This window comes from Pseudorasbora parva, chromosome 2 (assembly GCF_024679245.1).
Source record: "Pseudorasbora parva isolate DD20220531a chromosome 2, ASM2467924v1, whole genome shotgun sequence".
Lineage (NCBI taxonomy): Eukaryota > Metazoa > Chordata > Actinopteri > Cypriniformes > Gobionidae > Pseudorasbora > Pseudorasbora parva.
Genome location: NC_090173.1, coordinates 28,905,400 through 29,020,659, shown reverse-complemented (window position 1 = coordinate 29,020,659; position 115,260 = coordinate 28,905,400). Strand labels below are relative to the sequence as shown.

At 36.9% G+C, this 115,260-nt stretch overlaps 7 protein-coding genes across 14 annotated transcripts in view; 3 read left to right on the top strand and 4 right to left on the bottom strand.

Annotated features, from left to right (window-relative positions):
• Positions 1-3,119, bottom strand: part of arhgdig (Rho GDP dissociation inhibitor (GDI) gamma) — a 36,284-nt gene extending 33,165 nt beyond the window's left edge. Inside the window, exon 1 of the mRNA XM_067414773.1 lies at positions 2,963-3,119. The gene's annotated coding sequence lies outside the window, so the exon portion shown is untranslated. The remainder of the gene's footprint in view (positions 1-2,962) is intronic.
• The window catches only part of LOC137039469 (retinal cone rhodopsin-sensitive cGMP 3',5'-cyclic phosphodiesterase subunit gamma), a 34,064-nt gene extending 27,273 nt beyond the window's left edge, over positions 1-6,791 (top strand). Inside the window, exons 2-4 of the mRNA XM_067414781.1 lie at positions 5,743-5,914; positions 6,131-6,171; positions 6,293-6,791. Coding sequence (XP_067270882.1) covers positions 5,763-5,914; positions 6,131-6,171; positions 6,293-6,369 — 270 coding nt within the window. The 5' untranslated portion in view covers positions 5,743-5,762 and the 3' untranslated portion in view covers positions 6,370-6,791. The remainder of the gene's footprint in view (positions 1-5,742; positions 5,915-6,130; positions 6,172-6,292) is intronic.
• A 2,757-nt stretch (positions 6,792-9,548) lies between these two features.
• Positions 9,549-31,077, bottom strand: clcn7 (chloride channel 7). Of its 2 annotated transcripts, XM_067414750.1 has the most exons (25): positions 30,868-31,077; positions 30,036-30,110; positions 29,595-29,660; positions 29,345-29,410; positions 28,669-28,801; positions 28,098-28,207; positions 27,328-27,408; positions 26,941-27,003; positions 26,775-26,858; positions 26,603-26,696; positions 26,324-26,388; positions 26,097-26,213; positions 25,882-25,936; positions 25,723-25,783; positions 23,889-24,030; positions 23,684-23,777; positions 22,584-22,756; positions 22,385-22,436; positions 22,106-22,233; positions 21,826-21,911; positions 19,919-20,051; positions 19,774-19,833; positions 19,509-19,685; positions 11,523-11,603; positions 9,549-10,954 (listed from the first exon to the last, which is right to left on the bottom strand). In XM_067414750.1, exons 1-25 carry the CDS (start codon positions 30,970-30,972, stop codon positions 10,868-10,870), a joined length of 2,388 nt encoding a protein of 795 aa, XP_067270851.1. In that variant the 5' UTR covers positions 30,973-31,077; the 3' UTR covers positions 9,549-10,867. The 2 variants fall into 2 exon arrangements, with proteins under 2 accessions (XP_067270851.1, XP_067270857.1); XM_067414756.1 differs by lacking the exon at positions 30,036-30,110.
• Positions 31,078-33,697: 2,620 nt separating this feature from the next.
• LOC137052913 (pentraxin-4) lies at positions 33,698-35,764 on the bottom strand. Its single transcript, XM_067428921.1, has 3 exons — positions 35,666-35,764; positions 34,813-35,578; positions 33,698-34,338 (listed from the first exon to the last, which is right to left on the bottom strand). Exons 1-3 carry the CDS (start codon positions 35,747-35,749, stop codon positions 33,698-33,700), a joined length of 1,491 nt encoding a protein of 496 aa, XP_067285022.1. The 5' UTR covers positions 35,750-35,764.
• An 8,526-nt stretch (positions 35,765-44,290) lies between these two features.
• Positions 44,291-49,862, top strand: si:ch211-157c3.4 (Lipopolysaccharide-induced tumor necrosis factor-alpha factor homolog-like). Of its 4 annotated transcripts, none has more exons than XM_067414724.1 (5): positions 44,291-44,394; positions 46,157-46,221; positions 46,377-46,487; positions 48,276-48,450; positions 48,543-49,862. In XM_067414724.1, exons 2-5 carry the CDS (start codon positions 46,176-46,178, stop codon positions 48,655-48,657), a joined length of 447 nt encoding a protein of 148 aa, XP_067270825.1. In that variant the 5' UTR covers positions 44,291-44,394; positions 46,157-46,175; the 3' UTR covers positions 48,658-49,862. The 4 variants fall into 4 exon arrangements, with proteins under 4 accessions (XP_067270825.1, XP_067270835.1, XP_067270830.1 ...); XM_067414734.1 differs by having other exon boundaries at positions 44,371-44,394; positions 46,154-46,221; XM_067414729.1 differs by lacking the exon at positions 44,291-44,394 and adding an exon at positions 44,745-44,891.
• usp7 (ubiquitin specific peptidase 7 (herpes virus-associated)) lies at positions 49,632-84,246 on the bottom strand. 4 transcript variants are annotated; one of them, XM_067414718.1, is made up of 31 exons: positions 83,710-84,246; positions 81,047-81,151; positions 80,719-80,917; positions 80,201-80,339; positions 80,011-80,099; positions 79,826-79,934; positions 75,488-75,618; positions 71,525-71,579; positions 71,329-71,409; positions 71,149-71,239; positions 70,842-70,924; positions 69,272-69,381; positions 68,569-68,746; positions 63,964-64,108; positions 63,634-63,764; positions 63,286-63,420; positions 60,884-60,985; positions 60,059-60,164; positions 59,816-59,908; positions 59,633-59,700; positions 57,011-57,111; positions 56,781-56,934; positions 56,621-56,688; positions 56,426-56,534; positions 56,242-56,319; positions 56,009-56,109; positions 54,427-54,526; positions 54,143-54,262; positions 53,977-54,048; positions 52,004-52,094; positions 49,632-51,072 (listed from the first exon to the last, which is right to left on the bottom strand). In XM_067414718.1, exons 1-31 carry the CDS (start codon positions 83,789-83,791, stop codon positions 50,966-50,968), a joined length of 3,333 nt encoding a protein of 1,110 aa, XP_067270819.1. In that variant the 5' UTR covers positions 83,792-84,246; the 3' UTR covers positions 49,632-50,965. The 4 variants fall into 4 exon arrangements, with proteins under 4 accessions (XP_067270819.1, XP_067270802.1, XP_067270814.1 ...); XM_067414701.1 differs by having other exon boundaries at positions 68,590-68,746; positions 83,710-83,924; XM_067414713.1 differs by lacking the exon at positions 83,710-84,246 and adding an exon at positions 82,752-82,869.
• Positions 84,247-90,090: 5,844 nt separating this feature from the next.
• On the top strand, positions 90,091-95,823 carry hapstr1a (HUWE1 associated protein modifying stress responses a). Its single transcript, XM_067414696.1, has 4 exons — positions 90,091-90,558; positions 91,940-92,020; positions 92,112-92,387; positions 94,098-95,823. The coding sequence occupies exons 1-4, from the start codon at positions 90,363-90,365 to the stop codon at positions 94,340-94,342; spliced, it is 798 nt and encodes a 265-aa protein (XP_067270797.1). The 5' UTR covers positions 90,091-90,362; the 3' UTR covers positions 94,343-95,823.
• The last annotated feature ends 19,437 nt before the right edge of the window (positions 95,824-115,260 follow it).

Here is a 115,260-nt window from a genome sequence, read left to right as displayed (position 1 = left end):
TGAAGAAGAAAAATGAAAAAACTTTTAGATATAAATCTGCATATGCAAGAGAGACATCTGTTATTCTCATCTTTGCTCGCTCCTTTTAGGTTACTTTGAGTAAAACTGCAATTTTTTCATGAAGCACATTCAAAAGACCTAAACTGGAAGTGGTCCAGTCTGATTTATAGAATACGGAAGTTAATTTGCGCATAACTCTTATAGTAAAGTCCACACCACAATAATGATAACAACAAAGAGGATGACACATACATTCAGAATGATTAATTTCCAGCTGATGAATGATAAAAACACAGCATATCAAAATCCATCCTGCACTAAAGAGCTTGTTTTTAAAATGGCAGACGACAAAACTGCAGCACGCACTTATAATTTTTTTGTGGTGGTATGTTTTTTTTGTGTGTGTGTGTGTTTTTTGTTTAGTTTTTTGTGCTATGCTAATATAGGCGTTCAACCGCACACCGATTATATCCCTTGCCTACCACGGCACTGCCCCCTACCGATTGTTTTTATAGAAATAAAAATAATTTAGTTCAGTAAGAGAACATACAATTAATAATTAAATATGTCTGCTCAATTCAGCGTGAGGCGAACGAGAGTCACAGCACAGATCAGCAGCAGGAGATTTAATTTATCATGTGTCAAGAATGAGGTAAGCTGGCTGAAAGATGATGGCGGAAGATTTGGTTTCAAAGCGAATTGTAAAAGTGTCTATTTTGTATATTTATATTGTAATATTTTGTACAATGTGCATTTTTCACTGAGAATATTAATAAATTCCTTCCAAAATGTCCTCATACCTACCTTCCAATTCCACATGGACAAAATCAACCCCTGCCTAATTTTTTTTCTCGTACATTTACATATAGGTCTCAAAAAGGGAAGAAAAAACGATCACAACTTTTTTTTCATGCCAACTTTTAGAGATCTTACTTGTGGTTATTCTATCCGATAGACTTCACATTGTGGTCAGCTAGGGCAATCTGGGATTGGAGTTCAGACTGACTGACAGTTGTTTAAATCAAGCAGTTCTGAAAATGGATTTGATAGATTACATAATAGATCTATCAAACTACACTAAACTGAGAGCACAAGACTGCTGGAATCTAGTTGCCTGTGATTTCCAATGACCACCCTAGTCAAGACATAAAAAAATGAGGCTGCTTGAACTTACAAAAAGAAAACAAACTAACCATGAAGTCATGCATGCAAACTTTTATACAAAAAAATATATCTTCACTTATGACCTATATGACTGGAAATGGTTGCACAAACAGGAAGTAACAAGAGCAGGCTTATAATTTCAACCACAGTTGGTCTAGATCAGTTCTTTTAACAGTATAGTGTTTGCCATTTATTGTCTGAATGTGCTCACAAATTTGGTCTCATCAAAGTAAAATATTTTAACTGTTCTGAATGGTTCCTCTTGAGACCTGCTCTGAATTGCAATTCACTTGCGATTCAGCTCTGTTCCACTACCTCAGGAAGTTCTGCGCAAGCCTAGGCCTGAACAACAAACACCTCAAGAAGGAAGTGAAAGGGCCGTCTTGATCAATAGACAGAGATCTTGTTTATCGAAGTCTGCCAGTTAATATACACAGCTTCCTCTTTACGGATCTGTCAGGCATTGTGATATTATATTAGCCCAAACCTACAGTGGCTGCACTTGTTTATCTGTGTGGGGAAAAACTGAATGATCTGTTCAGACAGAATGAAAAAGAACTAAAAAACAATTACCAACAGTTTTCTTCTCTTCGAAAATCATTCCCACGCTAGCTTTTATAGGCTATTTATCAGCTCGGTGATGCACCTTGACGTATGTCATCTACTGCACTCATCAATATGAGGCTAAAAGGCATTGCAAGAATTTTCCAATCATTTTACAGCCCCTTAAACCATGTCAATGTAAAATGAGCTTTCAGGGGGAAAAAAGCAAATCATATCTGAATTCTCCAGAGACTGCAATAAAATAATAGACCTTGTGCTGATAAAAGCATACTAGTTCGGCTATAAAGACGCAACAACACCATCATATATTGCACTTGCTATGCAAGTTTTTTTTAGAACAAGAGAATAACAGTGATTCACTAGGACTTCACATAAACTTTCTCATTCATGCACAAGTAAAATTACCCACGGTCTAATTCTTTATGGCAACAAGAGGTAATATATGGACATTTGTATTAAATAAAATAGGTGAAATATTGACATGTCTTGGTGATGTGGTAAAATAAAACACAGCTTTCTGAAATTTTATAGTATTGTACAGTCACTAGTTATAATTCCAAAATAAACCACTTTAGGGTGATACATCTGAACATTTTTTGTGATAATGTCAGACTGTCTATATATTATCGCTGGCATAACATATGGAAAAGTCTGTTGACTTGCTCATTCTGCACATTCTTAATATTCATACTTATAAATTGATAAAGAATTGCAGTAAGATGTCTGTGCATGGTGTCTAGAGGACACAGAAGCCAGTCAGAACAGGATCTCAGTTTAGTCTTACGTTAAGGAGGATGTGGTTTCGTACGACTTCACCAAAAAAGTACATCAAAAGTTGGAGGATGGGGCTAACTCTGTCTTTGTGGCACAAGCGCGATTATAAATGAATATAATTATCATCAAAGCACCCAGTAGCACATATTCCTGTCAAATGAAGTAAAATAAAAATAAAAACTGTGTGAATTGAAATCTTGAGAATAGCTAAATCAGATCAGTTTTTATTCTGAAAGTTACTCCAAACTTCCTACAGTTCAAGACAGTGTTCACATTTCAGAATTTCGCTTAATATTATCCTTACCTCCCCCAAAAAACAACATTTTTGGAAAATAAAATAATATCTTTTTTTTTTGCATCGTAGCCTATACATCTTTGCATCACTTATATCGCGAAACAAATCGTTTCTACCGTTGAAAACAATATTAAATATTAAAGTAATAAAGTAAAAGTGTCTTACCGCCTTGTCTCGTCTTGCAGGACTGTAGATGCGGATGTTCAAAAATGTTCAGATCATGTGTGTTCCAGGAAATAGAGTTTACCAATCACAACTCAACGCCTCACACTAACACACAGCTGAGAAACCAGCCCAGTGTAGCCTACATAAAATAGTTTGAAGCAGTTTTGTAAATATCGCTGTTTATGTTTGTAGCTACTTGCAGAAGAATATCACATTGGTAAAAATAGCAAAATTATCTAAAATGTCGAAATAGTAGGCTATCATATGCATGAGTGAGCATGTTAGTATATCACTGTTGTTGCACGTGTTGCAAAAGCAAACAACTGCAACGTTAGCATAGTTAATCTGATACTGTGTATTCAAACAGATTAGTTAAACTTTTCTTTTAAATTCCGATGTAAAACTATGTGGCGTATCAAGAAAGACGTAGCAGAATCTCCACATCCCAGTAGGCTATGCAGGATATGCACCACAATTTGTGCTCCAAAAATGCCTCGTAGCCTACTCAAACTCATCTGCTAAAATAGGCTATTGACATCTTTGTCTCAACATGTCTGTAAATTCCTCGACAGGATTTTCGACGTTTTTGTAAAAAAAATGCCTGCTGCAAACAGCTGCACTATTTCTCCTGCAGTGAATTTAATTTAATACAAAATGAATGCATATCTTAATATATTCCTAATATCTAAAAAAGCTGAATGTAAAGTTACGAGTTTTATTATAAATTTTGATAAAAGTAATGCACCCTGGCTTTAATGTGTTAGATGTGTAGCATCTAGCCTAATAGCCTACAATAAATCTGGACAAAATGCTCAGTTATTTGTTCTTCACAATTTGCACAATTGTAACAGTTATTTTTAGTCACAATTTGGTACTTCTTAATAACATTCAACTTTTTTTTTTAATGATTTTTATGTGTGTAAGTTGTAGTATATGCCTAATAGATAGATCCTGGTATTGCTGGAGTTGCATTACAGTAGAGGAGGGATTTTGTGATTTCTGTGTGGAAAAGGAATGCTGAAGTAGTTGCCTCAGGCCACGGCTTTTATCACTCACTCAGTCATACCTGTTTTTGTCCTCTAGAAAGGAGTGTGCCATACCAGTGGTTCTCAGTCTTTTGGATACTAAGGTCCCTTGCTGACCGATTTCAAAGCTTTTCTGCACAAACCAGCTGTGTCGCAGTGGTCAGAATTGTCTGAGAGAGATCTCAGTTGTGTATATGATGTCAGTTTACATGTTATAGATCTTGATCATGTAAAACATTTTTAAAAAATGTAATTAAGTTTGATTTGATATATAAATAAACTTTGGGCCCCTTGTGAGATGGCTGAGGCTCCTGCTAAACCACTGTGCTTTTATTAGACAATTTAATTGCATCAGCTTTTAGTAAGATATTTACCACCCCCTTCTGTTTAAAAGTTGAATTACATTTTAATACTGTATATATATATATATATATATATATATATATATATATATATATATATATATATATATATATATATATATATATATATTTTTTTTTTTTTTTTTTTTTTTTTTTACATCGATTGTGTGCTTATAAAAGTGTAAGTAAGACTACTGACTGCTGCTACTAAAAATCCTTAATCATATTTCTCTTAATTATATTTCATATTTCTCAATCTCATTCATATTTCATATTTAACAGTAAAATAACAAATACAATCAGGTACTGATTTGAGACTATAATGGCAGTTTGCCGTCTCAGTTTTATGCCATTGCCACAGAAGGCTCTCTACAGATCTCCAAACTACACTTTAGCAGCTCCGCGATATTACAGTTTATCCACGCCTGCAGGCAATGGTGGGCAATTCAGAGTGAAGTTAACTTTCAAAGAGACCCAGATCACTCTGAACTGGAAATCAAGGACTTTGAGGTCTCATTTTCTTTAAACTGTCTTTAAAGTCTGCCTTTTTTTATTGATGTCTCAGTTTATATGTAATCCGAAAATGCTGCAAGAGATTATATTTTACCTGTTAGCCTGAAGTCCTCTTGGACATAGATAGATAGATAGATAGATAGATAGATAGATAGATAGATAGATAGATAGATAGATAGATAGATAGATAGATAGATAGATAGATAGATAGATAGATAGATGGATGGATGGATGGATGGATGGATGGATGGATGGATGGATGGATGGATGGATGGATGGATGGATGGATGGATGGATGGATGGATGGATGGATGGATGGATGGCAGGCAGGCAGGCAGGCAGACAGACAGACAGACAGACAGACAGACAGACAGACAGACAGACAGACAGACAGACAGACAGACAGACAGACAGACAGACAGACAGACAGATAGATAGATAGATAGATAGATAGATAGATAGATAGTCATTTAATGTTATATCAGTTTCAAAGTTGTTGACCGCTTTAATGCTTGCGAGTACACACACCTTAAGTATGCATAAGATTTAGTTTTCATTCATTTCCTCTGCATATCCCATGAACGGAACATATGTTCTACCTATGTGAGCAGGCCATTCAGAAAGATTTCTCAATGAAGGCCAGATTGTGTTTTCAGAATCCAAAGAGTGATCCTGGCCCTTTGCCCGAGTTAACCTGAACAGATTGCTGCTGTGTCACTGCGCCAATCTGTCAGGCTTTGCTGTTGTCCCATTTTACGCAACCACAAACCAGTCTGGATGTATTTAAGCCGACTTTCCTTGAGCATAAGGAGAGAGAATGGCATTGAATGAGAAATCATCTACAAACACCAGAGCCCACGTAAGAGTCCGATTTTTTTAGAAACATAGACGGTGTACGAGATGAGCTCAGGAAATAGCTGCAGCAGTCTCAGTGACTTGCCCATTACTCCAACAAGAGTGGGACCAACAACACCCAGAAGAGGACCCCCTAAATTCAAACAGAGAATGATGAGACAATTCAAAAGCAAACCTCCCAAAAAGGGAATCAAAGGGTGAGTAGGCAACAAAAACTTCTTTAGTGGAAAATGGATCTTTGTGTTTTTAAATTGTTCTTTACACTATAAGAGAAATAAATAGTTCTTTTAAAACCATGACTGAAAGATTCTTTAGGGAACTGCAAAACTCTCTTTTGGACTCTTTGTTATAAACAGTGGCTATAAAGAAAATAAACTTCATTTTGGGATCAATTTCTTCCCCCCTTTCATTAGATTTGGAGATGAGATCCCTGGAATGGAGGGTCTTGGCACCGGTGAGTACAGCCCTTTGTTCAAATTACTGTTGCGTTCTGCTGAACCCATTACTCTTCCAATGATTTTGCTCATTGTCTGGCTCATCGCCGTGCTTCATATGCCAATTTCTTTCATGCACAGACATCACTGTGGTGTGTCCATGGGAAGCATTTAGCCATCTGGAGTTGCACGAGCTCGTCCAGTATGGTATTATTTGAGACGGACTACAGGAAGATGTGTCACCTGGACTTGTGTAGTGTAGTGGACTAGACTGGCTCCACCTCTGGATCCTAAATGAGGGATGCTGCAGATGGACACTTGCACCATTGCCTTTACTCTGTTGCAAACAGCTAAGTTGTATAGACGCCAACCTACCAGTCTATGAATGCATAATATAGTGGCTATTCAGATGAAGTAGAGGAATTAGGTTTATGATGTTTTATATGATGATAAAGAAACAATGTGGAATTTGATTCCGCAATGTGTTGATTGTCTACAGCACATAACCAAAATACCATACAGTGGTACACTCTGTGGAACCACCTGCTAAGTTATTTTGTCATTGTTTTCAGTGTTCTTTCTGAGAGGAGAGGCCTTTTACATGTTCACTTCAATTTTTGTGTTGTATTGATGTTTTAGACTTCTTTTAACTAACTTAATTTTCATGTTTGGCTTAATAAAAAAACAACAACAAAAAACATTGTTCTGTGTTTTTAAATGTGTTCATATAAAGATTCGGTGTAGAGATGGTAACATTTTCCACAAGTATTTGAAACATTCACCATGGAAATTCATTGGTGCAAAAATCGGATGATTCTCATTGACCTTGTTAATGATTAGCAGTTCACAATAAATCCTCTGCCTTCTCTTTTCTCATTTTTCTAAATGACTTCTTCAAAAGGATTAACAGGGTAAAACATAATCAGTAAGCCTATTCAATTACATTTGACTGGCTTTACAACTCAAAGACTGACTGTCGTTAGCCATCTTCACAAAAGGAAGTCAAAACAAAATGTCAGAATCATAAAAAAAATACTTTTTGTTTTGTTTTGTTTTTTTATAGGCTACATATAAACATATGTTTATGTTTGCATCCCGTAACCAAAGCAACACAGCCGCTGGATGGCCATTTTTTGGCCTATATTGAAAGGTAGCTTCTAGCTATAGTTAGTGTTGGGTTAGTTAGGCTACTCTAAAAAGTTGGTTATTAGCTAATTAGATCTTCAACAGCGTAATTAGATTACTGTAGTAATTACTCCATCTAAAAGGTATTGGATAACTTAATACTTTCAAAATCCCATATCAACCTCGGCCAGTTGAGCAATAGGCTACACGAACAGACACGAAACTGCAGTTTTGATTCTTTTAAATAAACAATATAATTACATTGGGAATATAATTACAATATAATATTATATATATATATATATATATATATATATATATATATATATATATATATATATATATATATATATATATATATATATATATATATATATATATATATATTAATTATTCTTGAATTGACCAAAGTGTGAATGGAGAGGTTACTTTAAAAACATACATTTTATTGTAAATATAGTGTTAAATCCACTATTGTTCTATAAAGTCTATTTAATGCAATTACTTCAGAAGTAGCTCATTTAATAACAGAAAAATTAAGAATAATCCCTTATACTTTTCAAGGGAAAAGTAATTAAATTACAGTAATTAGATTACTTGATTAGGCCTACACCAAACACGTTCTTGTAGATTTATACCACAGAACTATCATACAAATGATCAGTGTGTTGTTTCAAAAAATATTTAGGATAGATGGTCAACTGAACTAACCTAGGTTCTTTCATAGTTAAAAAATCTTCCAGTAACATTAATAGAATGTTTATTAAATGTTACCAGGGGCCAGTTGCATAAACCATAGTGTCTTAAGATCTAGTATATGACCCGCTAGTTTGTTAAGAGGCATTCAGTCACTTCAGAATTTTCAATCAAATCTTTTACCTAACTGATTTTTAAAAAGTATATATTTGATATATATAGTATATATTTGTCTTGTAGCTTGTGTCTTAGCGGTTTATGTTTATGTCTAACATTTTTAAATACTGTTGGTTTCAGAATGTTCAGAGAACACTAATAAAGGTCCAAGAATGTTTGTAAAATGAAGCCGTATTTACATTAGACGCTGAGCCTGACAATATCAGACCAGGCTGCATTTCTCAAAAGCACTGCCTTAAATGCAGAACGGCTGCTAAAAAGGAACGTTTTTATTTCTTAATAAGCAATACGTTCTTAGAAAATGTTTTTGTTGCCTGGGTTGGGTTGAAGACGAGCATCATAGTGCACAATAAATTATATATATATATATATATATATATATATATATATATATATATATATATATATATATATATCACAAACCAACTGAAAATCAATGAATATAATAAGTTAATAAATGTTATACTAATTTAAGATAGGCCTACAAGTGAGGGAGTAAAAAATGTAAATGGACACAGCTACTGAATGCTCTAGCTGTTGATGCCCGAGAGATGTATTCTGGCACCTATTGATTTGAGAGGATTAAGAAAAGGAGATTTAGATGTTCTCTAAATGGATTAGAGCACACTGATCTTAACCCTCAGGCATCTGTCCTGCAGATGGACACTTTTTAAGCTCTATGCGGAAATATTTATATTGTTTTTAACGGAGCATGATTCAATTAAAGTAAATATCTGTGAATGGTTACAATTTATTGCTGTTAAACACGTTACCCAGACTCATGATTCAGCCAAAGTCAGATATATGTACATAATTATAAAGTATGTAAATATAATTTTTTAAAATTATCATCCAGATATTATGTAATTACATTAGCCTATAATTCCATCTCATGAGAAACATTGTAGAGACCCAGAGAGATCACTGTAGATAAGACATTTTTAGCCACACATGACAGCAATTATTATAATGAACAGGGTGAATCAACACGGGATTCGTACAAGATAACTTAAATGACATCCTGGCAGCATTACTCATAGAATTCCATTTTGCGTGTTCACAACTTACACCTTTTTTCAGATACCTCATAAGAATGTGTCAGTGTAGTATCTGGGATGATTATGCCAAGATAAATCTGAAACATAACATTCTGCTTTGTCATGTAGTGTTGCGTTAACAAATTTAAACATGGGCGGAGTTTCATGAAATATGTTTGCTTTTATTAATCCATGATATTCGTTTTGAAGCCATATATATGCTAGTGTATTAATTAAGGCTGACAAAATTAACAGATACACATTTAAAAGAATACAGTCTTGGGCCAGTCCTATTCTATTTTTTTTTTAAAATCCAAATCAGCCATGATTATCTGTGAGAATTACTGAAGAGGCACAAGGAGTTCATATGTTGAATAATAGCTTTATTAGTTCAAACGGTTATAAAACTCAACTTTTTTTTCCTTCAAATCAACAAACATATAAAAGTAGAGATCAGCAGAGCAAAAGATCATTAATCAATAAAAACAAAAAAATGTTGGATTGAAACATCGAAGAGTACAACCTTCGCACGCAAGTTTTTTAGCACATAGAAAATAGATGTCATGTTTATACGCTTCATCTGATGTTCAGTTAAAGACCGTTTCTTGCAATCAGTGCTTGGCAATTATTTTAGCATAATCTTCCACTGCTCAATACTGTGATTTATATGTTCATTTCAAAGTATAGATTTTCACAGAAAACAAATGCAGCTCAAGACAGAAAAATTCACATTCAGGCAAACTGCTCATAGGAAATGTACTTCATAAAACCACTATCTAGTTTTAAACTCGTACCAAATCTTGCCACGTGAAAAATAGGATTTATGCATTTAATTTTAGGGCCTGATCTACCCTAAAATATTTGATACTATTAAAATTGGTAAATCAAGACAGAAACATTTTAAAATCCTAAATAAGAGGTAAACAAAAAAGTAATGAACCATATTAACTGTAACAATATATGTAGTAGTCTGTATTAAGTGCACATAAAGGTATCGCCAATTATGTCTCTTAATGCTACAAATGGGGATAAGGGGAATCTAAAAATCAGGAAACTTGCTTGAATTGTCCAACACATTCATAATGAATACCTTACTTTGAGCTAACAACATTTTACTAGAATTGTTATGCATTAGCAAGTAAGTATTCATAATTAATATTATGCAGGAATTGTTGTCACTGCAAAAATGAAACCTTGTTGAAAAAGAGAAAATGCATACTGACACAGTCATGTCGATATACATTATCCATGGCATGACAATACACGTTGATGTACATATCTCAAATGGTAACTAGCCACGATAAACTTGTACGGTGACACAAAATGATGCTTTTGGAGAGGCACGATTAGTTAGGGCTCCTGAAAAGCTCATCTTCTCTAAAATAGTATAAATGTAATAAATAGTAACATAGTGCAAAACTAACATTATGAACTAACATAATGTGCTCATTCGCTGTATTTCCACAGGCAAAAATCAATGCATGACTGACTTTGTGATAAAGGAGCAAAAATTAATTGTTTTTTTAAATAATCGAGCCCTTAAAATGAATGTCTGAATTATGCATGTAGTAGGTTTGAGTTTGGCATCTTTGACATGAGAGAAACTCTGACCAGCCCCTGAGTTATTACGGTCCAAAGCTGGTGCTCTGAAGGCAGGCTCAAGGATGAACTTGACGGCCAATCACGTCTGAGCCAGGTGAAGCTCCTCCAGGCCATCTTTACCGATGTGGTAGCGTGCAAGATCCTTCCTGGTTACCAGCCCCACAACCTTCACATCCAAAACAAAAGGAATTAGTAAGTAATTTAAGTTATTAAAGATAACAGATGAATGGCCGATATTTAAATTATATACTAATTATGTAATATATTATACATAATAGTATAGAATATAACATAGTTGATTACGATCTCTATAATAAATTTAAATAAATTAAAGCTACACTATGTAACTTTTGATGATGTATGTACCTCATGAGTATGTCTGTTTATCGTATTAGATACATTAAGTGTGTTTAAAATGATGTTATGAAGTTACTCTGTGTGTTGCACACTGCTAGAATTAAAGTGCTTCTGCAAAATAAAACTGGAAACCGAGGATAACGCAGATATGACGTTTGTTTCTTCTAGTCTATGAAAACTAGAAGAAACGAACATGCTAAATTAAATATTTAATACCAAACGATACTGACAAATAAAATAATAAAATACTAATATCATCTAATAACTGATTAATAATTCTAATATAGTACCAACATATTGTTCATTCCTTAACATAGCTGTGAGTTAAAGGTAGTAACTGAAGCAGAATAAAACAGGTGCAATATTAATACACTTACCCTGTTCTCATTATCAACAACCACTAGATGTCTCAGTCCTAGCGCCCGAAATAATTTAAACACACGAGGGAGTGAAGTCTCCTAAAATCAAATATGAAAAACAACAGTTAATACCGCACATGATTAAACCACATACTCACGACCACTAAAATACACTGTGGCAGTGGCATTCTGGTTAAAGGGATAGTTCTCCCAAAAATTAAAATGTGATGTTTATCTGCTTATCCCCAGGGAATCCAACATCTAGGTGTGTTTGTTTCTTCAGTAGAACACAAATTAAAATGTTTAACTCCAACCGTGGCAGCCTGCCAGTCATAATAGTCCAGGCAAAATAGTGTTTTATGACAGACTAATTGTAAAATAATTTTTTCAGCTTAGATAATTTATATGAGGTGCCCAGAACAACATACTAAAAGTCCTAAGAAATCCTAGTTGAGGAAATATGTTAAATTCTCATCAATCCGAGATGTATGCCAGTAAGGCCAAACAAACAATAGACTCCAATGGGGCTATTTTTTTCCTTTACTCCTATCTAAATGAAACTTTACACAATGAAAGTACACATGAAAATAAATTTTATTTGTTTTACAAGTTTCTTTGAAAATGAATTTTACTATGCAAATGAGCTATACACTAATTGAATTTGCCCAAAATACACCCAAATGGGCTTATTTTTTCCTTTACTCCTACCACAATAAAACTTTACACAATGAAAGTCGACATGAAAAGTAAAACATTTTGTATTAGAAGTTTCTTTGAAAATGAACAATATACTAATCGAATATGCCCAAAATACTCCCTAGAGCTTACTTTTTCTATTACTGCTATCACAATCAAACCTCACACAGTGAAAGGATACATGCATGAAAGTAACATTTTTGTTTTCCAAGTTTCTTGGGAAAATCTATTTTAAATATGCAAATGAGCTCAACACTATGCCTAATTGACTTAGGCATTGTGTCTCGCAAAGTAACCACACATTGATTTTCCAGGCCGGTCATTATTACACTATCTCCAAAGTGTTCCTTTATTTTAATTTTCATCCACTTTTTGAATATCAAAAAGTCATATTTTTTTTCATCCACTTTGCAGAATATGGTAGCCTAGAAATGTAGACGCGCCCTAGTGGCAGTAAATTTAATCTGCCCGCAAGTGTCGTCTAGGAACTCTCAATACCCTTCTGAGCTGTATTCCTCTCAATCTGGACGGGCCAATCACATCGTGTATAGAGTCGGTAGGCGGGGCCATAATGACGACGGCCGAGTTGCGTTTGCGTGCTTCTAGTAAACACAGAAACTGGCGAACGGTGGTGGTCTTTCGAATCAACTTTGACCGTGACTCTGGAAGACTTGGAGTTAAGCTTTCCTCTGAGAAAAGAACAAAGAACGGCACTGAAGTCATTCTTAAAAAGGGAAGATGTGTTCAGAGTTTAGCCGACCGGATACAGTGAATGTTTAATCTATCAACAAGCTCGGTTTCACCTTCGTTGCTCTGGTTGGTGTAGCGCTATCCTATCGCGTGCAGAGGGAGTTTGAAAGACAACCATTTATCCCGCCCCTCGGATTGAGCCCTGTCTATGGTGAGTTTCCAGACCAAAACATCTTGATGTGGGTCTGGCTTGTCAGACTAAGAATATGGTTCACAACCTGTGTTTTACAAGTTCTCTGTCATCTTTACCATAAGGTCTTAAATAGTAATTTGTTCATCATTGTATTCTTCTAAAAAGTTTGCCACTTTTAGGAATGCTGTTGTTCTCTCATAATCTTCAGGTCTTCCGACTTTGAATCTTTTGGGTTTGTTGCCAGGGTTCACAGAAAACTGACTCGGAATATTCTTCATATTTCGAAAATTAGTGTTGCATATGTTGTGGTACATTGCATCGGCTGCATGAGGGTCATGGACAGATGATATTCTCCCAAAAACTGTATCAGACCATTCATCCTTCCTTAAGTGGCAAACCTGTACAACCATTGCTGTAAGTCTCCTGTTCTTACTGGGTAGATATCAATTTCCTCTCTCTTTTTCTTTTTCTTATCTATTTCAGTTGGTTGTCCACAGAACAAGCAATGCTCTTGAAAATTAAAATTGAGTTGTGGTTGTTGCAAAGATTGTATTACATTATCACGTACAGTATTTTCTGCTTTACAATAGCTGCGGCGGCATTCAATGTGTACTCGGTCTCCAGGAATTGTCACTAAGCTACTTCCACGTTGAGCACTGGTACGGTTCACACATTTGCGGCCTTTTGCTCGTAGAACAACTGATGTGTTTTCATCACTGAATGACTCATTACATATTTTACACTTCTCCATTTCTCCCTAAAAAAGGTATCAAAGTGTTGTCTAGCAATGAAATTAGGTCCAATAGAATTTGAAGTCTGATGTGTGGCCTGCCTGGTCTGAAATTATTGCTAACTACAAAAAGAGAAGCAGTTTTGGTGTCTGGAAAAATTATTTTAAAGAGCTGGAATGTCTGGAAACTGTGTCTATCTGGTTTTTCATCTCTTCTGTGTGAGAGTGAATAATTTAGTTGGTAAGAATGACTTCTGCCTGTAATCTCATAATTTTACCAACAATCCCAATCTTTTGTAAATCTACCAGCCCAAAATGTTATCTCACCACATTACTAATGACTAAGATGGCTATTCTGACTTCTTCTGATGTTATCTGTGGGGGACTGTCATTAGGTAAGGCTTGTTTGCAAATAAAAAAAATAATTTAGAAAGATGGAGGCAAGATTGGGCAATCAATTCCTAAGGTCAATTTATGTCTATTGTGGCAAGTGACTTCAAATGTATCGTGTTTATGCATAGGTTAACTTACTAAATGGACATGAATGTGTTAGATATTTGGCCCCTGTTTTTTCTACTTGTACCTTTAGGGCTTCTTGGCCATAAGTCAATTAGGCATAGTGTTGAGCTCATTTGCATATTTAAAATAGATTTTCCCAAGAAACTTGGAAAACAAAAATGTTACTTTTCATGCATGTATCCTTTCACTGTGTGAGGTTTGATTGTGATAGGAGTAAAGGAAAAAATAAGCCCTTTAGGGAGTATTTTGGGCATATATTATTTTATTTATTTAATCAAGTAACATTTAATATCTCTAGCATGATGGAAAATAGTAACTTTAGGGTTCACACAGAGGTGTCGGAACCATTGTGTGTGTGTGGAAAAACAAGACCCACCCACTTTTTAAGACCAATGATATTGGACCCACTCACTTTTATCGTCTCTAATTCAGCACGTCTGTTTAGAAACACTTATTATTAAACACATGTTAAACGCTTTATTTCCCCTTTTTTAATAATTTTCTCAATTTTTATTGAAAATAAATGCCTTTCCGATCTGATATGTGATGGGAAAAGGTAGGCTAGTAGAGCCAGTGTGGCAAAAGACGGATTCGAACCTCTGATCAATTTGCGTCAACTTGAAGCCATGCATCTTACCCTACACTATAGCCATGATAAATAGCTCAGTGATTTCTGTAATTTTGTCTGGCCCAATCAATCGTTTAGTAAACGGCACTATTTCTATTTGGACACGGAGCATAATAAACATGCAATTGTTCATTTTCATTAGGCTACCTGTGAAACTGTTGATTTCTATGGCAGAGGTCTTTTATCATATAGGCAAGAGATATGGCCTCAAACGCACCATAATGCAGGATATCACATCTACGAAATAATACATTTTCTGGGGGTGAACCCCCAGAACCCCCCACAAAAAAAATGCCCCACCTTTAACATTTTTTCACCAGCTGCTATTGGGACCCACCAACTTTTTAATTAGCCTCCGACGCTCATGGGTTCACATGACAATGATGTGCTAAAAACTGAAAAGATTTTGAGATGACAACATTGTCAAAACGATCCCTGTTCACAAATCCATCACTTAACCTGAGGACAACTTAATTAGAAGGTATCTTAAACTGTGCAAAAAATAAATAAAAATAATTCCAAACTACAGTCCGCCCAGTGAAATTCGGCCGTTTCCACCACTGTATATATATATATATATATATATATATATATATATATATATTATATATTAGGGGTGTAACGGTTCACAAAATTCACGGTTCGGTTCGATACGATACACTGGTGTCACGGTTCGGTTCGGTACGGTTCGGTATGTTTTAGATGCGTAACGCCCGTTTCACACATACTCCGTCTGCAGTGCGTGTGCGGTGCGTGTTGTGTTGCGTGTGCGTTGCAGGATCCGTAAGCCCTGTAGTGCTTTCACATATGCTGCGTTTGCAGTCCGCAACTGATCCACTGTTGCATACCACACAGCATTTATTCATTATTTTTTTAAATCCAAAAGTTTTTACTGAACATGGCTCGTCAGAATTCAAATTCTCTTTGTTTACTCTTTAATAGAAGTCAGGTTACGTAGCCTACTACATTTAAACAACATTTTATTAAATTCATTTATTCATATTTATATACTTTAGATTTAGCTCACACAAGTGGCAAAACATTTAAACATAGTTTATAGCCTTAAATCACAAACATTTTAAATTAGAAACTTACAATAGTCTATTCAAAAACAGCCGACTCTCGTCTTTTCTTTCGTTTTTAACCCCTTTTAAAAGAAATCCTGCAGGTCAAAAAGAACTTTGCTTTTCACCTCCAAGAAAGTACGAGTGCTCTCCATTATGGCACATTTTTTTACCTAAATGCCAGGTAAGGTGTCGTTTTGTTGCTTTACTTGAGAAAAAAAGCCATGTGTTGACTTTGAAACAAGAGTATATTTTAAATGATATGCATCTGTGGTGAAATTACTAGATTTTCGCGTCAGTACATGTTTATTTTAATGCGAACGATCTTCTGTCGCTTTAATGCAGAAACGCAGCGCAGCAAAAAATAGACTCGGTACGAAAACGATCCGTGCACTGCTGCAGACGCAACGCTCCTGGAACGGACTGACGGACAGCATCCGCGTGCAGTGTGAAAGGAAAGCTGTCATCCGTTAACATGGGTACTGAAAAAAATACGCACCGCACAGGCACTGCAGACGGAGTATGTGTGAAACGGGCGTAAGGTCTCATATCCGCGGCTATAAATGGACCACTCGCCACGGTGATGTCTTTTGCCATTTGAATAAGTTGGAAATGTCTGTCTAAATGCTGCGGGGATAGTTTGTGGGATAGTTTGTGGCGGTTTCTCCTTTTAATCGTTTTGTTGTCGGCGTAAATGAGTTGATTGACATGACATGAATTATTCCCGCTGCGGTACCATCAGCAAATGCGACAGAGCGTTGTTTTTTAATCCATCACTCTTGCCAACACCATCATAGCTTACAAAGAATCCAAAGTTCACCCAAACACCAGACCTGTTGGTTATTGGAGGATCTTCTATTTCTGGTTTGTTAAATGCAATAGCCATTTTGCCACGAGCATTCAGCGCGTAGCCTACTATAAGCGAGGACCTGACTGAGCAGCCTAAAACATATTTGTTTTTTGTTTTTTTCTTTCACTTCGGCGGTGTCAGGGGCATTGCCTGTTATATCGTTTTGGTTATTGGGCTACCTTGTTGAACGCATATTATTATATTTCACACACTTTTTTATTTTCCAAATCTAATTAATTCGTCCAAGAACCGTTCTGTACATAATGCGTACCGCGTACCGAACCGAAAGCCTCGTACCGAACGGTTCAATACGAATACGCGTATCGTTACACCCCTAATATATATATATATATATATATAAATATGATCATGCCATTTGACCGGAAGTAATGATGGATGGGAATACTAGATGAGATTAGTTTTGGATATGAGGTAAAAACATAACACAAATAATGTTGGGTTTCTCACAGAAACCAATCGGTTAATGTCTTAAGACATCAATATGTCGTCATGAGCAGCAGGGTTTTTGTGCATGTTGTCTAAGCATGTTTTTTGTTTTACTCTCAGAGTTGTTACCCATTCAAATGCATTATGACTGGCAGGCTGCAACGGTTAAAGTTAAAAATCTTTCAAAAATCTTTTGTGTTCTACTGAAGAAACAAACACACCTACATCTTGGGTGCACTGGGGGTAAGCAGATAAACATCACATTTTAATTTTTGGGAGAACTATCCTTTTAAAGCTTGGACACGGCATAATTCCATGTTTCCAATAAGCCTTAAACTGCCGAGGTTCCAGTCTCAACCTCAATTTGTTATTTAGTTTTTTTTTTTTCAATTTCAGATAAATTTGCCCCTAAATGGCATGCAAAAAAACAAAAACTATAATTGGCTGCTTTACATTGAAGTCAGGTTTCAGGCTGTGTTCACACTTAACATCTTTTTTTGACAAGAGCACTGTTTTAGTGTTTTTTGTTTTTTAATTTAAAAATAAATAACAAAATCCACGTTTGGTTCCAAATAGCAGCCGAGGGCATCTTTTGTTTCTATAACAACAGCCGCAAAGAGTACTGTGTGATACAGATACAAAATGTCAAGAAAGAGAAAGTTGGCTCTTGCGTTGGCTTTTGAAATTAACAGGGAGGAGAATGTGGATTCACAATAGGGCTGTGCGATAGTGAAGAAAAATGCGATATCTTGATAAATAAAGCGATATTCGACATGCGATCAATATTGCAATTAGTGTGTACGATCCATTTAAATTATATATTTTTCAAAGTATTTAAAAAATGAGAATAATATTATTTGTGTTTCACATTCTTTCTGGAAAAAGAAAGCATCGCTGCAACTTCTTAAAGTGACCAGCAGTGTTTTAGCAAAAAAAAAAAAATCATAAATCTGACAAGATAATTTTAACAATGTAAACAAACAAAAAATGAAATGCAAATATTTAAATACCAAAAACTCTTTGCTTGACCTGGTAATATATCGTTATGTCAACCTAAAACTTACCATCAAGAACATCCAGGTTAACAAAGACTCCTGAACCAGGGGTGGACGATTATTTTTGTTATTTTCATTTATCTTTGTTATTAAAAATAAAAACAGTAGTCATATGAATATATATAGGTTATTCAGCCTAGATGACTGAGTGATTTACTCTTGTTCTCTTGTTGTTTGACAGACAGAGGCAGGTTTACTGTTTTAGCAAACTGTCACTTTAAGAGCTAATGCACGCATTCGGTTTCTTTCCCCGACTGATATTGTTCACTTAAAGCATAACCGACTCAGTTTACATGAATACTCATCAAGACAGCCATTTTGACATAACTGTGGGTGTTGACAGTTTTGAGTGTGTAACAAGACACGAAATAGAACTGAAATTGATCACACGCTTTCAGAGAGGTGGTGTGTCCGTGTGTGTGTGACTGCAAGGGGTTGCTTTTCGCAAGTTATTGCCTTTAATAACTCTTTTTAACATCAAGCAAGCCACATAAGTAAGTCGTGTGCCTAGTCGATTCTCTGCTATACGTGTCAACCTAAAACACACTTTTCACAACGTTGAAGTAACCTATTAAAATCATTCAGATATTGCATGCCATTGCGATATGCATATTGCGCTATATACATTTGCGATATTTCAATATATTGCACAGCCCTAGTTCACAACATTTGTGAATGCACAACATTATAAAAGGAAAAGAAAACAGTATGGAGCCTAATTTAGTCCATGAGCTCAGATTTGACGATGAGTGGTTTGCGCCGACACTAGAATAATTAGGCGATCTACCAGCACCTTCTCCATTTTGCTTGTTGTTATGAAACTAAGTCAGGTCTTGTTGCTCGCTTGTCATTGCTCAGCTGTCAAAAAGGAGCTTGACGTAAGGCATTTTTATCAGAGAAGTTGAACTTTTTTCTCTTTTTAACTCTGAGCTGCAGAACAGACACGCTAAGTTGCAGCAAAAGACGTCGGCGTTGGCACTCAACTTTTTTGAAAACAGTTTACTCCATAGGATTATAATGTAAAACAGATGCTGGCAGCTTCAAAAAAGACGTCAAGTGTGGACACGCCGTTAGTCTGTGGGCGGTTCTTGGCCAGAATATGCTACAATGCAAGTTACTTAAGTTAACTGACCTGAGGCACAGTATATGGGGTTGGGTTCATGAACTCAGTGAGGTCCATCATGCACTCTCTCTCGTCCTGAGAGACGTGGATGGACTGAATAGGGGGGAAACGCGGATATGCATCTCTGAAGTCCTTCAGCTGTAGCTTCCTTTGGATGAGACGTGAAGACGCCCTCTCCACAAATACCTGAGACACAGACAGAATTTGCCATAGTAACAGTAGTGCCTATAGAATAATGTCATAATAAAGCCATTATAATACAATTTTTACACACCTTATGTTTGAGAAGAACAATAAGCTGAGAGCGGAGAATAAGCCCACAGATTTTGCCCGGCTGTGGGAAGAAGACAGGTCTTTATTGAATCTGGAGAATACAAGGAGTAACGGGATCTGATGTCATATGTTCATGGATATGTCACCTCATCATGCCCAGTAGTATGGGTGACCACTGGGAAGCCGTTGTGATTGGTGGATGTGTTGCTAAGAACGTCCACAATTGTTCCGACCTTCTCCACTCTGTTAAAGCAGGTGACTGGAGAGCTCATGACCTCCCTGTGGTGAACACATTCACTATATGTTATTTGAGCATTAATTATATAATATTGTAGTATGTATTAATATTTTGATATTATAGCTTTTACTTTTACATTAAGTTATAGTCAATTTGTTATGTCCATTATTGTTATTCAGCTTTATTTATACATTTATTACAGTTTTACTTTTAGTATTTTCATTTCAGTTAGTTGCCAAAGCATTGTTTTTATTTAATATTACGTTTCATTTTATTTTAGCTTAAATTCAATTAATGAAAACATTTTGAATAGTTTTAGTTGATTACAACAATACTGCACTAGATTAGTAGCTGTATATGTTGTATATAATATATATTGCCAAGGACAGTAGATATTTGACATGTTTTGTTATCTCATCAGCTGATACGTTTTTCTGTTTGGGCCAATGCTCTGTCTAAATGTGTTTAATAAGACGCTTTATATATCCGATCACATATGCGCACTTCAATAAGCCCAAATAATGCAGGTTAATGTGTTTACATGCCAGGGAAAAATCAGGGTAAGGAGCAAAAATCTAGCCAAGATGATCGGTTTATGCTTAAGATCATGAATGTAAACTTCACTTATTCCCTTAAGGTGAAACAAAACTGTCTGAACACATTTTTGCATTTTGCACATTTTGAAGCTGCTTTTGATTTTCACAGATGACTGGCTTGTGCTGTGTTCCGACCTAAGCAGTTATTAGGACGATATAATTTTAGTGATATTATTATAATAATTATGGTTAATTTGCAATTGCATTGTTATTTGTGTCATGAAATGTTTTGGTATTGTGTTATGGAAACAATAATATCTATATATAATATCTATGCTGTTTTCATCTTGGTTTAAACGACTTTATAAGAAACGTGCATCTCTTTTATAACAAGAGCTTGAAAATGTGTGAATAGATTACCTTGCAATTCAATTTTAATGTGATATAGTTTTGTAGTTTTTTTTTTTTTTAATTGTGAGTCGGTGATGTCGCACATGTGGTAATGTGGTGATTTCGTAATGAAATTAGGAAAGGAAAATTAATTGTAGGTCCTAGAATTAATTTAATAATAATAATAATAGCCTTAAAATAATAATAATAATTATTATTATTATTATTTAAAGCTACACTATGCAACTTTTCCATCCGCTACAGATTGCCTATTCAAAACGTTAAAGTTTAGGCGCAGAATCTTGGGACGTGGTTTTCACCTCACAGCCAGTGGAAAAGAATCAGGATAGGACTTGGGTAGAAATCAAGTTCATGGATGCGGTTAAAAACGTTACTGTAGTATGAAGAGCAGTACCGAGTGTTGTGGAGCTGAGCAAGGCCGCTGGAGTGATTGTTGCGCAAACACACGCCTCGCGAGTATTGGGACTTTTATTATGATGGGACACAGTCGCAGGCGGCATTTCTGCTTTTCCGGTCGTGATTATAAGGTAATGCAGCTCTGTTTATCATATTAGATACATTTAAGTGAGACATTTTAATTGGTTCCTTGATTAAAATAGCAATTTCTCACAAATTACAAATAGTTGGAAACATTTGGGATAACACTGGTCTAGTGGTTTTTGGATATTTTACTGCAAAAATCCTACACAGTGAACCATAATTTAATCAATTTATGGCAAAACAAGCCAATTATTGTCTTGGCAATATTTGTAATCATTGATACCTAAGGCTATCATTGATACACAATACTATTGTCTATCAGCAAAACCCTAGTGTATCAAAAAGATAAAAGCATCATTCGGTATGTAAGACTGAAAGATGTGGTTACCTAGCTGTCAGCCAATGAGAAGTAGCAGGAGCCTCCCAGTGGAGGAAAGGAACACTCTGCAGCTTAATATGGATGTCATACAGGCCCTATAAACAACAAAAACCAGTCAGACAAACTGACACACGCTTCATGCTCTAACAGCACAAAACATAAATGACATGCATAACTGACTAATGCTCTATGTATGACACCCTTTACAAAAAGACCAAAAACTACTGGAAAGACAAATCACCACTTCACAAGAGACAAAAACAACCATGCTAGATATTTAGCTTTTCACCTCTACAAAGTAATCCCCCACAATTTTGGCAGTCATCAGCACAAGCATGATGGGAAAGCCATAGGTCACGTTCCCGGTGGCTTCTATCAGGATTACCGTGAGACTGAGAGTCATTCTGACAATGCCACCTGTCAGATTAACACAAAAAACAGACACGTACTTCTTTCACAAAAGTGCAGGGAGCACTATTATAAACCACCACAAGACTGCATTCCGGCTGCATTTCCTTAAAGAATGTCTAGTTGAAATGCACATGATGCTAAAACATCAATAACTCACCAAGCTGAGCCGCAGCACCTATCAGAGCATATTTTCCAGGATCCGCCCAAATCTATCAGATTAGAAAATGTCAACAACACAGAGCCAAAATATGAAGAAAGATTAGCTGTGCTATTTTTCTCATATGTGCGGTTTAAGATTAATTGCAAATGTAGCTATAATTTAAAAAAGGTGCCGAGATGGGTAAAGTTGTACTTACTGGTTGGCTAGAAGTGATGACAGACAAAAGAATCCCAAAGAGTCGCCCCCAGGCTGCTCCAATGAGCAGAGAGGGGATGAACACTCCAGCTGACACGGTCAAACCATACGTCCAGACAGCCAGGAGGAAATAGGTCAAAGTGAAGAGCCCCAAAGTCACAGGGTTGTATGTTCCTGAGAGTAAATTCATTACATTTTACCAATTAAACACCAGATTCCCTGTTTCGCCTATATTCACCAATGCCCCTCCAAAACCCCATCTCCATTCAAAATAAAGCACATTTTTAATTCAATGACCACTCTTGACTTCACTAAAACTTAAATAGGGTACCCATATTTACATTTACATTACATACATACCAGCATTTTTAGACTGAGAGAGAGAGCGAGAGAGCGAGAGAGCGAGAGAGAGCGAGAGAGCGAGAGAGCGAGAGAGCGAGAGAGCGAGAGCGAGAGCGAGAGCGAGAGCGAGAGCGAGAGCGAGAGAGAGAGAGAGAGAGAGAGAGAGAGAGAGAGAGAGCGAGAGAGAGAGAGAGAGAGAGAGAGAGAGAGAGAGAGAGAGAGAGAGAGAGAGAGAGAGAGAGAGATGAGATATAATAGGGTCTCTTATGCATACTATCGGGACTCCGGCTCTAGGGGGCACCATAAGGCCACAAGCCATAAAGTAATATTAAAAAAACCATATGAAGTAATAGTGATAAAATAATCAAATTACATTCTGAAGCATTGCCAACTTGCTCATTATAAACCTAGCCATTTTGTATGTTGTGATTCTTTTTGTTTAGTCCAATGACTGCATACTGACTATTGTGCACTTGAAGCACTCTGTGAAAGTAATCAAAGATGGCTTCTCTCGTGAGCGTAGGAAGATTTTAGCTGCCTGTGAGCTGGCCTGCTTCCAGCTTGTAACTCTAAATCTGCTTAAAATCTTGGCAGATACATGCAAACACACACATACACAAAAAACATGCAGAGACACCACATAATTCAAGAAGTGTTGCAACAACAATCAGGCTTGATGTTTTAAATAATAGCCTGATAAGATGTTCACACACATTCTCAAGGCTGTCCACACCCAACCACACCTGCACAGAGACACACCTGGAGGGTTGTGGAAGAGACTCCTCACACTCCGCTCAGGTGTGTTGAAGAAGGCTTTGGCCATGGAATTATATTCACCATCAGCACAGAAGAGCTGTAAATGAACAGTATAACAAATCATGGTTCTTTTGTCATTTCAGACTATATTCTGGTCTAAGATCAGTTCAACTAAGTATTTTTGAAAGCTCAGTAAGTACATAAACACCTGCAGAGGATATTCCTCAGTGTGGTCTGGTCCCAATGGCTGGCAGTCATTGGAGAAATAGATCATAGCAAAGGAAACTGTGGCGGTCACCGCTGCAACCAGCATAGCCTCCATTACCTGCAGGCAGGGCCGGTGAATGTACCTGAGACATAACACAACCTGTTCAAATCTCACAGGCCGATGGATGGATGGATGGATGGATGGATGGATGGATGGATGGATGGATGGATGGATGGATGGATGGATGGATGGATGGATGGATGGATGGATGGATGGATGGATGGATGGATGGATGGATGGATGGATGGATGGATGGATGGATGGAATTGCATTTATATAAAAAAATAAGAAACTTTTTTAACTTTTGTAAATTCACTAGCAGAGTTTTCATTCAAACGTAAAGCGAATATTTTCAAATTTCACCAAAAATACAACAACAACAAAGCAAACAAATGCCAATTGTGTAAATATACAGGGCAATGGAAACAGATACTTTCACTTCTGAACAATTTTATGCATCCTGCAGAATAAAAGTATTAAATTCTTTAAAAAAACTAAACAACTGACTGCTCTTACTGACCCCAAGCTTTTGAATGGCAGTGTAAAAAATAAAGCTGACATATTTCAAAATAAAAGGTTTGTTAAATGTAATATTCTCAAATATTATATTTACTTAAGGGATAGTTCACCCAAAAAGGAAAGTTTTATGTTGATCTGTATTACCCCCAGGGCATCCAAGATGTAGGTGTGTTTGTTTCTTCAGTAGAACACAAATGAAGATTTTTGCCGTATAATGCATGTCATTGGGGTGTTTTTCTATAAGAGCCACTTTGAGAGTAAAAAACACATACATGACATACAAATCCACATTAAACCCGACACATTGATGTCTTAAAACACGAAACGATCAGTTTCTGCGAAAAACCCAACAGAATTTATGGTATTTTTTTAACCTCGTATCAGACGAATCTCATCCAGTATTCCCAATGTTCCAATGCAGGAGAAGGTCAAAACAATGGTGCACTCATAGATATGTGTGCATAGATGCCTCATTCAACCAATCCGTGAAGGCACTAATGAGGTTTCTATAAATATATATTTATGATCGCTCCAGATTTTGACCTTCTCCGGCGGAAGCACTGTGAATACTGGATGAGATTTGTCTGCTATAAGGTAAAAAAATAGCTTAAATACTGTTGGGTTTCTTGCAGAAAACGATCGTTTTGTCTTAAGACATCAATTTATCATCACAAGCCGCAGAGTTTAATATGGATACGTATGTCTATGTGTTTTTACTCTCATAGTGGCTCACATAGAAAAACACCCCATTGACAGCAAGTTGGAGTTAAAAATCTTTGTGTTCTACTGAAGAAACAAACACACCCACATCTTGGATGCCCTGGGGGTAAGCAGATAAACATCACATTTTCATTTTTGGGTGAAGTATCGCTTTAACATTTTGTGTTTTCAGGATCAGTCCTTCTCAGACTCTATTAAACTCTGAACAAGTTTAGAAATTCTCTTCCTTTACTTTTTGGCCTAAATTTGACATGAGGGCATAACCTGGAAAATTGTTGGGCACACGACATACATAGCCAAACTGCTTCTTCTAAATTATACACAATTACTTACATTCAATGATTACACCTACTCTAACCTATTGTCAAGTTACTGCAAAAGTGACTTTTGTGGCATATATAAAGGAACTAGATACTTTGTGGCACCAATAACATTTTTCCATTATACAAGTTCTTGATTTTCAAATATGTTTCCCCCGAATGAATGCAAGACATATTACCCATGATCTTTTATATTCAATAGCTTACGATCCTACCTTATTCTGAAAATTGTTAGCCAATTATTGAGTAAATTGAACAATGCCCCAAGCAGCCCTCCTGGAAAATGAAAGAAAACCAGAAAAATTACTACTAATTTTAATTTGGTAAACAAAATTATTAAGATGTTTTATGCACAGACAAAGTGTTCCCCTTACCTAAAGCTCCCATGATAATGAAGAGAGGAATTTCATATAAATTATATTGTACAGTCTAAAAAAAAAAAAACACACACACACACACATTAAATTTAATATAGCTATACCAAAAAATGCTGATGTTTTTTTTCCTGTGATATTTTTGAAAGCTTTAAGAGTCAATTCCACTTAAACAGATTTTCAGAGTAACTTAGGGAGAAAGATACAGGACTTACATCACCGTCAAATCGTCCAAAGTTAATGAGACCGGGGCTGGAGAGTTGTCCAGGCTTCCCATGGTTAATACTCTGGAAAAAGTTCAGTGTGAAGGAGGAGACCATCGAAGCAAAGAACTAGATCAAAAACAAAGGAGGATGAGAGGTTCAAGCAGTTAATCTTCAACCTGAGTGAGTGAAATAGTGCTCTTAAATGAGGAGCCAAACTATTATTTACAATCACTCACAATTCTCCAAGTCAACATCTGGTTCCAAAAAGACGCGCCTTCCTCTAAACTGAACAGAACCCCACCTGTGCCAAAAACACAATAAATCAAAGATGATCCTAACAATCAATCAGAACCAAAATCATTCCAGGGCAGTTTTAGCTTTTATTCAGATGATCACATTGTGTATTTTCACTTTAACAATTCTGTGTATATAAGGTTTTTTAATATGCTTGAACGATAATGTGTTATTGACTTGCTTCTATCTGAAAAAAAAAAAAAGATTTCTACGAGTCTCACCAACAGGGGCTCCAAAGGCAGCGGAGACTCCAGCAGCTGCTCCTGCCGAGACAAAATCTCTCTTTTCTGTGTCCCTGCGGAAATACTCGAACATCTACAGGAACAGAAACTCGCAGTCAGGCTCCATGATCACTGTAAGGTTGAAGCAGACTCAATAGTACAGAAAACTGACCTTAAAATCTTTTTTTAGTGACGTGCTTCTGCCTTGAGAAACTCCTGCAGCCACCACTGCTCCTGAGTGAATCATGGGCCCTTCCTGTGAGAGAACAGCAGATGTTGAGTCCGTTAAGCCTGAATTTAAGTCCCATTAACCCCAATTGACTGATTTTCTATTGTACCTTTCCAACAGCAAGACCTCCAGCTACTGAGCAGATCACACCAAAGACCTTTACCACCAGAGTCTGTGGACATGGAAGGAGAAAAGTGTCAGATATTGCTTTAAAAAAAAGAGAGAGAGTGAAAGTGATGTGAAGGCTAAGTATGGTAACCCATACTCAGAATTTGTCCTCTGCATTTAACCCAAGTTAGTTAGTGAACACACACGGCAAATTGTGGACACACACAGAGCAGTGGGCAGCCATTTGGTGCGGTGCCTGGGGAGTGATTGGGGTCAGGTGCCTTGCTCAAAAGTTATTGAGGGTGGAAGAGTTCACTCAACTCCCCGAGAATCGAACCTGCAACCTTTGGTTTTTAAGCTTTTAAGCTTAAGCTATTAGAAACATCACCTTTAGTCGAACAACACGAGGGATCTTCACTCCATTCAGGTAGCATTTTATCTGAGGGATTCCACTTCCTGCAGCAATGGGCTGAGGGAAAATGAGAAGACTGAATTTTAAACAATAATCGAAGTTAAATAATATTTTACTAGCAAATCTACATAGTATACAAATGTATGCCATCATTCAAACGTTTGGTGTCAGTACATATTTTTTTAAAGTAGTCTCTTATAATCACCAAGGCAGCATTCATCTGATATCCAGTATAACAATTCTGATAAATCAGCAATATTGTGAAATTTTGACAATTTAAACTAACTTGTTTCTAACGTAATATATTTTAAAATGCTACTTATTCCTGTGATTGGCAAAGGTGAATTTTCAACTTCATTACTCCCGTCTCCTGTGTCACATTATTGTTAAAGAATCTGTCTAATATACTGATAATAAACATTACTTATTATTATCAATACATTTCTGGGAACCATAATTCAATATTAAAACAGCATTTAATTGGTAAAATCTTTTGTTAGTCACTTTTGAGCCATTTAATGCATCCTTGCTGCATAAAAGTATTTCTTTTAAGAAAAAAGTTACACTTCTCAAAAATAAAATAAAAACTATTTTGGTTAAAAAAATAAATAAATCTGATTCAATAAGTGAATTAGTGTTCTAGTATGCAATTGCAAACACAGCCAAGTTCTGTTCTCTGCTTGAAAGCATTGTAGAGAAGAGAGGCATACTGCAAGTCAGACAAATATCTGATAAAACACACTCACCTCAATAAAAGCAACAGCAATAGCACCAACCATCACGAAAGCAGAGTTCAGCACTGCCCACAGTATAAGAGAGATGGACAGGCCTCCGAGCTCTGTGAATTTCTCAATGTCTGAACATCTGGTTAACGAAACTCTGAAGCCAATAAGAAATACATGATGCACAATGACACTTAATTAAACTGAGGAAAATAAATTAAGCCATGCAATTAAATTAAGCCTTTTCATAAAAAAGCTTTTTTTTGTTTTAATTGATTGCTTCAAAAACATAAATTTAGCAATTGTAGTCATTTCTGCAAAGAAAGGGAAAATGATTTAATCTTGTATACATGGATGGACCACCACATCACATATCAGACTGTATTGTAACATTGTATTAAAAATATTACTTACTGAGCTAAATTACTGCATAATACCATTATGGCCAAATTATTCATGTAGTCCCAAAGGAAATGGATTACACAAACATCTATATTACACATGTAAATGATTGCATGAGCTCATTTCGATGGCATTACGAGAGAAACAGATCATATAAGAATATTGTAAAACACAACAGACAGAAAAAGGATACTCTGTTTGACTACAGAGTACTTGAGGTCAGCAAGATTCTCAACTGCAATATCTATAATGCATGCAATGAGACCAGTGAAGAACCCAATAAGACCACAGATCACCCATCGCCTGATCTCCAGACATCTGAAACCCTATGGTTCAGAGAAAAAAACAATCCATGTTAATATGCAATGGCTAGAAAAATTTCCTGTTGCACAGCAAAGTCTGTTCTGTCAGTACAATGAACATTATCTTATATTATCATTAAATTATCAGTAAGTGTCGTTCTGCAAATCTTAAAAATGATTGCATGGCATATTCATCATGGATCAAGCGGTACTTGGAGATTACCATGACATTTTTTTATATGTTGTGCTGTGAGTTTCATGCATTAATTTAGTAATATATTAATTATTAAAAAATAATTATGTGACTGAATAAAATTTAGTGTTCAGGGGTCGAGTTGATACAGCATGTGTACGTAGACCTACATTTTTTTTTTTAAGTGTGTGAAACACTCATAAGACTCAATTTTGGGACAGTCTGTAAACTAAACATTCATTTCAGTCTCAATCGAACATTAAGATTTTAACAGCATATGACTCAAGTTAACCGCTAAGATTTTTCCAAAGACACAGACCCAGAGTTTGCCATCTCCACCTCTATAAAAGAAAATCTCTAGTGGCTCTACTGACCATGTGACTCATCCGTCTCTCTTCCTCCAGGAACAACTGATTCTCACTGTTATCATAATCAAGACTCTAAAATACAAAAAGCATATGTGTGACATTTTATATCATAGTTCTTCAAAGACAGAACTATTTATTCATTTTAATGCATTTTAAGCTCATTTACAGAAAAACTACAGATTCTTCAGAGAATTCCTAACAGACACTCAATTGAAAGAGAAGAGGGCAGTTGAAGGTCAGATCTAGATTCAATTACCTCAAATTTGAGGGACAGCAGCTTTTCGTTGTGAGGGATTTCCTTCGGTCGACTTCTCACAAAGTCCTGTGTGATTTGGGTAAAAAAAAGCAGATTTAGAGTTGCACGCCTGAAATTCATCAAGCCCATATACAGTCATTCTATGCTCATGCAATCAGAATAGCACATTACTTTATTTAGCTACATCAACTCTTTGCAGCCATGAGCAAACTCGACCTCATGCCAGCACATCGGAAACATGTCATCAAACAATTCAAATTAAATCAAGCTTTTTCCTGAGTCTCCAGCCAACAAAGGCTTATTTTAGAAGCGATTTAGACCAAACTCATGTGGATGAAAAAGAAAAAAAAACCTTGATTTTTTTTAAGTGACCTTTGAGTTGAACTGTTTTTTTTTTTTTTTAATTAATAAAAAGTTAACTGATGTAAAAACTGATTTTACCTCTTCGGGTGAGATTTCCTCCTCAAGGTCCACAGTGCTCAGCCTGCCTATGTGAAATATACCTCCCCCAGATAACTATGAACCAAACACATTACACTTATGAAGAGTCTCCATTAATCTACATTAACTATATATATATATATATATATATATATATATATATATATATATATATATATATATATATATATATATATATATATATATATAGTTAATTTGTATTATATAAAAAATTTTTTTTAGTTTTTCTAAGGGCCCACATGACAAGATCAATGTATGAAGCCCACTGCATAAGACAGTGAGGGAAGCCATCATTTCTAGTTGTGGCCCAGACAAAAATCTATCTTGGTAGATGATTACAGCTCAGGAAAACAAGGTCACAAACAGGACTGAACCAAACACACAATGCAGGTCAATGGATCACAGGTGTTTACAGTTTCTCAGCAGAAAAAGAGAGTTTAAAAGAAATGGGAAGTTAAAAATCCACATATCCAGAGTTGCAAAACACCATAAAACATGTCATTAGGCAGAAATAAAAGGACTTTACACGGATTTACAAGTAACACAACAAAGTAACACAACAAGGATTTACCCTGTAATAACAGGTTCAAAAATAGCTAACGTTATTTTGTTTTCGTTTCAACACTGTGGAATGACATGAAGTTGCGAAGTGTACTAATAATATCATGCTGTCTGCGTCTGCATGCTTAAAGCATGCGGTGTTTAATCAGCAGAGCAACCAATTCATATAAGCAGAAGCCAAACCATATTTTAGATTGAATGTGAGTTCAATATATGTCTTTTTTTGCAGTCTGCATGGCCTGTCTGCTACCTGTCTGTTGTATTTCCCATCCTCGGCTCCGTTCAGCAGTGGTGTTCTCTCTCCGCGATCATCGCCTCGGCCAGACCATGACACTTTCTTCGTGATGTTGGCCATGTCAACTTTGACAGTTATACATACATTAAACCTGTTAACTGGAAATCTACTGCGAACACTGCTTCCCCATGACTAACAATCATAAGCAACCCCGTGACGAGTGTACGGAAAGCATAACGGTCCAATAAAGGAACCGTTTTTAAAGGAAGTCTGGGAAATGTAGTTCCCGATTATTCTGGGTTACGTCAAATGACGGGAATGTTTTGAAAGGATTGGAACATGCTCATAACTGTCTTTCCTATTTGATATTTTTGACGATATTAATAATATTAAAAGTATATTATTTCCACATAAATGGATGGGACGAAATAAAAACAACCTTATTTTAAAAATAGAATTATGATATTTAACACTATTCCAAGGCATGTGCAATATTGTAGCTAAGACAATTTTATGACCTTTCTATGAAAACTAGCTAAAGCTTACGCCATATGTATATATATATTATATATATATATTGTAAAAGATTATTTAGAAAAAAAGTTACCTGGTTGCCTTAAAATTTTGAGTTCATTGAAATTAAAATTTTGAGTTAATACAATGAAAAGTTTTTGAGATTCGACAACCTTTATTAAAATATTATTAAAAGATTTTGTACGCATATTGGGTAATTGTGTGTGTTTTATTTCTGATGACACAGTGAAACATGCCAAATAGTGCTATTTTCATGATTTACCTAATTTTTTATGTGGTTCAGATACAATAATATTTTGAGTTTCTATTTATTAAAGGTCCTGTTCTTCGCGATTCCATCCTTCAAACTTTAGTTAGTGTGTAATGTTGCTGTTAGAGCATAAATAATACCTGTAAAATTAAAAAGCTCAAAGTTCAATGCCAAACGAAATATTTTATTTAACAGAAGTTCCCTTCAAAGCCTAAAGCGAACGGCCGGTTTGGACTACAGCAGCAAGTGCAGGGATGTAATGACGTTACTAGAACCGTCTGTTGACTAACCCTCCGCCCACAAGAACACGCAAAAAAGGGGGTGTGGTCTTGTTGGTCTCCCACGTGGAGAAGAGCGTGCATTCAGCGCTTGCATCTCCCCGTCATGGTAAGAGGCGGGACCTTTCCGGGCAAAGTGCACTAAGCTGCTGTCCAATCACAACACGGGAAGCGCTGGCCCAATCAGAACTCGTTACGTATTTCTGAAGGAGGGACTTCAAAGAACAAGGAAATCATCAGGCCGTTTTTAGGACAGAGGAAACAGCGCTGTACAGATAAGTAAATTGTGTGAAAAATACGGTGTTTTTTTACACACGAAACATGAACTCATGTTATAATGCACACTGTAAACATAATCAAAGCTTCGAAAACACGTGGAGAATGGGACCTTTAAACAAATTTCCTCCATTGTATCAACTCAAATTTTTTATTTCAATAAACTCAAAATTTTAAGGCAACCCGGTTACTTACTTTTTTAAGTTAAACCAACAAAAACCAACAATTCTTTTTACAGTGAGTATATATATATATATATATATATATATATATATATACAGCATTATTTGACAGCATTATAATTGATATATATATATATAAGTCTGCAAACGTCGGGGGACTGAGGGATAAGTTGCTCAAGATTCAGAATAGGAATGTTGTCCCATTCTTGTCTAATTCTTTGTCGCATCTTCCTCTTTATTATGTGTCAAATGTTTTCTATGGGTGAAATATCTGGACAGCAGACTGTCCATTTCAGTACCCAGATCCTCCTTCTACACAGCTATGATGTTATAACTTATGCAGCATGTGGACTGGCATTGTCATGTTGGAAAAGACAAGGTCTTCCCTGAAAGAGACAACGTCTGGATGGGAGCGTATGTTGTTCTTGAACTTGGGTGCCTTTCCAGATGTGTAAGCTCTCTGTGCCACACGCACTCATGCAACTACAACTCACAGTTTGAAACGCCTCAGAGAAAACGCCTGTTTCTCAGAGAAAAATTGCAAAGAGTTTAAAGTTAGCATCATCTACAGTGCATAATATCATCAAAAGATTCAGAGAATCTTGAACAATCTTTGTGCATAAGGGTCGAGGCCGGAATACCATACTGGATGCCTGTGATCTTCGGGCCCTTAGAAGACACTGCATAACATACAGGAATGCTACTGCAATGGAAAACACAGCATGGGCTCAGGAATACTTTCAGAAAACATTGTAGGTGAACACAATCCATGCAGGTTCAGAAGCCTGCATCTCTGATGGTATGGGGTTGCATGAGTGTGTGTGGCATGGGCAGCTTACACATCTGGAAAGGCATAAATGCTGAAAGGTATATCCAAGTTCTAGAACAACATATGCTCCCATCCAGATGTTGTCTCTTCCAGGGAAGACCTTGCATTTTCCAACATGACAATGCCAGACCACATACTGCATCAATTACAACATCATGGCTATATATATATTATGCTCAGCACAGTATGAATACATGTTGTGGTTCATTAACTGTTAAATTTACAGATTTTTTAAAAATATTTTATATATTGGAGTCTGAAAAAAAATGACAAATTGAAGTTCCTTGATTCATTAATTTATATTTTTGCTGATCAAGAAATCGTGTTGGCTTGACACTGTGTTGACAATGATAAGCTTAGTTGAAATACAAAGTCTAAAAATAGTAAGACCAAATGTGTAAAATATGATTAATGAAAATAAAATAAAAATACAAAATAAACACAAATTCAAAAACAATGCGTATACAGAGGTCTTCTGGCTGATTCTGTCATTCTTTTACATGCAGTGTTCCAGACACTCACAGGTAATATGCTCAACAGAGCCAAATATCTGGTCTACATCATCCATGGTGAGCACTGCTCCTCGTGGCACCCCTTTACCAGCGGCCAGCCCAGACACTTCCCCAGGGCTCAGGGTCCTAGCCCACAACACAAAGCCAGCCAGTCTGCCCACAAATGCTTCAGCTTCATCAAAGTCCCCTCCAACCGAATCCTGTTCCTGCCCCAAGATCAGAGAGCCCACAGGAGGGATCTCATAGCCCTTCTGGAACTTGGATCCAGTAGATACAAGATGACTGTCTAAATAATACCAAAACCTGCCTTCAATGGAAGACCAGATGAGGCATAAATGGTGCCAGTGTCCTTCAAGTATATTTTGTAAAGATAATTGACGATATGCTGGATCCCCAATCACAAAATCCATGAAGCCTAGAAGGTCAGAATTTCTGCCATAGAGAACAAGCATATTGTCATTGTTCTCCGTGGCATAAGAAAGAACTGTTCCAAAATACTTGGCATCTACTTTCAGCCAAGTGCAGAGAGAGAGTTCATGTATTCCTGTTTGGAAACTACTCTGGAAGGTGACATAATTTTCGGTAGAAGCAGACGGGAACAGAAGCATCGAACCCACGTTGCAAACTTTTAGAATGAGATACAAAATCATTATTAGACATTTCACATTTTGGCATAAATAAATAAAAATTATGCAATCTGACCTGTGTCTTGGTACTTGTTCTGACAGTAACAATGGAAAAATTGGTCCAATAAAAACTTGTTACATGCAGTCCTATTTATTTTTAATATTTTATTCTATATCCTGTTTGTATATATTATACATGTATATAGATGGCAGTGCTCAGTGGAAGCAGACATAAGTGACATAACTTTCAGTTTAGCAGATAGAAACTGAAACATTTAACCATTGCAAACTTTCAGAAGGGCATACCAAATTATTAGATTATTTTCTAAATAGTACATCGTTTTTGAATAATGGAAAATTTAAATTGTTAAACAGTGAGGTAAAAAGTGTATGTGTCTAAACTGTGAATAAGTGTATACAAATGCATTTCAATTTCAATTTTAGAAACAAAACCACAAGAATTTTCGAAATACCTCTGGCTTCTTCCTTTGGTGCGTGCATATGTGGAATTTTTTGTCGAAGTGGAAATTGAAAAAGTTCCTCTTCAGCCTGAACTATTGGTTGTGCAGTGCTCTGCCACGGTTGCCATTGTTTGTCTCTTATTTTGTGTGTCTGTGGTTGTTCGGTTGTTGTTTTGGGCCCAGAAGTTGGCAATCTATCTCTCATTCTGTGTTCTTTGGACTTTGGTTTAGGCTGGACATGCCTCAGAACCACACCTTGTTGCTTCCGGATCGAATTGAGGGGATCTAAAACTCCTGCCTTGGATGCTGAAAGGATCTTAAACAACCCTTGCACCTGACTCTCCAACTTCATTATCTGTGTCTGATGTCTTTTAAGAGAAGTTTGAAGATCCTGCATCCCATGTTGAACCTGATTACGCAAGGACTCCAAAGAGCTGACGTGCATTTGCTGGTCTTGGATCCTGTGGGACAGGTCAGACAGCACTGTTCTCTGCTTTTGTATTTGTCTGAGGTTGAGATGGTTGTTCTCCCTTAAAGCTCTTGTCATGTCGGCCAGACTCAAGTCCAGCCTCTTAGTCTTTTTCTGTAGACCCTTAGTCGAGGATTTGAGGGAATTCAGACTGCGCTCTGTTGTTTCTTTAAATGCACGGAGCTCTCTGGAGATGCTCTCAAACTGCAGACTTAAAGCTTGAAATCGAGAGTCTATGCTGTTTGAAATGTTGCAGTTTTCAGCAATGCTCTGAAGATGGGTGAAGGTCATCCGTTGAAATCTCTTGAACTATAAGATTGGAGGAACACAGATATAGTTACATGATGTAACATGATATTTGAAGACAGTATATGTTAAATGCTAAACATAACGCACCTGGTGATTCAGCCTTCTCAGTCCTTGGTGTAAGAGTTTACATGTCTCCGCTGGTGCTCTTCTCTGTGTCCAGGTCAGAGGCATCAGCAGGAAAATGATGATCAGGAACAAAACACTTGTGCTGGACCATCTCATGGTCGCTTTACCTCCTTTACAGCCGTTTGAATAACTGAATCTAACACAGTTTGTGTAGTTATACGTCCTCCTATCTCTGGATGTTCTGGAAAAAAATTCCCTTTCCTTTGGTGCAGTGGACAACAGGGACACTAAAACACGACTAAATGGATTTCACAGACCCCAAACAGAAATCTCCAAGCAAAAACACATTATGTGAAAACACCAGTGAACAGCCTATCATAAATATTTGCAAGACAGATTCTAGGAATATGATTTGGAATTTCAGTTTGCATATCTTAATTTTCATTTGTTATTTTTTTCTTTCCCTGTGCAAGGTCTGTATTTGTCTGTATAAAGTAAAACAAAGTGTTCAAAGCATTGGGATAAAAACAGGTTACAGTTTATTTTACGGTGAATGTTTATATTTTACTCAACAAAAATAATTTTAGCTTATATGAGATTCAACTAGATTTTTTTAAGTCTGTTTAATATGATTTTAGTTTAAATGTACAACCAAGTTAATTGTACTTAATTTACACAGCAACTGAAACAGTTGAAACAGGTGAACATTTTTTGTGTATGCAGTTAATTAATATTCAGAACTTATTTGAGTAGGCCTAAGTACAATATAACAGTATCTTAAAATAAAGTGTAACCAGAAAACAACACAAACATGATTTTTTAGAACAATAACACATATAACATACATATGTCTGAGGTAATATTTACAACATTTGAACTTTTAAAAGGCTGACAATGTAAAGCACACTGAAACATGAAGTCTGAGCCAGTAGGTTCAGCTCCCCCTACAGTTAAGAGGTGGTACAGTTGCCTTGCAATTAACAAATTAAACATGTATATAGATGACAGTGTTCAGAGGAAGGAGACATAGGTGACACAACTTTCAGTTCAGCAGATAGGAACTGAAACATTTAACCATTGCAAACTTTCAGGATGCCATAAAAAAATATTCGATTCCAGCATTCATCTCATGGATATTTCAAATTCTGATGATGCATTCTTTGTGCAACCAACACTCAACACAGCTATGGAGATTGCCTATCAAAGCTGGATCTGGATCTGTGATTGCTTTGGCACTACATTTGGAGTTCAGAACCAGAATCTGGGTCATATCACGTTTGCATTCAATTCACAATTGAAGTTCACAACAGGTTGAAATATTTCAGAGCACATTAATTTAATAAATAAATTAACAAATACATTGAATAATGACTAAAGAGGAACATAATACTATGTGGAAAACCTGCAAATCATGTAAGAGGGCAATCCAAAATATCTTACTTTGAAGCAAATGTAAAGCTTCCTGTCTGCATAGAATACATAGGTAAGAATTGTCTATTTAAAGCGTGGTTTAAAGATGTCCTCCCTTTGCTGATGGTATTTGCAAGTGGTTGTATTGTTGCTGAATGTTTTTGTTGTTGTTGTTGTTGTTGTTGTTGTTGTTGTTGAAGACAAACAAACTAGAACTGTGTCACTGTTGATCTGTATCTCAGAGTGTGCCATAAGTTGATATGATCAAGCTTCTGTGGTTTTGTTTACAACCAGTTTTGGTGTACACTGTAAAATATCGTCGGTCAGGGTCTTAGAGCCTGAGCTATACTGACAAGCCAGACCCACATCAAGATGTTTGGTCTGAAAACTCACTAATGACAGGACCATAGAGGTGCAGGATAAATGGCTGTCTTTCAAACTCCCTCTGCACACGATAGGATAGCGCTACAACCAACCAGAGCATCAAAGGTGAAGCGGAGCTGATCGGCGTATCTGGTCGGCAAATCTCCAAACACATCTTCCCTTTTAATAATGACTTCAGTGCCGTTCTTAAAGTTCTTTAAGTGCCGTTTTCTTTTCTCAGAGAAAAGCTCAACTCCAAGTTTTCCAGAGTCACGGCTGATTCGAAAGACCACCGTTCGCCAGCTTCTGTGTTTACTAGAAGCACTCTGCCGTCATTATCTTAAGCCCCTATCTATCTATCTATCCAAGTTGGGTTGAAAATGGACAAACCCAGGCTAGGTTTGTTTTAAACCAGCAGTTTTATTGAACCCAACTATTGTTTAAAAATGACTGTATTGCTGCTTATGCTTATTTTTCTCAGTTGCTTTGGTACATTTATCACATCACTATTTACATTTGCAGAACAGTTAATGCAGTTCTCAAAACAATTAGTACAAACTGCAAAACCTAGGTGATGACTTGCAAAAGTGCATCACTTGCTTAAAATGGATAGCTCATTCAACAAAAGCAACTATTCATGTCAATGAAAGTCAGTGTCATCAAGATGAACTCCAGACTAACTCCAGTGTCATCAAGAAGAAGTCCTGACACCAATGTTTATGAAAAAGATCAAGGTCAAATGGCTTTGTCATGTTTTTATTATTTTACAGTTTACTCTGTTATGTTTTCCAATGCAAAATCTTGGTGACTAACTGAAAATGCTCAAGACAGCACTATATACTATTTGCACAGTGATTTGAAAAATACAGTAAAGTTACACATTACTGTATTTAGTGATGTAACTAAGTACTAAGACACTGGATATGTATGTTTCATATTTTACTGCATATGCTCTTTGCAATTCTAATTTGTTCACAGCATTGTGCACAAGAAAAAGGGGAGGACATTAAAAAAGGAAAGTGTAGAATTTGCTTGACAGATTTTGACAACTAGTTCAATATTTGTGTATGTAATGACTCAAACAATGAAATTAGGACTATTAGTTTTTAAATGGAATGACTATTCAGCATTCACAAGTAGTTAATTCTGACTGACTTAAGCCAATTATAATGTTAAAAAGCAGTAGAGATTTGTATGACAACAATTGATGCATGTCCAAAATCATTTGCAATTTGGAAGGAATGAGTGACTGCTATGATGTGCACAAATAACTAAATGTTTGTACTAACTGTTGTGCAAGTGTAAATAGTGATGTGAGAAATGCACCAAAGCGACTGAGTAATATGTTCAATAAATTAACATTATTAATAACGTTATAATAATTAAACAATAAACATTCATTAAATTGCTTATTAATAAATGTTCACCTTTTGATTATTATGGTTGCCTCTGGTAATTAGGTAGCCTGGATGCCAGCCGACACTTAGCCTCGCCCACAACATTTTTAGGTTTGGAGGTTCGGTCTGGCCTCGATCCATAGAGGAGTAATTATCCCCGAACAGAAACTGTTCGGACCAATGAAATCATCAGGGCGGGCTTTAGACGATGACGGACAGATGATAAACAGTAATGTAACCATGCACGTCATCAAAGGGGCTTGGATTATATTTGTTCGGATCCTAAATGGAGAGCTTGTTTGTATTATGCATTCACCTTCACAATTTAGAAACGATGATCATGTTGGGTAAGTACTCTGTGTATCATTAAATTATTTTATTTTATTACAACACCGGCAAAGATTGTTTATTCCAGCGTGCATGCAGACAGGGTTGCCAAGTTGGGGGGGTTAAATGTGTGTTATTTTGGCATGGTTGCCTGCTAAAATTCGCATTCATGGGTCTATATATCACATAATAGTCGCTTCAACAAGTGGACATTGAAAAAAAACATAGAAAAAAAATGCGGACATGGCAACACCATGGGCAACACAGTGCATCATATGCAGTTTTATGCAGTTGAGCTCTGTTGACATTTGACAATGCGTCGCTTCGTTGCTCTGATTGGTTGTAGGTCTATCCAATTGAGGTCTTTCCTGGTTTGGTTGAAACACGCCCCATAATCACAGCCCAATGGAGCTAATACTCCTAATACTCCTATCAACTCTTTATTATTCATCTTTGAAATAAAAACGGATTTTCCAGTCTCCACAAAATCTGTTAGATTTAAATAATAATAATAATAATAAAACATACCATTAATTATCTGACAGGACATTATCTATTCAGTTTACATTTCCTTTTACACTAAAACATAGCAAAATTCAATGCAAAATTCAAAAGAAGGGGATCTCAGTTCAAAAAAAATATATATCAATAAGGAAAATTACAAAATTACAATGGTAGATTGGATCCTATTTTTCCTGGCTTTTCTTGGAGTGCAGATCTTCCTGGTGGACATTTCTTGCTAGAATGTGATTTATAAAAAGAATTGCCCTGATTGTCATTCCAGGCTTTATGGGAACTGCACACACTAATCTCCTTTTCTTGTTTATGTTATACTAGAATTGTTTCTTAGTTGCAACCACACCCTATACAGGACTACATCTTTATGTCTGATCAATCTCCCAAAAGTTACAGTACAAGCTCTACCAATGATCTCCTGTGCGTCTGTTCCGTAAGGAAGGGACCTTTAAAAGACAAGACGACCCCTTAGATGACAACTATAGTCGATTTACTCAGTTATTCAGTGCAGTTTCTTAAAATTTCTTTTTGAAGCTTTAAACATCTTGAAAATCCAGTTTGGTGGGATATTGCAGGTGAACTTATCTTATTACTGCAAAATAAAAAAAATAAGCCATAGGAGGCTTATACTTTCTCAAGGGGCTTATTGTTTTAATAAACCTGCAGCAACACAGACAGATAAGTTATTAATAATAACCAAAATAGTGACACATTTATCATTATAATTGGAGGCTAGGGTTAGGATTAGTATTTATAGAATGCATGTTCACAGTTGTGTTTTTATACTGTCCAGTCAGGATTTAGAGTCTCAAAAATGCACCTTTTTAAACTGAACAAAGTACATTCTAGTTTTAAAAAATGATATGCAATAGGCTAATGGCTTTAAGTAAAGGTTTTGGAATGTTCAAAACATTTCACGTAATATTAATAACTTCCTCCATGCATCTTGTGATTACACCTTTTTTTTCTCCATTATGTATGAAATTATAGCCATATTATCCATACAAATGGCTTTAAACAAAATGTTCTAGGTGAGTTAAGGCATTTACAGTAAAACAGTAATAATGTTACATATTATTTCTATTTAAAATAATACTTTTTTATTTTAATATATTTTAACATGTAATTAATTCCTGTAGTCAAAGCTGTATTTTTAGCATCATTCATTAGCTATATCATTCTTCTTCTTCTTCTTCTTCTTCTTCTTCTTCTTCTTCTTCTTCTTCTTCTTCTTCTTCTTCTTCTTCTTCTTCTTCTTCTTCTTCTTCTTCTTCTTATTATTATTATTATTATTATTATTATCATTATTAATGTTTTCATTATTAATGTTATCATTATTAAGTTGCATTATTTTTGTTGCAACATGTACAAATAACCAGAAATCATACACCCTTAAAAATAAAGGTGCCACTAAGAACCAAAAATGTATTTTCACAGTGATGCCATAAAAGAACCATTTTTTAGCTCCCCAAAGAACCATTGTGTGAAAGGTTCTTTAAAGAACATTTTTTCTAACAATTTAATAGTATAAAGAATGTTTTTTGCACTACAAAGAATGTTTTGCGCAATGGAAAGTTTCTTTGGAACAGTAAAGGTTCTTCATAGAACCATACACCCTGCCAAAGAACCATATAAACACCTTTATTTTTAAGAGTGTACTCTTCCAGTGCACATCCAGAGGAAACTGGCAGACCATATAGATGAAAATATTACATCCCAGACAAACTCAACATCTCACTAGAATAACTTTACAGTAACCATCGGCAGAAAGTTTGTAACCTTTTCATGGAATGTGGAAGAGATAATGTTTGGTGACGGCAGGAGGAATGCTGCCGGACAAGCTAAACCACAGTGAAAGGAGTGTCACACAAAAAGACGCAAGTGAGAAGCCTAACCCACTCTCATGAAATCAGCAACACAGACTCTTCCACTCCTTGCCACACCTGGAGATCTCATGAATTCAAGCCCTCCCCGGCAGCTCACGTACCCTCACTCATCCATCTTATCTGGTTCTTTGCCCTTAGCCATTAGAGACGTTTATCACTCACAAAATCTGTTTGTAAGTAAGTTTTATTGCTGATGTGATGATAGAGTGAAATAACCCCAGATTAGATTGAAAGCTTACACAAACAGAAAGAGCTTGAAAAATGTTAAATATCTTTGCTGGAAACGTTTTAAATTTTTCAGCCCACTGTTACATGTTTAACATCTCCTCATTGCGACCTGAGAGAACCCAAGGCCTTTTTTTTACACATTGTTAAGTATAAGGTTGACATTGATATGTTGATGACTTTCTTTACATTTACAACCGCTCATTTTAAGCTATAAAATATTTACCCCTGATGACATTGATCACAATATTAAAAATATGAAAAAACGTATTGCAACACTTTGCAATAAGTTTCATATTGTTAACAGTAGTTAATGCAATAGTTATCTTGAACTGACAACAACAAACTAGCATTTATGGAAGCATACTGGTGTTCATTATTCTTTTGTGTTTGTTCATAATACAACTCATGTTCAAATGCATGCGGAAATAAACAAATGCTGTAAAAACCTTCTTGTGAATTTTACAATTTCAATTCTGATAAATGTCCATTTTAATTTACTGGGGTCACATCAACATTTCTCAAACCTTCTTAAAAGATTCAAACACACCGTTCAAATGTTGTTGTTTTTTGTGACAATTTGATAAGAAAATCCTTGAACCCCCTCCATGAACTGTCACCTTATTGTGGTGGAGGGGTTTGAGTACCTGAATGATCCTAGGAGCTATGTTGTCCGGGGCTATTTGCCCCTGGTAGGGCCTCCCAAGGCAAACAGGTCCTTGATGGCGGGTCAGACTAAGAGCAGTTCACAAGCCCACTATGATTAATACAAAATCAAGGACCGAGACGTCGCCCGGCATGGCGCAGCCGGGGTTGGGGCTCGTATGCGAGCGCTTAGTGGCCGGGCCTTCCCCCATGGGGCCCGGCTGGGCTCAGCCCGAAAGAGCGACGTGGGGCCGCCCTCCCGTGGGCTCACCACCTGTAGGAGGGATCATAAGAGGCCAACCAGGACACCCTAGGCAGAAGGTCGATGATCGACTTTGTGGTCGTCTTATCTGACCTCCAGCCGTATGTCTTGGACACTAGGGTGAAGAGAGGGGCGGAGCTGTCAACCGATCACTACCTGGTGGTGAGTTGGATCCGATGGCAGGGGAGGAAGCTGGACAGACTCGGCAGACCCAAACGTACTGTGAGGGTCTGTTGGGAACGTTTGGCTGATATCAATCAGTCACTAAATAGATATCAATTTATTTTTGGTTAACATAATGTGACCTAACGTCCTGTTTTCAAGTCCTCCTGGCCCTAATATAACAATTTTATTTCCATACAGAGGGGCATACTTGAAATGTATTGGAATTAATATGGAATCTTTGAGTAAACTTTGAGTATCATTTGAGTAGGGGAGAGTGGGGTAATGTGAGATGTAATGCAATGTATCTGGTCAACAGAACATTTGTGGTCATATGGCCATTATGTTTTCAAGCCCCTCTAATTTTTCCCTTGCCCGAAGGAGAGGACCTCACGGTGTTGTGGTCAGTAAGCACATTTTCTTGCTGTCAACATAATCAGCTGTTATGCCAAATAAAATAGATTCAGGTAGAAGAACTTATATCACATGTTGATGAACTAACAACATATAAAACCATGGGATGATGCTAGCTGAAGATTAGCCTGAATTGCTAAGAGAGATCGTTTTTTCTAAAAATGTCTTTTTAGGAAATGGAATGTAGAGTATGCCTAGTTGTAGAGTATGACAGTAGGCTGATGTTCTAATCCAGGTGGGTCTAGTCCTGTCTCCTGTGTTCTGAGTCAGAGGCTGACTCAAATTTTTTCAATTTTTTTTTTGCTGACTTAACTGTTAATAGTCCAAAATTAGTTCTGGTATGTGTGGTTGTCAAGCTAGCTGTCAGGATTCAAACTGTTACAACATGTGTTTTTATAGTTTCAGAGTAGAAAAAGCAAGTGGGTCACTTTATCTCCTTGTTTTCTTTGCTCTGTCTCAGTTTACCCCTAAGCTGGTGTAAAGTGAGACACAAGACCACTTTAAAAAAAACAAAAAAAAACAATCATATTTTCACTGACCTTCATCCTGAATACATTCTGATCATTTCATTTGCTAGGAAACATCCTGAATTAGGCTAATGGGAAATGTGTCAATTTTACTGATATATCATTTTAGCTCGCTTGGAGGGGAGCAAATGTAAAAACTGTCTCACTTTACCCCCCCTCTCCCCCCATCTCATTGCCGGGCCGAGTGTCCCGATTTTCGGTAATCAGTAGGCTATGGTCACCCTATAGGTTACCATAGCTAACTGGCCAACTTCATATTTCGATTTTCATTTGTTTGAATTGCCAGGCGTGAAAACCAAATACCCACAAACAAACAAAACACACATTGCTGATTTTTCAGTCATTTTCTGTCTACAAGTAGGCTATTAGGTTTACATTCACCCGTCATTGACTGCATTCGCAAAACTGGTTGTTCACATTTGTTTCTAATAATGGATGTCACAAAAAGAAATCCAACCTTCTTCCTGTTTCTGTCATCAGAACATTTATAAAAGATGACAGAATATGTTAATGTATTCTAAGGCAGGGGTGGAGCAGGTGAGGGATTATGAAAAGCTTGTAAACGCCATTGAAACTGGTTTCAGTCCAACCATCAGCAACAGCCTCGACAGGACAGGTAAGAGAGCTCTCTGAACATTTTTCCAGCGCCTCTGGATTTAGGTGGGGCATTTATGATGATCTAAAAGAAGGAAAAAGATTTTATCTTGACTTGTTAGTTCAATTGAATTAGAACTGACGGAAAATTTCCACGGCTGTTGACCTAAATGATTTATTATGATTTTAAAGGTGATTTGCTTCAAATTAGAAGAAAATAATATGTGAAATGATATGTGTCCTGTGCAATTGTGCAGTTGCTATCCCTGTTCACAAACACATTGTGGTGTTATTGTAATACTGTACTCTTTTTATTTTCTAGAGCAATTTGTCTAAAGGCAAATTAAATATAATTTACTTCTATTAATTTAGCAGACGCTGTTATCCCAAGCAACTTATAAACGAGGAATAAAACAAGTCTTAAGGAGGCAATAACACGAGAAGTGCTAACAATACCAGTTTTAAACAGTGGAGAACAGTACAAGACACAACTGGGATAAAATAGTTGAAGAATAGAAGGTTTTTCTTTTCTTTTTCTCATTTAATTTAATTTGCCATTGTATAGCCTTATTTTTGTTTTAAATGTTGAGCTGTGTAATGTCTGAATGGACAGCCTAAAAAAAGATCAAAGCTGACCTGAACAATGTATGATGCTTTTTTTGACTGCGCACACTGTGTGCTTCAGCTGTAAAATAACTGATGCATTTAGACAGTTTGACGGTTCCAGGTCACCTCCTACTGAAACACACCTAAAACAAGCTACAATTAACTTTAGCATCCATAAATATACACTCTCAGAAAAAAAGGTACAGTGCTGTCACTGGGGCGGTACCCTGAGATACAAAAGTGAAAAGGTACATCTTTGTACCTCACTCACCCCCAAATGGTACATAATTAGTACCTTAAAAGGTACATATCAGTACTTTAAGAGTGCAAATTAGTACCTTAAAGGTACATAGTAGAACCTTTTCGGTTTTGTACCTTAGGGTACCACCCCAGTGACAGAAATGTACCTTTTTTTTCTGACAGTGTACTTTGAAATGGGTCTTTTACATACACATTGATGATCTAGTATATTTGGTTTGAGAAGTTCAGGTAAATTAGTAAAACACACACACACAGAGAGAGAGAGAGACGCTGAAGACTAGAGCTTGTATGTTTCTTGGTTGACAGATGTTGTCAAAATTGTCTAAGGGAACTGGCTTTTGCATTCCATGAGAAGCATCAGGGTTGGATTATTTGAGTATTAGTACCACAGTCAGACATGTGGTAGAGCAACATTCCTCTTCTGTCTTTGGGTGGGCATCTGTATCAGTCAGTTTCTGGACTTGTAGAACAGCTGTCTTTGTGTTATCTAATTGATTTCCGCACCGCAGCATCATGGAAATAAATGCCATATGACTTGTATTATGTTTGCATTTTAAACACTTTGCCGAAACAAATCTGGCTAACAGAAAGTTGACAGGCATCTACACAAAGATTAATGATAATTGAGCAGGAAGAAGAGAACCTGAGTGTTCAAACTATTTCGTTGAGAAAGTCAGGAAAGATATGACAGACACCCCCACCCCACCCTACCTCACCTCACCCCAAACTCATATTCTTTCTTAAAGTACAGTTTTCAAGTGCCTTGCTCACAATGTGACTTTTTGAACATGTAACCTTTTATTTGCCAAAACAGATTAAGTTATTGTATCACACTTAAGCATATATGTAAAATGTCCAATTTAACAGCCCTAATAGCAAACATCACATCTTTTAACTTTTTAATTTTGTCCCAGCAGTTTAAACTCTAAAGACAGAATGAGTGCTGACGGAACTGGGGATCCGCCTCCATATGTCATACCAAGTAAGTTTGTCATTGATCATTTTGAATGACTCATTATAATAACCATAATAATGAAAGCAATCCAACCAGTGTGTGACGCAAATGTGACAACCTGAAATAGATATGAAGGGAAAATATTAATGTTCTGCCTGTATCTTTCCTCTTGACATCAACAGTAGAGGGTGCCAAGGGCTCCAATGTCAAGGTCTACCATGTGCACACTCCGTTCACCCCACAGAGCTCCACCATTGGAGATTCTAGAATCCAAACGAAATCATCCACACCTGGTGAGTCTGTTACCTTTGTTAAAAGAATAAAATTATTAGTTGTAAAGGGTACACAGAAAGTACGGCTCATGTTTGGATCATGTCAGGAATTTGCTGTTTTGGACCATTATAATGTCCTTATATTGTGTGTATACAACATTTAAATGAATAAGTACAGAGTGCATGGTTTATAGAATACTGCTTCCACCATAGGGAAAAAATAAATAAAAATAAAATAAAAAATAAATAAAATTATATATATATATAAGTTTTTAACCACGGTTTTTCGGTTCAGTTCGGTTTTGCTATTCTATTCTTAGGCGACAGGAACAGAAAATGGTTAAGGAGAAAATGCAGTACTCTTACTTTATTTTACTTGAAAGACTTGAAAACCCTTAAACTTAACACTTTACCTAAAAAAAACCCTTGTACACATTCCCAGTGTATTGCATAATATAAAATAAATATATATAAAGATTTACAGTGGCAGCTCAGAGATGTACAGTAGCATAGTATGAAATTGAATGAATAAATGTAGGCTTAAATTAAAACTATATAGTCTTCAATATACAACATTTATTAAAGGTCTTTTTTTTAAATTAACCTCATTTTAGAGGTGAACTGTCCCTTTAAGGACAGCGTGTTCACTAGGCTGCTGCTGTAAATTGAAGACCTGCTCAGATCTCATATATTTTACTTTCACTTTAGATAACCGACTGTGTTTATATGTGAACCTTGTGTGTATTTGACAGTATTAGTTAGTCCAGTAATCACGTGTGTTTGACAGACGTTTACTGCGCGCGCTCATTGAGTGCATAAGCACGCGAATTAAATGTTTAACCGGCAAGGCTTTAAGTGTAAACACCCTTTAACTTTAGTCCATATGATTGGATATTTGCTCAAATCAGCGCGTAGACTCATAGACACACTCAAAAAGAGTCAAAATTAACAGAGGAATATTTCAAACGGAGGGAAATGGAAATAATTAATTAAATGCAAAACCGAAAAAACCGCAATTCAGCGCTTGTTGAACCGCGAAGGCCTTACCGAATGGTTCAATATTATATTGAGTATTGTGACATCTCTAATATATATATATATATATATATATATATATATATATATATATATATATATATATATATATATATATATATATATATATATATATATATATACATTTAATCTGGAGGAAAGAGAAAAAAATACCTTACTTGTGAATATTGGTAATTATACAACAGTTAGTTCCAGTTTTATCCACGAAAACACACACAGGCTACAGCAACTAGCCATTTCTGTGCAACACTAATGTTACACAACACCCATAGCAACCACTCTTAGCAACATAAACATTGTTTGATCTCACCGATATTGTAAATTGAAACTTATTATGTAAATAGAAATAGAGTATTGTAGTGTGTGTGTGTGTGAGAGAGAGAGAGAGAGAGAGAGAGAGAGAGAGAGAGAGACTTGACTTTTGACTGGGTAAGCAAATGCATTAGGCATAGCATTTTCTATGCGCCATCTTTTCAGTTGCGTCTTGTTCCGTATTCACAACAGGTTTCAGTCCTTTCAATATAAACGTTTTCACTACTGACTGACTCAATCATTAAGACAGTCATTGCTGCCATCTAATGGCAAAATAATGTAAATTCTGTTGCTGTTCATGGTCAGGGATTATTTGTTTTCCAAAGGAAGGCTTTTGTTGATTTCACTTCATGATAGTTGCATTGATACATTTTTTTGGCTTTAATATTTGTACAGCCTGTATAATAAATGATATACACTAAACACATGCTTCTCCTGTAGTTCAGTCCCAGTCAGCTGAAGCCAAAAACAAATACATCAGCTATGATTCATATGAGCTGGGTCGCAATCCAGGAACGACCACCTGCACGCACTGCCAACAGCAAGTCTTAACCAACGTCACCTACAAAGTGGGAACCTACGCCTGGCTGATGTGCTTACTCATCATCCTGTGCGGGTAAGAGTCCATTTGAATTAGCAGATGAAAACGCCAAATCTTGTTTGCGCCAACAAACCGTGACTTTCAATGTCTCCCTCCCTCTTTTCCAGGTTTGTTTTATGCTGCTGTCTGATTCCATTCTTCGTCAAGTTTTTCAAAGATGTCTATCACACATGCCCGAAATGCAATAAGATCCTGCATATTGAAAAGAAACGATGCTGCTAACCCCATCCCATCCTTTCCCACTGCTCATGGATTTTTGTTGCACCTTACACTAAATGAAGGACACTTTCAGACCAACACAGATGTCATCTTATGACAGACTTGTTTGTATGAACTAATGCGTTGCAATGTTTGTAACCAAGAACCTTTTGGTGTTCATCTGGTTTAGTCTTTATTACTACATTCACAAATGAATATGAATACTCATGGGTTTGATTGTATATCTATAAAGGACTCCGGGTTAAGGGTTAAGAAGCTTCAGGTGTTCAAGGAACCAAAAAATTGATTTGCGTAAGTACATTACAGCATCACGTAATGTAAACATCTGTAATTTTGCCATCAACTGCACCAATTAGAATAGTGGTTCTCTGCCAAGGCCCTCAGCAAAATTCAAAGGATCCTCAGGATGACTTAAAACAATACACATTAATAAGTTATATATAAGGATATTTTAACATACCTCAGCATTTATTTCTTTGAGTTGAATAAAATATAGATACAAGATAGGCTCATTTTAAAATTGATTTCTAGAGCTGGAAAATTTGTGTAAATTTATGTCAAGCTCTAAAATATTTTATCAGGTACATTGTGAAAACCAATTATTAAAAAAAAGCTCTTGAAAAAATTGTCCAGTATATCACGGATGACTAGAGAAGTCATGGGGCCCTTTGGATATTATTGACAACTTTTTCAGAAACCGTTAATTATAGAAATTATACTTTCAAAATTCTCTTTTTGCTTCTGGGTTATAGTCTAGTATTTTCCCCCCACTTCTGGAAAAAGCCTCTGGATTTTTACAATGTTAAACGTGTCATGTACATCTAAATGAAACGAACAAAATAAAACAATTGTGCAATACCTTAATGACAACCTGTAATGTGTTTATACACACTGCAATCTTCATATTACACGACACCAGCACAGCATCACAGTCCAAACTCCAGCTTCAAGTCACAATTCTCCACGAACCATGGCTGTAGCTTTTATAGAAAATTTTATTCAACATACATTTTCCAGCAAAAAGGCAATATACAGGAAGAGTTGTCGTACACTGCTGCTACACGGAGGAATTAGACTGGAGAGAAAAAAAATGATCAAAAAAGAAAGACGTGATCTGCAGGTCATCTTTGTACTGCACTTAAACGAGACAAACTGTTGCGATTAGTCAAGGAAAAAAAAACCCCAAATGAAACGGTCAGGATTGAAAATAACTACACACAATGAATATGAACATCTGAGTTGATCTGTACCCAACAAATCGGTGTTTTTAATTTTACATGTTCATTCTTTAAATATACAATTTTAATTGTTTTTACAAAGCCAACTATGCACTAGGGAGCATTCCTTCTGTGCTTAAAGAAAAAAGAAGAAGTTTGTATTGGTTCATTAATGCTGGTTTCTCTATGTCCCAAAACCAGTCTACTATACGTCTGCAGCCTCGTGCCAACAAACAGTACAACGAATCTGGAGCCGCCGGCAAGCGACCCCTCCCTCCCCATCACAATAATCCCACAGCCAGTGACAGAGGAGCTAAAGAAAAAAAAACCTTTATGGGGAGAGGAAAAAAGACCAAAGGGATATGCAAATCAAACTCCAACCAAAGATTACATTTACCAGTGCTGAGAAATGTAAAACCTTGGATATTAAGTGCCAACGTGCAAGATGAAGTACAGACAATTTATTTTTATTTCTTTTAAAACGGATGCTGTGGCTCTTTACTTTACTTTATTATACAGGATTTCCAAAGACGACAAACTGAATTTCTCCAACCAAACTAAGTGAGAAAGAAGAATCGTGTAAACGTGAAAATTGACTAGTTGCACTAAGGAACCAGAAAATGAGACAACCATGTCAGGGCAACTAGCAAAAGCATCAGCCATTTGCGGTGATTTTTTTTTGTTTTTTTGTTGAAGGATGGAGGCATCCTTTTCATCTTCTGCAAATGACAACTCCTCTTTCCATCACCTCCACCTCACAATGCAGCAGCTTTCTTGCCGTAACAATTCTTTTAAAAACGAACTTAAAAAAAAAAAAAAAACAACAAACAAAAAAAAAAAACCAAAACAAAAAGTCTAGGACATACTGTTCCCCCTTGTTAAAATCCAATTCATTCTTCCAGACAAATAGGCAGTCAATAGTTAGAGAAGCCAAATCGAACAGCCTCAAAAGAAAAACAGGAGCATCAGCAGTCACTCCATTCGCTGAAGACTTCATACATGGTGCCTGTGTACCCAGACAGCAGGTGTTAAAAGTGGTGCACACAAGAGGTTTGGTTAAAGTCTTTAGTATCATCGGTTAGAGTGGGGGCTTGTCAGTTGTGGATCTTGATCGCTTTTTCCAGGTACGTGTAGCGACCTCTCTTTGGAGCTTTGTTGAAGTGGTCAAGCCCTAACCAAGGCCTCGGGTGCGACATGTTCCCTGATGAAGTACAGAATACGATAAGGTTCAGGGAAGCATGATATATCAGCATTTTTAATGTCATCATTATTGGCCAGATAAGAAAATTTGACCGCTATATTAAAGCCGATAAATGACTGATTATTTACTTCAGCAGAGACACTTCAGATGTGCACATGTGACCGATTTGAATTGCCTGAAATGTGATTGCTGTATTTTCCTTTTCAAAAGGGTTCCACAAAATTATAATCAGAACAGTACTGTAAATGAACGTCGCTTTCGCGTATTCACAACAGTTACAAGTTCAGGACTGTCAGTCAAGTTTGCTTGTGCATTTGCAGCCTTTTGTTCTGTGAAACTGTAATTTGTGATGTCGGATTTCTCTCATATAGGATGCGTTTTAAGTTAATGCAGTAGTAAAACGCTTCAGTTTTCCAGTGATCATCTTTAGCTTTAGCGCACACAGCAGTGCTGTTATTTCAAAAAGTAATATTAATTTAAGAATACACTTTAATAATTTATTAATAACTTGCACTTTAAATTTTCCACTTTCTTTTCAACAACTAAATGGTTTAATTAAAATTAACTATTGTCAGAGGATTGTCATTTCGATTTTTTAAATGTTGTCCAATGACCTTAGGCACTTTTTTTTTAATAAGGCAATGGATTTTTCTCTTTGATAAAGAATAAGTTTAAACTTATACTTGTTCAAACTAGGATACTGTACACTTGATTTATGCTGAAGTGCTTGGGACATGGTTTTTAGTGTGGAGACATTTACTCACAAAAAAAATATATAACAATTTGGATCTATATTTATCGGCTTTCATATATAAAGAATTTTCGTACCAGCCAAAATGCTCATAACGGTGCATCCCTAGAAAGGTTAGCACAAACATAAATGCCTTGGTCTATTGATAGATATGTCAGAGGAAAAAGGAGCATGACATACCTGGCTGTGGCTCAAAGTCTTTCAGATTCACCTCGTAGTCTTCTTCGTTGATGTACTGATGCCGGCCCATCATGACTATTGCAAACTTGAACTAAAAGAAAATAAAACCCCAAATTAATTTATTTTATAATGACTGGTGGTGTGGGTGAACCCTAACTTGGTTCGGAATCAGCTCTTAATTAGTAATCATTGCAAGTTATTTCTTAAGGGAATCAGATACTCAGGGTCAACATCAGATTTGTTGAAACAGAACTAATTGGACACATTTGCATTAATATATGGCTCTATGATGGCATCAGTAATAATACAACAGCAGCCAAGTCACTGGAAAACATTCAGATACTTCAATCATTCTTTGGTTACTGCTGATAGTATGCTTCTCTTTATTATTTACTCTTTGCTTCCATATTCTGTTAGCTAAGAGCTTTGTCAAAGCAATGGTCCACCATTAAATGACGCTAATACGATTGTGCACATGCTTTGCAGTAAATCTTTAAACCATGTCATATCCCAGGTAGTATTATGATTGACAGTCTCATCGATTACATTTAGTGATTAAATATGGTGAGCAAAAAAAATCTACTTTCACTATTATATACCTAGAGACCAGAAGTATGCATTTAATGTGCAAAACATTTCCAGGTTTGACAATTCACTGATACACATTGGCCCTCATTTATCAATCTTGCGTAGAAACTGGTGTATATGTTGGCGTAAGATTATGCTTACACCCCTCTCACCGCCTGATTTATGAAGCAGTGCGTACCTCTGCAATCCAGGTGTACGCAATACTTGCCCTTAATAAATGTGGCGGCTGAAAACGATCGTCATTAGAATAACACGCCCCTATATATTCAAGTCTCCGCCTCTCCCACGCCCTCATTTTACGCCATGGACAAACAGAAGACGGCAAAGAAGCGAAACTTCTTCGACGTGGAGATCGGGCGCGCTCAATCATCTCACTAGTCCACTAGTCAGGGCACTGACTAGGACATAAGTCAATGGGCTGACTCCCTGATCAGTGCCCTGACTACTGAACTAGTGAGATGATTGAGACGCGCCCATCGAGGCCATCACCAGGGAAGTGAAAAAAAAAAACCGAAATGGTTTTATTTGGGAGTTTAAAGAGTGGGATTAAAGGCACCTACAAAAACAAAATATGGACCCAAATTACGAGTATCTTAATAGTGTGGAGGTTGATAAGTGCACTCCAGCAGTTTAAAGCTGTTTGGATGATAAATTACCATCACAATGCATTATTTTACAGCACGTTTTGAAACAATTAGCATTTAATTTAGTATCACGGCACATGTATTGGGGTGTACAATAGTGATGATGATGTGATGTGGAGTACTACCATTCATTCACATTAATAATTACATGACAATTTGTAAGATTCTTATTATTATTATGATTATTATTCTTAATGACGCTTGTTATTCAGAAGAAGAATGTCGTTTTTATTGATTTTATTATTATTTAAAAGAAGAAGGTCATTTTTTTATTTTGTCAGTCTGAATTATTTTAGTCCCAGTCCGTGCGCAGCTGCCGGGCCAGGCGCGCCGGTAAAGCGCACAGGCTCGCGACTGGAGGAATACATATGCCTACAAATCAAACGCTTTGGTAAAGTCACACAAATTAAACATTGACGTTCATGTTGCACAAAATAAACACTGAATGTTGTCGTTGTGGTTTTTAACAGTGGGTCATAATATAGCATATCTTTGTCAGTGCGTTTTGTGGTGTTAGGAATTGTTTTTCTGCGCATTTTCCCACTAACTCAAACGTGCGTACACCACCTCCTGAGCTGGCGTAGGATTTGAGCGTGCCGTACGCCAACGTCCATATTGATAAATCTCAAAGTCACCGTGGGTTTGGGTGTACGCAAGGTGTACGCTGGAAATTTGGTGTACGCACTTTTGATAAATGAGGGCCATTGTGATTACTTGTGACATTTATAGAGCTGCTCTTACCTTTTCAAACTCCTTCTCCTGAATGTCAAGCATGCTCTGAATTCTCTTCATTACTTCTCTGAAGGGTTCCCCCTGCCACAATAAATGCACACATTAAAAGGGCATGACATAACAGATGACAGCCGTCCACCTAAACACGCACTCAGCTAACACTCTGCTTACACACCTGACGGATCTTGAGCAAAAACGGAATTCCGAATGTCCCGAAAACTTCCTTGTGGAAATGTGCAACTGGAATCAGCATTTCATTCTCCTTGTCCAGATCAACCTGGTCGAGAGGGATTTCCTGCCACAAAAGACATTACCCTTATTTTCAAGGAACAGCATCCACAAAGAAGTGGCATCTCTCAGATTCCAAATCATTTACAGACTTCACTAGGGAATAGATCTTGTGTTGTGCACATCAGTGAATGATATGATTTGAGGACTTGTGCATCAGCTCATCCTTACCTCTATTCTGAATGTTCGACTGGCTGCTGGAGATAAACATTCTAGCAATTCATCTTCCTGGTGAACCCCAATAATTTTGTAGCTGACAATCTCTAAGAGCCTATATAAGCAAAAGAGAGAATGATATCAGCAGTGGCAAGTGAAAGGAGTCAGAATTATATCAGAGTGACTCATAGCAGCTTCAGTGAGGGATTAAAGCTCATATATCGGTGATTTTCCTCAGGATCATCAAGTTTGTAATCCATTCTCATCCAACAGATCTATACGGCTAATTACAATCAAAACAAGCATTAGGTGGCACAAACCCACCTAATGATTATGACAACTATTAGAGGTGTCAAATAGACATTGCATGAAACACATCAAATGCAGTGAAGCATCAAATGTCTATCTATAGGCGGGGCTGGGCGATATGGCCAAAAAATCATATATCTGCATTTTTTGGTTGAATGGTAATATGCGGAATACATCCCGGTATTCTCTAATAAAAGTTATAGATGAATCGGGATTTGTACACAGATTTCACGAAATTTGTGCGCATGCATGCTTAATTAATAAGACCCATTGCACTTTCCATTAGGGCTGGGTAAAAATAATAAAATAAGATTTCTATATTTTTATTGATTAATGACAATTAACAAAGATAAATTAATGTTTTATGCCTTCATTTGATTACCAGAAAATACAGAACAGATTCTGTGGGAAATATTTTCATTTGAATTAGAAAGAAAAAAATAATAAAATAGCTACTAAATTAATTTAATTCATAAAAAACAACTATGGCCTACTATGTGCTGCTAAATATTACAGTGAACAAACATCACAGACAACGGCAGACAGTGACAGCTCTGGCATAAAGTCAATAGCACTTCTATAAATGCTAACAGATACATCCCTTAAATAGAGAACAAAGGTACCGTTGGGTACCGCTACTGACTAAAATAGTACACAACCCAAGTTAAAAAAGTTTAATCTTTATCACATGTAATCGCTCAGTGTTTCAACTGCAGAAAGACATCAATAAAACAACTTGTGACCAATGTCACTTACCTCAGAAAAAACATTCAGTTTTCATAAACTTTAAAAAACTCTAGAGATGAACATTTTGATAAATATATGCACCACATTACATATGCTATATATATCATTTTATATGAATGTACGTTTGAATAATGTAATGTATGTTTAATGCATGTTTGAAAAAATGTTTGAATAAAAATAAAACTAATTGGAGTAGAAATATGATTATGTAATTGAAAAGTTAGTATTATAATTTTATTATAAAAAAAACAACTGAGGGTAGTTTATGTTTGCATTTAAATCAGTTAGTGTTAACCTTCAAAATTAGTAATGTACCACTACCAACTGACTAGCATTTATAGTTCATGCATGTTAAGAAGTTTTTTAAGAAGAAAATGTGCCATGATTTGATTTATTATTTGAAATATATCCCTGATAATCGATATTGAATTGAAATCGCGATCGAAAGCTTGTGAATGGAAAATCCAATGGTGAAATTTACTCAGCCCTACTTCACATTATTCAGGGCTTTCTATATTTAGTGAATTGAGAATATACAGACCTCAGCTTCTCTGAGCCTTTGTCTGAGAGCTCCACTGCCTTTTTACATTCCTCCAGAAGGTCCCGAACACAGCCATGCTTGTCAGGGTACAGTGTGATCTCCTAATGCAAAGGGAGACAAAATATTCACACTGATAAGTGTGCAGAACATGGTGGAAATGTCCATTATGAAAATAAGTAGGGCTGGCTGGCATTATGGTATATTCAATGTAAAATTATTGCACATGTTCTTACCTCCTCTCGAAACATACTGTTGAGCCATATCGCTTTGAAACTCCTCCTGTTCTCAAAGTCTGTGATCTTCATCTTGAGCTGTGGGAGGCAAAACCATGAATAAATCAGATGCCCCGAAAGTAACGGCTTAGATCTCATATTCCCTTAGAGGAGAGCAAAGTGGAAGATAAGACCTCTCTCTCACCTGCTGATAATATAGCTTCTTAGGCTGCCGGGGCTTGAAGAACTGCAGCAGGTCTCTGAGAGTGCCTTCATAGTTGTGCCTGAGTGGGTTGCCTGGTCCATCTCTGTATCTGAGAAGGAGGAGAATAAAAATGCAGGTTCATGGATGCAAACGGGGGGCGGGAGGTCACGTTAAACTGAAAATTAGCAGACGTACCCCTGTGACTTGAAGAACTGTAGGAGCATGGGGTCAGTATTTAACCTCTGCGCAACAGTCTTTGCCACCTGAAAACAAATCATGATGAGATTTTTCAGAGGTTGCTAGCATTACTATCATTGCTGGCACTTTCTGAGCTATTAAAAAACAAAACAACAACCTGGAAGTAGTTCATTCGGTTTGACAGTGTCACAACAAAGCCTGGGTCATTGTGAATGGTCTTGTCACAGAAGATGACATCCACACGGTGGTACAGGTCTCTGAAGTAGTCTTTTGCAGTAGGCAGCTCACTGGTTTCATTTTCTGGATCGTCTCTGATGGTGAAACAACAAAAGAACAGTCAAGGCCCTGTAAACCTGTGCAAAATGATTTAAGAAGACTAATACCTACTTTTGGAACACAATTATGTCTCCATCCATAAGCTCATCCAGAGCCTTGTCCAGGGAGACATCATAGTCTTGTATTCGCTCTGTTAAATTCGGTTTAACTTCCTGTAACAGAACGCATCATGTTTTAACTATATGTCCCCAATTTGAAGGCAAAACCTGTTATATAGAATATATATTTGTGGCTGAGTCTGGACAACACAACCCATCATAAGTCACACGGGTATAGTTGTGGCAATAGCCAACAATACATTGTTATGGTCAAAAATATTGAGTTTTATTTTTAATTATTGATTAAAGTAAAGACCATGGTCCAAAATATTTAGTACATTTCCTACTGTAAATCTATCAAAAATTGCCCTGCTAATGACTTCATTTGGACAACTTTAAAAGTGATTTTTTTCAATATTTCAATTTTTTGCACCCATAAGATTCCAAATTTTCAAATAGCCGCAACTCGGCCAAATACTGTCCTATCCTAACGAACCATACATAAATGGGATCAGCTGCCATACGATGTCTAAATCGAAATAATAATAAATTAAAAAAACTACAACAAAATGTACCCGTATGACTGGTTTTGTGGTCCAGGGTCACATTTATATTAACCATTAAAATGCATGAAACACCGCACAGCTCATAAGTTTAGGGCCTTGTACCTTCTCCAAGGCTGCATTTATTTGTAAAAGCAGTAATATTCTAAAATATTAATTTAAAATCTAATATTTTTATACATTTTAAAAAGAAATGTATTCCCATTACGGCACAACTGAACTTTCAGCAGCCATTCAGTCTGCAGCACCACATGATCCTTCAGAAATTATTCCAATATGCAAATTAGGGGATCAGAAAATATTGAATATTATCAGTGTTGTTGCAGTTGTGCTGCTTAACATTTTAGTGGAAACAGGGATGCATTTTTTCAGACTTCTTTGAATAGAAAGTTCTTCAACACTTATTTAAAATCGAAATTAGGGCTGGGCGATATGGCCCCATAAAAAAAATCCCAGATTTTTTGACAAAAAATTCGATTTACGATTTTAATCGATTTTTCCCCCCAACTCCTATTTAAAATCAATCTCCATGACCAAGAAATTGTTCAAAACAAGTTTTAACTTTTTGTTTAGGTAAAATATTTGCAGCTTGGTAGAGTGCCTACCTGGGGTGCCAAACTTTCAGCATGTAAATAACCCAGACCATTCCACAGTATAAATGGGCACCATATCTTTTGCAATATACAGTATACATATCAAAGGTTTATTAATTGATATGCAGATCAAATTAACTTTTATTAAAAACAGTAATGTGCAAAAAAGTATAGGGAAAATTGAAATGTTATGCTATTTAATAATATGCTAATGATATTATTAAATATAGATTACCATTGTTCTTCAATAATCTCACACTGAACTGACCGATAGCTTCAGTTATTATAAAATTAGCTCTTTACTTGCTTTCTGTGTAATTTAGTTTTTCATGAGACTTGGTGACTTCGTACTTTTCTCCATATATTAAGGAGTGTAAATGGCTAATAAATCAATACGTGCTCTTCTGCTGGTTATAGTGGTGGGCACTGCATATCTTTTTTTAATAAAAATTATTGTTTGCCACAAAATGGATTAACATTAAAAAAAAAAACCTAAAATACGATTTCTTTCACAAGACCCCTTTACACTTTTAGTTTTACAAACCATCACATTAAAAATAGCATATTTTGGATATTTAGAGCTTTGAAGTGCTGGAAATAAGTGCAGTAAGTGTACAAATAAGTGTATGAAACCATTGGAAAGTGCTTGAATTTCAAACTCAAAAGGTTGTACGAATCCTGAGATAAATAATGACAACAACATTAAATCCATGTGCTTTTACTACAGTAAATCATGGTGAATGTTGGTGATTTGTGACTGAAACCCCTGACCTTCGCTCATGTTGTCTCCATGTCAGCTGTTTGATCTGATATCTGTGGTTCATAAGAATTCTGCGCCGAACGAGATCGGCCCGTGTATGAGCTCGCGCTGCGTTCGTTGTCCGCGCAGCTCAAATGAGCGCAGTTCCGTTCAGACTTTAAACACACTTTGCAGCGGGGTAATAGTTCTGTGAAATACTGAACCAATGACACTATGTTGTTAGACGCTATCCTTGTTGTATCTCTGTGGCAAACGCGCGGGGGAGGGCTGAGCCATTACGGGAGCCCAGAGGGAGCGTCGGCGGATTTTAAAGAAAAAAAAAACGATTTTCATTCACAAAAATCGACATGAAACTACAAACTCGAATTAATCGATAAAATCGATTTATCGCCCAGCCCCAATCGAAATCTATATTAGAACATTATAAAATGTCTGACACTTGATTAATACATCCTTATTTATTATCATCAATAATATGTATACACATGAATCCTCTTGTTCTCATAAAAAGAAAATCTTACTGACCCCAAACTTTTGAACAGCAAATCCAAACCATACATTTTCATGCTGTTCTATTATAATGTTTTGATGCCTAAATTCAATTGGAGTAAACGTACACTGTTTTTAAATAGCAGTTAATCAGTCATGTGTCAGTGAACCAAACATACAATAAATATTTTCTATAATAAAATAAAAACAATTCAAACCAACAGTCTTACCTCATAGAGGATAAGGCTAATTCCCTGCTGGAACCCTGCTCTTTCACACATAACGGGCAGCAAGTCTCCTGTTTGGGTGAGGGTTAGAATGGATTAAACATAATAAAGGATTGACTTTAGTTTAATTAAATCTTTACTACAAAAACATGAGAACAACCCTTTTATATGTAACTGATTACTCACGTATTTTACAGGATATAGGTGTGTAGATATGTCCACAATAATTTAAGCTTCTGGTTTTTGGATCATACATCTTCAAGAACAACATAACATCATCTGAAAAACCAAAGCAACAAGGTTAAAAGGTTGACCTAAAAACGTTTTGTAGGCTCTCTTTTTCTAGACTTTTAAAAAAATGTCAAGCATCTACAGTTTGAAACTGTTCAAGAGTATATTCATAATATAAATGTACACATTCAAACTCACGGTCTTTGTCGAACTTGGGTAACGTTGCACCACTGGCGGCCATTTCTGGATCTACAGTTTCTAGAAATATTGTCCATGGGTTCTCGTTATCGCTCAAGTCGATCATCTGTTTGTGATATTGAAATGAACCGATTTAACTTGCATATGGAGCAAAATATGAAACAAGAGATGCCTTAATATTAGGGCTGTAACGATATGCGATATGAAATCGAAATACGCAGGTCCACGAACCTGTATCGCGATGTGAGAAGGCAGAATCGCGACACACCCCTTCCAACTCCCAGAATTATCCTTCCTGTCCAGGTCCAACTTTTAAGTCAGCATTATGGCAACATTTCAGCTACCCGGTGGAGAACAAGGATGGCAATCGTGTAGTTGACAAGACCCACACAATTTGCCGTAAGTGTTTCAAGAAGCTTCCCCAACCGGCTGGCAACGTGGTGTGAGCGTGGCGTTTCTGTTGCGTCATCCGCGGGGCAGCTGCATGGTGTTTTCTCTTTCTTTGCACACCAGAAGCGTGTCTGACGCGGCGCTTCTGTTGGTATTGATGTACAGGAGGCCCTATACTTCATGTTAAATATATATTGCCTATTGGTACCGCAAAGAAAACGTCGGCAGTAGCCTATTGACCATACAGATATATGGTATTGACGGCAAAATAGGCTACAGAATACTGTACAGAATAAAACTGTTTTGTCCCCCCCATATCGAGGTTTGTATCGTACCGTGGGTCAAAAATCGTGATACGAACCGAATCGTGGGTTTGGTGTATCGTTACAGCCCTACTTAATATGGATGTTTAAAAATATAAGGGAAGAGACTTACAGACTTGTTGCAATCGGCTTCATAATCCAACATGGCCGGCCGTTTAGTGCCGTTGCTTCTGGCCTGCATTGGCCACAGTCTCATCTGGTCCTGTGGGAAACCCTGGAGGAAATGTAATTAATTGAGACCTCCTTCATGGACAAACCAGAAAAGAAACCCAAATAACCTTAGACTTTAAGCAGACATGAATGCCAACAAAATGAGAAGTTGAATCAACATAACACAAGGTAGAACATGTTGGCTTAACTAGCCTAAAGCAGTTTCATTTCAAAAAAACATTGCTGATTTTTTGGCTTGCAGATTTGCAAGCTCCCCGAAAACACTGCAGCATTAATAAATGATGTGGTTACTGTAGCAGGATTCTCTTTTTGTTGTTTGCTGACTGCAATCAGTTATTTGCTGTGTGGTTATGTTAAGAGATCCTTTTTACACTCTGTTGATTGTCACCACGAATCAGGTTTCAGCATTCAGGGTCGAGGTCTATGTATGAATGTCCCTTTCACACATACAGTCTTTACTGGCAAGCTACCATTAAGAGAACATATGTGAGCAGGACCTTTTCAAAAATACCGGTAAATCAATTCTTCCAATTTACCAGCATAGAGAAATTGTGACATTACCAGTAGGGCTGGGACAACGCGTCGACGTCATTAATGACATTGACGCAAAATATGTGCGTCGATTCGTCAGACCCAAAACAAAGATGGTGGCGGCGGAGAGTAGTAGCAACCATAGATATACATAAACTTTATAATGTAATTAATATAAGTATATTATTTATTATGTATATCTATGGTAGCAACACGAGTGGCTTCTCAGACTTTCAGAAGTGCAAGGCTTGTGGGATTGCGCGCAGCGTGCACAGAGCAAGCGCTCTTAACACATGCGCGCGTTGTGTTGTCACGGCTAAAAATAAATAGCCTACTGATACAGCAAAGACAACATCGGCAGTAGCCTATTGACCACATATAGATATGGTATTGATGGCAAAATAGGCTACAGAATATTTTGTTCTGTATTGACATTGCAATATTTCAAAATCGATAATTGTCTTTTTTTATTATTACAATTAGGCCTACATCTGCATTTATGTTAACCTAGAGACTTTCAAACATGAAAATGTCATTTATTAATATGTATTCGTGTCAAAATGATATATAAACATCTTTTCCTATTTTATTTTGCCTGGAGACGCTTCCAAAACACGCTCGCGTGACTATTTCTCTTCTATTTCTACCATGCACGTGTTTCCCGCGCGTCACGCAGACAGTGTGCAAACTCCAACCTGTTAACATTGGAGCCAAAACAAAAACGGACACGTCATGCAGCAGAGACGCTCACGGCACACATGCAGTGTGTCCCTGGATTTGATTAGCCAACTTGTTGATATTTAATCGATGGGCATAACCTGTAGGCTGAGTTGCATACATATAAAAATCGTATATTGTGTTTCTTTGTTGTTGGTTTATACTTATTTGTTTGTGTGTGTACTTTATGTTTTCAAGGTTTTATTGAATGCATTGCTCTTGTGTAGTCTTTTACTTTTGAATTTTAAGAGCAATAAATATATTGCAATGTTAAGGAATTTGTTTTTTTCATTCAGATAATTAAATCAACATGTATAAATTGCTATTAGGCAATTAATGGGGAGATAATTGATAATCGAAATCGAACAGGAAAAATTAATAGTTAGATTAATCGATGCATGGAAAAAGTAATCGCTAGATTAATCGTTAAAAAAAAAAAAATAATCGTTTATCCCAGCCCTAATTACCAGTATGATGCTGTGTGTGAACAAAGAATGAAGATTATAAAACTTTCATAAGATGACATGATTACTAAAGCTGATTTACTCATGTGGCCTGATAAAGACAACGGCACAGAGTTTAAAGATCATTTTCAATGAATGACGCAGAATTTACAGAAATTTAGGTAGTGGTATGAATGGTCTCTTAATGGTAAAAGCCAGAATGCTGTTGCTTGAGTGAACAACATTTGTGTAAACTCATTCTGGTAATATTACAGTAATTTACTGGGATTACTGTGTGAAATGGGCAACAGTTGATCATTTACCTTTGAAGCAGTGTTAAAATGAAAACGAAAATAAGTGATCTAAAATAATAATACTAAAATAAGACTGCTTTGAAGGGAAGAATGCAGAGTTCACTTCATTATAAGTACAAACCACAAATATGGGAAAAATGGAAAAAAAAAAAAAATTGTTAAAACATGTAGGATAATAAAAAATGTTGCTTGAGCAAACTCAATTCAAATGAATGTTGACTTTTTTTCAGTACAAAATTCCTTTTGTACATTGTAGAGATCCCACAAAAAAAAAAAAATAATAATAATAAAAAATAGACAGATTTTAGGCAAGGAACTTGTGTCAAGTGAAGTCTCACCATGGTCTGTGAAAGGTTCTGGACAAACTCAGCCAGAGTGGAGCTTTTGAGAACCTTAAACACTGTGTATTTTACTTTCTCCTCATCATACATGTCATTGCCCTGATGTCCACAGAACTGGTCTTCTGTCACCATCTACAGGAACACAGAGTGATGACAGGATGTTTTATACAGAAACACAAATAATTATTTTACAAATCCAACGCTAAAGGCCTAAAACTTCCAACATGACCTGAAGTGACCTATTTTATCTGGTACACCAAGTGGGCCAATACACGTTCCATTTAGAAGGGACATTTGCATTTCCATGAATAATTAGTTTTGGTTGGACATAATGCGGCTCCATACCTGTACTTGCATGTAAAGGTGAGCCTCCTGCCTCTCTTTTCTCTTCTGAGCTTCCACCCTTTTCTCCTCCTGCAGCCTCTCCACTAGCTGCTGGGGGATATCCATGTCTGTGACCGGCTGCAGGACCTCACCTGGGCATGATAACAGCACTTATGAGCACAGATGGATACATGAATTGCATGTCCTGAGATCCACAACCAAAGGTTTTCATGAGGGCTGGTCTACAGATGCCAGCCACAAAGTCACAGGAAGAGTGAAATGACCTCATGTTAAAATGTTAAAATCATAAATAAACCTCAAAGCAGGGGAAATTATGTTCATGCCACTCACTGAGCTTGGACTCTCTGATGTACACCAACATGTAAGCATTAGTGCAGTGACGCACTGACAAGTCATCATCGTGACCCCCGTAGTTGTGTTCGATGGCCTCTTCTTTAGTGCACCGCGAAACAACATCATCGTCAAATTTACACCACTGCAAGAAACAAACAAACATTACATCTGGAGAAAAAAATAATAATGCATGTGGGAGTGAATTTAATAAACCACTCCAGAGATCAAACAAAATCCCAGACTAAACAGTTCAGATAATAAAAAACAACAACAAATACAATGCAGGGCTCCAGACTATAAAACCGATGGCACTGCTGCCTCAAAGTTTTGGTTGGGCCAGCGACTGATTCCGATTCTACGCAATGATTCCTATTTTTAATTTCAATAAGGTGTTATGTTTTGTTTGCCTATGGTTTAAAAATACCATAGCAAGAAAAAATAGCTTAAATAAAAATTTCAAGCATTTAAGGACAAGTAGACACTCTGGACTCACACTTAAGGACAAGAGAACAAAAAAACACTGCTGCATTAATATTAATATCATCAATGATTTTGAAAAAGAAATAAAAAGAATATGACCGTCACCATATCCCAGAGTCAATAATGTCAGGGTGTTCGCATTTGAGCTGAAGAGAATGAAGACCAGCCGATATAACGGCAGCGCGCTGCTAGCTGGTTATTAAACATAACCAAACGCCGTCCTATATGAGATTAATCAGATAGATATATACAACATATCAAGTATTAAACAAGTAATCTTACAGCATCTGTGGAAAATGTGTGATGCGCACATGAACTTGACCGTGCTCTGATGTAACTTGTTGTGGATTTCCTTTAAAATCTATGGTGATAATCTATGGCGATAATCTATGGTGTCATCGCTGTCGTAGTCAGACATAGCATATGGCATATGCATGTCCTTTACATTTAAGTTGAAGACGACATGATTAAATATGTCCCCATACATGCTGTTAGTTCATGTTTAAAGCAAAAGAGCACTAGAGTATATATATATATATATATATATATATATATATATATATATATATATATATACACTCTAGTGCTCTTTTGCTTTAAACATGAACTAACATAACTATATATATATATATATAACTTAAATGCACTTGCTCCACTCTGAATCTAAACCATATGGTGAGTTGTTAAATTTCATTGCGGCTCTCCGCATAGAAACCACTCATGTGTGCGCCGTGTGAAGTTTGAATCCTCCGTTGTAATCAAGGGCTGAAGCTGAGATCCCCCTCTATAAACAGTATTTGAGGGGAAAGCCATAGCAGTGTCCGCAATCTCACATTGCACCGCAATAACGAGTTTCCAGCTGATGTACACACAATGGTAGAGGTGTAATGGATTTGTTCCTTTAAACTCGATGCTGAATTTTAATGAAACTACACACAGCAGTCATTCACGTGAACAAGGCATAAATCAGTCAACAATGGCTAGCGGAGGAGCAAAAGAACTTGAAAAGCCTCCCGCATCATTCAAGTCGCATGTAGGCTATGAGAGCATTTTGGCTTCCCCATAAAATATAATGACGACAGAATAAGGGTGGTGTGGATAAAACTGTAACAGTATGTAGTAGGGTTGGACAATAATTCAATATCAATATATATCGCGATATAATTTTTTTCAATAACAGTGATATGATTTTTAAACACATTTCCGATATTTCGATATATACATTACAGCATTCCTCACGGACTGACGTTCAGGGCGCAGCCGTCAGAAAGAGCAGAACACGATTGGCTTCTTGCGCACCACGGACACGCAGCCAGTGCTCAGCAGCAGCAGTAGTAGGCTGATAGATCCAACGCGGCAAGTTTTAGCTACAAAAAGAGTTTCCCTGACCGCAACACAATTGTGACTGAACGAGCTTCCACAAGTAAGGAGAAAGAAATAGTTGATAAGAGAAGAAAGATCTTTCTTTAGTGGCGTGGAAGTGGTTCGGCTATCTAAAGCACTATTCGCACGGGATTAGTATTATCTAGGGACCTCTGTGATTTAGAAATGACTCTCCCACATCGGAGTTTTGCGTGGCGCATTCGCATGGGATAAGCAAAGCCTTTGATTTTACTCGAATTTACTGACTTCTCCTGGATATGATGTCAAGACTTCGTTATAGATAGCTATATGAAATCATAAACAGGCATCGATATCGTTTTGATTATTTTACAGTAGCCTAATAAATAAATATAATTTCGTTCAGTTAGTGAACAAACACCATGAACTGAGCTCAGACCTGCGCAGGAATCAGATTTCATTTATCACGAGTGAGAAGCTGACAATATAGGCTACGGCGGAAGATTCAGTTTCAAAACTAAATGTAAAAGCGCCTATTTAAACAAGCTTGTCATTGTACTGTACTGCTACTGTTCTGTTCTTCATTAAGAACAGTAGGCTATTGATGTTAATATTAAACACAACATTCAATGAGATTACTCCCAAATTGATACTCATTTTAAAGTGAAAGTATAATCCGTGCGGGTGCACGGGAATTCATAACGGTGCGCATTATGAATGCAGACTTTATTCTTCGCAAAAGATAAAGATAGAAATGCGCACAGGAAGAAAAAAAGCTTGCAAAAATTATATACAATCCGCCTAATCCTGGCCAAATCACAGAGATGTCGATTCGCACGGGACTACTATTATCAAAGGACCTCGGTAATTTGCGGGGGAATTTTTACTTTACAAATTACAGACATGGCCGATTCGCACGGGATTAAGATCACAGACATTCTCTGCAGTTATTACAAATCACCAGCGGTCCCCAGATAATACTAATCACGTGCGAATGGGGCTTAAGATCTGATATTAAACTTCAGGTTTCAGTGTGCTGCAAAATGTGCCGGAGAGGTGCCGACTAGGGGTGTAACAATACGTCGACATAGATGCATTAATCTAATGTCTAACAATACGATACCAAGCGTTAAAAATAATCCATGTAGACTATTTATATAAGAGGCAAGTGGCACATTTGTTTTAATACTTTCCACATTTGCACACAATGTCATGTATTAACACCAATGCGTTCATTCTCGTTTAAATTAGGCTACCTTTCAAAGCTTGTGAAAGACGGTCAGACATGGCTTCACGAAAATGTATATTTTGCTCGTGTTTAAAGCCTTGGAAAAAGTAGCGTGCACTCAATTCAGTGGCCTATTTGTGCTCTGTTTGAGATGAGTTCTTTTATTTATTTTTTGTGCATCAGTAGATACAGGTCTATAGTTTTGCTTAAAAGGAGAATATAGCCCTTTGAATCGTTCTTCACTGAAATTTAAAACTTAAAAGAAAATGCTCAATAAACTGTGTTGGCGAAGTGAGAGTCTTATGTTTATTTGACGGTGATTTCACATTTCTTGTTAAGGCTAAATACAAATAAAAGGTGAACATTATTATTATTTTTATTTCTAAAATATTATATAGTTTTATAGGAGGAGGTTTCATAGACTTGGCAAATTAATTTTTCAGAAGTTTAGGTACAGACATCCTTTGTGGCAGTTCTTGGTAGTTTTTCTAAAGCTTTTATATAGTTCATATCGATATCGAAATTATATCTTATCGACCAAAATTAAGAAATATATTGTGATATAAATTTTGGCCATATCGTCCAGCCCCAGTATGTAGGTAACGTTACTGTGGTATGAGAAAGCATCAAGCATGGCTATCTGAAGCGACACTTGCCCGTGTCACACACTGTTTGCGGTGCATGTTTTTTCCACCTACCCATTTTATGTTAACAGATTAAAGTTTTCAAACCGCACACAGGTTTAATCCATCAGTGCGAAGTGCAGCGATCGCTTCCATGGCGAGTCTTTTTTTGCTGTGCTGGGCCGCAAATAAATACCGGTATTCAGTATAAACCGGTATACTGCCCACTACTACTGTCTGTTACAATCAAAAAGAGATGAGCCAATAACATGAAAGCTGATCATCAATAGGTGGCAAAATAGTGAAACATGGACTTTTTCTAACCCTTTCCTTTTTCAAATTTAGACCATTTGATCTATCAACTTTTGATATACAAGCAAACACTTATTTTGTAATTTTATTTCAATTTCAGAATTATTAGGTGTGCACAAGTCCCAGTGGGAAGGGAAAATGGGTGCGATTGTAGGAACGAGACCAATTTGAGAAATCTAACTAATAGAGGTTTTGTATATAAAATCTTTCTGTATAAAAGTCATGTCTAAAGCCAGTTGACTACCAGGTTAAAATGGACAAAATGTGTAGCAATTAAAAATTACAAAGTACCTCTTTAGTTACTGATCCAACAAATTGAGTAACGATATACAAGTGCTTAATATCACTTTTGATAAATGCACATAAAACGTAATGCTTTCCTGCTAAATATCTAGCCTCCTTCCCCCACTACACTTTTAAACAGTAGTTTATCTACAAGCAACAGCAGTGTGAAAACTAATTGAAGTCTATTTGGAACAATATTCAGTCTCAGTCTGGAGTCCTCCAAAGCTTTCAAGTTTTACTTTACTAAAATTAACAAAACATTTCATGCAACCCACAAACCACCCCATTAACCGCCAACAGAAAAGATAGACCCCTGAAATAAAAGGTTCTCACTATTGGTGCGGTGACACTCACTTTGCCGTCTCCTTTAGGATTAAGGTAGACGACGTAGTGGCCCCCGTGGTTGTCTCCGCTGTGCACCAACACGGCGTGGAGAATGTAGTTGGCTGGGTCTTTCACGTCTGGCTTCTGCAGAAACTCATCCAGAGGTAACTGCTCTGGGAATTCAAACCTGCAGGGCAAAACATCAAGTTCAACATCTAAATTTCCCTAGCATCATCTCAAGAGAGTGAACAAGAGCTTATGCCAGAGAGATTATTGAAGAGCATCTTAAAGTGCACCCTCCAGTCCATATCCAAGTTAGTGCTCAGTCGACAAGCACAACATTTAGATGAGTCACTCTAACAAAGATGTTTTAAGAGTGTAATCTCCCTCTCCGCAGGACAAGCATTTATTCTATCCTGATGCTAAAATCATGATTACATCACAGAAAGCACTTCAAAAGTGTAAGGAGTATAAGGCGGCTTTCACACTGGATGCCGGGTTCCGTACACCGGTGAGCTCCTGGGTCCGCATGACAGCTTTCATATTAGCAAATTTTCATACGAACCGTTTCAAATTAAACTGCCAGTGTAAAAGCACCTTCAGTGTCATTTGTTCTATCAAAAACTCTTCATTCATACTGACATGTTTAATGTCAAAACAGTAGGATCTAAAGCAGAGAACATTACTACATCAACACACAAAAAGTGGTTACCTGTCGTTTATCTTAATATTTTGGTCAGTCTGAGGGTCGTACATGAACCTCATGAGCTGTAGGTGCAGGATAGGAGGAAAGGTCAGGAACTTTACACCCTTCTCTGCCTCCTAGAAGACAAATGACCCACACAGTTGAAATCCCGTTGAATAGGTGCAAAATTAAAACCATTATTATCCACAACAAGCTGTGTATTATTGGAGCGAGCAAAAGCACAGACACATTACCAAAACTTTGACTAAACTGTACAGCAAAATTGGGAGTGTTGTCCATTGTAAATAGGGATGAGTACCGAAAGCCAGTATTAAATTAGCTAAATTTTGAAAGACAGCAGGATCAATAACCTCCGCTGCTATCGGTTCTGCTGTCGGCACTAGAGAAATTAAGAAAACACACACTATTTATTATTGATACATAGACATTGACTTGCAAATTCAATATTTGCCAGCTTTTTCTACATAATATTAAACCATTTGTCTATGATGCAGTTGTGCTATTCGCAATCCAGAAGAGATCTTGCATGCAGCTACAGTGCCACACGACAGTTCCTATTTAATGAGTGACGATGGCCATTCCGATTTCAATTCAAGGAGTAAAAAAAGATATGATAAACTAACCGTGTTATGTCGAGCGCAACTTCCTTCCCTTCACAGTTGTGCGCCGTCACTTCTCCCTAAACTTAACGTCAGAATCAGTGATTGCTGAAAAATGCAGTCTCTGTATATTGGTTTTCTTGACGTGTTTGATAATAAAAGAGATATTAAAAGCACAATCCATGCAAGAGACGCCATTTCCATTTATTTTGTAGGCCATATAATGTAATGTTAGTAGATCTTCCTGAAATTAAAGCACTGTTTTGTCTTTGTTTTGTGTATTTGAGCATTTGTTTTTGTTGTATCTTATAAATATAAAATCTCCAAAAAATGCCTGCACACTGGTCCATTTACAAATACATAACGAAAAGAACCGATAAAAGTACCTGATCGATAAGCAGTATCGTTAAAAGTAGTAATAGCGTTAACAAAGTTTCGAACAGTTATGAATCAGCATATTGATTCATGATTCGGATCAAGTGTCAAACTGCTAAAAATCACTGACATTGGCGAATCATGAATCGATACACTGATTCATAACGTTCAAAACTTTGTTTTGAAATCGGTCCATCACTATAGAAGTCATTATTTACATTTTTTTTTGTTTTTTGCACAGAAAATCCATTCTCGTCGCTTCATAAAAGTAGTGAGATGGGCTTTGTAACGACGTCTTTAGTGCCTTATATGGGTCTTGAGAAAGAAAATGACATTGTGTCAATGGAGGCCTTTCTGAGCCATCGGATTTCAACAAAATATTAATTTGTGTTCCGAAGATGAACTTACAGGTGTCGAGCGAGATTTGGGTAAGCAATTAATGAGAGAATTTAAATTTTTGGGTGAACTAACCCTTTAAATGATACCCATCCCTAATTCCAAATGTGTGAAACACTTTAAAACCAAGCAAATTTATATTGGTAAACACCACAGAACATTTAGGGTTGGTTAGTGTGGATGGGTGAAGTATGCAAACCCCTCACCTGTAGACCATGCTCCCCCGCATCATATTTGTTATCCCCATCCAGCTGTTCCACAGCCACATAATCCTTGAATGATTCAAAGACTGCAGGGCAGAGAAGATACATTAGTATAACCTCTACACATGTAATTATGTGCAGTCCTACAACACAATTTTTCTTAAAACGGCTAAGCTGAATCAAATATACATTATTGAACTCAGTGGCAAGCTGTTAGCAAATTCATGCATTTACAGCCCACATTACAAGAATGGCCTTCCTGGAACAGAAGGCATGACAACAAGACAGAATATCAGAAAGCCACACTTACTGTTTTTCTTTCCTTTAATGCTGAGCTGGATGTCATAGTAATCCTCTATTCTTTCAGAGCGATAGTCCACATGCTTACATTGGATGTAGGACTGAAATGGAGAAAACACGCAAATGTGGTGAGGTTGAATCAATGAATCAGATGTAGAGCAAAGCCACAGAGACCGACCGGGTGACTTACCACCATCTTCCCTCGGAAGAGCTTTGGGATTGTACCCTCCACACATGTTCCTTTCATCTTGTTCTCTACATTGTCCAATAACTAAAATTGGCAAAAGTACAAAATGGTTAGACTCAAACCATGACTAATCCTTTACTTGATACAACAATTTAAAAGAGAATGATCCAAAAGGATCCATGGAGACAGGGCTACTCACCACTCTGCACAGTTCCTGTACATCATGCTGCATGAAACTGTCTAGAGTCTCCCATCTGATGAAACAGACCATTTTTAAATGTAAACGTGTGGGGAATAAATAGGATTCAAATAACACTATGTCCTAAGAAAACGCGACAACACTTTTACAAATGTTTACCATTTTTTTTTGCAACATTGCGACTGAAACAGCAAAGAGTATGGCAATGATAACCTCAGGTACTGTTTATGTGCTTTATTTAATGACTTTAAATGTCATTGAGTTCTCCAGCTTTGTAGACATAAAAGCAACAATGGATAATTCACCTCAGATCTTGAAATTAAATTAATGTAAAGTAAGAACATTAAAACTGTGAACAAACAAACAAAACTTTCCCTTGTGTAGCTTTTTTGCATTTTGTTCGGTTTCTGCCAGCTCAATAAAGGTCATTCTGTGACCTGTTTAAATTAGTTTTCCTGGTTTTGACGCAACTAGCTAGTTACTTGAATGAGACCGCCCCAGAGCAACATATGAAGCCAGCCCCCTTCCCAGCCCGTTTTGTACACAGTTGGCGTAGCGGCTAAGAATGGTGCCTTTCGGTTTACAATGAAGCTATCCTGGCATGCAACCTGCTCTGTGTTAGGATGTACAGGATCACAGGTTTACTTGCACACTTCCAGCTCCAGAAGAAACCAAAGCAAAATGGCTTGATGTTTTTTTTTTTTTTTTTTTTAAAGGTAATGTCCAAGATAGAGTGGGCAAGAACTTCCTCATGTCTGCCAAACATTTTTCGCCTGACTGTTTTTCAAACTTTGGTCAATACGAAGCTGGACTTGCATCATAGTTACATTTTGAATGATTTTGTCAAATAACATCTGGAGTGGACAGACAAACAGCCTGAAGCTGGAAACTTATTGCATCGCGTCTGGTTAGGACATGGTGCAAATGTACACCTGATAATGAATAGAGCTTTTCTACTTCTACAATGGCATTGCTAACCTAAAAAACATTAGTCTCACATGTGGGGGGTTGCACTAAAAAGGGTTGGATCTTAAACCTAAATTAAATATTTATCCAATAATTCTGTTCTACCAAACTTTAAACCTTGTTTAAAAATAAGTAGGCTTACATTTAAACCATTTTGATCTTGGATTTAATTTATATTTAAGATATTAACTTTAATCCTTCATAATTTTAAATTCAGATTTAAATCTCAATTAGAGATTAACTTTAAACAGGGTATATACAGCAATCCTTAAGTTAAATTTACTACTTTTTAATACCTTTTTTACTACCTTCAGAATATTTTTTAAAACCATCACGACACTGAATTGCAAGTGTTAATCAGCGGCCTTTCTATTATTTACACAGATTTTGACATATATAACATACAAAAAAAGAATAGATTTAGAATCGACACCAGGAGGAAATCTGTTAAAAGTTATCATTCAGACAGTAAAATAGATTTCAACATTCACAAAGGTTGGTTAAGGAGAAGCATTACTGCATACACATTTGATTTCAATTAATAATTGGTAATTCAGCAATTAAATTTAGTGGGTTTTTTTCCCAACAACAAAACCTGAGCCAAATATTACATTTCTTTAACGGTGATAAGTTGTTGAATTTAACAAAATACTAAAAACTAGTGCTGTCAATTGATTACAACTTTAACTAGATTAATCACAATTTTTTTCTGTGATTAATCGCAATAAAAAAAAGAAATGTTTTTGTAAGTTTTTAATATGTTTTTTAATATAATAATTTCACAGTTAATCAAATTAATGTAGAAACAACATAAAGACAGTATATTTTAAATACTTGTTTAAATGGCATCTTTTATGAATGAAGGTCAGTATTACTGATATTAATACAGCTACTGATTTTTTTTTTTTTTTACATTAATTACATTTTTTTAACAGTTTTTAATTTAAGTAAACTTAAAACAATGCTAACATAAACCCATAATAAATTTCATGTTTACTGCTGCCCTTCCTGTCTTAACAGTTAGAAAATATACAGAAATTTAATAAAGTTATCAAAGTTATATGCAGTCTGCACTGCATAAACTATAAATTAAATAGTTAATCCTTATTAAAGCTACAAAAGTTATTTAGTCAAGAGCAGCGAGTCATTTTCTCTGTTCCCTTTGGTCTTTAACTTTACTGACAGGAAGCTTTATTGGCTGCTGTCCCTTTAAGAGCAGACAGACACGCAGATCTCACTGGTTATATACTGTCTATGGATCACGCCTCATTCTCTCACAACTCTTTTTGTTCATTTTAGACTTTATATAAATCATTTAAGATTGCTCTTATGAGGATAGTCGTTGAAGATATGCCTTGAAGCAAGTCTAAAATAAAACGTAAGCCAGCCACTTCTGTTGAGCGCACAGTGTTCTGAGATGATGCTGAACGACCACTGAATATGACGTCAGCATCAAACATACGTTGAGACCATAGATTGTAAAAAATAGGTTGAGACGGAGACGAAAGATCTTTGATTATGTGCCCAGATATGCTAAAGCCCATATTTAAACAAACTAACGCAAACGCAGATAGAATTTCAATCAGAATAGGACACCTGATAGTCTGAAAAAATAATACCTAATTTGAAAAAAATAATACCTCTGAGACCACATTTAACAGCCTTAAATTTGACAATTTTGATTTATCACTTTTTAAAACCCCGTAGACACCCTGTTAAATTTACAAGTAAGGAGGTCTAAATAATATAAAAGGTTCACCTACAATTAAAATATGTGGCTGATTGAACAAATATAGAAACAGTGTATGCCAATTCTGAGATGGGGGTTTATTACAAATAAAATAGATTCAAGTGCTTTAAAGCAGGCAGAGTGTGAGGGTGGTGCAGGCTGATAAGCTTGCACCTGCTATCATTTCTGGGATGAGGATTTCTCACTCATCACGGTGCACCTTGGTGTTTGACAAAGGAACAGAGAGAGTAATATATTTAGCATTTAATGGCAGCGGTGATGAGGTGTGTACCAGCAATAGCTGGCGCTCCTCTCATTTCTTATGACCACTCCACGAGAGGTTGCTGAGCAGCGCTAAAAAGGACAGGGCGGCACTGTTAAAAACGGAGATGTGCACTCTGACAATAATTCCAGTTGTTTTTTCTTATCTTGGTTGTTTTGTCATACATTAGTGCGCTCATGTAACTCCATTAATTGAAGCTATAAATGTATTTCCATGCTTTAGAAATCTGCACACTGTGTTTTCATTGCCTGCTTGATCAGTAACTGCCTCTCTAAGTAGCAGTGTATAAAGACAGCTAGCATTTTACAAGTTTATTATTTTATCTGCAAGAGTTACTATCATAGAGTGTTTTTCTGGTGGTCAAAGAAGGAAGCAGAACATTTACATTGCTGCTGTTTAATTACAAGGGCGAATCACAGCGGAGAAGATTAATCAAATGTAGGTTATCACTAGTTGGAATTCTAATCCCTGATTTTTTGTACTGACTTTAAAGTTAAGCAGTGCAACAACTCGATTTAAAGTAAAACCCAGATCAACAAATTTTTGATTAGCTCTAATCTTTGATTCATTTAATTCTTATTGGTGCAACCCACCCTTTAAGTCTAAGATCTGCCAGCACAGATGCATCAGTAAACATTTCTTACAACATTTTAGAGGGTCTTTTTAAACATCTGTCCACTTTTTGAGTCCAAAGTTCTCCAGCAGTGAGAACTGTAAGCATGGATTTTCACGATAAGTCATGCAGTTTGTTGAATTTTACAGGAAATTAAAATATGCTCCCATAACTGAAAAAAGAATCTGCCATTAAACAGAATTATAATTTAAGAAAAAAGGATTAAGAATACCAACCACAGCGTATAAAGCATATTCAAGGAGAATGATAATGAACAACATGAAACTCACTTCACATCTTGCTCAAGAATGTCAGCAGGCAGACGTGTCATATGTCGGTGTCTGATTCACAGTGCTAGTAAACAAAACTTACCCAAAAGACTTAGTCAGCTTCTTTGTCCCAACAGGCTTATCGCTGTGCTGGAGCTCATAGAAAACCCTCTGCAGGGCGAGGGGAACGCTTTTAGAGGAATCATCTCCCTCAGTGGGCATCATATAAACCGCCTAGAAAGCAAAAACAAAGCAGGTTCTCTGACATATGCATAGCATCAACCGTTGTCTTTATTTTGAGGAAAAAAAATGACATTAAAGGTGCAGTGTGAGATTATTTAGCAGCATCTAGCAGTGAGGTTGTGAATTGCACCCCCAATGCTCACCCCTCCCTTTCAGAGCACATGAAGCTACACGGGCCGACACAGGACACAAATGTTGTTGGAGAGAGCAGAGTGACTAGCGCTTTGTAGAGAAGTTTTTCCGTTTAGGGCTACCGTAGAAACATAACGCCACAAAATGGCGCTTTCAAAGCAGGGGGACCCGCGGTGTATGTAGACAGAAATAGCTCATTAAGGTGATAAAAACATAACGGTACATTAAGTTATTTATGTTCTACTGAAAACAGTTATATAACAGTGTTATATTGCATTTCTGTCAATAGATCCTCAAATACTACACACTAGGACTGAAACGATTCAAGTAACTTGAGTAGCTCAAATACAACAAAAAATCTGAAGCAAATGACTTGCCTTGAAGCTTCATTTAGTCCATTTAACTACACATGGTAATGTGGCAGAAAAATGGGCTATCCGCAGACGCTGCGGATAACTTGCGGGTCGGGTGGAAAAATATAATTTAACATTCCAAAAATTGCGGGTGTAGGAGAGAAATCATTAATGTGTTGATTTTAATAAAGACAACTCATTTCAAGGTTTTAATTTCGTTTTAAGCTAATAAAATATCAGTGCGAGAAAGTGGCATCAGCACTGGTAATACAATTTAGTCTCTCTATTTTTAAATGAAGACAACTGTGTTTCAGGATGCAATGCTGCACATTTAAGCTTCATTTGCAGCCATTGGCACAGCAGCTGAACAGATTCAAAACATGAAGCGACCAGCAGGAACGGAGTTTGCATATGCATCACCGCCATTGTGATGTGAAATATTTGATGGAACTTTATATACTAAATATTTTAGAAAAGTACACCATTAAAATTCTCAAAGTCAAGCGCAACAAATAGCAGAACAAGCTTTAGTGTGATGCAGATCGCTTCTGCTTTCAGAGCTGCGTGCTTTCATTGATTTGCGTAATTTCAATTTCACACTTTAAATATTTTTTATGACTCCTGAAGTAATAAAACAAGCTGTTACCATGATGAACGATTACCTCAAAATGTAGATCTATAAGTCCGATGTACTTAACCTGAATTAAAGGGGGGGTGAAATGCTGTTTCATGCATACTGAGCTTTTTACACTGTTAAAGACTTGGATTCCCATCCTAAACATAGACAAAGTTTCAAAAACTAATGTTGGACGTTTGATGGAGTATTTCTTTGTCAAAAATACTCCTTCCGGTTTCTCAAGTTTCAGAGTTTTTTTTGAGTATGGGTCGGCTTGACGTTAATAGAGCGGAATGTCCTTGTATGGGCTGTACGGGCTCTTCTCCCGGTAGATTGCGGCGAGAGAGGAAATGCACGCCCATAAACACTCTCAAGCTGCAGATCCAGTCGTCCGTGACATAACACTTATGACGCGCCGCGCTCCACTTTATTCCTATGGATGACATCAAGCGACTGCAACGCTTCAGCACAGCATTCTGGGAAGGCAGCGCTGCATTTGAACCGATTTGAACGCAGAAATGACGGGAAGCTTCACAACATTGCTTCAGTCGCGTCGCAAAGTGGATTTCCACGGTCACTGCTGTCAGGACTTTACCAAATCATACCAAAGAAGTGTGTTTTTGACGGAGCAGTCCCAGCGATAAAGGTTCGGTCCTGCTTTGGAAGCAGCCAGTGAGTAAAACTGCTTCAAATGTCTATGCTGTTGGCTATCGTCACGTGAGTAAACATCAGTAAACGACACGATCGCGTCCTTCGTCATTCAAATGTGCTAACGGACTCCATTGTTGTTCTATGTATAACGTTACACTAGTCTGATGTGCAAAACCGTTTCGCATGCTACTGCTAAGGTTTAGTCGCATACAATAGTCCATAAACTGAATCATGTCCTCATAAAGTGCGAGTAAAGACACACAAATGTTGACAGGCCACTAAATACAGTACATACCACAGAGCCGGACATCCTGTTCAATTTATTCCAACCTCCGAATTTGATTCTGGATCATATATCTATTAGCTGAGATCGATAGCCATGGGTTTGTCCACGCTTGAGGACGTCACCACTTTGTGCGTATTAGTCATTCTTCAGCTCCGCCCACAAGATACGCCTCCAGGCGCTTGTTTTTTTCCGGAAAGACTCGGTACAGCCTATATGTCTTTTATAAATATAATAAAACTAAAGACTTTTCGGAGATATGAAGGATGCAATACTACTCTATAGGTACTCAAGATTGACATGAGATTGACTGAAACTGAGTTTCACCCCTGCTTTAAATACAAACACACATCTCTCTCTCTTGCTTTTGCTCACGTACCAGCAATTACTACTCTGTGTGCTATATAGGTTATAGACCCGTTTAGGTTATTTAAGAAATGTAATTTCACCAAATAAGATTTTTTTAAACCAACCTGCTTTAAGGTAATGTGTTATGATAGGATTGCGCGTAACACTGAGAATATGAATTGTAATGTGACGATCAGGTGCTGATATCTAAATCAGAGAGAAAAATAAATAAATAAATAAATAAAAAAAATCAGTTGGACACTCTAGTATGGACACCTGCTCTTGTTCCAAGTTACCTTTCAGTCAAATATTTTTTGTCGATTACACATGCCACTAAGCCTTACAAGACGACAGTAAAGGCTCATGTCATGCCTGAGCTGCAGTTAGCATAAATTCAATGTTTAGGCATTATTATTATTTTGATTTAGAGGTTGTAGGTTTAGTTTAAGGTTGTTTTGTGTTTACCTTTTGCAAAGTAATTTAAAATTTTTGCTGATTTTTTTTATTTATATATTTATATTTTGAATGTAATATGGCAATTTAATGCACTAAATGGGTTTAGTTTGCAAATATATTAATGAATGCAATAATGTACATTTTTTTTGAAAGGAAACAAATTAGTTCTTCATTTTAAAGTCCTCATGAAACCAAAATTGACCCTTTTTACTTTTAACCAAGTTATTCAAGTTATCAAAAATAAAATAGTTTCCCACTGTAATCTTTAATCAAAATGTAAAAAATAACGTCCGGCCTGGAAACGGCGTTCCTTCTCAGATGACGGCAGTTTGACGGTTAAGGTTTTAAAATGCTTAACCACTCCCCTCCAACTGTTAGTCTGCTAAGAGCGCGAGATGGAGAGGAGGAACGCTGATAGAAAAACCCTGCCCTCTATTCAATATTCCATTTCACTTGGAAATACGTCACAGCACTGAAGAAAACTTGCTTGCTTCTTCCAGTTCACTGGGACTTTAAGAGACCAGTCTTATTTTCTCTTGTATATTTAGCATTGCTCTTTAATAAAAAACACACACTTTCAATCGATGAAAATGAGATGAAATAATGGGTAGAATACTCAATAAATAAAATAATCGATAGCTGCAGTCCTACTACACAGTGCACCTTTAAAAACATCAATGTAAAAGAATTAAGTAAAATAAGCACACAACACGTCCACTGAACCCAGAGCTTGCATAATTTGACAAGCAGAACACCGCTATATAAATGTGTTAGTATATACTTTTAACGAAAAAAAATCCCATCATCCACACATACTTCAAAAAGGTAGTGCGTAAAAGCTCCCATGCTTTTATCATTTAACATGTTCTTATTCAGAACATGAGTAAATTTTGCCTGTTCATAACAGGGCTTGCTGTAGAAAATGTGCTCTGCCAGCACAGGGACACACTGATACAAGCTCTGATAAGAAAGATTCTCTCTTATCGCTACACATTTTCTTTGCACTATAAAATGAATCCCCATCCGGTGAAATGTATTTCCCTAATAAGAACCAAACATGACCAATAAGATTCAAAATATTGCCACACTTGGCTGCGCCTGAAAGCACACGGCATCATCTCTTATCAACACAACATAATGTATCTACTTCTGTTAGGTGAGGGATGCAGTAGGAAAGTAGGCTGTATTCGACTGGAGCTTACAGTAGGCAGTGGACAATTAATTTGCAAAGTAGGACTAGTGTTTTTAATAGTCATTTAACTCACACATCACAAGCAAATATCATATAATTATATTCTGTAAGACTAGTTCAGATAAACAAAACCTTCTGATTGTGATAACGAAAGGCAGAAGTCTCACCCGCCGAAGCTGGTTAGTGAAAAAGAGAGTCTGTAGTAAGCTGTTCATATAACATGTGGCTCCTTGATTCTTCAATCCCACGTAACCAGTGTGTTTCTTTGAATCCCAGCTGCAAGTAAAACAGTGACATCAGATAGTGTCGAAAAAGCTAGTCAACATTGAAAACATCATGAAAAATGACTTACGCCACACCATGAGGTGCATCGGCTTGAACGTAGACCTCAAAAGTGACCTTATCATCCTCCACAAAGCCCCGCTCTGGATCAGTCACATCCTGAAACCAAAGACATCACTTTAACATCAGCTAATTAGCTCTTCTTTCCTTCTGACCACTCCAGCTCAGCAGACACGTTCACACAAAACGTGTTAACTTACACTCCATGACATGAAGTTGGAAAAGCCCCAGTCATTTTCCTTGTGGAAGAACAGGTGACTAATGCGGCGGCTGAAGGATTTCTCATCATCTTTGTAGTTGATTATTTTGAGCATGGCTTGAGCATGGCATGACCAGGAGCTACATAAGAGGAGGAAATATTTAGTAAAATTAGGCTTGCTTAAACAAATAGCTGCTTCAAGTAAGAGAGAACTTCCCAAATAAATAAATAAAACGTTATATAGAGATGCACCAGTGTATCAGCCAATTGTTTAAAAACGGCCAATGATCAGGGTCGATAGTAATGTCAATCAAAAGTGTATCTGCCAATATCATTCTGAATAATAGGCTATATCAATATCAGTGCATCTCTAATTAAATATTTGAAAAAAGGGCAACATATATTAACTCTAATATATATAAAACTTTACAGACAGAAATGGAGAATGAATAAGTCCATTAATAAAAGATCATCAGTGACATCTCTATACTAGAAAATGTAATGACAGTGATTGCTTACGTAGAGTCTGACTCAGCATTGCACTGAAGGAAGAATCCAACGCTCTTCTGGTGAGGTCTGTCTGGGTAAAACCGGGGCATCACCATGATCTTCCAGGGCAGATTTCTCACGAAGCAGGGTGGGCTGAGCACAGACTCAGTCAGCCTGCTAAAGCGCTCCACCACAAAGCGGAAAGTTGCTTCAGAGCGCCAGCTTGTGTCTATCATGACATGTTGTAATAAATAGTTAAGAGATGAAGATGCACTTCCATTCATAACTTCAGACATATACACATGCATATATATAAAGTGTTAACATGCTTTGTGCTGAGCTTCATTATGCTTCTTACCATCCTCCATGTCCTCTTCTGTGTTGTTGTGTCCGTCAGCCATAGCCACATTCCCATTGATGACTGGATTTTGGGGAATTCTTGGAGGATCATCTGGGTCCCCAGCTGAAAGAAGACAAAATGGAAATTCTTGTCACCCGTAACGCTAACATAAAAAGCACCAGGCCAGATTTCACCAGATTTCTTGCAAGCTTAGCTCACTCTGATTATGGTGCTACACAGATCCACATGCCATCATAATTTTCATAAATACATTTCTTGTTTCCTAATCAGAAATTAGCTAAGAAATGGTCTCACAAGCAATTTATGTCTAAGAACTCAGAAATTGGACAGAAACTGTAAAAATGGCAGAGCAGAGAACTATCACTGTAGTGGCAGTTGTTTTCCCCAGAACACCTGCATATCTAAATAACCATTAGATGCATATTATATGTATTTGAGTCAGTTTGCTGACGATTATATCGACAATATGTTGAATGTATACAACAATGTTTACGGTTATCCATGTATGAAGTCCATTGGACATTGACAAAATACACAGCCAATACATTTGGCGTCCCCCACGGTTCCTATTCTTTCTGACAACTTGAACGCAACAACGATTTCAAAGAGGGAAGTAAAAAAAAAATCTGATAACGCATGAAAGCAGCATATAATAAACCAAGAGTATGCAAGACAAAACAAACAGGTTCTCTTCCTGTCTATTAGTGGGCTGTTTTTGGCTAGAAAAATATGCAACATGAGACAGACGATTTGCGTTTTAATGAGGCCTGGACGAGTGAGACTAAAAACAGGCCAACCTGCATACTTTATAGTTGTGATTTGCGCATTCTTAGGTCTTCGTGTGGCGCGATATGTTCATAGGTCTCGGTGCGGGTCTCTGGACAGCAGCATCAGAAACGCCCCCACACGTGCACTGCAGAACTTGAAACGCAGCGCAAATTTAAGCGTCCGAAATAAAATGAGTAAGAAAAACACATTAATGTTCTAGATCCCTTTAAGTATTATAACCGTGATCGCTCGTGGGCATGAGTCAAAAACGGACATGCAAGCCGTAATCATTAAAAATGGCGAGCGGTACCACAGCATGATTCGTTGTACAATGAAGAAGCATAAAATCCCCGCGCGCTGTTAGTGGATCCCCACGCGCTGGCCTTGACGCACAGTCGTTACGATGTCAAACACATCACGTCTAAATTTAATGCTTACTGCATAAGTGCCCCCTCATATTATTAAAAAAATAAGGGTGTCGTTGCGAAATAGACGCTACATTAATGATCCCATTAATGTGTCGATTCTCTCTTTTACCCCCTCCCCCATACACATTTAGCCGAGCTGCTAACGTTTCTGTTCGCAAACCAAGCTCTTTTTCCGGGTAAACAGTGTCATCCGACACCATCTAAAGAGCAAATCAATTACTTGGATCGCGGATCCGTTGGTGAGCCATCATGTGCCGCGGGCCGCGCAGTCACCCAGATATAAACAAACATACGCAAACAGGCCTCTCACGAGTCTGATCTGTGCAAAAATACAGTCCACCATCTTGGAATAAAACTGCCATCCACTCCCCCTAATCGAGCAGCACAACTTCATTTGCGAATAACATCCAAAGCCAATAATAACAACAACAGTAACATTAATAAGACACTGTAACAGCCGAATGTAACAGCCGATTAGACATTGCACCGAAAGCTCGTCACCTTACATGTAAGTTAGTTCAGGAGAGAATTATAGTTCAAAATGGTGCTGTCGTCCAGCAATCATCCGGTGATGCTGTTTATTTGACTCCACTAACGTTAGCACTGAGCAGTCGAAAACACGGTGGCGGGACACGAGGATTTGCTGACTACGGATGAAAGGCATTCAATGAAGCAGCAACTTGTTTCAGAAATGTCTAAACAAGCAAATGTTCCGAAAGGTCACTAAACTGACCGTTTAAACTAGTAAGTTAAACTGGCGAATGCCCTGTTTAACGCGCTTGTCAGGTCACATCAACAGCAAACCCTTATATGTGCTTTAAATCACAACTCATACCGCAAAAAAACAACAACAATATATTATTGACTTACGTTACGTTTATGTGTCTGCATGCGAATAAGGTTTCGTCCATCTAAATATCTAGCTTATCTGTGAGCATTTACCCCATGGTGCTTTTCAAAAGTTCCCCACAGGATATACAGGTGTAGGCAAGGGGCTCCTTACATAATCTGATGAAAATCTGACACAGTTTGGTAGATAGAAACATGGATAGAAAGGCTTAAAGATGGACTGCGCCACGTTAATGCAGGCTGCATATAACGTAGCCAAACGTTAATAGAACAAATCCACCTCGCGTAACGGTCACAAACAGTATTATTTAAAAACCAACCGTTATTGGGTTTCTAATAACAACACAGCAATGCAATATAACTTAGATGATGAGGTAAATAAAAAAATATGGACTTTTTGCTGACTGGCTAAACTCATCATGCAGCGAGGTAACTTAACGTTAACGGTTAACGTTAGCTGCTGGCTAACAAGCTATTGGGGTCAAAACATGCGACAGAGTGGTTTGCTAATAAACAGTTACGTTATCTAGTTAAATATTGGGTTTAATGTGATAATGTTGGCTGTGATCATTAAAGGCTGTGAGCTTTTTATTTTTGCTCAAGGCCTTGACGTACCCTCCATCTCCATGTCCTCGGGCTCGCTGAGCTGCTGCTCGCCGGCTTTCTGCTGCTGCTGCTGCGTGTGATGGTGGTTCATGTTGGCGGCTGCTAGGATGGGAAGATGCCTGAGCTCTTTGTCTCCCTCGGACCGGTCTGATGGCGGTTCCGCGGGCAGAGGCTTGTGGGGAGTCTGAGGACGCGGAGGTGGGGTAAACAGGTCGAGCCTTTGCGGCTGGGCCTGCACTAAGACAACCTCGGCCTTGTCTGCTGTCAGCGCCGGGGATGGAGGAAGGGAGGCCGGTGGGGGAGCAGGCAGAGAAACGCGGACGTATTTGCTCGCTATTCGCCCAATCTCGGCGCCTGTGTGAAGGGATGCTAACGTTAAGGATAGTCGGTGGCCTCGGACTTCTGCTTCACGAAGGCCCGATAAATAAAACCCCGGCTTTCCCCCGTAGAAGTGCGGGGCGAATTTCAACTCACAACAACCTGCAGCCGGGGAAAACACAGATAGCCCAGCTGAATCTAGCAAAAGTGATAAAACAAGAAACAGCGCAACTCATGCGCCTCCGAGAGATTATTTTAAATACAACTTTCCCTGCAATATTTCCAGTCCGTGTGCTCCTCCGATTGTCCCTCTTTTAGGGGGGAGCGAAGAAAAAACCTATCCATTCAAACCAGACTCTAATGTGAAATCGCACTAATTTAGAAGTTTAAACTCACAAAGATGTCCGCGTTTCGCCTCGCCGTTATTAGTGAAACTAATCTGAACACCTAACGCCCAATTGCACACTGAAGCTGCATCCCACACGGCTATTCAAAAGAGAAAAGATAATTTTGCCCGGTCACGGCCAGAGCCTCTCTCACCCGCTCCCGTGGTTTATGGTGTTCAGTTTGAGGTAAAACTCAAAATGGCGGTCGCGCTCCTCTCTGAAATGTCACATCCGCATGGAGATCCAAACAGTGGCGCACACCGTGAGCGCCATAAACACAAATGCTACCTCATACTAGTTTATTAAAACTTTTCTCTTTTCTATATTTTTTATTATTATTTTTTATTTATTTTAATTTACTGACAGCAGCATCCATGTTATGTAATTTTGGGTTTTGTAAAATTACGGAATTGTGTAGTTGCATTTTTAATCGTATTATATATATATATATATATATATATATATATATATATATATATATATATATATATATATATATATATATATAATACGATTATATATATCGTTCGTTGATTCTTCTTGAGACATGGGACTTAGCTAACTGTCCTTATAACATTACATACTTTACAGCCTGCAGATTCAAAATAGGTCTGTATAAACTATTTTTTAAATTAATTTAAAGTAATTGTAAATAATTAGTTTGAGATAGTTTCCCCAATTTTAGGTATTGTATAAACTAGTTTGTTTTAATTTAAAGTAATTGTAAATAAATCGTTTGAGATAGTTTCCCTAATTTTAGCTACAGGGCTTAATGCATTTAAAACATCTGTATTATGAAAAATACACAAGATTGTATTATAACATTTATTAGATATCTCTTAAAATTGTTTGGAAACCACATCAATTCATTCAATGATTATCTAAAAAAAGATTTGACATTATTATTATGGTGTCTGAAAGAGTTGACAATATAGAATGATCTAGCTCATTTCTCTGGCATGACCATGCTGATATGTTCAGTCCATTTCCTATAAGGTCCATATTAGAGGTGTTTATGAATGGGGTTTGGGAGGTGGACTTAATTGCGCAAATATATTGGCAAGGTGGTCAAGCAGCTGCATGGGTCCTGCTGCATAGTCATTCCTGTTTTGAAAATGTCACAGAATTAAACGCTTCTCTCTAACTAATCTGAAATTAAAAATAAATAAATAAATAAATAATGCTCTGCATTCTGTAATATCTGTGTCTTATGGTCAATAAATTAACATGAACAAGGTGTTGTGCTCTGTTTCGAATCAGCCAAATAAATTTAGACAACACCAATTCAAGTGTGCAGTCTTATCAGTCCTTCTTCGATTAACTTTTGGTAAGTGAAGCTCTTTTTGGTTTTTAAAGAGGAAATAATTAATTGATTTAACAATAAAATCTCCTTAGAGGTGATTGATAATAATATGTCGCCCTTCAGTGCCCTTGCATTAATTTCATATATTTTCTATATAAGTGCAATTTGATTACAAAATTGACAGATGTTGAATACCTGTGTAGCACATTCATTACTGTGGTCAATTATTTATTTTTTATGAAATATATGTGAACTATTCAGCTCAGCATAGATGCAAACAAAAGATGTGGATATGAAATTGACAGCTGCTTCCACATTGTATGGCTACATTTTATTTTAAAACATTTGTACACTGTGAGTCAGAATGCTGAACTATGTTTTTACAAGACTTTGTACAATCCAATAAAGTTTATATAGCCTACTAAATATTGGATTTCCTTTAATAGTTAGTTAATAATCTAAAATTGTATTTCAACTTTCATCATGTTCAATGCTGCAACATAACAGCCATCAAAAAATGTACATGCAAGAGAACTGTACACTAAAAAAAAAAAAAAAAAAAAATATATATATATATATATATATATATATATATATATATATATATATATATATATATATATATATATATATATATATATATATATATATATTTAGTGTACAGTTCTCTTGCATGTACATTTTTTTGATGGCTGTTATGTATATATATATATATATATATATATATATATATATATATATATATATATATATATATATATATATATATATATATATATAAAAACAATAAAGTTAGTAACTGATCACATCTAAAATTTTCAATTGGCCGAATTGAAATTCTGTGAATTGATGCAATTTAATTCACTAAAATTCAATTTGGCCAACTGAAAAATTTAGATCTGATCAGTCAATAGAAAATGTTCTATTGGAGACCTGAATTTTTTTCTTACGGTGTAGGCTAATGAACTCTTTTAATTGACATTTATGCATTTGGCATCCAAAGCAACTTTGCATTCAAGGTGTACATTTTATAATTTTATATGTTTCGTTGGAATGACCTCAGTGTTGCTAATGGCAGGAAAGCTATAAAGTAGCCTATATTTTGAAAAGATTTTCAATGGCATTTACTACAATTGCTTTTAACATTTTACACTAAGAGCTTTCATTTTCAAACTTACTGCCTACAGGTCTGAAGTGTTTTAGCCTTCTCTCAATAACACCCACTTGCTCAGAAATGTAATCAAAGCATTAGCCTATTTATAAAATCCTGGTTTGGGCCAAATTCATGCTCTACAAGCATATCTGAACAGATTTTGAGTTTACAGCTAAACTTGCATTGTTAAATTTACCTAAGAAGTCATATGTGGGTCAAATTATTTATTTGACATTAATCAAATTAATTAAAGGCTACTTTACTTGAATGGTTTTTGGATAATATAAAAGTAGGCCTATAATAAAAGTATATAACTACACGTGTTTTGAGTTTTTAAGATAATGTTAGCATGAAGCATAAAAGAAAGGGTTTATATTAGGCTACCTATTCAGTTTGGTTCCGTCAAAGATGGTTGGTTCTTGGTTTCTTTTAATGTCTATGGTTGGTTCAGTGTTATACTTTTTCAGTTGGTGCTCGCTGCAGACAAATACTCCTCGCTGCAGACTGTAGCGCGGTGACGTCACGAATATTGCGTCACGTAGTTGTTAGCGCGCATGCGCAATGTGACGTTTCGTCGGTATTTAATACGCATGCGCGCCGATGATGTCACTTTGTGTATTCGCGCATGCGCGTATATTCATTTTCAACTTCAATCACCTGAGGATGATGTTAGCGTTGGCTCGAAAGGTATGGATTCCATGGCAGTAAGTCAATAAGCAGTGTATTTATGTTGTTTTTAACAATTGTGTTTGTGTTAACAGCTTTTAATTGTTAGGGATGCCATATAGAGCGTCATAAATGTTTAATTTATTAATGTTTAACATGTGTGCCTCTAAACAAATTAATGCTTTGAAGATGTCTTAAAATAGAGCAGAAAGACTTAAATTAATGAAGTCATGTCATTGATTATTGCATACATTGCAAAAAAATAAATAAAAAATCCTAATTTTTGTCTTGTTTTTCCAAATAGATATTTAAACATCTTTAAACAGAGATGCATTTACATGGAATGCAAATGTAAATTGGAGTCTCAAAAGAATGAATAAAATTATGGGAATTTATGTTGAAAACAAATCAAATATCTGTCAATGAGTAATAAAACCTTTCCTTTGAAATAGGTTGGTTTTCTCAGCTTTGATAGATTATATTTGTTATTATTTTAATTATAAACTCACTTTATATTATCAATTTCAAGAATTCGTATTCATATGTCATTTCGTAACTTCAGTAAATGGATCTTGGTTAAAAAAAACTTTAGACACTTGTGAAAACTACTGAGGAACAACACTTTTTTTGCAGCATGATCAGATCGTACTGTAAAATTTATGTTCCTGTATGTACTGTAGGTTATGTTACTATTTTTTTTTTTTTTTTTTTGGTAAAATAAATTGTGTGTGTGTATATATATATATCTGGCATGCCAGTCTGTAATATCTGTCTGTAATGTGTCTGTCTGTAATGGCTGTCTGCCTGCATGTCATGCCAATCTGTAATGTGTCTGTCTGCATGTCATGCCAGATTGTAATGTGTCTGTCTGTGTCTATCTATTTATCATGTTTTTGTTTCTGATAGAATGTAAACTTTCAGTTTGAAAACTACTTTGAACTAATGAATCTTCAAACTTCATAGCTTTTGAAAATATTTTTAAAAACTTTCAGGCTAGGCTTTCTCAATCTAAAGTTTGCCAATAACACCAATAACACTCAAGCATATCTTTGTCTAACTTCTTCCAATAATGCATTTTAAAATATTGTCCTGGTATGACCCTGTACCATGTTAATGCCTTTCTTCAAAATTATTCAACATTGTTTGTGCTATATTTTATCTAAATTAGGTGTCTAGAACTGGTGTGCATTTTCCACAGAACACAAACAAGAGTTTGGGGTGCCCTGCTCATTGACACTGTGCTTACACTGCACTCTTCAAGGACTGCCCACCCGGGTATGCTCCTGATGGCGGATGGGGAGTCCTGAGGTGATTTCATCCAGATAAGGAGGATGAGGGCTATTGCTCGGGTTGAATGTTTTTTTAATGATGGAGGGAAATTTCAGGCTGAGTAGATTTGAATGGATTGTTTTGTGTTTATGCGATATAAAAAATTATAATGTTTGTATTTGTGTGTGTGATAATCTGTATGTGTACATAATTCTTTAATTATAATGATAAAAGAGAGGTCTGCTTTGTTTTGAAATAAAAGAAAGTTGTCACTCTTATGAGTTTGAAATTTTTAAAAAAGTTGGTATGTATAATATGGGATATAGACACTGAAAATGTACTGTATAGTCAGTTTAACATCAAACTACTTTAATGGCATAAATGTTTTACATCTCGTATTGTCAATGCAACAGAAACTGTCCAAAAAATATAATACACAAAAATAAAGAAGAACAATGTAGGCTACAACATAATGTGAAAATAACACATTTATACCATCTGCCATTATTTTATACAATTAACAATCTATGTACATTATGTTACTAAGGGTGGTTATTTATTTATTTAGTGATATTACTTATTTATGGTCTTAGCGTAATTAGTTTATACGTTTGTAATGCATGGGGCATGTAATTCTTTCAAGTTTCTTAGTGTGTTTGCTGTATTGAATTGGGAATTCAAATTAATAATTTTTGTGAGGCTGAAGATGAATTTCCACCTGCGTGGACAATAAAGAGTTGTAATCTAAACTACACTTAGTTTAAATAAAATACACAGCCATTACAAAGTATACTCTGTAATTCCTTATAATTATTATTGTTTTACCTAGCGTTTTTAACATTTTATCAACCTATTATGTCAAGTTTTCTCATGCATTTTAAAGACGTGGGACGTCAAACAAGACATCAAAACACGTGACATCACCGCATAACGCAAATAGTTCACGCATGCGCAGTCACCACGTTATGGCGCATGCGTTTTAAAGATATGCGATACGTAATATACGTGACGTATATTCGTGACGTCAGCGCGCTACAGTCTGCAGCGAGGGGTATCTCGCTGCAGATCCAATTGATGAACAGTCCCCCCGGTCTGAACCTAATGGGCGGGAGCTCATCCTAATTAGATTATAGGGTAAGGTTAAGGTTAGGGTGTGGCTGGACCTTCAAACTCCACCCATTATATTCAGAGGGGGAGCTGGACGTTAGGCTCCACCCATTAGCTCAACGGTGGGTGATACGGGCATGCGCAAAAAAGAGTTGGGCGTGTTTTAAATCCGATCCGCCCACATCAAAGAATGCGCAGGGCAAACGCAATCCTCTAACCGGGTCCGGGGTAGGCAACAGTCCTGGGTAATTACATCGGCGTCACAAAAACAAAACATTTCGTTTTAATTCAGACATGTAAATCTAGAAATAAGGAAATTAACCGACACTGATCAGGTGTTGTGTGATTTCAAAAACGCGAATTAACCTACAAGAGCAAGAATCCCCCCCCCCCCCCCCCCCCCCCAAAAAAAAAAAAAAAAAACCGAGCAGAAGTTCACCGAAGTTTCTCAGTATTCATCATGGAGGAGAAGAAGGAGGAGAGCGAAGCGGAGATCCACGAACACGGACCCGAACACTGGTTCTCCAAATGGGAGCGCCAATGCCTGGCAGAGGCCGAAAGGGAAGAACCGAACGAGGAGGCGGTGGACCAGAACCAAGAGAAACTGTGGCATCTTTTCCAGAATTCCGCTACGGCGGTAGCGCAACTTTATAAAGGTCTGTCGGCAGAGAAAGATACCCCGTAAGCGGCCCACAGACTTCCAGCAGCTCGGCTAAAAATACCTTTCGCTTCTAGAAAAATATCTCGTAAACTTGCCGTTTTTCGACCGTACCACACCTTTCGAACAAAGAACACGTAACGGTATAATTGAACCACTAAAGTCATTAAAAACAGCATTTTATGCTTGTTTTGACGGTGCGAATGGTAATTAGCTTTAGCCGCGCCGGTCTGGCTGTGTTTGACAGTTTGTTCGTTGTTATTATATTGGCCTTGCTATGGCTAACCGGCTAGCCTGAAAGCTTCGCCCTTTAATACGATATTTTTGTACCTCTCGGATAAACTATCTGTATAGGAGTAACTGTTTTTAAGTGTAACACACTTACATTTTATAGTCTTATAAAAACACACATTTTTTTAAAAAACCTTGTCGGTTAGTGAGCTAGCTTGTGTCCTATTGTGGCTATATGTGTTTCAAAACCTGCACTCAACTGTCGACCTTTGTGCAACACAGGCACGTTAGAAGACACTTATGTTGCCATTATATGCTGTCCATGTTGGTGCTCATTAGGGTTTGACACACAGCCATTGTTTAAATTACACGAATATCTGAACTCGTTCTTAATGGGATAGTTATTTCACACTAAAATGGAAACTGACATTATTTACGGGCTCTTATGTTGTTCCAACCCTCTATGAAATCCTTGCTTTATGTGAAACACAAAAGAAATGTTAGGTAGCGACAGGCACGGTCACCATTTGTTTTTTGTTGTTCTTTCGTAATCTGTTGAAGTGATAAGTGCATCTTTTTCTTAAATTGGTTGTTATTAAAATGTATTGAAAAAAGTACAACAGTTAGATTTTTTTTTGCTGTTTAACGATTTTTTTTCTTTGTTCCTTTCCTTTTTTCCTTTCCCTTTTTTTTTTTTAAAACTAACTCACGTTTTTCAATACCTTGCATGGATTTCATTTGAACACACAAGATGTTTTGACTTGACAGAATGTTAGGTACCTCAGTCACCCTTCACTTTCATTGCATCCTTTGCATACTGAAATGAATGGTGACCCAGACTGTCAATCACTAATACTCTTTTATTGAGCATCTTATAAATGTAACAATAAATTAGCAATTTTAATGGGTAGACACTTAATGTCTCTTTAAAAGTAGTGCGTTTGTGGTTTAATCCATTGCAAAACCAGCTAAATTTGACATGTATTGTCTACATGGTTAGAAAACATTTTATATTGTAAATATTAAATAAATTTGTCTTGTAGTGTAAAGGTATATGTCTGAATACATTTCAGGACCTAATTTATTTTAATAATCTCTGTTGTCTTTAAGGTCACATAAATGCCCCTGATTTTATTCCTGTCTTGCAGATCGAGTCTGTCACCAGCAAGGACCGTCACTGTGGTCTCCATTTCAGAACGCTGCAACAGCTGTGACTAATCTTTATAAAGGTATACAAGATTTGGGTTTGTACATATCTTTGTGGCCCACACTGATGTTTGTTGCATTAATAATTGCATTTGAATGTGTTTTGTTCAACAGAGAGTGTTGATGCTCATAAGAGAAGCTTTGATTTAGGAATCCAGATTGGTCATCAGCGACGTAATAAAGATGTGTTGGCCTGGGTCAAAAAGCGAAGGAGAACTATACGAAGGGAAGATTTGATAAGTTTCCTATGTGGTAAAGCGCCACCACCAAGGACTTCTAGAGCTGCCCCAAAACTGACTGTCATGTCTCCTAACCGACCGCCTTCATCGGACTCAGTATCATCTGTAGAGACTGATTTACAGCCCTTCTGTGAGGCCATAGCACTACATGGTAAATATCACTGCCCAATCATAGTTAAGATACAGAGCTGACTGAACATTATTATCAAATGACATTGCACATTTGTGTCTCAACATTTAGTGACTGCACTGTGTAGTCTAGAAATAGTGGTTATTGTTTAAAATGCAATAGCATTAGCTCAATATAAAATGTGTATTTTTTTCCCCTCCCAAATACCGAAAAGTTTAGAAACCAAAAGTTTAGAAACATTACTATTTTTAATGGTTTTGAAATAATGTTTTTTTTAAATGTTTTTTTTTTTGATGAAAAATACAGAAAAAGTTATATTGTGAAATATTACAATTTAAAATAATGGTTTTCTATTTTAATATACTTTAAAATATAATTTATTTCTGTGATGCAAAGCTGAATTTTCATCAGCATTATTACTCCAGTCTTCAGTGTCTCATGATCCTTCAGAAATCATTCTAATATGATGATTTGATACTGTTGTTATTATCAGTGTGGGAAACAGTTGCTGCTTTTTTTTAGGATTCATTGATGAATAATAATAAAAAAAAGCAATTTTTTTAACAAAACAAATCTTTGCTGTCACCTTCAATTTGACACATCCTTGCTGAATTAAAGAATTAATTTCTTTCAGAAAGAAAAAAAACATTACTGACCCCAAATTTGTGAATGGTTGTGTATATTGTCATAAAATATTTCTATTTTAAATAAGTGCTGTTCTTATTTAACTTTATTCATCAAATAATCCTGAAAGAAGTATCATGGGTTATTAAAAAAAAACATTTTAATAAGCAGCACAACTGTTTCCGACATGAATAGTAAATCGGCATATTAGAATGATTTCTGATCTGATCATGTGACACTGAAGACTGGCATAATGGCTGTAAGTAAAATGTTAGAAAGATTAATGCCAGCATGTAAATTAGTATTTTATACATATTTATATATATAAATTCACAGTTGAGAAGTTGTCAAGTTGAGAAATCTGTGCATGCTGTCAGACATTTTAAAAGATTCATTTTCTCAATTGACCCTCACATGGTTCAAGTACAAGGATTGCATGACTGTACCTTCCATAGTATTTTTAGAGTAAGATACTTGGTTGAAAGGTTAATTTTTTTTAAGCACAGTGTGTCCAACCCCTACAAACATTGCAGCACTTTAATACATTAGAAACATAAAGTTGCATTCACATTACCTACAGTTCTTACCTTCTGTTAGGCCGGCGACACTTCAAGCTTGGCGTTTCTGTTGCGTGTCGGCTATGTGGCATTTTCTGTCTTTGCACACCACAAACGTGTCTGACGTGGGACTGCTGCTGCTAGCTGACAAACAGGGAAGGCCTAATCTTCATGATAATCAGAAAAATATAGCCTACTGATACAGCAATGACAACATTGGCAGTATTGACCATGCATATCTATAGCATTGATGGCAAAATAGGCTACAGGCTTTCGTTCTGTATTGACAGGTGGAATATTTCAAAATCGATAATTCTTTTAAAAATTACAATCAGGCCTATATCTGCATTTGATAACCTGTTAACGTGGGAGTCAAAATAAAAACACACGCCAAGCAGCCGAGACGCTCACGCCACACTTGCAGTGTATCGCCGGCCTTATAGAGTATTTGCAAAATCACAGCCAGCCAAGCCACAAACATAGTTTAAAATGTATCATTATTCATGGTTAGCACATGTGGCATTGACACTTTAAATCTCATCTTTTCCAGGTCTAAGTGGAGCAATGGCCGGCATCAGCGTCCGCTCAAGCACTCCCGGCTCTCCGACTCACGTCAGCGGCAGCTCAAATGCAGGACGCAGACGGAATGGACTGCATGATGTGGACTTGAACACTTTCATATCAGAGGAGATGGCCCTCCACCTTGGCAGCACGGGCACCAGGAAGCGGACCTCGGTCCAGTGCGCCGACGTCATCACAGACTCCCCAACCCATAAACGCAACAGAATGCTCTGAGCTCAGTTGTTGTTCTGTATGCTTTGTGCTGCTTGAAATAAAAGCCACTTAATCCTCAACAATTGCGTTCCCCTCAAAAGAAAAGGAGCGCAAATACACTTGCATTTTGAGTACAGTATGGTATACGGTGGAGGCTAGTCCATAACGCTCCATGCATGTTGACTTGTTTCTTTTTGCGCTTGCCACAAAATGAATCTCATCAGTCCAGTGACCATATAATTTCAGTTGTATGATGCTGTCAGTATCCAGTTTATTGGAAACATATTAACTACAACATCTAAATAGGCTATTTTTAGTTAGTTGCGCTTCCTAGCATTGCCAAGTTAATAACTCAATGTTCGTTTTCAGATAATGTCAGCATCAGCATATTTTCAGTTTTTCTTAGCTCTCAATGAATGGAAGTTCTGTTGTGATAATTTTAGAAATGTGCAACGTTATTGGTCGTAATTGAAACTGCTGCTGATCTAAACGTTTGTGTGAACTTGAGATGGTTGCAATAATGATTTTGCACTAATGCGTTTTGCCAGACCTGTTTGTTTTTTTGTTTTTGTTTTTAGGAACCATAGTCATTGATAGAAATGCAATGGAACGAGGCTTATGATAAAACGGTGCAATTGTTGACATTTTACATTTCAAGGCTGTTGTGATTTAGTGTAGTGGTTAGGGGAGTCTTTGTGCTATAAGAATGGCTTTCTCTCAGGAGAGGTATTCTGAAGTAGAGGGAAAAACTGTGTCGTCTTGAAATTAAAGTGTCCTTTAAGTGCTTTTCAAATCCAGGCCAGAGGATTTGGAGAGCTGCACATGTACGGCCTTGCTTTGTACTGATATATAGAAGTCAAGCTGGATTCTGACCCCTCAGAAGTAGAAATATGTCAATTTGAGTCCCTGGGTGATCAGAGTTGATGCTCTCATATCACTCTTCATCTAACGTTATGAACTTTCTTTTTGCCCTTGTCTTCATTTTGTGATATAAGATGCTTTATGTAGAATGAACAATTAGATGATATGATCCTCATGTTGACACTTCTAGATTAATGAGTGTTGGCATTTCAGAAAATGCTGGTGGTGGGGAATCATGATGTGGAGTGTATGTTCTGTCAAACCCCAATCAAACTGCTTTATTTTGCAGACATATTTAGTTACAAATGTTACAGAGAGTTTGCTTTTTGTTTCTGTAATATGAACATTGGCTATCTGGTTATTGATTTTATGATTAATTTGACAGACATTTGTTTTCCATATAAATGAACATGTAATATTGATTGATAAAAAAAAAAAAATGTTTATCATTGATTCAATTGACATCAAAGACGTTTGATTCATTTAAAGGTCAGGACGTAAAGCTAACATTTTGTAAAAGTCAAGTTGGAAAGTAAAATAGTCTAGATTATCCAGAACATCATAATAAAACCACAGTTGCCATTTTTGGAAAACTTGCAAAAGTTATAGGCTAAGTTATTAAAGTTACATTTGTATATTCACATCAGGTGTGTATGTTTTGTTTACAGTATTTTAATGAAAACAAAATTTGTCACTTAAATGGGTCTTAAAACATCTTGTGTCATAGCACTAGAATTTGCACATAACTGCTCATGTATGTAATGCATAGTTGTGAGTTTTGCTATACTGTTTATGTGAAAGCCAGAGGCACAAGTGATTGCAAAACATTCCTGACAATCTAAACCTTTACTTGACTGTAAACCTTTCACAGATGGAAAATATTTCAATTCACTGTGATTCTTGTGAGTTTTTGTAATTGGCATGGGGCCATGGGTTGTTTGTTGTGAAGTGCTTCAGTAACTGATGCTCAACTGCCCTCTTGTGGTTATTAATATACTAACAGAAAATATGTCAACATACAGTAGTTCAGGGTCTGTCAGTTTGAAACAAATTTTTGTGAACAAAATGAAAATATGCAATAAAACAAAAATACATTATTAAACAAACTTCAGCAAAAGCTAAAGTTCAGCTAAATGTTTATATTACTATTTTAAATGAAATTATTTTAATTATAATATATATGCCTGATTTCTGTTTATTTTAAAAAGTTAACTAACCCCTTAACATAAAAAATTTGAATAAAAGCTTAAACATTTGTATTTGTAAACTTCATAAACTGCATTTGCACAAAATCCAAATCTTCAGAAATAAACAGAAAACAACATCAGCATTTTCATTGTTCATTTGTTGGAGAAAAAAAAGATGTATTTATACATCTGAAAGTATCATCTATTTCTTCATCCCATGGTGTAACTTATAGAAGTTTAACAGTAAAACTGTTAAATTAGAGTAAATAAGACTAAAATTATGAAATACAGAAAAAAACACACATACAAATTCAAAATACACATTCATAAATGGGGATTCTATATTGCAGATCCATTTTGATGTCCAAAATATTTTTCTAAATGGTTATATTTTTAATTATAGTAAAAATGTGTTGTCATAGGATTGTCATAGGTCACAAGATGTTACAGGCCATTAAAATATTATATTTTCTGTAAAAAGTGTCTATTATATAGCTGAAAATCATGTTTTAGTTAGTGTAATTTCCCCATGATGTATAACTGTGTAATCAAAATATTTTATTTAACTTTTCTTTTGGTAATATTTCATTTATTTTAAAAGCTCAAGTCATTTTCCTAATTCTACATCCTTAAATTGTTTAAAAATCTTATAAAAAACTGATAAAAATGTTCATAAATCTTGTGTTAATTCTGTTACTGTACCATACTTTGCCTTTAAATTGGTGGAATTATCTCCCACAACTATATAAGATTCAGGAAATGATGTCCCTTTGCCTCTTCATTAAGTCAGTGTCTGCATGGAATGCATGAAACTGGAAAGTGTGACAAATATGGTCTAGCAGAATATGCATATGAAAGAGAAAGATTTTATTTAACTCAAGCTAGGGAATAAACTATTTGTTTCTTCAGATTCTGTTAAGAAATGGTCCAATTCAATCAAGAATATTTAATGAATTATTTATTTTCTTAAAAGAAACAATATATATATTTTAATCTTCCCATTAAGAAGATAATCTGCTGTGTCTGGGTGTGGAAGAACACAGACTCTGCATAAGCTTCCTTCAGATTCTAATATTGGAAATGAGTGGTTGAACTTTATTTCTTAATGAAGTTCCAGCTCACATGGGGAAGACATTGTATTTGTATTTGCTTCATTTCACTGCGGAATCGTTTGTAAACAAGACACAGGTCGAGACTGGATTTGCAGACATATTGAGATTAAAAGGGTGACCAGATGAGATTGTCTGGGGTGAAGGGATGGGGGCCTTCTATATTAGACTGAGTAGCCTATAATAAAAGTTAATAATGAATTTCAAACCTGAACCAAACATATTTCTATTCTAAGATCAACAGACTGTCATTAGTCTAGTCTGTCAAAACAAACAAACAAACAAAAAAATAACATAAAAATAAACTCAAATGTCATTGTGAAAAGGATAAAAACACAATGACTGTATATCATATAAGTATATCAGTGCGTAAATCAGACCTTTCTGTATAGCCTAACGCTAATACGCTTAAACGAAAATAAAGAAATAATTCTGTAGTGAAGTATTTGTTTGTACACAGTGCCGCGAACAATCACTCCTTCATGCCTCACTGTCCTCCTTGCGGCTAACTTGCATCAAGGGTAAAAATAAAAAGGAGGCAAAAAGGTTGTATTGTCTTTGTGCATATAGATTAATTAGATAAATTAATAGAAACAATAAAACTTTAAATTCACACAGCTATACCTAGGTTGTGGAGGCCCGACGTCAGCATATACCGCCTAGTATGATGCTGCAGCCAATGAGCAGCCGGCCGCGGCTGGTTAGGCTAGCTACAGGACGACTCAACCTCCGCAGACAGTTTTTAATGTTCATCAGACAATAACTACTTACTCAAGATTTTGCTTTAGTATAATTGTCGGGACAATTAGGGCCAGATTTGGGATTTGTTTAGATTCCGGGACTGTCCCGAATTTTTCAGGACATCTGGTCACCATAATTAAAACATGCTGTTTCTTTTATATTGGAGCTGACAGAAATGGTACAACACACTTATGTGAGTAAAACGTGTTTTTTAATATGTTGTAGCCTATCTTTCCAGGCGGCAATGCGGCATACCAAAACTCAAGCCTGTCGGCAGGCCGGTGAATCTTAAATAGTAAAATAACATTCCTTTCTTCAACTGCATTGTTCTCTTGACTTGATATTTGAAGGGCACGTGCGTGATGTGTGTGCAGTTTGCGCTTATATCCACCGAGTAGCCTAATAAAAAAAAATATATTCCAATCAATCGCGGGGGGATGAGATATAAATCATTGTGTTTGTTTCATAAAGACGTTTTGTGAGCGAATCATTCCATTTGCCACTGAAGCTCATTAAATATGCAAATATTATCCAATCCAGTCTCCAGTGCGGCACACCCATCAAAACCCAGCGTTCAGGAAAGAGCCTCAAAACCAGTGTATAAATTAGCCTATTACTTTTTCATTATGATGTTTTTGAATGTAAAAAACACACAAACGTCATAAGTTGACATCAGACAAAACAAACAAACAAACAAACAAACAAAAAAGGCAATTTTTGACACTTTTGAAATAGTCAAACAGTTACCACACATTGCCTAGTTTGTCTGTAACAGAGTTGACAAAAATACTATAAAGATATGACCCTTTTCTGTTTAAAAGGAAGTAACTTTTGTTTGGCAAGCACTGATTTATTCAAATTAAATCTATTTACAATAAAATAATGGAAAATATTTCTGTTAGAGAACATTTTTTCCCCTTAACTTTTTTCCCTGAAATGGAAAATGTAGCCTATCTCCAATTATAGAATCACACAAATGCTTAAATATTAGTGTCATTTGACTTCTGTCTCAAAGTTAACAGCTCAATAAGCCTTAATAATTTACATGAACGGAAGAGGATAATTATTTCAAGAATGTAATCAAATGATAAAATTGTTCAGCCGTTTGAATGACACTGCACTGCAGGACATTTTTTTCATTAGATTTCCGAGCGACCTGATGAAACATGAATTGGTGTCAGGTTGTATGGGTGAAGGGAAGGTCACAATATCAACCAATTTTAGCTGTGTGTGTCCCTTCTGTATGTCAGCTTTACATTTTGTGTTTGAGAGACGCTGTATATGACGTCATGTCTTTGCACAGTGGAGTTTCAGGCCGATGACTGCAGAAAACACAACACTGGATGGCGCTGTTAGCACAGCCATGTGACCAACGGCAGAGATTGGAAAAGGGTAAAATACCAATCAAGCATATAGGTTATATTCAGCAGGCTCTAACTGGCAGGGAGATGAATGTAGTTATTTTATGACAGGGGTTTTCAAACTTTATGATGTCAAGGACCCCCAAATATAATAGCCTAACCCTTATGAGGTACGGGACCCCTTTCCTAAAAACTGACATTATAAATGCAACATATTGTTACCAAACTTAAATTGGCTATATAAACCTGATATATTGTATAAGCAACTTGTACAATGTAAGTTTGTAAGCAGCTTAAGTACTGTGTTACCACCTATACCACTATAATACTGGATGATACAATGCAAATTTTTTCAGTATGTAGCCTATGTATACAGCAAGAAAGGAGAGAAGCAGTTAGAATGTTCGGTAGACTATCCTTTTTGCTTAGTCTTTTTTTTTTCTCTAAAAAAATTTCTGGGGACCCCTTAGAACCTTATAGTTCCCAGACCACAGTTTGAATAGGTTCAGACCTATTCTTTGACACAACGTGTGTTCATTAAAATGGTTATTAAGGGGAAATAATAGCAAATAGCAGCAACATCAATAGCCTTTTAGGCTACATAGTAAGAATTAATGATCTGAAAGTGCTACTGGGACATGAAATGGAAAATGTGTCCTTGTGGGAAGCAAGGCATAAAAGATGGTGTGCTGGTGATTTATTTTCACCAATCAAAACACATTTAAGCATATATGACAAATAAAACTGATAGTTTGGCTATAGCCACCAACAATTACACCAATGTTATTACTATAGCAGCTGACTAGTTCTTTAGCAACACTATGACTGTCTACCTAACAGTTGATCTGATTCAAGGCCAAGGGTAATCAGAAGCTTTGTGGGCAAATGGCAGATGTTATCAGGTTAATGATCATTTAGCAGATGCTTTTTATCCATTAATTGTGGTTACAGCTTACCCCCTTGGAGCAACCTGGGAATAAATGCATTAAGACATGGGAACAATGGTGATTTTTATCACAGTAGCCTATTTCTCCACTTCCTGGGACACCCTACGCCTAGGGAATCAACAAGCTCTTTTGAAGGGATATGCATGATTTGACTCTGAGCCCCGGTCTTTTTTCAGCCCCTGGTATTTTATGCAATTGGTCATTGGATCATATCATCTTGTATATATGTTTTGCATAGTCCATTTTCACACTCCTGGTCACCCCAATAAGTTAAAGTTTACATACAGTAGATGTATAGATATGATATAGGTTCATCTTTTGTACCTCAAGGTGGTACTATTACCTGGTTGCCTTTTGAACTTTATTCTTTTGAATTTTTTTCTAATGCTTTGCCAAACACACACTCTTGAATTGTGGTCTAATCTCCATCTAAGTGGGTGTAAATTAAATATAACATTCTGTAGTGAATTACACTATTATCTCTTGTTCTATAGCAGTGATGTAGGAGTGAATTCAGTGTGTATCAGGCACTGACCATGAACAATTTATGAAACCCATAAACTGAGCCTGACAAGAAAGTAATACCGGGCAACAAACCACATTTAACTTACTCATTTCACAGCTCATAGATCCAGATTCTGACAATGACCTGTGGCCATGTAATGATGTCAGATATATCAAGCACTGTGCACATGACTTTTATGAGATGTTCATGATACTCTATTTTGGCCATGTTATGCGTGTGAATGAACAAGTGGTTGCTCATATGATCATGATCCCTATCTTGAGGTATGCAAGTACATTCAAAATCAATAACTGCATCTGCACATTGATATCAGCTCATTTTTACTTTTCCTAATGTATCCAGTTTAAGATGTTGTGAAAATGTCGCTACAGATGCAAATAATCTCCAATCCACATTGTCAGAAGCAGATTACTTTTTATTTAAAATGTGCACATCAATTTTGATATTATTATTAGTATTATCTGCACGCAAAATGTGGTGACTTTTCAGCATAAAGGGACAGAGTTATATGTAGCTGTTTAATAAAGAAGAATAAAAAAGAGAAAAGAAACAGAACCTCCCACCAAAAGCAAAAGAGCTCCAGCAGCTTTATTGCTCGGACCGAAAAATAAAGGCATATGAAAACAAAACCAGTAGGCGAATAAAGAAATTAATAATATGCTGCTGCTAGTCAATGTAACAAATACCTCCTAAAATCAGAAACAAACACAATCTGACTCAAAGCTGGCATTAGGCAAGGCTTGATATATTCCTAATTCCATCTGAATCATTCATTATGTGCACTGCTCAACAAAGGAGGGTACAGTCACAGAAGCAGAGGAGCCCTAAAGGTATAGAGCACTGGGGAGCATAGCACATGCTTTTCTGCATTAATCCCCATTTCCAGACATCAGGCTTTGACAAGTCTTCTATTTTCTTTCACTGTCTCTCTGATTTAATAAAAAATGCAACATCACTTTCCCATCCTGAACTTCCGTGGCTGCAGACCTTAAATTATGGATGCTGCCCTCAGAGCTGATCTATGAGCATAACGTAATGCACAAGACATGAAACATTGGAGAACTTTTTATTATTATTTTATTTGTGGGTCTGTGCAGTAGTTCCTATCACATTGTTTGCCTCTTTTGAGATGTTACGTGAAAGTCCCTGTATACATCAGACTAATGGAACGTTCCAGATGAGTTATGTTACATGACAGCTTGTTCGGTGACCGAATACAATCAGGCAACAGACTGATTGTACAGAGAATTCATAGTGTAAATGCACTTATTCCCATATGTGCTTATGTGTGTTAATATGGTGTCACAATCATTCCATTTTGATGCCCCAGTATTATTTGAGGATTAGGTTTGAAAGACATCAGCTTGATGATATAATATTAAACACATATAAACACAAAATAAACACATTCTCTAACTCTCTAAATTGGGTTGCATATAAAATAAAATATATACAACTGAATTACTGAAACATTAAAGTACAAAATTAGATTGTAGTTGTATGCTGACCCAATTGGCACTTAGCCCTTTTAAAATGCAAGTGTCCACTATATCTTCTATAGAGTGCATTCCCTCTCTAATGGAAAACTTTGTTAAGGCTTGTCTTTGCCAATGAGAGTGAATGCTTGCCATACGAAATGTCTAAATTATTGATTCATTGGTTTGCAGCTCAGCTCATCCAATTGTTTTAAAAAATGCATTACTTCCCATGTTGGGAATTTAGATGAAATCGAAAGTATATTATTAAGAAGCTTTTATTGAAGAGAAATTGTGGGCTTATAAGTTGCTTTTGGTGTTTTGAGGGCATTTTGAATTTGCTGTAGCTGAGAGCACAATATACACTAAATGTAAATTATTTATAGAATAGCAATATTTGTCATCTGGAGAATGTGTGTGTGTGACTGTTCAATATATCATAATCAGTGAATCAGTTTATAGGTTTACAAAAGCTTTTTTAATTATTCATTCATTTATCACACATTTATTTATTATTAACAAACATTTTATTAACATGTTTGGGCATAACATACAATCAGCACACACACGCACGCACGCACGCACGCACGCACGCACGCACGCACGCACGCACGCACGCACGCACACACACACACACACACACACACACACACACATATATATATATAGCTTCCTCTTGTGCTGATTGGATGTTATGCCCAAACATGTTACTCACCTAAATGATTATCAGGAACACCTGTTCAATTTCTCATTAATGCAATTATCTAATCAACCAATCACATGGCAGTTGCTTCAATGCATTTAGGGGTGTGGTCCTTGTCAAGACAATCTCCTGAACTCCAAACTGAATGTCAGAATGGGAAGTCCTGTGGGTGAAAATGCCTTGTTGATACAAGAGGTCAGAGGAGAATGGGCCAACTGATTCAAGATGATAGAGGAGCAACTTTGACTGAAATAACCACTCGTTACAACCGAGGTATGCAGCAAAGCATTTGTGAAGCCACAACACGCACAACCTTGAGGTGGATGGGCTACAACAGCAGAAGACCCCACCAGGTACCACTCATCTCCACAAAGAGGCTACAATTTGCACAAGCTCACCAAAATTGGACAGTTGAAGACTGGAAAAATGTTGCCTGGTCTGATGAGTCTCGATTTCTGTTTAGACATTCAGATGGTAGAGTCAGAATTTGGCATTTAAACAGAACGAGATCATGCCTTGTTACTTTCACAGGCCGGTGGGGGGCTGCATGCTGGCGCCAAGCCCGACCACCAACACCCCCGAAGTACCAGACCACCCTGAGGAGCTACCTCACAAAACAGAAGAGGCTGGATATCAGGAGATACAATTGAAACTTTTATTGGTAAAAGCAGTCTAAATCAAGCAGTCTCTTCCTGTGTCCCTCCAACACGCATTAGCTCTGTCTTTCCTATCCACAGGACTGGATTACAGGAGAAGATTCCAGTAGGAGATGAACTCAATTCAGCAACTCTGATGTGAGGACTGGATGACAGCAGAAGATGGGCTCAATTTAGCAGCTCTGAGGTGTTTCAACACAGACGGGAGACAAATGAGGACGTCAACATTGATTCTGTATTTTGTACTCACAGAGCTGGAGGACAACAGAAGATGGACTCCATTCAGCAGCTCTGATTTACTTCAGAACAGACGGAGGGCAGACGAGGATGTCATCATTAGCTCTGTACTTCATACTCACAGGAAGGGCGGGATGTCAACAGGAGATGGGCTCAATTCAGCAGTTCTAATGTGCTTCAACACAGGCAGGGAACAGATGAGGATGCCAAAATTAACTCTGTATTTTGTACTTACAAGTCTGGACTTCATGAGTAGATAAACTCAATTCAACAGCTCTGATGTGCTTCAACACAGGCAGAGAACAGATGAGGACGTCAACATTAACTCTGTATTTTGTACTTACAAGACTGGATTTCATAAAACAGCGCAGTTACAACAAAGCGGTTTACTCACTCTGTCGCCCGAATGCTCTGCGGAGGTCCCACACTCGTGTATACACAGCAAAACACTCACTCCGCACGTGAAAATATCAACCCAGCACTGCAAATCATTCCAAACTTCATACCAATATAAGGCACTATTCGGGCTCAGATGGATACCTTGTTAAATGGAATCTTTGTGCGCCGGCATAAAACAGAGATCTATTATACCCTCATCTCTACGTCACTTATCTGAAAGAATCCCGCCTCTTCAGTCCTCAATCCTCAATCTTTCCCTCGTGTCTTCCACAATTCCTCCGCGTTTCTCCCCCGTCTCGTGCCGCCTGTGCTTTTCTCTCCTCTTTAACCTCTCCGTCGTTTCTTTCTCCTTCTCTCCTTTTTATACTTCTCGCGCACTAATCCCCATCATGGGATAATTTTGCTCAATCAGATTTCGCTGCACTTCCGCCCTGTTCGTGAGCCCGGAACCGACCCGGCGTTACACCGGAAGTGTTCCTCCATAACAACAACGCCCAAAAAAGTTCCGGCCCCGGCCACCCCTTGACATTAACACTGTGCAGGCTGGTGGTGGTGGTGTAATGGTGTGGGGGATGAACACTTTAGGCCCCTTGGTGCCAATTGGACATTGTTTCAATGCCATGGCCCACCTGAGCATTGTTTCTGACCATGTCCATCTCTTTATGACCACCATGTACCCATCCTCTAATGGCTACTTCCAGCAGGATAATGCACAATGTCACAACGCTTGAATCATTTTAAAATTGGTTTCTTGAACATGTTTCTTCAACAGTTACTTCCATGATTTAAAGACAGGGAAATTTCAATCAGCAGAAAGAACCTCATCACAACAGGCTAAATTATAACAAACTGGGGTTTTTTTTCAGTTCATTTCGGAAATCATGAATTGGTTTCCTATATTTGATATAGGAGAGGAGTCAAAGCAGGCTTTGGATCAGAGGAATTACTCAAGCTTAACATTGGCATATTACAAGCATATTCATGGCATAGAAAAAGCATCAGGGTGAAATATTATTAATATAATTTTTTTATTATCACCACGCCTATAAATATTTATTGTGTAACCTACAAGTGGACAATGACACCATAAATTGTGCCGGAACAAGACCCCATCCATTGGATAGCCAAACAATGTAGCCATAATATTCAGAGCGTATGACCTGCAGACTTGTCTTCGGGCTTGTGAAATGTAGCATAACCTTATGGCCTACATGTCCTTCACTGGTACATCTCATGCACTTCACTTAGTCAAGACTTTCAAAAAACATTTTCAAGATGACATTGCCTGTTGTGCCTTCACAGTGTTGTGATATTACTGAAAATGTAAAGATTTTGCAGCGGTGCTGAAAATCCAGCAGCAACAGCTAAAAGTATTCCTCGTGTTGGACTTTTAGCCTAATTTTATCTGCTGAAACAAGCCTTCACACCCTGCACCCAAAACTGTGATGTGATTGCTCAAGTTTTTTAGGAGGATGATCGCTGTGCTTCTCGGGTGTCTCGCTTAAGTTTTCATGTCATTATGGTGTCGGACAGCTTAATCCCGTAGGGTGGCTTAAACATAATAACACTTTTTCTTAATTGGACAAAGTTGCTTTCATTTAAAATGAATTATATCTAAAGTGAGTCCACTGCCAGGGCCAATCGCACGGCATTGGATCGGTCAGCTGAGTGAATTGCTAATAATGTATGTATCCATTAGTCAGCAGAAATTACCCAAGCGAGACAACATTTTTGCATGCCAGCAAGAGTGTTAGAAACACCAATTATTTGTGGAGGTAATTAATGGACTAGGGCCATCACTCGCAGGAAGGCCAGCAGAGCTTGAAGGCTCAAAAGAGTGCTCTGATAACTACACAGTGAGAGAGACATTGCCATGCTGAGTGATTTTCATATTCACAACTGAATTTTTGGTTGGATAACAAGGTCCCAGAATTAAAGTGGGAGGTTATTAAGATGCAGGAATCGTGTCTTGAGTGCACTTTTTGAGAGAGGCAATGTTTTCCCTTGGTGATTCCAGTACTAATGAAATGTATTTTAAACAAAAGCAAAGTGGGTCAAAGAACTCTCAGTTCTTTTTGAGCAAGACTTTGATGCAAAATATAAAAAAATAAAGTTTTGACCTTGAGTTTATATTAAATTGATGCACCTCTGAGGTAAAAAACAAAATCACCAAGGACAACACAAACAAAGTGCATCTTAAATCCACCTAAATGATTATTAGGAACACCATACTAATACTGCGTTTGACCCCCTTCCGCCTTCAGAACTGCCTTAATTCTATGTGGCATTGATTCAACAAGGTTCTGAAAGCATTCTTTAGAAATGTTGGCCCATATTGATAGGATAGCATCTTGCAGTTGATGGAGATTTGTTGGATGCACATCCAGGGCACGAAGCTCCCGTTCCACCACATCCCAAAGATGCTCTATTGGGTTGAGATCTGGTGACTGTGGGGGTCATTTTAGTACAGTGAACTCATTGTCATGTTCAAGAAACCAAGTTGAAATGATAAGAGCTTTGTGACATTGTACATTATCCTGCTGGAAGTAGCCATCAGAGGATGGGTACATGGTGGTCATAAAGGGATGGACATGGTCAGAAACAATGCTCAGGGAGGCCGTGGATTTAAACGATGCCCAATTGGCACTAAGGGGTCTAAAGTGTGCCAAAAAAACATCCCCTACACCATTACACCACCACCACCAGCCTGCACAGTGGTAACAAGGCATGATTGATTCATGTTCTCATTCTGTTTACGCCAAATTGTGACTCTACCATCTGAATGTCTCAATGGAAATCGAGACCAGGCAGCATTTTTCTTCAACTGTCCAATTTTGGTGAGCTTGTGCAAATTGTAGCCTATTTTTCCTATTTGTAGTGGAGATGAGTGGTATCCGGTGAGTCCGGTGGGCATTTTTGCCCACAGGACTGCCGCATACTGGATGTTTTTCCTTTTTCACACCATTCTTTGTAAACCCTAGAAATGGTTGTGCGTGAAAATCCCAGTAACTGAGCAGATTGTGAAATACTCAGACCGGTCCGTCTGCACCAACAACCATGCCACGCAAAATTGCTTAAATCACCTTTCTTTCCCATTCTGACATTCAGTTTGGAGTTCAGGAGATTGTCTTGACCAGGACCACACCCCTAAATGCATTGAAGCAACTGCCATGTGATTGGTTGATTAGATAATTGCATTAATGAGAAATTGAACAGGTGTTCCTATAATCCTTTAGGATTTAATATATATAATATATATATATATATATATATATATATATATATATATATATATATATATATATATATATATTAGTGCTGTAGATCTATTTAAAAAATAACTAATTAATCACACATTTGTCTATAATTAATCACAATTTAATAATGTCTGCATTTTTAATATTACAAAACAAAAGTACATTTAATCTAGAAGTTCCCATCACCAAACACACTAACTATGACTCAGTAGGCGAAATTCATTTAAATTTTACAATGACCTTATTACAATTATATTAAACAAAAATCAATAAAAAGCATTAGAACTATATAAACATTAATAAAAGCAGAGTGCAACTTTACCTTGGCACGTACAACTGAGCTCTCACAGTTTACAGGTAGGTTTTGTAAGTCTTGCACCCAGCCGCAGCAGAATTGTTCATAAGCTTCCAATGACTTGAACTTCTGAACTCTTTTGTGTAGGCACTGACTTTTTCATCCATTCTATGGTTGCAGGTTGTACGGGTCGATGTTGTTGATGTCGTTGATGTCAAGCAGTTTCTCTAAATACCATAATTCCTCAAATAAAGCCTGTTGTCAATTAAACTCCGGTTCTCTGATAGTGGCCAGTGCATTCAAGTTCATCGTAATGGCATCACGCAACCATCCTGATGCCACGCGCCCCGTTCTTGCGAGTGCGACACACACTAATCCTATAGTAGTCTCTTCTATAGTTAACCTAAAAACTTTGCAGGGATTGCTCTGTAAATTAAATTGAGAATATAACTGATGCATTTATGCCATTTTAAATAGGCTACTATAGTCTATGAGAGATGCGACGTCTGTGAAAATACAATGTCTCATCTTTTTTAGAAAACAGAATAGGCTCTAAAATAAACTATGTGGTTGAAATATTGTAAAGTGGTCATATGAACTAGGCTATACCAAAGACCATTTAAAAAACATGCAAAATCAAAATATCTCAGAGAACCTATTGGAAGCACAGATGAGTAATTAGTTGGGTCAGAAAAATATCTAAATTAATATTTATGTAAAGAAATATATTAAATTAAAAAGGGCTTAAAAGTACACAACTCTTCTTAATGGAAGGAAGCTTTTTCCCTCACGTGCAACCTATTTAGAGAGCACTGAGTGATTAGCTGGGTTAGTAAAATAATGCATCTATAGTTTAAAATATAAAAATATTTTTGTAAAGAGAAAAAAAAATAAAAAAAAATAAAAAGTGTTTAAAAGTACACAACTCTTCATAAGTGGAAATTTGCTTTTTTCCTCATGCGCAATAGCCTATAGAAAGTGCAGATGCATCATTAGTTGGGTTAGAAAATAACGAAATCATAGTTTTTTAAAGTAGAAACTATATTTATGTAAAGATATATTAAAATAAAAAGTACTTAAAAGTAGGCTACACAATTCTTAAGTGGAAGAGCACTTTTTTCTCTCAGGTGGAACCAATATAGAACGCGTTGAGTCGGGTTAGTAGGCTAAAAACTACAGTAGGCTCAGGCTCCGGCTCTGTATCAGTGGTGGGCTCAAGCTTTTCATCCATGCAGGGTGTGGGAGGTGGCTAGCTGGGCTCTAGGACTGGAGTGGGGCAGGTGATGTACTTCTCAGCGGAGCAGATAGTTAACTGTGACTTGCACTGCACCAGCACCCCCTCCGTGTACTCTGCAAAACTCCCTCAAAGACCTTCCATGGGCAGGTATACCTTGCACCGCTCGTTATGGCTGGCAAGATAGAAAATGCAAAGTGAGCGGTCTGGAATGTGGGTCAGGCAAAATCGGGAAAATCTCTTGTGTGTTCCTCGATGTAATAATAGTCCTGCTCCAGGCATATCAACTGGATGGCAAGTAAGTCCATATTTTAAATCCTTTCTAGGGTTCAGTCTCAGCAACGTAATGGTTCAGTAACATTATGTGGCTGTAGTGATCGCATGGCACAGGAAGTTTAATAACAAAGTTTTTAGTTGGGAAGATGGAGAGTTCAGGAATCAAACTCAGAACACTACCACACAAATATAAACAAGACTAAACAATGGACAGAGGAAACCAAGGGTTTAAATACACACAGACACACAGATTGAATTAACAGAACTAAGAACAGGTTAGTAAAGTAATCCATGCACAAGGAAAACTGACTAGCAAACAGAACCCAGGCAAACCGGAAAATGGCACAGAATAAAAACAAAAACAAAACACAAATAGAACATAACAACTGGTAAAATTAGATTATTGATTAACCTGTGTTGACTTTTGACAAGCATTTGTTTGTTTAGCTTGGACAGTTGTCAGTCTGCTTTTTTACACATTGATAAATCAAACATTTCATTACCACGAGTGATTCATTATGAGAACATTGCAACAGATAAGACACCACAATAAAACACACTGTACATGTTTATGAGAGAAGGTTTAGCACTTTATAAGGATTAAGACTTTATTAGCAGCATGCATCCATCCCACATCAGACATTATAGGATTCATTAAAGCCCTCTTATTTCCCTTGAGAGGAGAAAGCATAAATATATTTGTTCTCATAGGGTGTTAAGAGAAGGGGGGATCTTCTCAAAGCAATTTTCAAACACTGTACTTCTTCTGTCTCAGCGTTTCTTGTATCATTATGTATGATTACAATACTAGAGGGTCTGTCAGTGTAAAATGAAAACACAGAAATTCTCCCCTAAGATTTTGATTATCATTAACATGGACCCAAAGAGAGATGCTACTGTCAAAGAGGAGGCGTTTTGTGAGGTCAAACAAATACCAATTGCTTGCTTGTAATTTGTTGCACAAATGTTAGTAAGAAGAAGCGCACAGGAAGCTGCATGGCTTGGATTTCTGATGGATTCCCCAGTTGATATTTTGATTCACAAATTCACATTGTCCACATAGATCATCTGCACATTTTCTGGTTTATTGGTAGCATTGCTTTCTGTTTCTTTTTTTGAATAGTAGTCCTGGCTCACTCCAGTTCAAAGATAAAATGTTATAATAATGATAGTAGTAATAATACAGATTTAAATATGCAGAAACAACTCTTTTTTTTTTTTTTGCATATATATTGCAGCATGCAATTCAGTATTTTCAGACTTCCACATTTTCCCCTTCTGCGCCAAAAAACAAAAACATTCCCACACGAGAGAGGTTATGGAAGGGGTGAACTCTCTGGTGCACTGCACAATTTTGTTTCTGCAGGAGGTAATGCAGCAAGCTTAGCACACAGAGGAAAACATTTGTATCTCATGAAAATGTAATGGTTATTTTGGGTGCTGGTGTTGTTGTGGCTCTTTGCCAACTACCTGAGATGTTTGCAAGGAATCTGATTGCATGCATGTGAAAGAGATGTGTATGGATGGGATGAGACATGACATGACATCACATGCATGTGATGTAGTCACTCGGCTCTGCTCTGTTTATCACGTGTGAATGGGTGGGCATTCTGCAGCTGTCTCCTTTTTTTAATAATTAGATATGATGCAATGATAGTATCATAGGACTGTATACATAAGGAATCCATGTATGAATAAACTGGTCACTATTCCGTTGTCTTAATGTCTACTGACATATCAGGGCCATTTTATGATTAATTGAAATGCATTTGTTCCATTAAGTTCAGAAGTTTTTTTGGTTGGTTTATTAAAATAAAATATTTATTTTAAGTTAGAATTGCTAAACAGTACCAGAACAACATTCTACACTCAATAAATACATTATACAGGGATTAAAAGAGTTTTTATTCTGGTCTAAGAATCTATCCCTAACCCTTTTCTAGCCTAGGGGAAGAAATGAGCCAGGACTGCAACCGGTCCCACTTCAAAACTGAGGTGCCGGATGCCCCTAGGCTTTAGCTATTCATCTATAGCAATAAATCCACGTTACTAATACACACTGATTGCATTATATTGATCTGTGTTGGCATAAAATATTAGAAGCTCAAGAGGAAGAGTGGGGCAAACTATTAGATGAAGAGGGACATAATGTAAGTTAAATAGCAAGTGAAGTGTTGGCTTCAACAATGGGCTAACAAGCAGCTAAAGTTTACTCTGAGGTACACTATACTCTGAGTCATGAAAAAAGGTAACTGGAAGGTAGATCTCATTGGAGCAGCAGCCTTGCTGCTTTAATAGTATTCATATTATTTAAATGTCCTGAAGTTCTATGTAGGATAACAGTAGTACTAACACAGTGATGGGCTTTATTTTTTTAGTTTTACTTGAATTGATGGAGCTAACAGTGAGGATGAACCAGGTAACTGGCATTCAAAATACAGTCCTTTAATCACATTCTACGTGCTTCATAAAGTGATTCTCCAGCACAATGTCGCACATCATCTTGAAATCAATGCAGTCTTGCTTTAGCTTATGTGCCTCTAATTATGGTGTGAAGTGAACTCTTTATCACTGCTGTCATAGTCCATCTAGAGCAGGTAATGAGACGGATCGTTCCCACTCGCTCGTTCGTTCTCGCAACGCTGAAAAATACCTTGTGAACCTCCCTCTTTTAATTAATATTTTATTAGAAAGATTTAACAGGCATGACATAATACCCTCGTTTGAGCCTCCCAGACCACTGAAATGGCCCATCGGCTTTCAGCATCTCAATCAATAAAGCAAACCACTGAGAAAGTTTTTCCGCCCTCCATCTTTATCTTTTTGAAGAAATCAGCAAAAGTATAATTATGGGGGAACTGAACTGGGGCTTATCTTCCTCTCATGGGTGAAAATAAGGCTTTAATAAGGCCCAACGGGAGTGACTCTGTCTTGTCAGCTGCTGGAAGAGCCATGTGCTCTGTAGGTGGCAGTGGTGCACTTTCATGTTCACAAGCTTTAAACACACCTATCCAAGCCAAGACTTCGTTTTTCTCATTCGCTTTGGTACATTTCTCAGATCCTAACTGAAATTCTCAAAGCTATTTGTTTAACCTCCACACCATCTAGTCACCTTAGCGCATCATAAAAGCAATTCCTCATTCTTTTGAACAAATTGTAAATGGTTTAGTAGCCCACATTCATGCAACTGATTATGTACATTGTCTTCTGCTGTTTTCAATTGCTTATGCCATGCTGTTTAAAATATATTACTGGTTCCCTGCTGAATAGTCAAACTCCTCAAAACATCTATAATCATTAAAAGGGAAAATGGTTGAACTAGTTGTCATAAACTGTCAAGTATATTTTCTATAATTTTATTTTTTTTATGTGTCCTGAATTGATGAATTGCGGAGGTGAATTTTGAATTTCTCTAATGAAGGGAAATGTAAAGAGTTAGATCAACCAATGACTAACCAGTTCTCTAAAAGAGCTCAGAGGTGTATCTCATAAAGCTTCATTTGGCAAGCATAAATAGACAAAACACAACACAGCGTTACAAATTATGACAATGGAAGAACAACAAGGAAACAAACAGGGTCAATAACTGGGAAGAAGAAGAAGAAGAAGAAGGGGAGTAAGAATGAGTGGTGAAAGGGTACAGAGGCAAAACAAAGGAGAGAAGAAGCCAAGATGGTAAACATGTTTCTGATAAAAGAAGAGCCACTATTGTGGACAATGTACTCACAATAATGTGGATAATAGAGCATATGAGTACACAGAAGTAAATGAAGCATGTGTTTACTTAAAAGATTTATTCAGAAGGACAGATGTTTTTGATGTATTTTTATAGACGCATGCTCATGTGGCTGACACTTTTGTGAATATCACATCACCTCAAAACTTACTGACCATTACACTTGTAGAGTTCATGATAGTGGATTCACTTTACTTAAAATAGCTAAAGAGGGGCAAGGAGCTTTGAATAACGCAAACATGACAAAAGCAGAAACACTCTTTACAGATGGAAGCTACGTTCACTCATTAAGCTATAATTTCTAGCTTCATTGTTAAAGTAATTTAATTAGGTAATTGTGCAGACAGCCTACGTTAATTACTTGTGAAGAATGTGAATTGTAATGTTGGAAAAATGACCTATTTTTCAAGTCTTTAGAGGCAGACATACCCAAATGCTCCTTTCATACTCTTGGTTTATTCCCCCCCCCCCCCCACACTCTTGATTAGCTCCAGGCTTGAGAGTTTTCTGAAAGTCAAAGTGCACCCTCACTCTCCTACGCATAATTATTTGTTTAATATCAAATTAGAAATGCATATCAGCTTAGCTGCCATTTCAGATTCTCCATGGATGTGCTAGCAGAGGGGAAACAGGCTGTCCTCGACATGTCCTTAACAAGCCCGGTCTCTAGGGACCGTCAAAGACACGGTTGTCGTCCGATCACTAATCGGTCATCATCTGGACAGATTAGTGACTTATAACCTGTACTCTCTGCAGTACTGTGAGTGGAGAATGACTGACATATGAGACCTGATGACGGGTATTTGGTATATCGAAGAGTGAAGAGAAGGGACATGTCATGATATTTCACAACACCTTCCAGGAAAGCATTGACTGCCAGAGCTCAGGATGAGAGTGAAAAGAGTGCCATCTGCCAAGGGCCAACCTCATGCCAGAGACTGTAAAGGTCTGTTGCTCCTCGCTAAACTAGACAAGAGGGCCATTCCTGTCATGCAGACCATTTTGAACTCTGTAACTTTTTTTTTTTACATTTCTTATGTCTTTCTATAAAAGGATATAAAGGACTTTTGGAAATATGGTCTGACCAAATTGTATTACTTATAATTAAAGGTATAGAAGGTATAGAGTACCCTTTTTACAGACTGCCTGTGCACAAATATCTTTTATCCTCTAATATAGCTCTGTTTTATACATTCTTGTGATATCACATTTTACATCTATGGCAGTGATTTTTGTTGTTGTGAGAGGGATTTTGTTGTTTAATGTTGGTTGAATTTGTAATGTGTTGGAATCTTGATCTTGTTTGTCTGTTTTTGTCAGTTGTTGTCACATATACAAAAATAATTTCCAAAAGGACAATAGCCTACACTAAATAAACACTATTTTGTCTAAAGTATTGGGACACCCCTACAAATAATTAAATTCAGATGTTCCAATCACTTCCATGCATGGCCACTGGTGCATGAAATCAAGCACCTAGGCATTCAGGCTGCTTCTACAAACATTTGTGAAAGAATGGGTCGCTTTCAGGAGCTCAGTGAATTAAATCATGGTATTGTGATAAGTTGCCACCTGTGCAACAAGTCCATGCATTACATTTCCTCAATACGAAATATTCTATGGTCAACTGTTAGTGGAACAAAGTGGAAACAATTGGGAACAACAGCAACTCAGTCACGAAGTGGTAAGCCACCTAAAATGACAGGGTGGTCATGTTCATACTGAGGTGCACAGTGGGTAGAAGTTGCCAACTTTCTGCAGAATCAAGCCGAGATTGTGAGAAAGGCCTTCTTGTCCAACATCAGTGCTTGACCAGTGCTTTTAGAAATGGTCAAAAATCCCATAAACACACTCCTAAACCTTGTGGAAAGCCTTCACAGAAGAGGTTAAGCTGTTATAGCTGCAAAAGGTGGGCCAACTCCATATTTAACCCCACAGA

Coding starts and splice junctions, on each gene's coding strand:
- clcn7 (XM_067414750.1), bottom strand. CDS start 30,972: ATGGCCAACATCACGAAGAAAGTGTCATGGTCTGGCCGAGGCGATGAT. Junction 26,389..26,602: donor TGCCTTTGGAGCCCCTGTTG/GTGAGACTCGTA, acceptor TTTTTGGCACAG/GTGGGGTTCTGTTCAGTTTA. Junction 26,214..26,323: donor AGATGTTGACTTGGAGAATT/GTGAGTGATTGT, acceptor TTTTTGATCTAG/TTCTTTGCTTCGATGGTCTC.
- LOC137052913 (XM_067428921.1), bottom strand. CDS start 35,749: ATGCCTCTGACCTGGACACAGAGAAGAGCACCAGCGGAGACATGTAAA. Junction 35,579..35,665: donor TGAGAAGGCTGAATCACCAG/GTGCGTTATGTT, acceptor CCAATCTTATAG/TTCAAGAGATTTCAACGGAT. Junction 34,339..34,812: donor ACCAAAGGAAGAAGCCAGAG/GTATTTCGAAAA, acceptor TCATTCTAAAAG/TTTGCAACGTGGGTTCGATG.
- si:ch211-157c3.4 (XM_067414724.1), top strand. CDS start 46,176: ATGAGTGCTGACGGAACTGGGGATCCGCCTCCATATGTCATACCAA. Junction 46,222..46,376: donor GCCTCCATATGTCATACCAA/GTAAGTTTGTCA, acceptor TGACATCAACAG/TAGAGGGTGCCAAGGGCTCC. Junction 48,451..48,542: donor TTACTCATCATCCTGTGCGG/GTAAGAGTCCAT, acceptor CCTCTTTTCCAG/GTTTGTTTTATGCTGCTGTC.
- usp7 (XM_067414718.1), bottom strand. CDS start 83,791: ATGAACCACCATCACACGCAGCAGCAGCAGCAGAAAGCCGGCGAGCAG. Junction 79,935..80,010: donor GATGCACCTCATGGTGTGGC/GTAAGTCATTTT, acceptor TTTTACTTGCAG/CTGGGATTCAAAGAAACACA. Junction 71,580..75,487: donor AAGCTGACTAAGTCTTTTGG/GTAAGTTTTGTT, acceptor CTGTTTCATCAG/ATGGGAGACTCTAGACAGTT.
- hapstr1a (XM_067414696.1), top strand. CDS start 90,363: ATGGAGGAGAAGAAGGAGGAGAGCGAAGCGGAGATCCACGAACACGGA. Junction 90,559..91,939: donor GGTAGCGCAACTTTATAAAG/GTCTGTCGGCAG, acceptor CCTGTCTTGCAG/ATCGAGTCTGTCACCAGCAA. Junction 92,021..92,111: donor TGTGACTAATCTTTATAAAG/GTATACAAGATT, acceptor TTTGTTCAACAG/AGAGTGTTGATGCTCATAAG.